The sequence below is a fragment of the Brachyhypopomus gauderio genome, chromosome 18 (assembly GCF_052324685.1).
Source record: "Brachyhypopomus gauderio isolate BG-103 chromosome 18, BGAUD_0.2, whole genome shotgun sequence".
NCBI lineage: Eukaryota > Metazoa > Chordata > Actinopteri > Gymnotiformes > Hypopomidae > Brachyhypopomus > Brachyhypopomus gauderio.
This window is the reverse complement of record NC_135228.1, coordinates 6812916-6956236: the sequence shown is the minus strand read 5'-3', so window position 1 is coordinate 6956236 and position 143321 is coordinate 6812916. Positions and strand designations below refer to the sequence as shown.

Sequence of the window (143321 nt, the reverse complement as noted above, 5' to 3'; positions counted from 1 at the left end):
TTTAAAAAATCCGCCTCCATCACGTTCTGCGTGGCTGAATATTGTACCGTCCGCCAATGGGCAGCGTCGAGGGGTGGAGTCTTCAGGCCTCCCAGCAGGCCCCGCGGTGAGGTCCCTGTTTACCTGGATGTGTGTTGTATGTGTGTTAGTGTTCCCCCTCCTTTTTCCCCTTAGAATCAGTGTATTTGGCACTTGTTTATGCTTTTAGTGTGTTGCTTATTAAATAACAGTTCGCTAACATTGGTGTCATGACTCATTCTGGTCCTTTTGACTCGACACCGTTATAATATGTAATGAATATGAATAGACTTAAAACTGCAGCATATTTTTGTCGAAACCTTTCCAGATTAATGGAGAAAATCCTATGCAATTAAAATTCATGTTGCTGCTGGACCACTTCTCAGTTAAGCTAATGCAGATCTGCACTGAAGAAAGAAAGGGTGAAGGAGACCAGGTATGGTTTGTGTAAAAATTTAAAACACCATTATTGGGATCATTGTGAAGATTTTGTCCATTGCATTTTAACCCTTAGGGAATAAATATGCTTTCTCACATGTTAAATATGTAAATCAAAAAAATAATATGCACCAAATTTGACCTACATTTTGTTTACTGTACAGAGCTAGAGTGCAACACAGCCCAGAGCAGGAGCACAACACAGCCCAGAGCAGGAGCGCAAAACAGCCCAGAGCAGGAGCATCACAGCCCAGAGCAGGAGCGCAACACAGCCCAGAGCAGGAGCGCATCACAGCCCAGAGCAGGAGCGCAACACAGCCCAGAGCAGGAGCATCACAGCCTAGAGCAGGAGCGCAAAACAGCCCAGAGCAGGAGCATCACAGCCCAGAGCAGAAGCGCAACACAGCCCAGAGCAGGAGCATCACAGCCCAGATCAGGAGCATCACAGCACAAATCAATCTGGCCATTATGTTGAGGTGAGTGACTCTCCCTGCTGCACCACTACACTGGATCTTCAGGATCCTGAATCCCTCTTAACTGTTTATGTGTTTTCCAAGATTAAGTGCTAATTCACAGATATCATAGTCATGATTCAACATAACAGAGAAGTCTGATCCCTTTTTGAAATGGCTTTGCAGTTTTCATTCTTGGATGAAAACTGATGTCCAGATGTATAAGCTTAACAAAGCTCTGTAAGTTTTCAAAGGGACTCCGATAAGGTGAACGTATCACATTTTTGTCTCTTTGAAAAAGAGCTTTGTTAACCTGCACACTTGTACCCCTAGACATCAATTGTTTTCCAAGGATGACCTTTGAGTAGTAATTTCAATATCAATAAACTTTCTACCTGCAAAGATTCAGAATCTAACCAAGTAAATGATGATTCAAAGACTTATCATTTATACCAAATCATGGTAAATATTTCAGCTCATAAGAACTATAATATTCAGGGTTGCCAACTTTTGACGTTCGCTTGGAGTGAGATTTTAACCTGGAGCCGGTGGCGAGTGTATTTTGTTGAGCGGGGGAGGGGGGTGGCAAACGAAAGTTGTTGAGCGGGGGGGGGAGGGGGTGGCGAACGTAAAATGGACACAGATTCAGTGTTATATCGCCGGTGGATGGCGCCAGAGCTAGCGAACTAGTAACGTGTTGAATCATATATGTGGATCTGAGGTAAATAAACTGGATATTTTTTTTCGGCGTGAGATATCGGAAGTGTGGCGTGAGAGCGTGTGAAAACGGTCAAATGCGTGTGTCTCACGCTCAATGCGTGAGAGTTGGCAACCCTGATAATATTTGTAATGTTATTGGCACAAAATTAACAGCAGCTAACTTTGGATTTTGTCTGCAACTTTTTAACAGGCAGTCTTCAGCTTTTCACTTCTGAGAGGCCAATGACCAGATCCTGCAGATTTCTTCTCTGCAACATACGGAGAATACAACCCTTTCTTTCACAGGAAGCTACCCAGGTGCTTGTACAGTCTCTCATCATCTCAAAGCTGGACTACTGCAACTGCTTACTTATGGATCTTTCTCTATGGGTCATCAGACCTCTACAAACTGATCCAGAATGCAGCAGCATGACTGGTCTTCAATCTCCCCAAGTTCACATGTCACTCCAGTGCTGCATTCTCTTTACTGCCTTCCAGTAGCTGCATACATCAGATCTAAAAACTCGTGCTTGCTTGCAAAGCCAAAAATGGACCAACCCCTCCCTACATGATGGCTATGGTCAAAGCCCCATCCAAACCTTGAGTACTTTGAACCTCAAGTACGGCTTGGCTTAAAACGCCATGCTTAAAGTCTCACGGAAAACAAACTTCAAGACCTGTCCTGGCGCCGAGATAGTGGAATGAGCTTCCATTGACTGTCCAGACTGCAGAGTCCTTAGCAGTCTTCAAATGACTGAAGACTCATCTGTAGAACAGACTAAATCTCTAGCACTTGTCATAGTTGTTTCCGTTGTATGATATAGTACCTATGTGAGTTTGCATTTCTTGTAGGTATCCATTTTAATTTCTGTAGTTTAGCAATATTCAGCCTATGTTTTTGTGTACTTCTAGGTATTTGCATTGATTTCTGTAGTTTAGTAGTATTCTGGTTCGAGGGTATCTTGAATTCTGACCTATCTATGTACTATTTAGAATTAATTCTGTGAACAGATGGCAAAGCACTTCGTAAGGCGCTCTGGATAAGAGCGTCTGCTAAATGCCCTACATGTAAATGAGAAGGAGTGTATCTTTCATGTCACATCAGTGTTATGTGTTTGTAGTTGTGTTCAGGCTACTGATATTGGTGATAGAGAAACACTGAGTACATTCCTGGGGATTTAAATGATTAAAAGTGATAATAGAGGACATTGAGGTGCTCAACATTGGTACAATATACTTTTTCATTGTAACGTGGCTTGCGCCACGGAGCGAGGAGACGGACACAATTGCAGAGATGAGCGAGATTTAATACGGGGAATACCAAAAGCAGAGTCGTAATACCGGGCGCAGGTCATATCGGGAAGGCAGTCCATACAAGAAATGACAACAGACATACTCGGACAGATAAACCAAACACGACGGGGAAACACGGAACAGGCAGGTACTCTGGTAGCGGAAACAATACTCACGAAGAACAGGTATACAAAGCACAAGGCACGAAGTAGACAAAATCACGGATACTGGACTGGGGAAATACTGGGACTTTATACAAAGAAACTAACTAGGGACAGGTGATGACAATGACACTGGGGCGTGGCAACAAACAAGGAAACATCAAAACCAACGAGCAGGGCGGGACAAACAGGCAGGGAACACGGACATGAGGGAACCCAGAGTGACAGCTACGAGAGGGGGCGTTGCCCTACGTGACAGAACCCCCCCTCAAAGCGTGCCACTCCGGGGCACGCAAGGGCAGACAGGACAGGGACAGCGGACACAGGACAGACCGGAGGGACAGGACTAGACAAAACAGGACGAGGGACCTGGGACACGGCATGACACGGGACACAGGGAGACCGGATAGGGCCAGGGTGAGGCACAGGAGCAGGGCTGGACAGGACAGGACCGGGGACAGACACTGGAGCGGGGCCAGGGGACAGGGCAGAGGCTAACACTGAGACAAAAACGGCTTGGACTACAGAGACCGGCACAGGAACAAAGTGGGTCAGGACTTGGGGAACAGACACGGGGACAGGGACCTGGAGGAAACGACCAGACACAGACACAGGGACGGGCACGAGGACACGAACAGGTACACACACAGGAACTGGGACCAACACAAAACCAGGGACAGAACACGGGAGCAAGGGGAACACGGGTACAGAGGCAGGTGTACAGGGCATAGCAGAGGGCACATAATGTCCGGGCCCAATAGAGGGCAGCACAGTCTCTGGGGGCACAGGCGCGGCCGGGCGGCGGGCAACGGGCACAGGCGCGGCCGGGCGGCAGGCAGCGGGCACAGGCGGAGCCGGGCGGCGGGCAACGGGCACAGGCGCGGCCGGGCGGCGGGCAGCGGGCACAGGCGGAGCCAGGCGGCGGGCAGCGGGCACAGGCGGAGCCGGGCGGCGGGCAGCGGGCACAGGCGGAGCCGGGCGGCGGGCAGCGGGCACAGGCGGAGCCGGGCGGCGGGCAGCGGGAACAGGCAGGGTCCGCTGGCGGGCAGCGGGAACAGGCAGGGTCCGCTGGCGGGCAGCGGGAACAGGCAGGGTCCGCTGGCGGGCAGCGGGAACAGGCAGGGTCCGCTGGCGGGCAGCGGGAACAGGCAGGGTCCGCTGGCGGGCAGCGGGGACAGGAACCGGCGTGGACGACCCCTCCTGGGTCGCGGGGACAGGAACCGGCGTGGACGACCCCTCCTGGGTCGCGGGGACAGGAACCGGCGTGGACGACCCCTCCTGGGTCGCGGGGACAGGAACCGGCGTGGACGACCCCTCCTGGGTCGCGGGGACAGGAACCGGCGTGAACGACCCCTCCTGGGTCGCGGGGACAGGAACCGGCACGGACTGCCTACGGGCAGTGGGGACAGGAACAGGCACGGACTGCCGACGGGCAGCAGGGACAGGAACCGGCGTGGACGACCTCTCCTGGGTCGCAGGGACAGGAACCGGCGTGGACGACCTCTCCTGGGTCGCAGGGACAGGAACCGGCGCGGACTGCCTACGGGCAGCGGGGACAGGAACCGGCGGTGAGGAGATGCACTCGGGGGGCGGAGCCGCCATACTGACGTCCTCGGGGGGCGTGTACGCCAAGCCGACGTCCTCGGGGGGCGTGTACGCCAAGCCGACGTCCTCGGGGGGCGTGTACGCCAAGTCGACGTCCTCGGGGGGCGTGTACGCCAAGCCGACGTCCTCGGGGGGCGTGTACGCCAAGCCGACGTCCTCGGGGGGCGGAGCCGCCAAGCCGACGTCCTCGGGGGGCGGAGCCGCCAAGCCGACGTCCTCGGGGGGCGGAGCCACCATACTGACGTCATCGGGGGGCGTGTCCGCCAAGCCGACGTGGCTTGTACTCCCCCCCAAAAAATACATGGGGGTGTCCTGTGGAGTAGCCGGTGGGATCAGCGGTGTTAGGTCCTCCTCCTCAGTGTCCGGGTTGAGCCTGGAAGAACACACAGACACACACGCCCCTCGGTGGCTCTCTCTGCGATGGCTCCGCCTCCTCTGAGGCGTCGGGAGCTCGCAGCAGCCATTGAGAGCCAACCGAGGGTTAAGCCACGGCTCGTCTGTGCGCTCGTTCCGTCTGCCCGCTGCTTGCACCACAGGTTGCTCACCCCTGTGGTGTTCGCCAAGCGGAGCAGACTCCCAGCGCTCAATAGGAGTCTCGCCGCGAAAGCCAGTAGTGAGAGACTGCGCTTTCTTTGGTCTGCGACGAGACTTCCTTGTTCCCACAGCGCCAGGGGTATTCCTGTCTCCGGCTCGTTCGCGCTGTAACACATGAGTGTTAAACTGCACGGAAGCAGCCAACAACTCGTTACAGCGACTAAACTCACCGGAGTCTCGCTCTCTCGCTGTGTCCTGGACGGATCCGTGGTTATGTAACGTGGCTTGCGCCACGGAGCGAGGAGACGGACACAATCGCTGAGAGGAGCGAGATTTAATACGGGGAATACCAAAAGCAGAGTCGATAACACAGGCAGGGGTCATAACAGGCAAGCAATCCGAACATGAACGAAAAACAGGCATGACAACAGAAACCAGGAGGACTCACGAACTAGGGATCAAACAGGCAGACAAACGACGTACGAACCGACAGAGTAGACAAAACCACGGATCCTGGACTGGGGAAATACTGGGACTTTATACAAAGAAACTAACTAGGGACAGGTGATGACAATGACACTGGGGCGTGGCAACAAACAAGGAAACATCAAAACCAACGAGCAGGGCGGGACAAACAGGCAGGGAACACGGACATGAGGGAACCCAGAGTGACAGCTACGAGAGGGGGCGTTGCCCTACGTGACATTCATTTGTATAAAATAACTTTGCAGTTTGCATTCCACATTTAAGTTTGTCCTGGAAGTCACGATGAATATGGACAGGAAAAATCTGTAAAATTAAGGTACTTCTCTGCAGAACTTTATTGAAAGTGCTTAATTGTAATAATTCAGGGAAAAGTTGTAAAATAACGATATTTCTCTGCAAAAATATTAGTGCTGTCACTTTATTAAAAGTGCTAAATCATAATAATCCAGGACAAATCTGTAAAATAACGATATTTCTCTGCAAAAATATTAGTGCTGTCACTTTATTAAAAGTGCCAAATCATAATAATCCAGGAAAAATCTGTAAAATAACGGTATTTCTCTGCAGAATGTTTAATGAATTTTTCTGTAAATTTATTGTTTTTCCACTTAATTTAAATTAGGGTTTTTTACTTTAAAATTTAAGTTTTTGTTTGGCAGCCGCTGCTGCCAGTCGTTGACTGTTTTTTTACGATTTTTTTTTTACAGTGTAGGAACACAGAGGCATGCATCAAAACAAATACTGAGCAATTAGCTCCTACTCGTTCCCACTATTTATAGGGAGGGGGACAGGTGCTTCCCATCAGTACGATTGTTGGTCTGAACGCTGGGGGGTCACATGAGCCCCCGCTGTATTCTGGGTACCGAAGTTCCGTCCGTCCGGTGTGGCAGGCACGGATATAACCGGACAGGTCGGTATCACAGGCCTGACATCCTGGCTGAACTCTAGGTTTTCACACAGCACCTGGAATTCTTTACGCAGGATCTCAACTAGTGAGATTCTCGCATCCAGAGAAATAAATAAATTGAATTAAACCTTGTGAAGACTTACAGAAAACGTTTGACCTCTGTCATTGCCAACAGAGGATATACAACAAAGTATTGAGATGAACTTTTGTTATTGACCAAATACTTATTTTCCACCATTATTTGCAAATAAATTCTTTAAAAGTCAGACAAAATGATTTTCTCAATTTTTTTCACATTTTGTCTCTCATAGTTGAGGTCTACCTATGATGTCTATTACAGGCCTCATCTTTTTAAGTGGGAGAACTTGCACAATTGGTGACTGACTAAATACTTATTTTCCCCACTGTATATAGACAAACAAATGACCCTCAGGTGAGACGGATCACGGGCTCCGCCCACCTGAGGGACGAACACAACAACCATGACAACAACGACAACTGCCGCTGTGGACAGAGGTGACAGGTAGGGGGCCGCTGTATTGTGACAGACCCCCCCACCAAGCCGCACTCCCCTCCACTGGGTGTGTGGCACACAACGGCAGCACAGAAAACATGAAGGGGCAGGAAGGCAGGGACCGACTGGACCGACTGGGCCGTTAACAACACAAAACCACTCCCCGGTCGGTCACAGGGCCCTCACGCACTAACCGGCACTTGGCCGCCTAGCCCCACTGGTGTGAGGACGAGGAGCTACGGCTCCTTATCCGTCCGAGGATAACAAACACAAACACGCACTACCCTGATCCCCCCTACAATGGGGGAAGGGTCTCCTCTCCAAATCAGGAGAACCCCCCACTTACCTGGTCAGGGCCTCCGTCAGGAGCGACGCCCTCCGTGCCACTCCCCGTGACCACAGCCAGTCCCCCCCCCAAACACACATTTAAGGGGAGGAGCATGTGTGGAATTACATCTAACATTTCCCAAAATGCTTGGACAAAACACACACGCAAAGACTAGACAAACAAAAAATTGTGTGCAAACAGCAAACAAACGGGACCTACACATGCGTGCTCTACATATAAATAATAGTGACACGCCGCTCAAGTTCGCAGTCGCTCCCCACATAAAACACAAGACACACGGGGAGCGAGGCAACAGTGACGAGCGGCACCAGCGTCACACACACAAAACACTTAACATATAACAATGAGCACGCACACTGATCCTCCGGTCCGTTCACCCGTACACACTCCTAACACACAACAAGAAGAGTTTTCCCAGGGAAGACGCCCTGGTCCTCGCCGTGCCAACACACAAAACAAACGCACGGCAGAACTCTTCAGACAAACAAACAATGGACATGAAGAGCTTTCCCAGGGCAGACTGCCCTGGTCCTTGTTGTGCCACACACACACACACACACACACACACACAACAAATAAGCACGGTGGAGCTCTTCAAACAAAAACCATGCAGACAAACACTTACCACGAGACATGACCATGAACGAAGGAGAAAGTAAAAGAGACTGGCGGCTTCCGAAAGCGGCTGGTCATTCTGTGACGGGTAGGGAGTGCGAAATAAAATGGAAGCAATCACGCCAAGTCTCAGGGAAAAAGGACGGTTTAATAGAAAAAGTGCGCAAACCAAAAACCCGTGACATGCTCCGAATCAAAGATACAATGACCAGCGGTCAACTGGTACAAAGACAAGACATAAATAGTCAAACGACCCTCAGGTGAGACAGATCGCGGGCTCCTCCCACCTGAGGGATGAACACAACAACCACGACAACAAAGACAACTGCTACTGTGGACAGAGGCGACCGGTAGGGGGCCACTGTACCGTGACAATACTGAACTCGACCCATTAATATCTAATACATGAGGGGTCCTTAGTAGTGCATTTATATCAACTACAGATTATTTGATGTTCAGATGTTCTTAAACATATGGTGGTAGGGAGAATAAGAGAATAGGGAGAATAAGAAATGTTTAAATTTAATCTGTCCCGCATATGATCCCATACAGAGCAATTTTCCCTCTTCTTTTTTCCATATGGCTGCCTGCCTACCTGAGAGCTAGTGAGACAAGGAGAGTCAAGCCTTTCCTGATATCCACCCTGGCTCAGCCACCTCCTGTCTAACCAGCTATGGATGTAGGATCAACCCACTGCTTTGACCCCTCTTACCACCCCAAATTCTCCCCTGCTATGGCTGTATCTCCGTGGCCCTGGAGTACTATTACTGACAATCAAGAAGTTTAGGACTGAATAGGAATTACACAGAGAACTCATGTATATAAATACACAAAAAGATGAGATTTATCCTTCCCATCTTTTCTTTGTTTTTCTATCTCTCTAATTGTCGTTATGGTGACCGACATCGGCCAGAGGAGCATGGGTTCCCCCCTGTGTCTTGGTTCCTCTTAAGGTTTCTTCCTCTTGCACTTGAGTATCCTCAACCCTACGTGGAGCCTCTCATCATCTCTTATGAAAACTCTGGAATAGAAGAGACATGCACGGCGATAGTGAGATTGATTAATCACATAACTGGTATCATCAGCATTACTGACACGGTCAAAACACACAGCAAGACCGGGGTCCAAAAGGAGCAGTCATGTGCTGCACAGTGACAGGAACAACCAGAGATCATGGTCTCACATCAAGTGAAGTGGTTTATGCTTATCCTCTCATCTCTCAAATGTTTCTGGCAGGTTGTTAGTACAGAGACTCTCTCACAATAAGACATTCTTTGGTACTTTTACCAGAGTTTATAGTACTATGGGTTTGACTCTAATCGTCATTTCTGTACTGCCTGTCAAACTATGACCATGAAATTTATGGGGTGTGTGAAACACACATTGCTATAGCTATAAATCAGGAAGTGAGCTGCTCAACCACTGCAGGACGCACTGCAGGATGCACTGCACATTGTTACAACCACAAGGCCCATGTGAAAAGATGCTTAAATAATTGAAAAAGCATGCTGAACACACGAACACAGAACTGTTTCAGTGAATGATTTGCACTCCTTTTTGAAATACCGTAGGAGTTAGGATATGACCTAACATTTTTGGGAGGAGATGGCAGTGCCTTGCATCTTGTTTAAACAACTTTACATGATGTATTTATTATTATATTTAGAACAATAACAATTATTCCTTAATAAACACATCTTATGTTTCCATAGTATTTATCTTAAAGTTTACTGCTTCTGATACTGAACCTGTGTCTGTATTATGATTGTTTGACAGCCTTATTCAATCTGAGTTGTTAATAAATCTGCTTAAAAGCACTTAAAGTAAAAGTAGGAGCTCCAGATGTGCGAGGCAGCTGGTTTCTGAACACAGTGAAGGGCTCTGACACGGATACTTGAGTATAAGAGGGACCCTGCTGGAACTCTTACAGTGTGAGTGTGAATGTCCTTTCTGAATGATGTAAAGAAACTACTTCACTACAGTATGCTCTGAGAATCTTTTCCAGTGCATGTGTGAAAGGACTAAAAGACTTCTCCTTGAACAGTTTCACTTTGCATAGTGAACAAATATTAGAACTTGTTTTATGTATAAAACTCTGTACTTCTGGTCTTCCCCATATGTGAAAAAAATCTGTGGTCAGTCATGTCTAGTCAGCAGCATCAAACAGAAGTTGTAGATTTGTTTATTTTTTATTTATCAGATTTGTTCAGAGTGGTGCAGACAGGCATTTTTAAGTAGTGACAAATTTAGATTAATCAATTACTATACTGTTCAATAACAGTAATACATTAGAAAACATAAAAATAAAACAATAATAAACACTGAATAATAAACAATGAATAAATATTTTAGTCACTCTCACAAGTGCCATAGACAAAATGTTATAATGGTCACTGATATTGAGGTGGACCACTGTGAACTTAAATTAATACTTTATATTACAGTTAACAATATTCATAAGAACACAAACATTGGTATCATTACTACACTATAACCACCTAAACAGTTATTACTATAACTACCTAAACATCAATTTCATATTGTACTTTAACCTCCAAGACAGTCGTGTTATTACTATACTATATTATATTATTATACTATATATTAATATACTATAACCACCTAAACAGAGGTATCATTACTATATTATACCCACCGAAACAGTGGTGTCATTACTGTACTGTAACCTCCTAACCTCCTGCCCATCTATCACTATATTCAAGGCGCATCTAAAAACCCATCTTTTTCTGTTGGCTTATGGCTGAGCCTATATTGTTTTTATTTGTATTTTATTTTCTTTCTCTTTCTTCTTTTATTGCTTTTGTCTGTCTCTTGTTTTAACTTTCTTTTATTTTCCTTCTATTGTTCGCTTTTATTGTGCAGTGTCCTTGGGTGTATTGAAAGGCGCTTATTAAATAAAATGTTATTATTATTATTATTATTATTAATAAACAGTGGTGTCATTAATATACTATATCCTCCTAAACAGTGGTTTAATGATGCTTGTGCATGTTTGCATGCTTTCATGGTGCGCCAGACACTGCCCAAGGTACATGAACACACACATAGACAAGCAACACCCACACACACCCACACACACACACACACACACACACACACACACACAGATGAACCCAACTTCACTACAATCTCTACATCCATGTGGTTGTTAATTTATTTTGTTCTATTGAAGCCCTTAAGTTTCAGGAATGTTGTCAGTCATTCTTATGCTACACGACTGCTTATGTTGTAGTTAGTTAGCTTTCGCTTTTGATGCCTTCATGAAACGCTTCAGTTGGAGACCTGCACTTCTGGTTGCTCCATGCTGAAACATGTTCCAATAGTATGTTTGCAATGACAGTCATCAAAAAGACAATAAATGCTGACAGCTGACAGATTCTCTCATAATGATGTTCTAGAAAGGCTTGTATGGAGTGCGTGATACTGAGGGGAGGTGGACTACAACCTTTCCTGTTATTTATCTCTTGTGGTTGAAGTGACGCTTAGCAGGCTGGGCTGTCTTGTGGAACCTTTTTGCTGATAGAAAAAGACCTGCAAACATTTTTTTACATTCTGGTTTATCTTACACTTGAAATGGATTGGAGAATTCCTCTAAATAAATTTGGACAAAACAAAGGTAATAGCATGTTTTTAGTTGTGCTTGGACTTGCAGCTTTAGAAAAATTCCTGGACAGTGACTTTGTGTGCCCTTGCACAGAAGTCCAAAGAAAGTTTATATTCGGCTTTTACCTGGTAATCCCTGCAATTATCGGATTCACCATCATGTTTTACCTTGCATCTATACCAAATGAAAAAGAGAAAAAGGAGGAACGTCAGCAGAGATATAAAAGATGTTTGTGCCATACCAAATGGAAAATTAGGGTTTTGCTGGGGTTATTTTCGAGTATCGTTTGGTTAGCCCTGTTCTTCATAGATGGCAGATATCTGCTTTGTTTAAATGGCAAATTAAAGGATACAGAAAATACTACTTGTACCACAGACCAAGACCACAGTGACATCATTTTCAATTCCAGGGTAAGCTACTTAAATTTCATCATGAACACCTCCCAAGTTCCCAAGTCTGGAGGAACATTTATGACCATAGGAACAGTAGTACTTGAATGGGTTTACTGATTATGTTTAATGTTCTCTATGTAAACATTTAGCATCCATAGCATCCAGGTTTAGTATCTGCCTTGTAAGATTTGGGACTATACAATTTACTATACAACCTACACAGTCACCAATTACACAGAACCATGTTGTCTTATTCCAGTTTGTAGGTTTCTCTGTCATGCTGATACTGTCACTTTTGGCACTATTTCTAAATTGCTGCCATCCCTGCTGCCATCCCTGCTGCCATCGCCGCTGCCAGGACAATCACTCAGAGTGCTGCAAAATATTCTGTGAAGAATTCTGTGATGAAAGCTGTGAAGTATTCTACATGGATGTGAATAAACTTTCACAGCAAGGCATTTCTTTTACAAAAATGTAATAATAATAATAATAATAATAATAATCTTTATTTGTATAGCACCTTTCATACATACATGTAACTCAAAGTGAGAACAACTTTTAAATATTAATAATACATTTTAAAATGTCAGGAATAACACCTGATTAGCCATTAGGACTCAGCTGTTCCTCATCACCATTCCCACATTCCAGGCATTCATATACACCGCCGTCACAACACCTCGTCGCGAAGTATTGCCAACTATGTTGCGTACTGAGCGTTATTCTACTCTGCTGTTTCTCCTGTGTTTCGACCTCTGCCTGTTCCCTCGACCCCGTCTCCTGCCTAGCCCACAGGTACCGTACGGACTCTGCCTTCTCGTTACGACCCCGGACCGGATTGACCACCCTCAACAAACAGCGCTAGATAAACTCAGTTTACGCATTAACATCTCGCATTCTCTGGTTGTATCTATCTGCCAAATAAAGAGTGCTACGCTTTTGCACCAGGATCCCTCTCTGTCTCCTCCATTCATTACAAAAAATAAAAAACAACAACTACCACCAGTGGAAGTCACTGCAACATCACTATTATTTCAAAAGTGCATCTGAAAAAAACAGGAAAAAAAGGCAAATTTGACATAATTTCACACAAAACTCCAAAAATGAGCTGGACAAAATTATTAGCACCCTCAACTTAATATTTGGTTGCACACCCTTTGAAAAAAAATAACTGAAATCAATCGCTTCCTATAACCATCAACATGCTTCTTACACCTCTTAACTGGAATTTTGGACCACTCTTCTTTTGCAAACTGCTCCAAGTCTCTCATATTTGAGATTAGCATTCTTCTAATCTTCAGATTTCATGATGCCCTCCACCAGGGCCGGCGCTGGGGGGGGTGGGTACAAATTGTGACTTTGCCCCCCCCATACACAATGCAAGCAATGGCTATTTTTTTATTATCTCTGAACCAATCACAAAAATGCATTTTGCTTTACAGTGTGAAGATATTTCCTTGCTTATTCCTGATTGGCTCTTTGAGTCATATAAAAATCGGCATACTACCGCAAACAGTTCAGTTCAGCAGTATGTGTTCTGTTACTGTGAGCGAGAGGCAGGTATTGTATACTGGTAATCACTCTGCTGAGTTTAAACTGACTTCCACATGGTAATATTTGCTTAGCTGTGGTTTTTCGTTGCTTTAATGTTACTTACCTCTTACATAGGTATTGCTTAAATTATTTTATTAGCCATTAGCTGTTAGGCTAACTTGGTTCTTCTAACACAGGCTTAAGTTTATTTATGTCTTTCTATGTGCATCTTTCATTTAATGAATATACATTGTAGAAACACTTATAATGCATCGTTTTTTAATCTAATTCCGCGCCATCACAGCCAGTATTACATGCTTTTCCGAAGCAAACTTTTGGCCACAAAGCAAAGGCTTTTAATCCGAGCTGGTATCGATCCAGGCCATGGCTTGAGTATTCTGAAAGAACTGATGCATGCTTTTACTTTCCATGTCGTATATTTGAGGGTAAAAATGATAGAGATTTAGCATTGACAAAGCATGGTTATACAAACTGGAAAGCGGCACTTGACAATGATAAAGGCTTTCAGAAGCACACATCCAATCAGAGTCATGTACGAGCTATGGCTTTGTGGGCAGAAAACAGAGAGTCAAGCGGTGACACTATCACTGGTCTGTTGGGTCCAACCCAGACAGAGAAAAACCACTACTATGCTTGAAGCATAGTTCGGTTTTTGTGGTTCAGTTTTTGGCTGTAAATGACGTCATATAAGCTGGCCTTTTCGTCAAGCTTTTTGAATATAATTTAACCAATTACCCTAAATGGGCAGATATAGCAAAACATATTCCTCAGAATGCAAAATATACATCGAAAGATATGCAAAATGAGATCATTGACACGCTAGCAAAGATGGTTTTGATTGAGATTAAACAAATATGACAATGCAGACTGCTTTTGTATAAAGAGTGATGGAACCCGAGACAGGTGTAATGTAGAAAACCTTTCCCTAATGATCAGGTTCATCTCTAATTCTGTTCCAGAAGAGCATCTTATTGGCTTACTTGATTTAGATCAGCTATATGCTGAATACATAACTGATCAAATACTAAAGCATCTCTCTGATGGAGGTTACTGTTCTGATCACATTATAAGTCAGTGCCATGATGGAGCATGTAACGAATCAAGGGGGCGGGTGTGACGCAAATGCAAGTATTTGAATAATTTATTAAATAACACAGGCAACAGACTAAACAAAGGAAAATAAATAGATAGAGAGGTAAGTAAACCAAAGAAAACATGCGGATAACAAAACGGAGAACCTACAAGAATGAGTTAACAGATAGAGTGCAAACATGGCACGACAAAACACCTATGAAATACACAAAGCGCAAACACAACTTAAACAGGACAGGAACACGACACGAAAATACAGACCAGTACATAGAAGCATCAAACACAATCGTTAGAAACATTAATCTCACACATGCTGAAACCGGACAGAATGGACAAGCGAACATAGATACATACACTCATGCATACACACGAAACTAGGAGAAGGAGACACACGCTACAACAAACTAAACTTACCGGGGAAACAAACTGACGGGAAGTGAAACTATCGTAGAAGATGCACATGGGAATCAGGGAGGTGACAATATATCTAAGGAGTAGTGTACGAAAGGAAAGACTACATAATTAAACAAAGGGTAACAAGAACTAAAACAGGGAAGACAAACCAGAACCAACCCGACCAGCATGTGGGAGAAGTGAAGGGAGGGCACAGGCTACTAGTGATGGGAAGATGATACCTCAAGGAGTGTATCGACACACTACACAAACTGTGTTGACACAGTATTGGCTAGTTGCGCAAGACGACGCTGCCGGTTTCCGGTCTACGGTTGGTAAGCGGAGGCATTTCCGCTTCTCTACGTCAGTCAGCAGGCAGTATGGCTTTCTATACGCGATGCCTTCAGGATTTGCCGAAAATAACTATAAACAATGTTCAGAGAATCATTCAGGCTTCGACAGCAGCACCCAGAAGTAAGCAAGAGAAGGGCTTCAAGATGTACGTCTCGAGTTACATCGACAATTACGAAGGTAAGTGTTTATCTAGAGAACTAAGCTAGCTAACTCATTAGCTCAGTAGCTAGCTATCTAGGTTAGCTAACCATATCTCCCGTATGTTAACTTCCACAGATGATTTGCTTTCTTGGAGATAACGCTGTTACGTAACTTTGCAATATAGCTGTTGAATAACTTGACTAATGTTGTCCAGTGTAAGTGTGTTGGTGATAACATTATATTGTTCCCAGTATCAAATAAAGATCCAGGAACAGGGAGAGTGAGCGTCCGAGCTACCTGCCATAGGTCTATGAGGAAGCATGAGAAACCTCACAACCTCAGAGTAAGAATATATATATAGAAAGTGTTTGGCGGCTGTTCTTTGCCGCATGTTTGTTTTTATGTATTGGATTGCTGTTCAGTTGTATAAACTGTATTTTAACTTAATTTTGAATAAATTCAAACACTAAAACAGTGTTCCAAATATACTATTTTATGTTAACTTATGTTAAAACCACTAGATACTATGATCACTCAAAACAATTTGAACAGCTTTTCTATTGTTCTGTTTATGTAAAAACCGATGAGATATTGTTGTCTACTATGATTGTAACAACACCATTTTCCTTTTAAAAGATTGTCTTTGAGGACTCCTCCCCTGTGCAGCTGATTGAAGCCGAGTGTTCATGTGTAGCTGGAATAGCACTGTGTAACCATAATGTTGCACTGCTGTACCAGACTGCACACTACTCTCAGCTGAATCTTGCTGCTGTTCCCCCAGTCCTGAGCTGTACAGAGACAGAGCAATGCTGGCACAAGCCGAGAATCATGGTAAGTATATCCCAGTAAGATACCAGAAAAAACATTTTACAAAGGATTTACTATCTGTTTTACAGAATACATATTGGCCATTTTGTTATATTATAAATATTAGAAATACCTGTAGTCAGACAATATGTGGCAGAAGCACAATGTAGCTGAATTACCAAGTGTTACCAAGTACTTTTTATAAAGCCCATTTCAGTTTTTTAATAATGTTTTATTAATCATTAATAGGGTTTGAAGCCAGGTCGGGTCAGTGACATGGTTGTGATGTCAACCAAGCCAAAGCAGAGAACTGTTGCTAATGGTGTAAGGTAAGTATTTACTGTTATTTTACACAGTCGAGTCACAATATTATAGACACTTCCAAAGTTCTACACCCATTGTTGCATCTCCACTGATATTATAGGACACTGTAGTTCTATAATTACAGACTGTTGTCCTGCACCCGTTTCTCTGCATATTATCACCCTGCTCAATACTCAGGACCCCATAGGATAGACCACCACAGAAATGGATGAGGATGATATTCTGTAATTATAGAACTACAGTGTTCCTATATGATCAGTGGAGCTGAAAAAATAAACAATGAGTGTAGAAACAAATGGCGCATTTCCACTAGGGCCTGCTTGGCGCGGTACGGTTCGATACGGGTCGATTCGCAACGGAACGGTACGGTCGCGTTGTGTTTCCATTACAATGGTGAACCACCCCAATGTGGGTGGAGTCGCTGTTGGCGCGCGGGTTGTAGTGTCGTGACATCATTTGTATACGACCACAACACCGGTCGATGCCCCTTAACACATACCATTATTGTATCTTATTTATTTTTATCTTCATTATTGTATGTGGTTGCTCTAATTATTGATAATAATTTGGTATTACTCAAACAGGCTGAACACACCCTGCATAAAAAGCATCAGTCATACAATCAAATGAAATCAAACTTTATTATGAAATATAGATATTTAAAGTACAACATATGTAAATAATATAGTTATAGTTAAAAAAAAGTGCAAAAAGCAAATATTTACATATAGCTTTATATGAAATAAATATTTATAGTACTACAAGCAACATTTTGTGTGCTTTTACTGGCGTCTGTCTCGCATGGTGTTCACAAGTTCGCCAAGCACCCCGAGGAAAGCCCGGTTGAAGGAAACATTTTCCGCCAACTCCGCTCGCCTCGTCAGTGGAAGGGGAATCTTGAACGTAAAAAATAACAAATATTAAACACAAGCATTCGCGTGAAAGCAACAGCAATATAGCGTAACTGCACAAAATGTGTAGCACGTCATCGCTGGTCATGCTGTGTTTATGGCTACAGCTAACTAGCAACTAGCAAGGCTAAGAGCTAGCTATTGTACAGTAGTGACTGTGGTGGTAACATTAACTACAAACACAGCTCTAAATTCCTGCGTTTACAATATATGCGTTCATATTACGTTCATATTACATCTTTTACAAGCCTAGTAGTAAAACTGAAATCACAATACACTCACCATTCTCCATGGCCTCCAGCACAAACATTGGTGTCGAGCACGTTTTCTCTTCCGTTACTGGCTGGCCGGTGACCGTATATGGCATCCATTTGCTGGAACCATTTCCAGTCTTTGCGGTTTGCTCCGCTGCGTCTGTTATGGTCCTTCACCGCCCGGTAATCGCGTTAAGCTTTTTTAGCTTGGACCGACCGGCACTGCTGAACGGACCGCTGGTAGCCATGAGTGGCCATTAGCGCGGAAACCTCGCTAAAAACCTTTACATTTCTAGTGGCCCCGTCCAGTTCGCCCTGGATTTTTTGATCGCTGATTATTAACAGAAAGGTTTGTACCTCGGCGTTTGACCAGGGAACAGACTTCGCTCCTTGGGTTTTAAAAATGGCTGAGGAGTCCATAGCATAGCGGAGGAGTCGCTCTCCTGACGCAACCAGTGACGACACTCCCTGGCCAATCAGTGTCATGCTGTTCCTCCACGTCACAGAACTGTACCGCTTCGGAACGGTTAGAACCTCGAGAGAGTCGGTACGAAAATAGTACCCAAAGGGGCCGGCTCACAGGGAAGTGGTACTAATGGAAACACTCACAAACCGTCGCGAATCGAACCGTACCGCGCCAAGCAGGCCCTAGTGGAAATGCGCCAATAGAGGTGGCCATAGCATTGTCACTTGAATGTATATAAATTGGTATGGAAATAGTCTTTTAGCTTAAAATTTGTCTAATTTAAAGTGTCAACTGATATTTTAAACAGGAGCACACTTTACAAAGCTGTGCGGGGGGAGCTGCCTGATCCTGATGTCCTTAAAGTGGATGAGGCTTATAAGGATTTCCCAGCGGACATTGCGCCATTGATCACTACTATGGCAATTAGTGCTGATGTCCCACTGGTTGACTCTGCGTTTGGTCAAGTTCAAGAAGGCAGTCCAATTTCCTACCAGCACCCAGTACCTGTAAGCCAAACTATCTTTTACCACCAAGATGCCCCTCCACCACCACCTCTACCTGTAGATGGTTACCGTTTTGGCACCTACTACCTGCCAGTTTGTTTGCAGTCTCCAACAGCAGCTACATCTGCAGTCCCTGCAAACTACTTTAGATATGGCAAGGAAGGTAGAGGCTGCTACAAGGGAGCAAAGTGTCTGCGTAGAGTGGCATAAAGTCAGGAAGAACAGAGTAACATCTTCCCACTTTAAAGATATTTGCCATGTCTGAGGTCAGAGTTCAGCAGAACATCTCGCCGAGAGAGAGTAAGAAGGGGTGTGGCTCAAACAGCGCCATCGGCCTTTTAGCAGCCCGATGGTGCGTTCTACAACAGAGCGTGTCAGAGTGTGCACGTCATTGTAGCGTCCTTCTGTTCTTAATCTTGATCTATTCGGGATTAACTGATGCGTGAGGATGGTTTGCGCATTTACTTGCAATTCTCTATTTAACCAGATGATGTCACTATTTCCCCACTCTCTCTATCTCTCTCCGCAATGTTTTACAGGTTTACGGCAGCTCTAGAGTTTGCTTAAAACTACGCATGTTTTTACGCCACGTACTTTTTTTTATAAATCACAGTTTTTGCGCAAGATGTTGCGTGCGCACATTTCAGACCCGTTTTTGTGCGTACGCACGCTTTATAAATGAGGCCCCTGGTCCTAGTCTAGTCCTGTGTATTTATAGTCCTTGTATTTCCCATGTCTGGTTATCGGTTGTTTTGTGCATTCACGTTCCTTGTGATCTCTAACGTTCGTAGTTTTCCGTTTCATGTCTCGTTGTTTTCCCCATGATCTCCGTGTGTTCCTGCCTGGTCCGTGAGTCCTCCTAGTTGTGTTTGTAATTCATGTCCGGATTGCCTGCCCGTTTTGACCCGCGCCTGTTACCTTGACGTCTTTGGAATTCCTTAGAATAAATCTCGCTCTCCTCAGCGTTTGTGTCCGCCTCCCTGTTCTGCCTCGCGCAGATCGTTACAGCATCAGTAGACCAGTGCCCACTGCCGCATCTGTGAAAAGAGAAAATCAAAAGTTTCTGTTTTAACCTGCAACCTGTAGGCTATATAGTAATTCTGGGACATTGTGTGCACTTTTTAATCAATTTAGAATGCATAACATTGTAACGTAAAATGCAAAACAATTCTGAAATCACAATAACCCCAAATATCAGACAGTTTTGTTTGACATCCAGGAAGATACGAGGCATGTTGGTCAGAATTGGGCCTGATTTTGGCAGCTGTGTATGGTTTTGACTTTTTGACATTTTTATAGGGCTTGCAGCTGTAGAGTTCTTGCCCCATTATTCAGTTTCTAAAGTAAACCCATCCATTTCTGACCAGGCTTTTATTGGAGTTTGTGATTGCTTAAAGTGGAACAACCTTCAAAAGTGACTGCACATAAGCTCATCATGGGACCATTTAAAAGTCATACAAATGTTTGTATACATAACCAGAATACATAGCTGTTTATCAAGTTAAGTAGTGAAATAGTATTACTCATACTGGTGCCTTGATTTGTGTGCACATACTAGTCTTGAAAGAGGAGTTAGCAAAGAACATAGTAGAGGTGAAACAAATGTAGATAGTGTGATGTGTCTGAAGATAGAAGTAGAAGGTCTGACATTGAATGTTGCCAGTGGTTATGCTCCACAGGTTGGATGTGAGGAAGAGGAAAAAGAGAAGTTTTGGAAGGATCTAGATGAAGTGAAAGTATTCCCAGTGAGGAGAGAGTGGTGATTGTAACAGACCTATATGGACATGGTGAAGGAAACAGATGATGAGGAAGCAATGGGTAGGTTTGGTGTCAAGGAAAGGAACCAGGAAGGACAGATAGTGGTGGAATCTGCCAAGAGGATGGAAATGGCTGTAGTCAACACTTATTTCCAAAAAGGAACATAGGGTGACCTATGAGAGTGGAGGGAGGAGTACACAAGTAGACTACATTCTGTGTAGAAGACTAAACACGACAGAGATTGGAGACTATAAGACTATTGTGACAGGAGAGAGCGTGGCCAAACAGCATCGTATGGTGGTGTGTAGAATTATGTAAAAAAAAACCGTCAAACCAAAGACCAAATGGTGGAAACTGAAGAAGAAAGGAATGTGGTAAAGAGTTAATAGAGGAGCTGTTAAAGGCGCTGGGTTAGACTTGTTAAGGATAGGAATTGTAATGTTTTAACAAGTGAGGAGAGTGTGATGAGAAGATGGAAGGAGCTAATGAATGAAGAGAATGAAATGGAACAAAGAGTAGAGTTTGGAAAGTTTTGGAGGGGATGAAGAAGGGAAGGCAGATGGACCTGATGGCATACCAGTGGAGGTACGGAAATCTCTAGGAGAGATAGCAGTGAGGTCTTTGACTCAACTATTCAATGGTATGGTTGAGAGTGAGAAAAATGCCAGAGGAATGGAGGAGAGGTGTGCTGGTACCCATTTTTAAGAACAAGGGTGATGTAAAAATCACCCTGGGCAGTCATGGCCTAGTGGTTAGGGAACTGGTCTTGTGACCGGAGGGTCGCAGGTTCGATCCCCAGACCTGAGGCCATGACTGAGGTGCCCCTGAGCAAGGCCCTTAACCCTCAATTGCTCACTTGTATAAAAATGAGATAAAAATGTAAGTCGCTCTGGATAAGGGTGTCTGCCAAATTCCATAAATGTAAATGTACAGAGTTGTAACAACTACAATGGAATTAAGTTGATGAGCCACACATTGAAGATCTGGGAGAAAGTTGTAGAAGCTAGACTTAGACAAGAGGGAACTATTTGTGAGCAGCAGGGTGTCATGCCAAGAAAGAGCACCACAGATGCCAACTTTGCTTTGAGGATGGACAAGTACTGGTAGGGTCAGAAAGAACTCCACTGAGTGCTGTCTGCTTTTAGAGCTTGTCAAAGCAAGCTATGAACAAAAGGGAAAGATCTGACTTATTATATTCCCTCATTCAGTACATGAAAAAAAACACTACCACACTGGCAAAGGATACTGGTTTGCGTTATTTTTAAGGAGGCTGCCGGTCTAATTAATTTACATTTCAACACTTTAACATTGTTGGATATCCTGATATCGATGTGAAACACAATAAATTAAGATTCAAATACAGAAATGTAATGTCACTCTGAACAGCAGCATGTTAATTTGTTTTGTTTTTTACTGTGTAATGAATCCAGAATAATTCCAAATATTTTGCAGGTTTATTCAACAATAGATGAAATCTAAAATTAGATAACACGTGTACAATAATAGTGCAAACATTTTCTGCAAGGCTGTGTTCTCTCAACATTTAGTAATAATAAATAATAATAAAACATAAGTAAATAATAGAAAAATAAGGTTAAAAATAAAATACAAACAAAAGCTCTCTTTTCTGGTAATAGCACAAACTTTTTATAGCTAGAGCTCAGCATCACAGAAGCAACATAGCCAACATAGAAGCACAAAAACTTGCAGTTTTTTCTAAAAGTTAGGTATACTCTGTAAAATGCTGTTTGTCTGTACAACCTAAAAAAAGACATTAAAAGTATTTTTTTAAAGTTGATTAAACACTTGGCCTGGCTGTGCTCATTTTAACTATGTTTATACTTTCGAGACTGACCGTAGCGCGCGACTCCGCACACCTTGTCACATTCTTTGCAGTGTTGTCCATAACAATATGTGGTAGTTATAAAGAAACACCCCTCAAAAACGGGAAGGAACATTTACCTGACCAATTTTAATGTTGCTTTGTTTCAGGTTTGAAAAGTGCTGGAATTTAGGCTAAAGTACTTGAAAATGCTTGAAATTGAAACTACTTTGTTTCACAACTGTCTGACTGAACAGTTCTCTTGTATACGTTAACAAATACGAGCCTCTTGTAATTCCAGGACAAAACATGAGAGAACGTGAAGACGTTAAGATTGGGCGTTTTGAAAATAAACAACCATTAAATAATGTGATAAAAAAACGCCATGAACAGATTAAAATAAACTGGCTAAAACACGTTTGAAACCAAAACTACTATAACACAACGTGTCAGACAACAACTTGTCAGAATGCTACTCATAATAAAATAATTAAACACTCCCGGCAAAGCAGCGATTTTTGAAAAAAAAAAAAAAACTAAGACGTACCTTCAGTTGATATTGAACACTGACACTGGTGCTTCAGTCGGTCTCGCTTTACCTGCGATTCTGTGATAACTGAACGTACTCCAGGCAACTGGCGCTCAAATTCAAACTAGTGATTCTCGGCACTCATTGGCTGAACAGACCAGGCACCCACGATTCTGTCCAATCACCACACAGAACTGTTAGCTGATCTGTTTCCTGATGGATGAATGTATGGATGGGTCGATCTCTCTCTCTCTCTATTTCTCTGACCCCCCTCCGCGAACTTATTGCTATATATTGTTTTAACAGGTTATCTTATGGGCCTTTCTAAAAAAAAAATCTCCTAATGCCTTATATCTTTGTGTCTTGTTACGGTCCTTTGTGCAAGATAGCTCGTTCTAAAAGGACGCAACATAAATAACCAAAACATCACACAGCAAGGTTCATTCATACATGGTTCTTTTATCTTATTTGTGTTGTAATGTCCATATTCCATTTTCAAGTACAATCATACATCATACAAATGAATTAACTCAGAGACAACATCGAACGGGCTCGTGCCAAAATAACAACCAGAACAAGCTAAAGCCCTCCCCCACTTTAACTACCCTAAACCAAAAGAAATAAACAAAAACACAATTCAATCGTCCCTAACTCCCTATTCTCTCACCAAAACAGGAGAAAACGACAATTAAAATAAATAGGCACTTACCCAAACCAAAAATACAAATGAAACAACTACGTAGAAAAGAACATGGACCCACAAGGTCTGATATGTCTGTAATAACTCATAAGGCGCATTAAAACACCTAAGCAGCTCTTAGCGCCTCGAGTATGGAGTAGCTATATCTCGAGTCAGCAGTAAACGTGCAAACAAATCAGAAACCAGAGACCTACTCTACACGGCCTTGGCAATGTAACATCTCGTAAGGTGCGTTAAAACACCTATCTAGCTCTCAACGACCGTAGTAGGGAGTATTATCTCAAATCGGCAGTAATATCTCGTAAGGTGCGTTAAAACACCTATCTAGCTCTCAACGACCGTAGTAGGAAGTAATATCTCAAATCGGTATCAACCCGAACATACACAACAAGTGTTTTTTACAGTGTACACTACCCAGATGACACTACTCTGGCAAAGATACTCTGGCAACCAGTGCTGTTTTTGTGATTATACTGCATGCCAGAATGCAGCAACTTCATTTCCTGAATGATTGATCAAATGGAAAAGCTACTGCTTAAACCTTACACCCTAAAAACATACATGAATGTATGTATACGTGAGATGTTTCTTTGACCTGTCCCCAAATTTGAATGAAGGTTTTCAAAAGTGATTTTATCAGACTTTGTGTATGTGTATGGAATGGGTCCCTTCACCTGTCCCCAAAGTTACGTGAATGTATTAAAAAGTGACTTTTATCAGACTTTGAGTATGTGTATGGAATGGGTCCCCAAATATGTCCTAAAAAATACTTGACCCTGTCAGGGCTGGCTCGGATGCCATGCCCTCTACCTCCGCACGGGGCACCCGAGTCAGTCCCAGACTAAATCGGCATAATAAGCAGTGATTCGTCTCAGCTGTTTTATAGGCTTCTTAAGGAAGCTTGTGGAGACGAGTCACTGCTGAATCGTTTTGGTCCTATGCCATTGCGCTTTCAGCCCGTCTCTCTGTCGTATTGTTGTCTTGCAAGGTATCTCGCCTCCTTCTCTCTCTCTCTCTCTCTCTCTCTCTCTCTCTCTCTCTCTCTCTCTCTCTCTCTCTCTCTCTCTCGTTCCGCTGTTACTTATTCGAGTATCTACCTCCTGCGCCGCTATCTGGCTTCTCTCAAGTTTTCTCAAGTTGTTTTCTCTTCCTATCCGTTGTTCATTCCTTTGGGAAGGTTTTATTTATGTTGCGGCGTTTGCCGGCTGTCAGTCTTTCCCTGACGTCCTTAGTTGTTTTTTCACGTGTTGAGGATTCCACGTTGTTTTCTGTTTATAGTTTTACAGTATTCATCCACAGTATTATCTTGTCTGCTTACGCGTTGATATTTTCCGCGTTGTTTCTGTTTGTAGTTCTACCGTGCTTGCACGGTTTAGTTTCCCTTTCGTTTTTGCGCGTCGTGTTTATTTTCTCTAGTTTTGTTTATTGCTCAGGTGTGTGCGCGTGCGCGTTATCACGCATTATTTACTAACCGGCACTTGGGTCCTCCCTTCTCTGTTTCTTACGTGGTGTGTACGTCTCTGTACTCACCGCGTTACAGACCCCAAATGTCCTGTAATGTCACATGGGGTAAAACATGCATATATCAAAAATTTCAAGTGACTTGTGTCACTAAGAAAATTTGGGGCAGAAGTGTGTTGTCAGCTTTTCACTAACTCATTCAGAAAGGGAAGTCCCCGCAGTGGGGGATTTGTTATATGACCTCAAGTGTGTGTGTGTATGTGTGTGTGTGTGTGTGTGTGTGTGTGTGTGCGTGCGTGTAGGAGTGTGTGGAGAGACATAACCAGGCTCTGTCAGCATGCACAGCTGAACTGCAGGACCTGCGCAGGCAGCTAAGTGATACCCGGAAACCTGTCAGCATGGCAACCGAGGACACACCCTTGGAGACGGCCCAGCTGCGAGCCGCGCTGGGCGAGAACGACGCAGTCATTAACGTGAGACCTTTGACATTTCTCTCAGACCTCAGGATTAAACCTGAGGGTGTTGACGGCCGTTACTCCCAATGATTGTGCACGTGTGTGAACACGCACAGGGCAAACATCTGTGCCTGTTAGAATACTGACTTCTGAAAGCTCATTAAAATATTAGCATTAATATTCTAATAATTAGCATATTGGCAGTATTGGAGGGACTGGTTTGTGTCGGGGCTGTTGCCTGGTTAACCATATGTGTGTGTAGGGATGCACCGATTCACGTTTTTCACTTCCGATACCGATTCAGATATCTGAGGCTTCGTATCGGCCGATACCGATCTGATTAAAACAGTGCTGAATCGACTTAAAACACTGTTTTTTAAACACAGACATACTGAATTACAAGTTTATTGAAAACTCTACACCAGTACACCACACTTAAACACACATAAAACATGGACACCCACCACCCATCCCATTACTATAGCAACCACAGGGACTGGCCCGACTGCTAGCCAACGATGCTCCCCAGACGCTAGCGGTCCATGCCGTAAAGATAAGAGGCTACCGCTCTCTAATGTTAACTGGCAAATCAGTACTGGGTCAGGATTCAGTCCTGGGATGGTCAGTCACACCCCATGACCTCTGACATTTGATAAGGTAGCAGTCTGGGGCACTGGAATGCCAAAGGAATTTGAAACGTGAACTGTTGTCTATTTTCAGGAGAAAGTTGACGATGTTCAGAGCGAGGCTGCGGAAGGGAGAGACGCCCACAGCCAGGACAAGCTGAAGGGGGAGGAGACAGAAACGGATGAGGAAGGGGAGCGTGGGGCAGAGTCCACCATCGCATACCTAATCCTAACTTGGATGCTGAGAGCGGCTTTGGCCAGTCTTAATTAATAAAACACTCAAAATGTGTTCAAAATGCATGTTCCAAATTATTATGCACAACAGTTTTCAACCTTTGCATTTTTATAAAGAACAAAAAAATGGTCCTTTGTGAATTTATGTGAAGGTAATGTATATAATGAATTTTTGTGAAGGTAATGTATACTGATATTTAAAAACTATGTATGTAAAGTATGTATTCTTTTGTTTTATATTTGAAATTGTTGTGTATCAATTAATTATATGCAGTGCTTGTTAATGCATCTTACATTGCCTTACAGTTCCTCAACGATGAATAACTAGGCAAAAATGGCTTATAACTCAGAAAGACTGCAAAGCAAGACTGAAATACTTTACTGAATAACAAGTATTTGTATTTGATTTTCAAGTAAAAAATGCTGCTGGTAAGTTCCCTATATATCCCTATTTCTCTTCCCCTCTATAGCCAATCACACCATCATAAATGTCTATATGATGCCTGCCCTCAAGAGGCCTGTGCTTTCCTCTCCACAACCACTACTTTTGGTAATTCTTTCATAGCTAGCCTTAGCACAGCTTCTAAATCCAAACTCAACTAACGAGACTGGCAGACATAGACTATGAAACAAGGAACTGGACATTGAAATAACTGAGGACATGTGGCTTAGAGCCTGAAAAACACAGTTATCCACTACAAATTCCTTAATCTGGCAAGACTTTCTTCATTCGACTTCAGAAGTAGTTGGGAGAACAACAATGGGGAAAGTGGCGTGCTTACTTAGCTAATAGGAAGAATAGCCCATGTTGACTCCTGATTTAAATATGACCTCACATCGTGTTTTATTTATTTTTTATTTTTTATAATTTTTTTTCCTTTTGTTTTTTGTGTTTTTTATATTGCAACCCTCTTACTACATGGTTAAATGTATGCCTTGAACTTTTGTTTACAAATAAAAAGTAAAAAAAAAGATGTGGATTTGGTTGAAATACATAGAGTTGGTGACTGAGTTGAGAGACCTGAAGTGTTCCACCTATATCTGCAATCAATTTCAAATCCCCTTATTCATAACCCTTTATAGCTTCTCTGAGAGGGTAATTGCAACCTAATAAACCATCATTGTCCACCTTAATTGTGTCAAGTCAAACAGGGGCCTCACTGCATTAAAGGAGATCATTTCAGGCGAAAATCTTCATTATGAACATGGAGAGCCATTATGCAGATTGTACTGTCCTAACAGTCACTAAATTATGTCATCCATGTTGGTCTCCCTGTTTACTAAGGTCATACCCTGCCCCGCTTTTACTATGTGCATCGTGCCACCAGTTCTATATGAGCATCACCAGCAGATATTATATGTAAATGTGCCATATTTTGTCAATTGTGATTTTTACACCGCAATCAAAATTTTTACCCATCTATGCAGTTAGAACACACACACACTAGTGATTACTAGGGGGCTGTGGTGCACACATGCCCAGAGCGGTGGGCAGCCCTAGCCTGGCGCCCGGGGAGCAGTTGGGGTTAGGTGCCTTGCTCAAGGGCACCTCAGTCATGGCCTCAGGCCTGGGAGTCGAACCCACGACCCTCCGGTCACAAGACCAGTTCCCTACCACCAGGCCATGACTGCCCCAAAAACTTCCTGTATTTACCTGCTGTACAGCTAATCAGTTTCTAAACCAGAAAATCCTCCCTGGGAACAAAGGCTGTGCCCAACTTAGCTGGCACAATTAATGCATTCTCAGTGCCACCAGTTCCATATTGATTTACCTGCTGCACTATCAAACACTCCCTAGCCAAGTATATCAATACTGTCCTCACTGGCGACTAAAGTAGGCTCACTGCTACTGTTAATGCATGCTCAATGCTGCCAGTAATATATGTGCATTGTGCACTACAACACACATTGAATTAAATTATCCTAATATTTTAAATACTGTACCACCATAATATAACCAACCACTCCATTGGAAACTCTGTCTATATTATGCATGCCCTCAGCTAGCCTGTGCTTTCCTCACCACAGTCACTGATTAGACCCTTTAAATGTGAAGGTATTTCAACATTTTAAGAATTTTATCTTTACATTTCTCAGAAAATATTATTGAACATAAAATCCGATCCAGCGATTGGTTCTTGCAGGGGGTTTTGAAACAATGTCATCCAGGATCAGCTTTGCGGCACAGCCAGGTGTCGTAAATCAGCTCTGAGACTGACACTTACGAATTGCTCCTACACTTCGCTTAAAGTGAGACTGAAAGGCTTGATAACTAACTTTTAGTCTCAGCTTTTAACTAAGAATTATTTTAGACATAAGTCAATTCTTAGCAGCATTCTTAGGAGTAATTCTAAGAAGTTTGATAAATACGGGCCCTGGGCCCGTATTTATCAAACTTCTTAGAGTGGAATTTTGGACTTAAGTGCTGAAAAATCCTTAGATTTGCTCCTACTCACAGAGTTAAGTGTAAGTGCCAGTTATCAAAACTCTAAAGTATAAGAATCACTCTTACTCTCCCGAAAAGTTAAGACTGCTCCAGAGGACTTTTAAGTTGTTAAGAGTTGCCACCAGGGGGCTGAGATGGCACTGAGAAGACAGAGACGTGTCCGAACCTTCCAAGAGAGGAAGAATGTCTTGGAAACGTTTGATGACTTTCAATTAATCAAACGATATAGACTGGAAAGAGCAGGAATCATCATTGTCACTGACTTGGTGAGAGATGTCATCTCACCTTCAACTACATGCAGCAACGCCATCCCAGCTGAATTAAAAGTAGTGCTGATGCTTCGTTTTCTTGCTACAGGAAAAATGCAGCAGTGTAGTGCTGATGATTTGGGACCATCCCAACCAACAATTAGCCGAGTCGTCATGCAAACAATTATGGCACTTACAGCGCCACACACTGTAACCCTTTTTATTGACTTTCCAAACAACACCCCGTGTCATCCAACAGAAGCAAACCCAGTTTATGCAGATAGCTGGATTTCCAGGAGTTGTAGGTGCAATTGATGGCACTCACACAAAGATCATTGCTCCCAGCATTAATGAGGATGTTTATGTGAACAGGAAGAGGTACCATAGCATCAACACTCAAATTGTGTTTGATGCAGAATACAACATTTTAGATGTTGTACCCAAATGGCCCAGGTCAACCCATGACGCTCGGGTTTTCAATGAAAGCGCCCTGAACCAACTTTTTGAAACAGGACTTGTGCCACCTGGATGTCATCTCTTAGGTGATAAAGGATATCCTTTACGCCGGTGGCTGCTCATGCCGTTTTTCAGAGCAGTGACGGAAGCCCAAATCAACTACAACAGGTATGTTTATTATTTCATCCATATGTATTTTCTTTGTGAATAATACTAATTTAGCTATAGTGTTATGACCCATTCTAGGCTATAGGCCACAACAGCATCCCAGGTTACAAAAATAATTATTTTTGATACTGAATAAAGACAGCACACACGTATGGAAGTTATTCTGTGTCAATATTCAAATGAAAATGTAATACGTATTTGCATTTACATGTTCCACTAATACAAGCAACTTTGAGCTCAAAATTCAAATTCAAATGCAATAATTCCATTTACATTTGCAATGTGATAGACGTCTATTCATATTTCATTTACACATACATTTTGATGCTTTATTTGTGTCTTTATTGAAATGAAAAAAAATTTCCCGATTTGAATTATCAAGTTCATGTGATCATGCAAAGGTTGTATCAAAATTATAATTAAAATGCTATTCGCTTAATATGCTTTGCATTTCGTGATAACACGTTTGAAACGTAATTTCAAACGTGAGGTTTCAAACGTGTTATCACGAAATGCAAAGCATATTAAGCGAATAGCATTTTAATTATAATTTTGATACAACCTTTGCATGATCACATGAACTTGATAATTCAAATCGGGAAATACATTTTCATTTCAATAAAGACACATATAAAGCATCAAAATGTATGTGTAAATGAAATGTGAATGGATGTCCATCACATTGCAAATGTAAATGGAGTTATTGCATTTGAATTAGAATTTTGAGCTCAAAGTTGCTTGTATGAGTGGAACAATTGCAAATGAAAATGGAGTTATTGCATTTGAATTTGAATTTTGAGCTCAAAGTTGCTTGTATGAGTAGAACATGTAAATGCAAATGCGCATTACATTTTCATTTTAATATTGAGACAGAAAAACTTCCATACCACACGGGTTCTACTTATAGCGTGATTGTATTAGATACATTGTATATATTAATAGGCTTTCAGTCAATATATTTATAATCATATAAAAAAGAAATACTTATACATACACCAAACAACTCTGGTATTATTTCATAAGTGACATATGCCAACATAATAAACAAACCCCACACTAGAAAGGAAATACATCTACATCTAATACCAAACAGAAAACACACAAATATATCTCCCTACCATCAAACAAAGACAAAACCAACCCAAAACAACATGGCAGTCACTTCCTACTAACCAGAGGGGAGGGAGGAAAAGGAAGGACAACACAGAACACCACATAACAGGTAGGATCACATATGAATACAACCTTACTAAAACAGCCACGCCAACAAGTCAGGCCAATGCAACACAAAAGTCTGCACAATGTATCAAACGTGCCCCCAAGCTGCCACTACAGCTGCTGGCCTGTAGTATCTGCCTTCCCCCCTGTCTGCTGTCCTTATATCCTGTGGCCGTCCTCCTAGGGCAGAGCAGCATCCCAATTAGGAGAGAGGTTTGCACAAATCCCGGTCTGGAACCTGGATCCACTTCATTCCTGTTACAGAACACGTACAGTTGTGATCAAATTTATTCAACCCCCACTGAAATAAAGTGTTTTGGCCAGTTTGACATTGATTTTGATCATTTCAGTCATCTTATTTACAATTATATCAAAGAGGCACTTATAAATTAGACAAACATAACATAATATTTATGTCACGTCCAGCTCCTCCCTCCTCCCTGGTCCCGCCTAGCTCCCCGCTCCCATTCGTTCCTCCCTCTGTCTGTCACGCCCCCCTCGTTAGTGCCCACACACCTGAGTCTCGTTTCACCGTCTTGTCTCTGTGTATAAAGAACCCCGAGTGTTTCATTCCCTTGTCGGTCATTCCCTGTACGTGAGTCCTCGCTGGTCCTTGGTATTGCCTTTAGATTGTTCATGGTGTTGTCCTTGTGTGTAGTCCCTTGTTTCTCCTTTGCCCTGTTTCATAGTCTGTTCATGTTATTGTTCTATTTCTCCCTCCCTGCTTCATTCTTAGCCTTCGCTGGTTTTATCTTCACATGTTTAGTGTTTATGTTTTCCCTATGCATATCCCTAGTATTTTGTATCCTTTGTAGTTCCATGGTTCATTGTTCGCTTAGTCATTGATTACTGTTGTGTTGTCCCTGTGTCTTTTGCTCCCCTCGTTATGTTCTTCCCCTCTGTGAGCTTACTCAGTTCTCGGTTTGTTATAGTTTATACGTTAGCGTTCCCTGTTTAGCTTACTTGTTTAGTTGGTGTCTTTCCCCCTTGGTTTTGTTTAGCTCCCTCCGCCCTCTTTGTTAATTGCTGTGGTTGTTACTCTCCTTATTAAAACCCCTGAATTCTGCATTTGCGTCACTCCCGCCCCTTATATTGTTACAATTTATGATGGAATAACCACAAATGTCTTTACTGTGCTCACATCAGTTTTATTCAACCCCCTAGTGACATTATTTTTTAGTACTTAGTACAACATCCTTTTCCAGTTATGACCGCTTTCAAGCGTGAAGCATAGCTTGACACGTGTCTTGCAGCGACCTATGGGTATCTTAGCCCATTCTTCATGGGCAAAAGCCTCCAGTTCAGTCACATTCTTAGGCTTGCGCACTGCAACTGCCTTCTTTAGGTCCCACCAGAGGTTCTCAATTGGATTTAAGTCTGGTGATTGCGATGGCCACTCTAGAATGTTCCAGCCTTTCATGTTCAACCATGCTCTAGTGGACTTGGATGTGTGCTTCGGATCATTGTCCTGTTGGAAGGTCCAACGTCTCCCAAGCCGCAGGTTTGTGACTGACTCCATCACATTTTCCTCCAAGATCTCCTGGTACTGAAGGGAATTCATGGTACCCTGCACATGTTGAAGCTTTCCTGTACCATTAGAAGCAAAACAGCCCCAAAGCATAATTGACCCCCCGCCATGCTTCACAGTAGGCAAGGTGTTCTTTTGTTCATAAGCCTGGTTCTTCCTTCTCCAAACATAGCGCTGGTCCATTGTCCCAAACAGTTCTAATTTAGTTTCATCTGACCACAGTACACTGTCCCAAAACCTTTGGGGCTTGTCCACATGACTTTTGGCATACTGCAGTCGACTTTTCTTGTTCTTTGGAGTCAGCAAGGGGGTGCGTCTGGGCGTTCTGGCATGGAGGTCTTCGTTATGCAGTGCGCGCCTTATTGTCTGAGCTGAAACTTCAGTGCCCACATCTGACAGGTCTTTTTTCAGTTCCTTAGCAGTCACGCGGGGATTTTTCTCCACATTACGCTTCAGGTAGCGCACAGCAGTCGCGGTCAGGATCTTTCTGCCGCGACCAGGTAACGTTTCCACTGTGCCCTTTAACTTGAACTTGCGAATGATACTTCCGATAGTGTCTCTTGGAATATTTAACAACTTCGCAATCTTTTTATATCCATTGCCATTCTTGTGAAGAGCAATAACCTCTTCTCTTGTCTTCTGGGACCATTCTCTTGCCTTCACCATGCTTGGAAACACACCAGTAGATGTCTAGAAGGAGCTGAGTATCACAGTCCTTTTAAATCTGCCTAATTGGTGCTTATGCTTGATTGCTGCTCGTTGACATCCACAGATGTTTTCAATACCTGATGGAAAACACTGGAATGAACCTCTGTTCTTAGGAGTGGTAGTCGTAAAGGGGTTGAATAATTGTCAATGACGAAATCACAAAAAGGCCATTTAATACTTTATGACAAAAAAAAATTGATGCTATCTTAGTTGCATTTAGTTCTTTAACAAGTCCTTGTAAGATTTCATTATGAACACAATTACAAATGTGCACTGAATTCCATAAAACCCTTCGCAGCATTGGGGGTTGAATAAATTTGATCACAACTGTATGCATCCCAGCAGTAACATAACAATAGCTATAGCTGTAGCTAATTAGTTTTATTGAACTCCTCTCACAGGGCACACCGTACTACACGAAGTGTGGCAGAGAGAGGGATTGGCCAATGGAAGCGCAGATTCCACATTTACATTCTGAAATTCGGTACTGTCCGGAAAGTGTGCCGAATCATAATGGCATGTGCAATACTGCATAATATTTGCAAGAAGCACAACATCCGTCCCCACCCAACACTGGAGAACCGTGATGACAGTGATGGAAATGGAGATGAGAGCCCCCCTGCCAGCACACGTGATGCGACAGGCTTCAGACAACACTTTGCAAACCTTCATTTTAGGTACATTTCAATTTTATGTATAAATATGCACAATATTTAGGCATTAACATAAGCATGGGTTTAAGTTATTTGTTCTTCCTTTTGTTTTTTTAGTGCAAGAGTGTAATATTCATGCTGCAATTTTAATACTTTAATTTGAAGCTTTAACTTCTGCCTTTTCAGTTCTTGCATGTCATTTGGGAGCGAGTCCTCTGCCAGACCTCCTTCAGACGCCCACTCTTCCTCCTGCCATTCATGACTTGAGGTGTTTGGAAGCGCTGTCAAAGAGGAAGGGGCAGATGGAGAATCTGCGCTCAAGCCAGCAGGGTCGGGAGCACGAGCAGCGTCTTTATTACTGACGGATGCAATAATTTTGAAGTGACAATTAGCATCAGTGTTTGTGTTCAAATCTAAATAAATGATAAAAACTTTACCTTTGAGATAAGTGTTCGAATTTCATTAATGCAGGATCCTCACCCCCCTCCACTCCACAGATCACCGCACGATACGCTGCACCACCTCACAAAATGCACTAAGAGGCTTGCCCGGTGGTCCTCCGCCTGAATGTGATTGGGTTAGAATGTATGAAGTCTCCAAAATAAATCAGAGAAAATATATGAATAACAAAAGAAAGAAGGGAAAATTATACATAGTAGTGCGTCACATAGGACTTAAAGGTAGATATGAAATATTTTTACGATGTGTTATTTCCAGTGTTGCGAATAACGCAGATAAAAATAACGGCGTTAGGTAACGCCGTCATTTTGTCAGTAACAGGATAATATAATTTATTACTTTTCCTGTCGATACAATGCCGTTGACGTTACTGGTCATTAAAAGCAGTGCGTTACTATATATTGATATACTAACAGTAATCCGAGCGGACCGCTGTCCAGGCTAGTGAGGAGTAACAGATCTCGATAGGTCACAGTTCTCTGTGTAACACCTGTTTAACTTAACAAGTAAGCGATTGGCTAAGGCAGCGTTATGGTAGCCAATCAGAGCCAGTGTTGTTACACGCGTGCCGAAGCATGACACAAACGGAGAAGAGGCAGAAATGGTGAGTCAGGAGCAAGCTGAAGAAAAATTAGCAGTTTCAAGGTGGCGATATAAACATTATTTAAGAAAATACCTGAAGTTCCTGAATGTCTACCAGACTGGGTATTTGATTTATTTAATTAAGAATAGAGGTTTTATTGTTAAGTTTACTTCTGTTGTGAACAAACCAGTTGTCTCAGGTTGAGAGAATTTAATTTAATTTGATAGATGTAAATGCATTTTATATAGTGTAACTTGTAGTGTTTACTTTTGCTTTTTTTTCTTTTTTTTAAGATTTGGGATTTTAAATGATTTTATCCTGTGTAGGGGTTATAGTTATGAGATATAACTAACCTACCTGCTTGCCTACAACCAAGGACGGAAATAGGTGCAGAAGAAGGATTGACGTGCATAAAACTTAAATATCTGACTCCAAATTATAGTTGGTAAGAATCTAAAAGAACTCACTTCTTGAATGGATCAGTACAGGTTATAGAATATACCTAACCAACTTTATAAAGTACCTTGCTATAAACAATAGCCTGCTTTGTCAGAGGTTTATCATAAACATGCGTAGCAGATGGGATACTTTAGAGGGAATTGGCATTAGCATTGATTTACCTTTTAACTGATACTAATAATGAGCTCATCTGGCCCAGTATAGCTATAATCAAGGAAGACCGTGGCTACACAATTAACCAGATTTATTCAATAACCAACAAAATATAAAACAATAACAACCATACTAGATTAAAGTAACAATAATACCTAATGGAAACAGAGATACCAACCGGTGCAGGCTGCCTCACGGAGAAGGACCCCAAAGGAAGCCAAGAGAGAAGAAGAAGCCAAAGCCCAGAGAGAAGAAGAGAAGCGAAGAGAAGAGAAGAGCAGAGAAGAGAAGAGCAGAGAAGAGCAGAGAAGAGAAGAGAAGAGAAGAGAAGAGCCCAGATGAAAGAAGAGAACCCAGATGAAAGAAGCGACCCCTGCACCCACAAACTTCTCTTTTTATATCCCCCCAGCATCTCAAAGGGACAGCAGTCACAAAAACCAGGTTAACCAATGGGAATCAGGTTGCTGGTAAAGACATCAGAGTACATTTGCATACAGTGTGCATTCCATACAGGACTGTCCCCTTTGGGGTGAAGTCTACAAACCTTATCAGGGAGTGATGGAACTCTTATCCTGTTAGCATAACCTTTACCCAGTACACAACAAGCTGCAAAATAAGACTAAACATGCCACACAAACATACTGACATAACTAAAATACAAATGGTCAGTTTTATCCCATTGCTCTGGGAACCTCTTGAGGTAAACCACCATTTGTTGCCCCCCATGGTTTTATGGAAGAACACCAGATCCTGCATCCCCCACAGGAACACATCTGAGCACTCCTACAAATCCCCCCTCAGGGACGCCAAAATGTAGAAACATTCAACGACCCGAGAGTGAGTGTCTCTGTCATAGTGGAGCGAAGGGCAGTGATGTGCTTCCTGAAATAGCAGAACTGGATCAGGGTGATGGCGAGTATTAAAGAACTGGCCAGGACGCATCCTCGGAAAACCCAGTCCCACCAGGTATACATATACTCCGCTGAAAGGGTTGAAGCACTGGTCAGGATTCTCACCGTCTCACTGGCGAGATGCACTTCCACTTGTGCTTGACGAAGATGATAGCTGGTTGTCTGAATCAGGCGCTGAACCAGCTGTACAGTGTCTGTTAGAGGTTTTGTGCTTTCCTCATAGAACGTGTCTTCCCACCATGGAGAAACATCAGTGTCCATTGGTATCCTACCCAGAATGCTTAAAGGTCCCATTGTGAAGTCATCTCTCACCTCTAGACAGAACGAGTGATTGGCAGGGCACAGAAGACCCCCATAACTGAAAGATGTCATTTCACTAATCACACACCACTGGGTGTGTGACACTTGGACTGCATCAGAGTATCCATGCAACGAATGAACATTTATCAACTTAGTATCATTTGAAGAGACAGGTTGTAATGTATTGCATGTACAGATTACATAACTGGCTGTTTCATGGCAGCAAGAACGTGTAGTAAGCAACATTTCAGAACCCTTTACAGTCAAATAACCAGTCACCTGATCCCATTTGACAACCTGATCCCTGATAACCGTACCCAATGAACGTATAGTGGTGGAATCTGGAAAAATTTGCTCAGGGTGAATAAAAGGATAAGTTGCATAAAAACCAATACAACCGGGGCACTCGTTTCCATTGTACATCATAATAGTTGTAAGAAGTTCAGCATAATAGATGGTTTTCATAGAAATTGATTTAAACCAACGATCAAGATCAAGCATTTCAATCAAATCAGCTAAGGCATGACGTGGTGATTTCTGGAATCGGAGATCCAATACCTCCTGCCTTGCTGCTGTAAACAGATCTTGAGCATAAGATCTGCATGCAAAATCAAGCTCTAAGGTGTGTGTTTGGTTAAAAATCATATGACTAAGGTGTAACAAAGCTTGAGCTTCTGACTTTACTGCTTTAATAATGTTATCTTCACCATTAGTCAGATGTTGAAAACCAGTTGCAAACTGATTGGTAAGCCAAGATGTGTACTGTGATTGTTTGGAAATTTGGTATGTGTTCATTAGTGAATTACTACTACCAAATAATCCAGTGATGTCCGAGAATAGATCTCGCTTCATGCGTGACTGTGAGTATGGAATTTGGACTGCTAATCTGCTTTTGTAGTCATACACTAAATCTTCAATTTGAGTTTTGAGCCATGTGTATGTTTTAGTGTAGGCTTTACAATGTGTCAGATAAGCTGAGAGGATATTTGAAATATTGTAACTAACATGAACCATAACAAGGTTTACATCATGCAATAGAGTCTTATTAATGTTTCCTCTAATAAGACCAGCTAGAGGGACAGGGTATGTATTTGGACACTGTGTTGGTTTGTGGTAGCCGCATGTCGTTAAATTGAAACAATATTTACGTGTCCATGTGCAATTTTCTGCACCTGTCCACAAATTTAGGTCAGCTTCACACCTACCAACACAATACATGCCTTCCCGACGTTTTGTCCAAACAAAAGGTTTGGGAGTAATAGAATAATCCTGTGGAGAAGAGAGATTAAAAAGATGGGATGTATATGTGTTGTGTGTAGAATTGAGTGGTTCTATATGTGTGCACTCATACATGGCAGGTTCAAGTTCTTCTGTGTTATAGCACTTCCGAGGATCTACTCCATTATTTCCTCGCTTGTATAATGTGCTTAAAACACCTGCTTCTTGACCCTCAATTGATTTTAGTTTTATCCATGTTGTAGAATTGGCTTGGCTTGGAACATGGATAATAGGAATAGAAAAACTAATTGTAGGAGGATGGGTGGAACCTAAATTACAGCAAATTTGAGTTATACAATTTGGTTCTGGTGCTACACCAGGAGGCCATGTAACTATTTGCTTGGGTAAAATTGTCAGTGAATTTGGTGTGAATGGCCCCTTGAAATACTTCCATACCCATCTCCCACATCCGAGCATGTGGCTCAATTTGACTCGCTGTCCTAGCTCAATGCAGGTTTCTTTGGTCACCGTCCTAGCATCAGGGATCCATGGAACTGCAGTAGTGAGTCTGTGAATGTGAGAATGAAAACAGAACAACATGCTCTACATCTACTCACTATGTTCCTCTGGATCAATGGGAAGCTTCATGACTCTTCCTGTCATAAGCTCATAAGGGCTGATACCTGTGGCCCTTGAAGGAGCGGCTCATAAAACAATTAACACTGTGGGCTCATCAGTCAGTGGAAGTGTAGGATCTGTACATGAAGAGGCAGCTCCCGTATCAACAAGCGAAAAATCATAACCGGCCTCCAAGGTTAGCTCTAATTTTTGATACGATTACCATGATGGATATTACTGCCGACAGGAATGGAGGCCACGCACCCTTATTGAGGACCACTGTTTCTATCTGACCGGTTTTTGAGGTCAGATGTTATGAGCTTCGCTTGTACTGCATCTAACTGCTGACTGATCAGTGCAAGCTGCTCTCTTAATGTCTGATATTCACCAGTAGGACTAGCCTCTTGACGTTCCTTTGGCTTATGTGCCCTTTTAAACTTCTGTTTGTTTAACTTGAAACAGTCCTCAATTAGGTGTCCTGCCTTGTTACAAAATTTGCAACGTTTCTCAAAAGTAGGCGTACTTGGTTTGCTAGGGACTTCACCCTCAGCTAACCACTTAACTGTTGCAAAAGGTCTCTTGTTTGTTTTCAAGCGACTCTCCATCCCCATAACCCACCTGACTATGGAATCAAATGTGTTATCTGGAGGATTTGCTCCATGACTTAGTGCCTGCTGCACATGTGGACCTGCATTATTTTTAAGGATTTGCAACAGGATTTCATTATCCTTAGTTGGCTCTTCAATTCCTGAATACTCCCTAAAAACTACCCAAAGGTGCTCTGCAAACTGTTCAAACGGTTCTTTCCCTTGTTTTGCATCAATGATCTTATCCCAAGCTGCCGGAACCGTACCCCTAATATCTAGAAGGGTATCTTTCAGTCTGGCTAACACATCCGTGTGTGTTTCTCCCAGTAAGGGAGTCATGATTCTCCCATCCAGAAGTTGTTCTGGAGCTTTAGATATTAGCTCTGGAGGGATAGTTGTGAGAGCTATTTGCCAAATGTCCTTTGGTTCTAAGCTAAAAGCGCTAGCTTGACGCATTAATGCACTCCAGTATGGCTCAAATGGACCTTTACAGGGAAGCATCCCAACAACGCTGGAATGTGCTGCACATTCATGAAAAGTTAGCTGTCGGCTAACATTAAAGCGTTCACCGTTGGGATCTGTCATTGTTTTAATGACGGCTACTTTAGATGCACTAGCAGTTTTAGACCTGGTGCAAATAGGACTACGCTCCCTGTGCTCAGGTAACCCTGGAATTGCTGCTGCGATCACCTGACTGCTCTTGTTTTGTTCCCATCTTCTTGGGCTTACGGCCACATGGTCTTCCTTAACCAAATCTGCAAGTGGGGGTGTGGGCTCTGATCCCACAGCCTGGGCAAACCCAGCTGCTCCAGCTAGCTGTGGTATCTCAGCTGGAGACTGCTGATAAACACTATCTGTATGAGGCCGTGGCACTAACCCAGGTGCAAGGACTGGTGCTGGTGGGGATGGTAACACCACCCCCTGCTGGCGGGCCTGGTCTAATCCACTGTTAGCAAAGGCCATTAACATAACATCTTCATCACCCTCAGTATCATCCAACAAAGGCATGATTTGAGATTGAGGGTTAAAGATCTGTCGCACAGCAGCCACAGGAATTCCAGCATTATCACAGCATTTCTCCAAAGTTGAGGCATAGTTCGTACCTGCTCTCAACTTACTTTGGAGACTAGCTATTTGCCTAGTGAATGCCTCACTCTGGCGTGCCCAAGTTAGCTTATCATACGCAAAGCTGTCTATTTGTAAACGCATTCTCCTGATCTCCTCAGATCGGAGGCTTTCCAAGTTGCGCATACTTTCCAGTGCTTTCTTGTGTTGCTCTAAAGAGTTTAGGCTGTTGCGGAGGACTAAATAGCCTGTGGCGGCTAATAGTTTGTGTTGCTTAGGCTTTTTCAGTAAAATATGTTGGAGTTTACTCCTAGTGCTAAGCTTACAACCCTCAGATGAGAGCCAATTTAAAATGAACTCATTGCTAGCATTTAGCGACAATCCTTTGATGCGCATGCTAACCAGAGTTTCTTTTACCTCCAAAGCCCAATCCTCCATGAAGGCCTGCTCCTCTACACTAGCATATCCCTGAGCCATTGTGTATACAAGCTAAAATCCTTGTCTTTTTGCACGTGTCGGCACGCCTGCTACTCGGTGGGTAATCCGACCCGTTCTACAAATGTGTCTGTATGGTGCACCTATGTTTTCCCTGCTGCTAAAAAGAAGGGTATATTTGTCTTACCTCAGAAGAGACCAAACCCAAAGATGCAGCAACATAGGTGTGAATCACAGACAGCAATCCGGGCGGATGGTCGTTATCTGCTTGCAAAACTGTAAACTGGTTACTTTGTACTAGTACTGGATCACACTAGTACACGAATTTCTGTACTAGTACCATATCACGTCGGGGTCACCAAATTCTGTAGGGGTTATAGTTATGAGATATAACTAACCTACCTGCTTGCCTACAACCAAGGACGGAAATAGGTGCAGAAGAAGGATTGACGTGCATAAAACTTAAATATCTGACTCCAAATTATAGTTGGTAAGAATCTAAAAGAACTCACTTCTTGAATGGATCAGTACAGGTTATAGAATATACCTAACCAACTTTATAAAGTACCTTGCTATAAACAATAGCCTGCTTTGTCAGAGGTTTATCATAAACATGCGTAGCAGATGGGATACTTTAGAGGGAATTGGCATTAGCATTGATTTACCTTTTAACTGATACTAATAATGAGCTCATCTGGCCCAGTATAGCTATAATCAAGGAAGACCGTGGCTACACAATTAACCAGATTTATTCAATAACCAACAAAATATAAAACAATAACAACCATACTAGATTAAAGTAACAATAATACCTAATGGAAACAGAGATACCAACCGGTGCAGGCTGCCTCACGGAGAAGGACCCCAAAGGAAGCCAAGAGAGAAGAAGAAGCCAAAGCCCAGAGAGAAGAAGAGAAGCGAAGAGAAGAGAAGAGCAGAGAAGAGAAGAGCAGAGAAGAGCAGAGAAGAGAAGAGAAGAGAAGAGCCCAGATGAAAGAAGAGAACCCAGATGAAAGAAGCGACCCCTGCACCCACAAACTTCTCTTTTTATATCCCCCCAGCATCTCAAAGGGACAGCAGTCACAAAAACCAGGTTAACCAATGGGAATCAGGTTGCTGGTAAAGACATCAGAGTACATTTGCATACAGTGTGCATTCCATACAGGACTGTCCCCTTTGGGGTGAAGTCTACAAACCTTATCAGGGAGTGATGGAACTCTTATCCTGTTAGCATAACCTTTACCCAGTACACAACAAGCTGCAAAATAAGACTAAACATGCCACACAAACATACTGACATAACTAAAATACAAATGGTCAGTTTTATCCCATTGCTCTGGGAACCTCTTGAGGTAAACCACCATTTGTTGCCCCCCATGGTTTTATGGAAGAACACCAGATCCTGCATCCCCCACAGGAACACATCTGAGCACTCCTACACCTGCACTGGTCTGTTGATGGGCAATAAATATCAAAAGTCTACTGATCTATATATAAGTTGAACATTCATTCATTCATCTACTCATTTCAACTGACTGTGAAAACTGCTTTTTCAAAAAATTCCTATTCGTTGGCATATAACTTTGTTTTAACTGTAATGCAAATAGTTACTTTCCCTGGTAATGAGTTACTTTTAGAGTATTTCAGTTACTAACAGTTACTTTTTTGAACAAGTAGTGAGTAACTATCACTAATTACTTTTTTTAAGTAACATTCCCAACACTGGTTATTTCACAAAAATTATGACTGCAACATTATTAAGGTATGAAGGTATTTCAACATTTTCTGAATTTTATCTTGACATTTCCCAGGAAATATTATTGAACATGAAATCTGATCCAGTGTCAGTTCTTGCAGGGGGTTTTGAAACGATGTCATCCAGGATCAGCTTTGCGGCACAGCCAGGTGTCGTAAATCAGCTCTGAGACTGACACTTACAGTTTTTATTGATTGCTTTGACCTGTTTGAAGAAACTGGGAACCTCTCAGTCTTCCTCATCACCATCTCAGCAGAGCAGAAGACACCTCTTGCAAATGTGTTAACCCATTCTCATTGGATTAACACAGTTTTCACACCCTTTTGCAAAACAGTTAACGCAGATGTCATTCAAGAAGTCCAAACTTCAGGAGTTTAACTTTGGTTACAGAACAGAAACCATAAGCTCCAAGCTCTTAGACACTCCCTGATCATTATGACATCACTGAAAGCACCTGGTTGACACTTCTTCACAGAATATTTAAATTTGCAATCAGTCTGCAGGCCTGTGTTGTTCTTTGCAAGCATGGATCGAGGAGGTCTAATGCAGATGAGAGGAAGAGTGAGAGTAAGAGGTAGAGTGGTCAGAGGAAGAGGAGTCCGTGTGCGAGGTAGAGGTATAGCTTGAAGGGCTCAAGTTACCGATGAAATTCGGGCAACTGTGATTGATCATGTTGTAAATCATGGCCTTTCATTGAGAGAAGCTGGACAGAGAGTCCAACCTGTTCTCAACAGAAACACTGTTGCATCCATTGTTAGAGTTTTTCAACAGGAGAACAGGTAATGTTGCTATACAGTATATACAGAAATACAGTATCTGCAGTGATATACATTACTTCATGTAATTTTGTCCACATTTCATGTATTCTTTATAGAATCGAAAGACTACCAGTCGGTGGTGGTAGAGGGAGAATTTTTAATGCTGAACAGGAGGCAGCCGTTGTCAACATGGTTCTGGCAAATAATGCCATTAGGCTGCGTGAAATCAAGGCAGCAGTGATTGCTGATCAAGGAGTATTTAGGAACATCCATACTGTGAGTGAGGCCACAATTGACCGCGTCCTCAGAAGGAATCATATGGCCATGAAACAGCTCTATAGAGTTCCTTTTCAGAGGAACTCTGAAGCTGTGAAGGAGGCCAATATGTGGAGGTAAGGAAACACAACAGTACTATACTCGTATGCCTTGTTATATCATGCAGTTACTGTAGAGTGAACTGGAGTCACTTTGACATAATTGTAATTTTGCCTTTGTAATTTTGCCTAGCGAATAATGGAGCTTGAAGCTGAGGGGGCACATCATATCTTCATTTATGTCGACGAAGCCGGGTTCAATCTTTGTAAAGTAAGGAGACGAGGAAGGAACCTCATTGGGAATAGGGCCACTATTACTGTTCCAGGGCAGAGGGGTGCCAATATAACTATGTGTGCTGCCATCTCCAATGATGGCGTCCTGTGCCGTATTCCTACCATTGGCCCATACAACACTGAGCGTCTCATAGCATTCCTGAATGCCCTTTATGACATCCTGATCCCACCTCAGGAGCGAGGCCTGTTGAGGCCTGGCATGCCACGGTTCGTGATTATCTGGGACAATGTGGCGTTCCACCACTCTCGTATTGTGAATGAGTGGTTTGCAGTGCACTGTCGGATGATGGTACAATTTCTTCCTCCATACTCTCCGTTTTTAAATCCCATAGAGGAATTCTTTAGTGCATGGAGATGGAAGGTATATGATCACCGACAGATGATGGACAGATGCCCTTGCTCAATGCAATGACTGCTGCTGCCCAAGATATAGATGCAGAGGCATGTCAAGGATGGATCAGGCATGCTAGATGATTTTTCCCTCGGTGCATTGCACGAGAGAATATTGAATGCGATGTGGATAAGGCCTTGTGGCCCAGGTTTCAAGAAAGAGGAGACTAGAAGAGACAGAAGACTATCACTTGTGGCTATCGCTTATACTCTTATAGTATAGACCTACTATAGTTTTTCGTTGTTTACTGTAAAATTCTGTGTTTTTTCATAATTTCTTACACAGTAATGGATTTTATTTTTATTTCCATGTATTTCTCTGTTGGAATATTTAATTTGTCAGCCACAGTCTAAAAAAATTAAGCATTTAATTAATAAAATTTGCATCAAAGCATATCTGATTCTGGATGCTTTTTTTTGCTAGAGGGTAAATTTGACTACATACAGTCACATATAGACTACAATGACAAGCAACGGTCACTGATTCACACATAAGTGCTTTATTTTGTATTTTGTTGCCCAATGTGTAATGATTGATTGGAGGTGTTTATACACTTGTGTCAAATGTGAGATGTTTGAAGGCTAAATTTGCTTTTGTTGCATATTTTAAAGGTTTTGACACAGGTTTGGCCTTTTGCAAACAAAATGTGTAATTTTGAACACTGTGTCACTGTTTAGGTCTCTGTGTTAACTGTTTTGAAAAATGTGAATTTGAGTCGACGGCAGGGTCAAAACAACCAATAAAAACTGTAAGACTTACTTACTCCTACACTTCGCTTAAAGTGAGACTGAGAGGCTTGATAACTAACTTTTAGTCTCAGCTTTTAACTAAGAATTATTTTAGACATAAATAAATTCTTAGCAGCAGGAGTAATTCTAAGAAGTTTGATAAATACGGGCCCAGATAAGCAAGTGTTTTAAATTAAATTAAATGAAAGCTAGGACCATGACTCAGTGCTGAGATGTTTTAATACACACGTACCGCTCATGCAAACTCCCAATACCTTCATGTGAGAGGCACACGGGACACGTGTGCGTATACAGCAGAGTATAAAACTGCATATTAAGAGCATGTGGGCATTCAAAGTCAAAGTCAACTTTATTGTCAAATCTGCGATACGTACAGGACATACACAGGATTGAAATCACGTTACTCTCAGACTCTATAGTGCAGCGGTAAACAGTCACTACTTAAATTAACATTAACTATAACAGTAAAAAACAAAAAACAATAATGGTAAAATATAACTGAGTATGTGTGTGTGTGTGTGTGTGTATTATATATATATATATAATAAAAAAATAGAAGGAAGGTCTCTGACATTTACATTCCAAGTAAAGTGGCATATGCAGCAGTAAGTAAAACATACTGTATGTGCAAAGTGAATGTATGAGGAATCTGGTTTAATTAGGATTAAAGTGAACGTATGCAATGAATTATAAATATAATGTGGAAATGTAAACAGGAGTGCAAATTGAGTGAGCGTTAGACTTCTACAGTGATGGGTGTAGAAATAGTTTGTCTCAGTTTAGAGTTCTTTGTTGAACTTGAGTGTTGTAGTTGTTGATTTTGAAATGTGTCTTGTTTATTAAAGATAAAAGAGTGGAAGAGCAGGGAGTGAGTTGATCCTCCTGACTGCCTGGTGAACGAAGCTGTCCCTCAGCTTACTGGTTCTGGCTCGTAGACTTCGTAGTCTCCTCCCTGATGGCAGTAGGTTGAAGTAGCTGTACATGGGGTGTGTCGGATCACCCACTATGTTTAGGGCTTTCCGAGTGAGGTGGGAGTTGTGAAGGTCTTGTAGAGAAGGGAATGAGGTGCCCACGATCCTCTCAGCTGCTCTCACGATGCGCTGGAGGGACTTGCGACAGGATGCTGTGCAGGTGCCGTACCACACTATGATGCAGCTGGTCATGATGTTCTCGATGGCTCCCCTATAGAAGGTTCACAAGATGGGGGGTGGAGCACTGGCTCTTTTCAGCTTGCGGAGAAAGTACAGGCGCTGGTGGGCTTTCTTGGCTAGAGATGTGGTGTTCTCTGAGATGTCTACACCCAGGAACTTGGTGCTGCTCACTCTCTCCACAGCAGTACCATTGATGTTCAGAGGAGCATGCTGGGAGGGCAACAACTATCCACAACTATCTCCTTTGTCTTTTCCGCATTCAGAGATGGGTTGTTGTGACCACACCACCCGGCCAGGCGGCTCACCTCACTTCTGTAATGTCTCGTCGTTGTTGTTGTTGATGAAACCCTCCACAGTTGTATCATCCGCAAACTTAAAGAAGTTGGAGCTGTATGTTGGTGTGCAGTCGTGTGTCATCAGAGTGAATAGAAGGGGGCTCAGTACGCATCCTTGAGGCACCCCTGCGTTAAGCACGATGGTACTGGATGAGTTGCTGCCGACCCGTACTGCCTGTGGTCTCCCAGTCAGAAAGTCTAACAGCCAGTTACACATTTGGAGGCTCAGTCAAAACCATTAAAAGAAAAAGGCATTAAATACAAAACTAAATGACATTAAATATTTACAGATGAAAATCCTTTTTTAACAGCAGCAATTACTAGTTAAAACGTTTTGTTTTGTATCCCTTGAGCAAAATCTATATTTTATGATCAGTGTGCAAATTCACTTTGTGTCTGTAGAACTGCATCAGAGTACCTTTAACAGGCAAGAAGACAAGCAAGAATATTTGTGAAAGCCATTTATGTTCATGTTATGTCAGTGTGCTGATCCTCAGTGGAGTCCATCCTGGGGGAGGGGCCTGCTGACCGACCACTCACTGGGCATTCAGGGTGATGTCCTAGTAGAGGAATGGAACAGCGGTGCGGTGTGATGGTCCGGCTCTCTGAGTGCAGACGAACTCATACGGACATGCACGATCCACTGAAGTTAGAACCAAAGATGTGAAGAAGAAGGTTAGGCACTGTTTCTTTGCTAAGTGAGCTGTACGGAAGCCAGGGTTGTGTGTGTGTGTGTGTGTGTGTGAGGAATCTGAGGAATTCACATGCTGTGAATGTCATGCAAAAACAAAAAAAAACACCCCCTCATGCACAGACATACACACACACACACACACACACACACACACACACACACTACTCGAAGGCCTTCTAGCCCAAAAATGCTGCCATAATTAGACTATAACAGAAAAGTTACACACGAGATGTCACTAATAATGCCATCATACTCCACGTCTGTTCCATATACAGTGGGGAAAATAAGTATTTAGTCAGTCACCAATTGTGCAAGTTCTCCCACTTAAAAAGATGAGCGAGGCCGGTAATTGACATCATAGGTAGACCTCAACTATGAGAGACAAAATGTGAAAAAAAAATTGAGAAAATCATTTTGTCTGACTTTTAAAGAATTTATTTGCAAATAATGGTGGAAAATAAGTATTTGGTCAATAACAAAAGTTCATCTCAATACTTTGTTGTATATCCTCTGTTGGCAATGACAGAGGTCAAACGTTTTCTGTAAGTCTTCACAAGGTTGGCACACACTGTTGCTGGTATGTTGGCCCATTCCTCCATGCAGATCTCCTCTAGAGCAGTGATGTTTTGGGGCTGTCGGCGGGCAACACGGACTTTTAACTCCCTCCAAACGTTTTCGATGGGGTTGAGATCGGGAGACTGGCTAGGCCACTCCAGGACTTTGAAATGTTTCTTACGAAGCCACTCCTTTGTTGCCCTGGCAGTGTGCTTGGGATCATTATCATGCTGAAAGACCCAGCCACGTTTCATCTTCATTGCCCTTGCTGATGGAAGGAGGTTTGCACCCAAAATCTCACAATACATGGCCCCATTCATTCTTTCATGTACACGGACCAGTCGTCCTGGTCCCTTTGCAGAGAAACAGCCTCAAAGCATGATGTTGCCACCCTCATGCTTCACAGTTGGTATGGTGTTCTTTGGATGCAACTCAGCATTCACTGTCCTCCAAACACGACGAGTTGTGTTTTTACCAAATAGTTCTACTTTGGTTTCATCTGACCATATGACATTCTCCCAATACTCTTCTGGAACATCCAAATGTTCTCTAGCAAACTTCAGATGTGCCTGGATATGGACTGGCTTAAGCAGGGGGACACGTCTGGAACTGCAAGATCTGAGTCCCTGGCGTCGTTGTAACGCGTCGTCTCCGAACACGGCGGTGACGCGCTGGTATTAACGTGATGTGGACTCAAGTGCAAACCTCTAAAACTGAATGCTAAAAACAGCCAACAGAAACCTCCGCTATTGCGAGAAAACAAAAACAAAAACCCCGAAGGGATAACAGCAGAACGACACGGATAAGTCTCGACGTACGACAAACCAGGTAAATAAATAACAAACGAAAAACACGCGGAATAATAATCAACGCGTCACTGAAAAGAAAGACGGGGAAAACCAAAAATACACGGAGAACAGCTCAACGTGTCAGGAGTAATATAAGAGGCAAGGGAGGGAACGTGAAGCTCAGGTGCAAGACCTGAAGCTTCTACCTGGGTTACCTGTCGGTCTGTCAACCAGAACACTGGCAGACAAACCAACATTGAAATAAAAGAAAAACGAAACAGCAGAGAAGAAGACAGACAAAGAGAGAGGGACTGAGAACACTCAGCAAGAAAGAACCAGAGAGAATGCGAATGAGACGCAGAGAGAACAAACGGCTTGGGCTGTGAGTGTAACAACAACAAACAACTTCAGCAATGGACTGCTGAAGTTGCTCGCATTAAGTAGGCTGCAAACACCTGCAGCCTATTGCGCCTGATTGCCCCCAGGTCTAGCTCGCAGGCTCCTCCTTGTGGCGACCGGAGGAATGCGCCTGGGTCCAACCCTGACAGTCGCAGTGTGTTGCTGATGGTAGCCTTTGTAACGTTGGTCCCAGCTTTCTGCAGGTCATTCACTAGTTCCCCCCTTGTGGTTCTGGGATTTTTCCTCACCGTACTTGTGATCATTTTGACCCCACGGGCTGAGATCTTGCGTGGAGCCCCAGATCGAGGGAGATTAGTAGTGGTCTTGTAGGTCTTCCATTTTCTGATTATTGCTCCCACAGTAGATTTCTTCACACCAAGCTGCTTGCCTATTGCAGATTCAGTCTTCCCAGCCTGGTGCAGGTCTACAATTCGGTTTCTGGTGTCCTCCGACAGCTCTTTCGTCTTCAACATAGTGGAGTTTGGAGTGTGACTGTTTGAGGTTGTGGGCAGGTGTATTTTATACTGTTAACGACTTCAAACAGGTGCCATTAATACAGGTAATGAGTGGGGGAAAGAGGAGCCTCTTAAAAAAGAAGTTACAGGTCTGTGACAGCCAGAAATCTTGCTTGTTTGTAGGTGACCAAATACTTATTTTCCACCATTATTTGCAAATAAATTCTTTAAAAGTCAGACAAAATGATTTTCTCAATTTTTTTTCACATTTTGTCTCTCATAGTTGAGGTCTACCTATGATGTGGGAGAACTTGCACAATTGGTGACTGACTAAATACTTATTTACCCCACTGTACACTACATGTATTTAACACATACCCTACCCACTACATCTCAACTAGAGTTGCTGTATATAGATGTATAACTATACACTTCGTACTATAGAGGGTGGAAGTGAACCATTCGGAACACGGCCGGTAAAATGGCTGGGATGAGGAGGGATGTGGACGGCAGAGCTGACAGCCACGAGGCAGAAGGGAAGGCCCAGCTATCATCCCAGCTACAGTGAGACCCTCTGCAGCTGAAGTAGGAGAGCTGCTCTTGGGTGAGCATCTGAGGCACTTAGTCACCAGGTAGGGGTGAGGGGTCATGTAGGGGTGAGAGGCTTCTATAGGGGTGAGGTGTCTCTATAGGGGTGAGAGGCTTCTATAGGGGTGAGGTGTCTCTGTAGGGGTGAGGGGCCGTGTAGGGGTGAAGAGTCTCTGTAGGGGTGAGAGGCTTCTATAGGGGTGAGGGGCCGTGTAGGGGTGAAGAGTATCTGTAGGGGTGAAGAGTCTCTGTAGGGGTGAGGGGCCGTGTAGGGGTGAAGAGTATCTGTAGGGGTGAGGGGCCGTGTAGGGGTGAGGAGTCTCTGTAGGGGTGAAGGGTCATGTAGGTGTGAGGGGCCACAGTGGCAGAGCACAAACTCACCTCCAGGTTTCCTCTGGCTTTCTTCAGCACCCCATGAGTCATGGACACTAAGAGGAGAGAGGGGTTAGTAAGGCTGTGCACAATACCAGACTAGAGGCAAACACTAAACTCCTTCAGTGTGGGTGGGTGCTGTCTGCAGGTCAATGAGGACCTTCATGGCCTCTCTAGGTGATTTCAGGTGTGTGTGTGTGTGTTCCGTACGCTGGTCGATGATGATGCGTTCCATGCTTTCTCGAAGCTGGTTGGTGGATCGCAGTCGTTTGCTCCTGTGAGCATCCGCTCCTGCTGAGACAGCCGGCTCTTTAACCGAGACACCTCAATCCTCAACACCTCCTCCTGTACCAGGGGCACATGGGGGGGGGGGGGGGGGGGGGGGCAATTAGTCTTATATAAACAGAAGCTACCTAATTCTCCAGAACTTTGTGTTGTCCACTGTGTGTGTTACCTGCTGTATGTGTGTGAGGTCTCCTGACAGCAGAGTTACTCTCCAGAACAGCTTCAGGAGTCGCTCCGCCTCCTCCAGAACCACAAGCATAGAGCCTGATACAGCCTGACACTCCACAAGATAACACACCCACACACACACACACACACACACACACACGCACATGCACACGCGCACATGCACACGTGCACACACACACAAATACAAAGATTAAAAAATGAAAAATAAGATGTTAAGAAGCTTAAGTACACGTGAATATTGGAAATGAAATGCGCCATATTTTGTCAATTGTGATTTTTACACCCCAATCGAAATTTGTCCTCCGCTTTTAACCCATCTGTGCAGTCAGAACACACACACACACACACTAGTGATTACTAGGGGGCTGTGGATCAAACGTACCCAGAGCGGTGGGCAGCCCTAGCCCGGCGCCCGGGGAGCAGTTGGGGTTAGGTGCCTTGCTCAAGGGCACCTCAGTCATGGCCTGTCTGGGAATCGAACCCACGACCCTCCGGTCACAAGACCAGTTCCCTAACCGCCAGGCCATGACTGCCCCGTAACGAGCAACAGGTGTAAGGAATCTGTCGGGTGGTCACGTGCTGTTCCTGACAATTGCCAAGACTCTTTCCAACAGGCAATTACGTCAGGTTAAAAGAGCAGCTGCAAAAATGCCTCGTCATAGCAGCAGACAAGTTTTTGAAGCTGCTGGTGCCTTCAACATCCACTGAACAACAAGATGCAGGGTCCTTCAGAGGTTTGCAGCTGTGCGCAAGCCATCCTGTCGACCTCCTCTATCCACTACACACGAGCAGAAATGGCTCCAGTGGGCCAAACAATACCTGAAGACTGACTTCAGAACTGTTTTGTTCACCGATGAGTGCCGTGCAACGCTTGATGGTCCAGATGGATGGAGTGGAGGATGGCTGGTTGATGAACACCCCATGCAAACAAGGCTACGCGCCAACAAGGAGGAGGTGGTATTTTGGGCTGGAATCATGGGGAGAGAGATTGTCGGCCCCTTTAGGATCCCTGAAGGTGTAAAGATGACCTCCATAATGTATGTGGAGTTTCTCAAACAGCACTTCCTGCCATGGTTCAAGAAGAAGAACCGTGCATTCCACAGCAAGATCATTTTCATGCATGATAATGCACCGTCTCATGCTGCAAAGAACACATTTGCATCTCTGGATGCTATGGGCATAAAAGGGGACAAACTTATGGTGTGGCCCCCATGCTCCCCTGACCTCAACCCCATTGAGAACCTCTGGAGCATCATCAAAATGAGTGTCTATGATGGCGGGAGGCGGTTCACATCTAAGCAACAGCTCTGGGAGGGTATTCTGTCCTCATGCAAAACAACAGAAGCAGATACCATCCAAAACCAGAGAGTTCAGAAGCTCCTTTCCAACAAGGGGTCCTATGTGCAAATGTAACATCACCTACAATAAAGTTTTGACTTGATAACTGTTTGATTTCAGATTGTAATAACCTGCTAATGCTTATAATTTCACAAATGACCATTTTTTGTTCTTTATAAAAATGCAAAGGTTGAAAACTGTTGTGCATAATAATAATTTGGAACATGCATTTTGAACACATTTTTAGGGTTTTATTAATTAAGACGGGCCAAAATCACTCTCAGCACACAAGTTAAAATTAGCTTGGCGATGCTGTACTCCCCACTCTTCTCTTCCTCATCCATTTCTGTCTCCTGCCCCTTCAGCTTGTCCTGGCTGTGGGCGTCTCTCCCTTCCGCAGCCTCGCTCTGAACATCGTCAACTTTCTCCTGAAAATAGACAACAGTTCACGTTTCAAATTCCTGTTAAATTCCTTTGGCATTCCAGTGCCCCAGACTGCTACCTTATCAAATGTCAGAGGTCATGGGGTGTGACTGTGACCATCCCAGGACTGAATCCTGACCCAGTACTGATTTCCCAGTTAACATTAGAGAGCGGTAGCCTCTTATCTTTACGGCACGGACCGCTAGCGTCTGGGGAGTATCGTTGGCTAGCAGTCGGGCCAGTCCCTGTGGTTGCTACAGTAATGGGATGGGTGGTGGGTGTCCATGTTTTATGTGTGTTTAAGTGTGCTGTACTGGTGCAGAGTTTTCAATAAACTTGTAATTCAGTATGTCTGTGTGTTAAAAAAATGTTTTAAGTCGATTCAGCACTGTTTTACTGTTTTACGATACGAAGCCTCAGATAGCTGAATCGGTATCGGAAGTGAAAATTGTGAATCGGTGCATCCCTACACACACATATATGGTTAACCAGGCAACAGCCCCGACACAAACCAGTCCCTCCAATACTGCCAATATGCACGCATACATACACACATACACATACCCGCATACATATACACACCCAAGCACACACCCACACAGACACACACACTTACTTAAAAGAAGTAGTACTGGTGTAGTGTGACTGACTTTCAAAAATCTTCTTGCTCCCTCTTTCTGCCCCACACACCCACACAAACACACCCACACACACACACCCACACACACACACCCACACACACACACGCTTACATTGATGGTCTCCTCATTGTGTGAAAGCAGGTTGTTCAGGCGCTCCACCTCTCTCTCCTTCTCCCACACGCTCAGCTGAAGCATGTGGACCTCATTCTCCTTCTCCTCCACAGCCACAAACTTCTCATTCAACGCAATCTACACACACACACACACACACACACTGAGGTTAGTGAGGCTGCTTCAACAGGATGGCAGCAGTGACTGATGGAGTGGCAGGAGGTACTGTACCTCCAGAGCCTTCTCCTTCTCCCTCAGCTTCTCTCTCAGCTTGGTCAGCATGAGGTCACTTCCTCCTGGCGCCCGGTCCTGCTCCAGGTCCCACACCATGTTCATGTAGTCCTGAGAGAGAAAGAGAGAAGAGCGTGTGTGTGTGTGTGTGTGTGTGTGTGTAAAAGAAAGAGAGATTTAACTATTGATGTTAATTACAGCTCACTGATAATCTCCTAATTAAATATTCATCAGCTGTTAGGATTTTGTGTTATTTAGATGGCCATATATGTGTGTGTTTGTCTTTATTACATGGTGGGGGCTGCAACACATTAGCACACTCACTCAGTGGGAACCAAAAATTTCAGCCAAAATCACTCAAGCTGACTCAGGAGAGAAGTGGTGCAGTTTTGCATAAATTGCAAAAATATGAGGTGTGAACACATTATGTAATAACTTTAAAAAACTTTGAGAAAAAGAAGACAGTGTGTAAACCATGTGGGACGATGATGTCGGGAAAAATACGACAAATGAAATGACATCTGCGGGCTATGGCATTGTTGTTTTTACGGCACCCAGTTTTATATAGAATGTAATATACATTGTTCATAACAAACTCCATGTTTTCAGGTAGAGCGGGCCTACTGGTCATCAATGTTTTGTTATTGTTATGCTCAATAACTATAAGTTCAGGTCAATAAAGTTGTTTGGAAATTTGTTTTTGTATATATTGCACATACAAACAATAATATTCTATAACTCGTTAATAAATGTTTCATTTTGTGCAAGTGTAAATAATGACTATTACACAATTAATATTTTATATATTTTAGGCAACTAAATTAAAATATATTAATATTTTAGTCAACTAAATTCTTTTAATAATTAGTCGACTAAATTCTAATGATAATTAGTCCACTAAAACTAGACTAAGACTAAAAACAAATCCAATGACTAAATTATGACTAAAACTAAATGTCATTTTAGTCAAAAGACTAAGATTAAAACTAAATAAAAAATTGCTGTCAAAATTAACACTGGTTCTAAGGCCTCTCCAAAGTGCCACGCTGTTACGTAGGGCTACGCCCCCCCTCTCTAGCTGTCACTTCGGGTTCCTGCTCGTGTCTTTGTCGTTCCCTGCGTGTCTGTCTCCATGGTTTCCCCTCGTCTGCCACGCCCGTGTTGTCATTGTCTTCACCTGTGTCTGGTTTAGTTCCGTGTATTTATAGTCCCTATGTTTCCCTTGTCCCTCATCGCATATTTTGTGAAGTTTATGTATCAACGTGTGTGTCTCACCAAGTGATCACAAAACACACACACACACACACACGTTTGGTCTACTTGCCTGGTGCTTTTGAAGCTGGGCTTTGTGAAGTGCTTCTCTGGTCTTGGCAAGAATCTTCTCTTTCTTCTCCAAATTATCATACAACTCCTCAACCTGAGAGAGAGAGAGAGAGAGAGAGAGAGAGAGAGAGGGAGAGGGAGTGTTAACATAAAGGGTGGCCTATATGACACTGCTGGGGTACACATGTAAACCCCTGTAATGGTATGTGTGTGTTTATTACCTCTTTCTCCTTCTCCTTGAGCAGGAGACTCAGACCCTGGATGGTCTTGTCTCTCTTCAGAGAGTTCCTCCTCTCCACACTCAACTCACCATCCCTCTGCTCCAGCTCAGCCGAGAGAGCCTGGCAGTGACCCCACACACACACAGACAAGTATAAGAGTGTTGAGGTAGGACAAAGTGTTGCCCAGGGAATCAAACTTACAATCTTACGGTCCAGAGCCTGCTTTTCTAACCTTTAGTTAGTCTGTGTGTGCGTGTACCTTGTTCTCACTGTCCATCACCTCCAGTCTGTGTTTAAGTGTTTGGCTGCTGTTCTTGGTGGAGTGAAGATCTTCGCTCAGCTGCTTGGTAGTCTGCTGCAGCCTGTTCAACTCCTCCTGCTTCAGTGAGCATGCCTGAACACACACACACACACACACACACACACACACACACACACACAGACATTAAGATCTGTAGCTGTGTCCCCATCCTGAAACGCAAGCAGTTAGTTGACTAAAATATGAATATATTTTAATTTAGTTGACTAAAATATATAAAATATTAAAGATGTAATAGTCATTATATACACTTGCACAAAATGAAACATTTATTAACGAGTTATAGAATATTATTGTTTGTATGTGCAATATATACAAAAACAAATTTCCAAACAACTTTATTGACCTGAACTTATAGTTATTGAGCATAACAATAACAAAACATTGATGACCAGTAGGCCGCTCTACCTGAAAACATATGGAGTTTGTTATGAACAATGCATATTACATTCTATATAAAACTGGGTGCCGTAAAAACAACAATGCCATAGCCCGCAGATGTCGTTTCATTTGTCGTATTTTTCCCGACATCATCGTCCCACATGGTTTACACACTGTCTTCTTTTTCTCAAAGTCAAAGGAGAAATGCATCCATATATCGCCTCTTATCTTTCTCCCTGCTGACATTGTCGAGTTAACTTTGAGTTGACGTTAGTACTGATTGGACAGTTATCCGGTTTGTCCCGCCTCTCCATGTACGCTAAAGTAGTTACGGTTGGATCTCTTATAAACTTATGCCTACCTTTCTCAAAAGCTAAATCAGATCTGATTGAATGTCGTCGCTGGCCAATATTTTTGTCTAGTTTTTATTTTAGTTCTTTTGATAATTAGTCGACTAAATTCTAATGATAATGATTCGACTAAAACTAGACTAAGACTAAAAACAAATCCAATGACTAAATTATGACTAAAACTAAATGTCATTTTAGTCAAAAGACTAAGATTAAAACTAAATAAAAAATTGCTGTCAAAATTAACACTGGTTCTAAGGCCTCTCCAAAGTGCCACGCTGTTACGTAGGGCTACGCCCCCCCTCTCTAGCTGTCACTTCGGGTTCCTGCTCGTGTCTGTGTCGTTCCCTGCGTGTCTGTCTCCATGGTTTCCCCTCGTCTGCCACGCCCGTGTCGTCATTGTCTTCACCTGTGTCTGGTTTAGTTCCGTGTATTTATAGTCCCTATGTTTCCCTTGTCCCTCATCGCGTATTTTGTGAAGTTTATGTATCAACGTGTGTGTCTCACCAACTGATCACAACACACACACACACACACACACACACACACACACACACACACACACACACACACACACACACACACATTTGGTCTACTTGCCTGGTGCTTCTGAAACTGGGCTTTGTGAAGTGCTTCTCTGGTCTTGGCAAGAATCTTCTGCTTCTCCTCCAAATTACCATACAACTCCTCAATCTGAGAGAGAGAGAGAGAGAGAGAGAGCGGGAGAGAGGGAGTGTTAACATAAAGGGTGGCCTATATGACACTGCTGGGGTACACATGTAAACCCCTGTAATTGTATGTGTGTGTGTCTGAGTGTGTGTGTCTGTGTGCTACCTTTTTCTCCTTCTCCTTGAGCAGGAGGCTCAGACCCTGGATGGTCTTGTCTCTCTTCAGAGAGTTCCTCTTCTCCACACCCAACTCACCATCCCTCTGCTCCAGCTCAGCCGACAGAGCCTGGCAGTGACCCCACACACACACGCCTACACTGTGTCCCTCGTGCAGCTGTGTGTTCATGTCTGCCGTGAGTCTCTTGGCTTGTTTGCGCAGAGCGCTGTAGTCCTCCACCAGGCCCAGGACATGACGGACATGACCATCCGCCCACAACCTGTGACCCGGCACCAGCCTTGAGGGAGCTGGGGAGCTACACCCCACAGAGGTACCACTGTCTACACACACACACACACACACACACACACACACACACACACACACACACACGCGTTTGAGAACATCTTCAGGACTTAATCCATGGCAACATCAACAGGATCAGGGAACTGGTACAAACACAAACGTACCGTGAGCGGGACTGGAGGACCCTGGGCGTGAGTGCTGAGGGGGCTTCTCTGACTTAAAGCCCTCATCTGAGAGAGAGAGATAACCAGACAGAGAGAGAGAGAGAGAGAGAGAGAGAGAGAGAGAGAGATCATGATAAAAGATCAGCTACGAATCAAACTAATGAACTTTACAAGGACCAAAGATGGTGCCTTGGGGAACACCACACATGAAGACAGGATCTGTGTGTAGGAGTGCTCTCTCCACTCACTGTATGTTTGCAGCTGTTAAAGATCAAATTTATTTATATAGCGCTTTTTACAACACATGTTGTCACAAAGCAGCTTTACACTCGTATGGTTCCAGATCCCTAAAGCACGCCAGAGGTGACAGTGGCAAGGAAAAGGTCCCTAGAAACATCGGGAGGACCAAGAGGTGTGTGTACCTGTGGTGGGCAGTAAGTAGTTGATGTTGATGGTGGATGGCGCGTCACTGCGGGTCAGTAACTGCTGCTCCAGTTTCTGGAGCAGCGCCGTGTTGGTCTGGACGCTCCTCTCCAGCTGTAGGTGGAGCCTGCGCACCTCACTCAGCAGCTCACTGAGGTCTACCGTCCCGGAGTCGGCACAGACACACCCCTCACCTGGACCAACCAATGGGGACGTACAGACACGCCCCTCGCCTGGACCAACCAATGGAGATGCACAGACACACCATATATTACTACTGGTCAAAATACACAAAATGTCAGGTTATACATTTAAGATGGATTAATTTTAAGTCCACTGTGCAAAAGAAATCGGTATACAAACACGTTCATTCTACTGTCAGTTAATTGCTATATAAGAAGGGGAATAGGACGTCCAGCGTGGGAGATTATTTGTCTGTGTTTAAAGCTAATTTCCCTTTCTGTCTGTAAGGTCCATCTAATCTGGGTCACATCTTTAAGGAGCGCTGTAACTGTGCAAGTGTTTGGGTGCATGTCTGCATGTTTGAGGTCTGCACCTACATGAGTGTGATTTCCGCACCTGTGTGTGTTAGATCTCTGTCCCTGTGCCAGTGTGTGTGTGAGGTCTCTGCACCTGTGTGTGTGTGTGTGAGGTCTCTGCACCTGTGTGTGTGTGTGTGTGTGTGTGTGAGGTCTCTGCACCTGTGTGTGTGTGTGTGTGTGTGTGTGTGTGTGAGGTCTCTGCACCTGTGTGTGTGTGTGTGTGTGTGTGTGTGTGTGTGTGTGTGAGGTCTCTGCACCTGTGTGTGTGTGTGTGTGTGTGAGGTCTCTGCACCTCTGTGTGTGTGTGTGTGTGAGGTCTCTGCACCTGTGTGTGTGTGTGTGTGTGTGTGTGTGTGAGGTCTCTGCACCTGTGTGTGTGTGTGTGTGTGTGTGTGTGTGTGTGAGGTCTCTGCACCTGTCTGTGTGTGTGTGTGTGTGTGTGTGTGTGTGTGTGTGTGTGTGTGTGTGTGTGTGAGGTCTCTGCACCTGTGCCAGTGTGTGTGGAGTCCCTGATCTGCTCGTGCACCTGCAGTTCCACCTGTACTGTCTGCAGGAGCTGCTGAGTGTCTGCCAACTGCTGCTTCTGGAGTTTACCGTCACACTGCAGCCTACACACACACACACACACACACACACACACATGCATGCACACACACCCACATACAGAGCCGGAGTGGCTAATCGTGAGATTCGGGAGGATTCCCGATGGGCCGGCTCATGTCAATCTCTAGTTTGGGCCGATTGGGATGGAAATATAATTTTGGGCCGGATTTGCGCACGAAACTCCCGGGCTGAAAAAGTGGCCCAATCCGGCCATGCCCACATATAATATACAAATATGCACTCTGAATGATAGAACTCTTTAGATACACTGTAAAACGTTTGTGAATATCTATGTACACTGTTCCAAATTATTATGCAAAAACTGTTTATGAGTGATAAGGTAAGATTTTATTGTTTTTCAGTTAAACCCATTGATGGTGATGTGTGTCAGGGCTCTTTATATCACTGAAAGCAAGTGCAGACACCTGTGCTAAATAGTTTGGCAGGTGGTTCCAATTAAAGGCAAGACTACTTAAGAAGGCTGTCCCACATTATTAAGCAGCCTACATTTTCAGCCAAAATCGTAAAGTAAAAAGAAGAAAAAAGAAAAAGGATGTGTTGGCTGCTGAGAAGCAACAAATTGTGGAGTGTTTAGGTCAAGGCATGACTACAATCAACATTGTCAAGACACTTCATCGTGATCATTGCACAATCAAGAAGTATGTAGCTGATTCAGAGCACACGTGTGTGCGCTGATATGGGAAAATTGAGGACTCTTTCCAACAGGCAGTTACGTCAGGTTAAAAGAGCAGCTGCAAAAATGCCTCGTCATAGCAGCAGACAAGTTTTTGAAGCTGCTGGTGCCTCCAACGTCCCCTGAACACCAAGATGCAGGTCCTTCAGAGGTTTGCAGCTGTGCGTAAGCCATCCTGTCGACCTCCTCTATCCACTGCACACGAGCAGAAACGGCTCCAGTGGGCCAAACAATACCTGAAGACTGACTTCAGAACTGTTTTGTTCACCGATGAGTGCCGTGCAACGCTTGATGGTCCAGATGGATGGAGTGGAGGATGGCTGGTTGATGAACACCCCATGCAAACAAGGCTACGCGCCAACAAGGAGGAGGTGGTGTTTTGGGCTGGAATCATGGGGAGAGAGATTGTCGGCCCCTTTAGGATCCCTGAAGGTGTAAAGATGACCTCCATAATGTATGTGGAGTTTCTCAAACAGCACTTCCTGCCATGGTTCAAGAAGAAGAACCGTGCATTCCACAGCAAGATCATTTTCATGCATGATAATGCACCGTCTCATGCTGCAAAGAACACATTTGCATCTCTGGATGCTATGGGCATAAAAGGGGACAAACTTATGGTGTGGCCCCCATGCTCCCCTGACCTCAACCCCATTGAGAACCTCTGGAGCATCATCAAAATGAGTGTCTATGATGGCGGGAGGCGGTTCACATCTAAGCAACAGCTCTGGGAGGGTATTCTGTCCTCATGCAAAACAACAGAAGCAGATACCATCCAAAACCAGAGAGTTCAGAAGCTCCTTTCCAACAAGGGGTCCTATGTGCAAATGTAACATCACCTACAATAAAGTTTTGTCTTGATAACTGTTTGATTTCAGATTGTAATAACCTGCTAATACTTATAATTTCACAAATGACCATTTTTTGTTCTTTATAAAAATGAAAAGGTTGAAAACTGTTGTGCAAAATAATTTGGGACATGCATTTTGAACACATTTTGAGTGACCCCAACCTCTCCACCCTGGAACACACGACTCACCCGTCAACTACAGCGCAGACCCCAACCTCTCCACCCTGGAATACACGCATCACACTGGTGCTCAAGTCTCGGGTCTCTGCCGCCCCGGGGGTCAGACAGGGTGATCCACTCTGCCCATCGTCTGTAGTCGGTGAGGTCAGGGCTGACTCAGACACACTCCTCCATTCCAGCAGCCGGACGCTGAGCTGGTCCTTCTCCTGTGCAGCTCTCTCAAGCTCTGCTGTCTCCCGTCGTACCGGTGATTCTGAACCAGGGCCACACACAACACCCTCAGGTTTAATCCTGAGGTCTAAGAGAAAGGTCAAAGGTCTCACGGCCGTCTCTAAGGGTGTGTCACTTAGCTGCCTGCGCAGGTCCTGCAGTTCAGCTGTGCGTGCTGACAGAGCCTGATTATGTCTCTCCACACATTCCTACACACACACACACACACACACACACACACACACACACACACACACACACACATTAAGCTCTGTATCTGTGTCCCCATATATATATATATACACACACACACTCGCATACACACCAACACACATACACACACACACACACAAACACGCATACATATACACACAGATATACACACACACATTTACTTAAAAGAAGACTTACTGATGTAGTGTGACTGACTTTCAGAAATCTGTTTGCTCCCTCTCTCTGCCTCAAACACACACACAAACACCCACACAAACACACACATACACACAAACAAACAAACACACACACAGCCCTCAGCCTCTCTCTCCGCTTGGTCAGCGTTATGTTACTTTCTCCTGGCGCCCAGCCCTGCTCCAGGTCCCGCACCATGTTCATATAGTCCTGAGAGAGAGAGAAAGAAAGTAGAGTGTGTGTGTAAAAGAGGGAGAGAGATTTAACTATTGATGTTAATTACAGCTCACTGATAATCTCCTAATTAAATATTCATCAGCTGTTAGGATTTTGTGTTATTTAGATGGCCATATGTGTGTGTGTTTGTCTTTATTACATGGTGGGGGCTGCAACACATGCAACACCCCCAATACTCCACACATATGAGGACAGTGCAGCCTTTAGAATCACTGCATAATTACCCAGAAATCCTCCACACACTATAAAATGGAGACCCTTTTTAAACCTCACCTCAAGCAATGGCATAAATGCTGCTTCCCTTGAAACAAACACAACCAACTTTGCACATGGAGATTCCCCAAGGACATGGGGAAACACAGAGCTGCATTATGACTAGTCAAACACGTAAGTCTGGGTGGGGAACTTGGGTAATGTAGTCCCCAATACAGATACTGGGATTTATATGCACCTGTTTGTGTGTGTGTGTGTGTGTGTGTGTGTGTGTGTGTGTGTGTGTGTGTGTGTGTGTGTGTGTGTGTGTGTGAGAGAGAAAAAGAGTGAGAGAAAGAAACAAAGAAAAAAAGAGAAAGAGTCTGTGCGAGCCTCTCTTGGCACAGATAGCAGTGTTTCGCGCGTTTGTGTGTGTGTGTATGCTCTACGCCAGGGGTCGGCAACCTTTGAGACATGGAGTGCCAACTTTAACATGTCTAGTCAATGAGTGTGCCACTATTTGGAGGGGGTGGCGAGTTTAAGAGTCTTTGACCGGGGGGGGGGGGGGGTGTAAATGGACACAAATTAAGTATTATATCGCGATCGATCGCCAAGTATAAACGTCTCCGCCGCTCGCGCAGGTTGGCGCGAGGTGTGCGGAGTCGCGCGCTACGGTCACTCACGGAAGTATAATCCATTAATATAATAATTTATATTATTTTATATATATATTTGCTGATGTTGGTCCAGCGTGTCGCGTGCCAGTGATTATCCCTCGGCGTGCCAACGGTGGCACGCGTGCCATAGGTTGCCGAGCCCTGCTCTACGCCTTCAAAGGTACAATTCACACACACACACCCTCCATTAGCCACCTGTCCTCACATCCTTCAAAGATCAGGGTTAGGAACAGCAGGGTAACGCAGAGTCTGAGCGCTACACGCCGCGTTTGTCCTCCCCAAACTACAGACCTGGACTACATCTCACACGTCCAAGCGACTCAGGACCGGGTGACCTACCTGTTTCACTCCTTTCGTCTTGAAACCACACACAAGAGTTGGGTCACGTTGCGCCTCAAATACTCGCTCACCAAAATCGAATGAATTGCGTAATAGAACTAATCTATTCACTCCTCATACGTAACAAAGGATTGTGGTTTAGAGTCATATACTGTATGCTGATATATTGTAATATACTGTATGGTATGACCTATCCCTAACGCTGGGCACCAGGGGCTGACTGGCATACATTACTACCGAGGATTTCCCCGGTGGGCCGATGGGTTGTTGGGCCGCCGGCCGCCTATGGTTTAACTCGGCCCGTGGAGGAGCCATTGCCGCGCACTGCGTCCCCGGCCCGTAGTCACGCTGCTGTTTAACGGTGTTATTACCTCCCCCGCTCCAGTCACACTAACCTGCTCAGCGCGGCCGCGGACTGAGCCTGTAAACACATGAACGAGTTGGACCGGGCCGCGGACTGGGCCAGCTGGTGCTGGACTACGAAAACATACAGCAGCTGTGTCACTTATTAATACAAGTAGTCACGAACTGGAAAAGCCTTGTCCATACTAATGCCATATTAATTATATCTCCCTGTTTGTATCCCACGAGTCAAGTGAGACGCCAGTTGCACACTGACACTGCTGAGGGTCTAACTCAGGGTTATTCAACTTTATTTTTCTGCGAGCCAGATTTGGCAGAGAGCTCTGACCTGTGGGCCAGACAATTTTCAGACCTGTACTAATACTGTCATAGTGGATGTAAAATTGAAGCGAACGTAATTTGTTGTTATTATTTATGGGGCGATGGGCCGCGTTACAAATTCATTAAAGGACCTGATCTGAGTAGCCCTGGTCTAACTCATCATGTAATCCCTCCGCGACACGGTTGACACTACTGAAACGTGGAAAAAATAGGTCCGCATTGCCGTAAAGATGGAGCAGTCTAAGCCAGGGTCTAGACCAGGAGTGGCCAACCTGCGGCTCTTTGCCTGGTTTCATGGGTCTCCCCAGCCGGTCCGCGCTCTCACCTGCACTAACGATCTGTGCCGTGGCCCGGTTAGTTCATCAGCTCTGAGGGCGACACACTGCTACACCTTCGTGGTGCGCGGTTTGTTTACAAGCCTAGCGAGCCGCTAATACTTTTAAAACCGGCGTAGTGGAAAACGGGAGACTAGCGGCATGAAGTGTCTGTGCTATTGTGATTGTGCTTTGAGTCTCGTTGGTGAGACGCGGTTCTTCTGTCACACGTTTTGGAATAAACCACATACGAGGTGCAGCAAAGGCACCGCAGATGACTGAGGGAGCTTCAAAACTACTGCCGCTGTCTGTTCTCTTCTTCCTAAAGGTGAGCGCAGGTCAGTGGCGATGTAACGAATGTTGATATCGGAGTTGATCCACTTTTCACCTAGAAAACAACAGTTGCGTAGTGTGCGCCCACCTCCTCCAACCGTGCCAAAGTCCTGAAACATATCACGCCTTATGTTTATATCGAAGTTTGTGTAGGCCCTATGTTTTTAATGTGCTGTTCGCTTAGCTTGAGTTCACCCCGGTATTGTGCGTGAGATGAAAACACCGCTTCCTAGTCAGAACAAGATAATTTCAATAAACAATTTGTGTGTGTGTTCTCAAAATGGCAGGGAAAATGCACATCTAAACAAAAATATGAAGATGAACAGAGGACGTTTTTAACAGAGTAGGCAGCCCTAGCCCAGCACCCGGGGAGCAGTTGGGGTTATGTGCCTTGCTCAAGGGCACGTCAGTCATGGCATCAGGCCTGGGAATCAAAGCCAGACCAGTTCCCTAACCACCAGACCATGACTGCCCCCACATTGTTTGTGTGTGACATTTACAATAAATCTGAGCAGAGGTGTGTGTGTGTGTGTGTGCGTGTGTGAGAGAGGGGGGGGGAAGGGATGGGTGATGTTCAAGCATGTCCATGTGTATGATGTGGCTCTTTGCTGTAGCACAGTAAAAAAGTAGCTCTTGGTCTCTGACGGGTTGGCCACTCCTGGTCTAAATAAACTACGAAACGTAAAGGTGGTGCTGAAAAGCTGAGAGAGAAAAAAAGAAAAGCTGCAGAGGTTACTCACTGAGTGAACAATGTAGGTTTCAGTAGGTTTTCATGCACTGTTTCAGTTGTTTTTCCCCTGTATTTTGTCAGGGTCAAGTTGTTAAGTTTGTTAGTTATTTTGGTATGCCACTATGGCTTTGTAGTCATACTATTGCTGGAGGTAATATTTTCTATATGACAATTAAAGCTGTCATATACACTACGTGCCATGTATAGATTAACATACAGTATATACACACACACACACACACATACATACATACATACATATATATATATAATGTGTGTGTATATACTGTATGTTAATCTATATATATATATATATATATATATATATATATATATATATATATATATATATATATATATATATATATGAAGAGTTTGGTTCCAAAACGCGATAAACGCCGTTTTTTTAAAAAAATGAGTTAGAGCCAGAATCAGAATGGTATGTGACCACTCTTGAAAAGCCAATATTCAATTCTTATCAAAACGCCACATCCGCCGTGTAATACTGCCCTGCTTTCTCTCTTTCCTTCCAAAATGCAACAAACGCCAATCCTGATTTCCCGCAGAACGCCACATCTCCACTCATCCAATCACAGCACACCACCACATATGGAAACATCATAGACGCGACCTGTTGAGCCGCCCGGCATTTCTTGGAGCCTACTTTGTTAAAATATATCTCGTTTTTCACTCTCAAAGTCCGTTAAATGAACGGTTTTGATGGTATAGAGGAGCCTGTTCGTATAGCAGTTATACTATTGTCGTGGAAATTTTCTGGAAATGGATGAGGACTCAGACGTGGTTAAATGATTAATTTATTACAAAAATATAAATATATATAAATAGGACAAAGACAGACACAGACATGAGAGTCTCATTCAAGCATGACAACTCTGAAGACAGGGGGGCAGTCCCCCGCTTATATACAATCTTAAACACAATTCAGCAGTTCTAACAGCAGGTTATCTTTAGCACAGCATGTTCCAAAACATAAGCGTCCAGCAGGCTACTTTGTCTCACATGTGTGTATCTCCTAATATGGACTTCCCTAGAGTTAGCGGAAGCAACTGATGTATCAGTTGAACACAGAGAAAGCTAAATGACCCAAGACTAGTAGTCTAGTGACTACCAGTTAACAGTGTTCTTACCCTCAGCACTCTCCCTGACCTGGGTCACGTATAGCACACATGCATAATATGAACTAAACATGGTTACACTGAATCACACTACTTCATTATTGTAGTCCTTCTGCTTAGTCAGAATGGACAAATACTAAATCATAAAGTTCATAATGATCTCTTATAATAACTAAACATGATCTAATCAATGATGATTAGTCAATAATCAATAATTTCTGTCACACAAAGCAGAAGTCAAAGCTTAAAATTAAAGTACTAAAATCGCAGCATGAATATTAATTACACTCTTGCATGAAGAAAATGAAAGGAAGAAAAAAATTTAAACCCATGCTTATCTTAATGCCTAATTATTGTGCATATTTGTGCATTGTGCATATTTATGTGCATATTTATATATCTATAAAATTGAAATGTGTACCTAAAATGAAGGTTCGCATGCGTCTCTGTCTTCTCAGTGCCATCTCAGCCCCCTTGTGGCAACTCTTAACGACTTATGAGTCCTCTGGAGCAGTCTTAACTTTTCGGGAGAGTAAGAGTGATTCTTATACTTATATAGTTTTGATAACAGGCACTTACACTTAACTCTGTGAGTAGGAGCAAATCTAAGAATTTTTCAGCACTTAAGTCCAAAATTCCACTCTAAGAAGTTTGATAAATACGGACCCAGACCTTTAAGAGAACTACAGCCATTCAGAATGTGGGCCACAGACTCCAACTGCTGGGTGGAGCCATGAAGCAAACAGAAGGGTGAATGGACTGATGGATACCAGAGTGAGAGGTTATATTTAGTTGGTATCAAAATATCAAAATCTCCTCACTGATTTCAGCATTTCTGAATATTGAGTGTGATACTGAATGATCAGCAGATGCCAGGTTAGCCAGCTTCCCCTGAAGCTTCAGACTGGACCAGTATTGTTGCTCTACACGTTAATCCTCCAGCAGTATTTTTCTTGATGTTTTACTTTGCAGCTGGTGGGATGTTTCATTAACTTTAACACAAGCCTCAACAATCACTGATGTATCTTTCACTATTATTTCTGAAACTTCCACATATTCCTGCTCTAGTGTCGTCCATTTTAATTCTGTATTTGTTCTCCTACATAAGTAATTTAGATCTGGCCACACACATACACACACACACACACACACACACACACTGCTAATATCTCAGTCTCTGGATAAGCGCATGTGCCCAGTATAAGTGTACCAAGCTGAATAAACAGTGACCGATCACTCACATGGCCTGAATCCCTCATTCACTGATGTCAGGTCAGTCTTGGAATGTTTCGATATGTATGGAGTGGATACATGATGTGTGCTGGCATGCTTTGGTTAAAAACCCCACTTCTGTGTAGGCAACCAGCTGTCAGATCTGTCCGGTGTTTCCATGTGGTCAAATATGAAATGATACGAACACAAACACATGCTTGTGACTGTGTGTGTGTGTGTGAATCTCAGCCCCGAAATTGTGCAAGGAGCCCAGTGTGAATCATCCAGAAAGCCACTGCTGTCTGGCTGGCAAGGTCAACGAAGCCCAGAAGAACGGCATCCTAGAGCTGAGGCCTGTTACCGCCGAAACGACCCCGGTCAGGGCAGGGGTCACGAGCGTCACTCAAAGTGTTCATGTTTTCAGGAGAGCATAAGACATCCTCCGATCTGGGAGGTCTGACCGCGGCGGCGGTGGTTTGTGTTTGACGTGCGTTTCTCCGCAGGAGATCGAGCGTTGCGAGTGCAACCACCTGATGATCCTGTTCCGTGTTGGTGGCTGCCAGTTCCGGGCGCTGTACACCTACGCCGCCGACACCCAGGAGATCCTGAAGCTGTCCGGCACGGGCCCTCGCGCCGTCACCCGCAAGATGATCGAGAAGCTCTTCAAGTACAGCTCCGACCGCAAGCAGTTCACAGTCATCCCCGCCAGCGTGGACGCCATCACCATCCACAGCCACCTGTGACAGGTGCGGCGGATCGGCTCCTCCAAGAGGAAGTGATGCGTGCCGCTTGCTGGTTTCCGATTGGCTTCTGACCAATGCTTCCTCGCTGGCTAAAGACTCGGCCTCCTGGCTTATTGTATTTGCCCCTCCTCCTGCTCTCTCGTTGGCTACCGAGAAGGTCTGGCTATGTCCTCATTGGCTCACCAGCTGCATGAGCCAGGTGATGGGGTGGATGTGCTCGTTCTGCATGCCTGCTGATGCGAGAAACCCCCGCCCGGCCTCCTCCACCCTGAAATGTGCGGAGCCTGCACTAGAGAGAAATCAGGCTGAGGAACCACGATATCACCAGGCTGCCTCACTTCGCATTCCAGACCTCAAGCTCCGCCCTCGCCAATCTTGTGAACACCAGCACATGTCTGTGTATGTGACACACCTGGCATTGGCTATTGAGGGGGATAGGCCCTGGTTTTGATTGCCTATGACGAATCTGTTTGAGTTGATTTTGTTAAATGGCAGGAATCCCTGCATGTGGCACTTTTTGAGTATGTTGAAAGTGGTGGGTTTGGATCTACTGTAGTATTACTAACACTGGTACTAAAGGTGACACTCCACTACTGAAATTCCCTACACATACATTTACATTTACAACATTTGGCAAATGCCCTTATCCAGAGCGATTTACATTTTTATCTCATTTTTTATACAAGTGAGCAATAGATGGTTAAGGGCCTTGCTCAGGGGCACCTCAGTCATGGCCTCAGGTCTGGGAATCAAACCCACGACCCTCCAGTCACAAGACCAGTTCCCTAACCGCCAGGCCATGACTGACATACATGCACATAAACACTGTGCTATGGTCAAGGAAGTGTATGTGTTGGGTTTGTGTGTGCGTATTGGATTTGTGTGTCTGTCTGTCTGTGTTGGGTTTTTGTGTGTGTGTCTGTTGGGTTTGTGTGCGTGTCTGTGTTGGGTTTGTGTGCGTGTGTGTCTGTGTTGGGTTTGAGTGCGTGTGTGTGCGTTAGGTTTGTGTGCGTGTGTGTGTTGGGTTTGTGTGCGTTGAGTTTGTGTGTGTGTTGGGTTTGTGTGCGTGTGTGTCTGTGTTGGGTTTGTGTGCGTGTGGGTGTGTTGGGTTTGTGTGCGTGTGGGTGTGTTGGGTTTGTGTGCGTTGAGTTTGTGTGTGTGTATGAGTGTGTGTGTTGGGTTTGTGTGCGTGTGTGTCTGTGTTGGGTTTGAGTGCGTGTGTGTGTTGGGTTTGTGTGCGTTGAGTTTGTGTGTGTGTTGGGTTTGTGTGCGTGTGTGTGTGTTGGGTTTGTGTGCGTTGAGTTTGTGTGTGTGTATGAGTGTGTGTGTGTTGGGTTTGTGTGCGTGTGTGTTAGGTTTCTCATAGCTCTCTACATGCTGCTCTTTATTCCACCACTTTAGCAATGCACCATTAGCAGTGCTATGTGCAAAATGATGAACAAACTCTGATTATGGATGCACATGGAAAGGGATTGTGTGTGTGTGTGTGTGTGTGTGTGTGTGTGTGTGTGTGTGTGTGTGCGCGTGGTGGATGTTAACATGGTCACCTGCTGAAGTAAAGGCCCTGTACTGGTTTTTGTGGGATTTAAAAAATAATTTTAAAGCTTTTTATCATGGAACAGGACTGTTTGTTTGTTTATTTGTTTGTTTGTTCATATGGCTACTCACTTTTTTCTTTCACATGTTCACTACTGATTCATTCTCACTCTCACTCACTATTTTTGTGTCTTACATTCAGTATTTGTTCTTTTTAAGGCTGCTGACAGTATTTATGCACTTCTGTCATGTTTCCCACCGGAGAACATGATTGTAATGAATAGAGTGTTAGCATTCAGTTCTGAATGTATGTTCTCTTGGTGTCTGACTGGGGTTATGATAATGTACGGATTGTGAAAACCTTTGCTTTACTTTTTATTTAAATATAATTCTTCCATTTATTTATTTTGAAAAGGAACACTGAACATTTATTATCACTCAAACAAATACTTTCTGTCGTTTGTAGTTTTTTTATTCGTCCAGTATTCTGTTACCTGGCCACCAGTGATGGCTTAGTTACCTTGAAAAAGAAATCCGAGTACTGATTTCTCCTTTAAAAAGTAACTTAGTTATGATACTGATTACTTGATTTTAAAAGTAACTACGTTAGATTGCAAGTTACAACTAGTAGTTACATTCAGCAGCAAAATTAGTTTTTCCCAATACTCACTATCTTGGAAGTGCATTTTTAACAGTAACAATGTATCTCTTGACACCGGGCAGTCATGACCTGGTTTTAGGGAACTCGTCTTGTGGGTTTGATTCCCAGGCCTGAGGCCATGACTGAGGTGCCCTTGAGCAAGGCACCTAACCCCAACTGCTCCCCGGGCACCGGGCTAGGGCTGCCCACCACTCTGGGCACGTGTGATCCACAGCCCCCTAGTAATCACTAGTGTGTGTTTGTGTGTGTGTGTTCTAACTGCACAGATGGGTAAAAAGCGGAGGACAAATTTCGATTGTGGTGACAAATCACAATTGACAAAAATATGGCACATTTTTTACATTTATTTAAACAGTGTTGGGAATGTTACTTTAAAAAAGTTATTAGTTATAGTTACTCACTACTTCAGGGTTGCCAACTCTCACGCATTGAGCGTGAGACACACGCATTTGACTGTCTTCACACGCCACACATTCAATTTCTCATGCTGAAAAAAAAAAAAATCTAGTTTATTTACCTCTGATCCACATCTATGTTTCAATTAGTTACTAGTTCGCTCTGGAGCCAACCACTGGCGATCGATCGAGATATAATCAGTACTGGATATAATACTTAATCTGTGTCTATTTTACACCCCCGGTAACAATTTACGTTCGCTGCTAAACCCTAGCTAACTTTTGATATTTATTGCACATCAAAAGACCAGTGCAGGATAAAATCCTTTAAAATCCGAAATCTTTGTAAAAAAAAAAAAAAAAAAAAAGTTACACTATGTAAAGTGCATTTACATCTATCAAATTAAATTAAATTCTCTCAACCTGAGACAACTGGTTTGTTCACAACAGAAGTAAACTTAACAATAAAACCTCTATTCTTAATTAAGTAAATCAAATACCCAGTCTGGTAGACATTTAGGAGCTTCAAGTATTTTCTTAAATAAGGTTTATGGGTCATTCCAGGATTTTGGTACATTTCCTGTCCCACCACTTAAATTTCAAATGTACATATCCAAAATATCTAAATGACAATTTTTTTAACAAGGTACTTGTTATAAGACAGACTGTAAAATTTGGTGGAAAAATAAGCGCGTTAGATATTATTCAAAAGACCGAATACCTTTGAACCACCTCAAAAAATGGCCGTTTTCTCTTGTCCCACACATTGGGTGACCAACTCCTTTGCCAAATTTAACAATTAAAATAAGCTCTAAATAAATTACTTCCTCTTGTATATTGTTGAAATGCATCTCCTTTACTTATGAAAACAACTTCTTTGGTCTACATTGTATTGCATGTCACAGTTTTTACACTATAAGGAATTTTATCTGGCAGAGAAAGGGTTAAAAATATTTGTGTACTGGCACAAAGGAATTTGCATCACAAGGACATTTCCTGCCCATATGGGAAGAAAAATGGTAAGTGCTCTAACAATTTTCAAGGTTTTTTTCCAAATATGTTTGTCCAAGTTGTGTGTGTCACTCAGTGAATGCAACTCTGTTCCTCATTTTGTAAGACTAATATTGAGTACAGTCAAAATTTACTTTATATACTTACAGAGGTGGGACCAAGTCAGTGTTTTGCAAGTCTCAAGTAAGCCCAAGTCTTTATCCTCAAGTCCCGAGTCAAGTCTCAAGCAAAGACAGTCAACTCAAGTCAAGTCTCGAGTCAAGACAGGCAACCGTCAAGTCAAGTCCCAAGTCTGAAACTTGGAATTTCAAGTCCTTTCGAGTCTTTTTTTTTTTTTACCATTGTTGCAGGTATATTTTAAATGTAAATAATAGACATGTGTTCTTTTTAAAATCTGTATTCTCCTCAAATCTTGATAAAACATGTGCAACTGAAAACACGAAGTATAAATTTTTTTTTAAATTACACCTCTTTATTGCACAGTTCAATTTTTTAAACTTAGCTGCAAAAATATTCATACTTTAAACTACATTTTTCCAGAAATAAATATTCTGTGAAAAAGTCATAAGTAGAACTCCATGTTCAAATAAAAAGTGCTGATATTTTCACAGTACAATACAAAGAACCATAACGGCATTTTCCCCTCTCTTCTCTTATCTGGTTTCTTAGAGAACATGTGTGTCCATGTGTGAGTGACACAAACAAATACAAGAACTGAACATTTAACAGGAATCTGCAACTTTAGACATTTCAGTAAACTATTCGGCATTGCATTTGCAAAAGACCAAACTGGCCAAAAGTCTGTATGTCATTTGTGCACGATGAGGCCGTAGAATGATGTCCCCATAGCTGAAAACTCGCTCCACTTTTGTCAATATATTTTTTTCTCGACGTAGATGTCTTCAAAATCACAATCCATGCTGAGATAGAACTGGATATTATGATGGTGACAGAGAGAGGCTCTCTTACCTGAGTTCAGATACAGAACCCAGGGTTGCCAACCCTCATGCATTGAGCGTGAGACACACGAATTTGACCGTCTTCACACGCTCTCACGCCACAAATCCGATTTCTCACGCCGAAAAAAATCTAGTTTATTTACCTCTGATCCATATCTATGATTCAATGAGTTACTAGTTCGCTCTGGCGCCAACCACTGGCGATCGATCGATCGCAATATAATACTTAATTTGTGTCCATTTTACACCCCGCCCGGTAACAATTTACGTTCGCTGCCCCCCCCATTTGATTGGTTGTGCTGCAGCTCATGCACACACACACGTACAAAGTGTGGAAAAGCAGAGGACCGGTCTGCGTCAGGACGGAAATGAAATTAATGGGGCGCACTTTATAAATATGCGTTTTAAAATTTAGATTTGGGGTAAAAAAAAATCAAGTCTTTGCAAGTAAACAGGTTCAAGTCCAATTCAAGTCCCAAGTTATTGGTGTAAAAGTCCAAGTCAAGTCTAAATCTCTGAATATTTTTTCAAGTCAAGTCAAAAGTCTTAATATTAATGACTCGAGTCTGACTCGAGTCCAAGTCATGTGACTCGAGTCCCCACCTCTGTATACTTATATAATTATATTTGTCCTTGATCTTGTATACATAGCTAAATTTTACAGTGAGCATCTGTTCCTGGGGTAGACCACAACTTAGCCTAAATTTGCAACCCTGTTACTGCATACCAATTTACATCTAATAAAGAAAAAACTGCTTCCATATCTGAGCTTGACGAATCAAACTTTTTGATAACCTGTAGATAATAAATATATGATTTAAAATGATCAAATTGAAGATCAAATTTTCAGAAGTGACCACCCCTGAAATGTACCAAAATCCTGGAATGACCCTTATATCGCCACATTGAAAATGCCAATTTTTTTTTGGCTTGCTCCTGACTCGCCATTTCTGCCTCTTCTCCATTTGTGTCGTGCGTCACTGGTGTTTGGGCGCGTGTGTAAAAACACTGGCTCTGATTGGCTACCATAACGCTGCCTTAGCCAATCGCTTACTGACTTGTTAAGTTAAACAGGTGTTACACCGAGAACTGTGGCCTAAAAGTGGACCTGACCACCCAGGGCCCAAGTAGGGAGAGGGGCCCATGAAAATCCTGATAATAGTTTTTTGTGATGTTTTTATTTTGGTGTTTAATTGGGCCCTCTAATTAATTATTTATTAATTAATATTTCAAATATATGGATAACATCAACTGAGGGAATGAACTTTAGTCTCAACATATTGAACATTCTGGGGCCACCTCTTGGCTGTGCAAAATGGTTTAGTCCGCCCAACAGCTACCGGCAAGTGTAACGTCAGTGAGCCCAGATTGAATGACCTGGGGGCTAGACATCATGCTGCCCAAAAAGCACAAATCAGGTTATCAAAAGAGGAAAGAAAGGAAGAAAAATGCAGAATGAGGGGAGGCAACTGTTGACAGCTTTCCCAAAGGTGAACCGAGTTTGCTTATTATACAAAGTCCAATTAAAGTTAACGTAGTCCACTCAGACAGCTGCTGCTGTTTGTATGCTCACGTGAAGTCGTTAGCTTAGCTAGTTGCCAACAAGGCTGCTTGCGGCTGTAAGTATAAAGACAATTATGAGCCGGCTAACGTTAGTTGTCAACATTAACCAGTTTCAGAACAAACAGTGGTGCTGGTGCAGCAGCAGGAGCAGCCGTGGCCAGTCCTGACGGCTCTTCTGAAGATGAGCCTGAGGTTAGAGATGAACAAAGACAAGGTGAGATCATTGTTCAAGTATTCAAGGGCGAGCTCCCCCCTCCGACCCCCCTTATGTTGGTATTTTGGTTAGAGAGAGAGAGAGCTGCTGGTAGAATTACTGACTAAATGTGAGTTGTTTACCTTAAGTTTAAAGTAGGTTAGCCTTTTGGCTCAGTGCGTGTGCTATAGCACATTGTCTACTAACACAGCAGAGCTGAAAGTGAAACTTAATAAATGATCCTCCTAGCAATATTTCTGCTGTATATATCAACATGTAAATAGCCTACCAATATCACTGTAGTAGGCTCAAGTGCACACTAGCAATGTATTATTTTTGTCTGGTAAAAAGCCTTAGCATTGCAATTCTTTGCTGTGCTTAAAAGCTATCAGTGCTCAATGAATTCATGACGTTACCAAAGCCAATGAATAATCATGTTGATCTCAATATCAATCAAAATTATGATTATGATTTTTGCCATACATTTTTGCCAGAGAGTGATAAGAGTGAGAGAGAGAGAGAGATGTAAGTGGTGAGAACATAGAAATACAATGAGCTATTCCTGTTGGGATATTTTTTCTTGACCCAGATAGGCCCCAACACTGCCCCGATGAACCGATTGGTTTTGACTGAATTACCCAAGCAAAGTCTTAACACCAAAAGTTCTTTTAGATTAATTTATATGGAATATAATTGAATACAATATAGTCAAAGTATACGTGGTACAAACTCTCCAGTGCACTGGTACTAGTTGCCTAGAACTCTACTTAACCCAAGTGGATCTCAGCAGCCTCCAAGCAAAAAGTCCTCGTGCTGGGCGATGTCCTCCCTTTCATACCTCATTTCTAAGTTTCGATATCTGCCCCCACCTTTGCTACTCTTCCTTAGAGCCCCCCCTGCTCTTCACTAGCCGTCCATCTCCTTATCTCAAACTGCTTGTTTTGCAGCTTACACTGAATAGGCCCATTCTATTCTCCTCAAGGCCACTGAGGCCTTCTCACTTCTGCTCTTCCATAGCCTTTCAGGAAAACATTAAGTTTAAACATTAAGTTATTCACTTTTTTCCAACATTCCCCCTTTTAGACCAAAACATTGGTCTAACTCTAGTCTAATACAAAATTTTATCTAGCCCAGTGCACTTCTTAAAAGAAAGACAATCATAAAAATCCCTAAATGTGTATACATTCATAGTGTGACTATGTCAGTTAGTACAATGTCTATGTGTTCTTTTATGTGATTTGTGGGTTCTGGATCCCTCCCCAGTCGTGGGCCAAGACCTTTCAGACTATTTGGAGATGCCCCCCTTCATCTCCCACGGTTTCGTGACTTGACGTTGTCCACGAGACCCAGGTCCCGCCCGGTGGGAGATCACCTCGACCCGTTCTATTAATGTGCCCATGTGTCATGCATATTATTTCTTAAACTAGTGAATTGACTTTCATGTACTGTTGGTTGTGCTCTAATGTGTGGTGCGTCTTCATTCTTCATCAGTCGCAGACGCTGCCAATACCTACAAAGCAAGCATAATTAATCAAAAACAACAAGTTTTTCACACAGAATCGTATCTTCTTTGGATGATAGGTCATCATCATCCGCCGTCACCAGTGGCATGGTATATGGCGGTGGGTTCTTCGTGTCCCCCTTCTCGATCACAACACTGCTCAACCTTTGGGCGAGAGCTCTGATACATGTTATACAACATCCACATTTAACAACAATCGTGGTTAATACCAAGGTTATAATCCTTAACGAAAATGAACGAAAGAACGAAAACTGTGACAAGTAATAACAGTAATTAAAATCTTGAAATATTAAGTATATTACAAAAAGTTCACTACAAAAATAGCTCTGTATTTGCAATTGTTGTGTATTTACATACATGGTGTGGCATCTAAATACTACTATCGGGACAGGGATGCGTGGAGAGATTGTATTCTCCCATGGGGTCGCTCTCATGGAAATCAGCACTAGTGGTAGTGCCTGTACATAGTCCATGTCCCCTTTGCGCATGCTTTAGCCAGTTTGGTCTAGTGCAACCATTTCTGCCAGTTGAGCTGAGGCTGGTTGTGGAATCTCTCCTGATTCCACCTCCTCCCACTCTCCTCCACACGCTTGTACCACAGCGTAAGAGGCCTTCAGTTCGTTACCTTGTCTCCAACAACTCCCATCTGAACAGAGTTCCCATGCTCCTGGTTTAGTAATTCTGACCTTGTGCAGTTCTGGTCTGAGCTGAATGTGTCTTTCTGTGGCGTCAGCACAGTCATGTGATGTCCTATCTTCTGCTACTTCAATGTTATCAGTCAGATTCACTAATTTTGACTCAGTATTGTATGTGATGTGTGGCTGTGTGAATATGGCTTTTATCTTATTCTGTTGTGCTCTTGATAAAGAAAAGGCTTGTGAATTTATGAACGCCATTACTCCGTGATTGGTGCTGATTATTAGTGAATGACACATTACCAAGTGTGTTGTTTTCTCTATTGCTGTGGTGAGTCCTGCCATGTATGCTGTGCATGGTCCTGTTCCTATTACTGGTTGATCCAGCTTTGAACTATGAAAAAATTTTCCTGCTTTCTTCACCCTCCCCCTTTTACTGTAAGAGACAATCATTAACAAAATTGTCTCTTACAGAAACATTGAGGTTAATTGTTTTGGTGTAATCTGGTTCAGCTAATTCAGTTGCGCTATCAAGTGCTTGTTTCAAAGTTATTAAATCCCTCTCTGCCTCAACCGTCCAGTCCAGCTCCACTTTCCCGTTACCCAAACCCTTAGACACTGTTAGTTTCCTAAGACTGTAAGCCAAATCACTATAGTTAGGTATATAGCTACGCCAGTAGCCTGTCAGGCCTAATAAGGACATAATTTCAGATACTGTTGTGGGCTTTGTCAATGACAATATTGACTGTCTCTGATTTATTGGGCTTTTAATTATTTCTCTTTTAACAGCTTGAGTAACTCATCTTTCATTAACTCATCTTCTTCTTGCCTTATGGCTTTCTCCACATCACATACCACTGTTGTGGAATTGATGTCATGCAAGTTGAGGTCTTATAATTTATGAATCATTATTTATTTGATAGCAAGAGAGTTACAAAATATAGAACTATAAATGTTAATTTTGATGTGAAGCTTACACTTCATTTAGTAACTCTGAACTGTCTCTCTCAGTCCAGATTCTTTCTAATCAAAGTGTGTATAGAAAAACTAAGGATGCTGCTTCCCAGGAGCAGTTATCAGTTTCCCTGGGATTCAACCTTGGGTGCATAGAAATGGATAAGCAGTATTATATCCAACTCTGCTACTGCTCAGAAGACTTCAGTCTTGCAGAAAAATATCTTCAATATGGTTACAGTTAGTTACTTATCAGTGCAAGCAGTACGTCACACACAGACTGTGCTATAGTGTCTGCATGGATCTAACATCATTTAAGTATGTGTTCTGACGGTTCAGAGTGTATGGCTAATTTTAACTATTAATGTTATGTATTTATAGTGCTTGAAAAGCACTATATTGTTATTCCTCATACTTCTTATTATTATTCTTCTTCTCCAAATTTTTCAATTATTTCAACCCAAACCGCTTAATGTACACTCTGTTCCAACTGTGTTTCTGGGGTCTCCAATCTGACAGGTGTGCTATCTGTTTTTGGAGTCGATTATAGAGATATCTAATAATTTGATCAATCAGTTTTAAAGTTATGAGCATGTGTTTGTCACTAAACACAGAAAGCTGCCCCATTAGCTCCCATGTTAATTTCTCTCAATCAGAATTGGCTTTTTTACAATTTGCCTCTGTGTTTAACTTGACATAAATCAGACAGTATTGGGTCAAACCACACAAAAATACATCAATCATCAGCAAACAAAACTCTCACACAAACTCTCCGGTTTGGATGGTCCAAATCACACTTAAGGCAAGACTCTACAGGTGAATAGGTTAAAAATTTTATCCAATAGCAATCACCGTGAAACTACATATATACATACTAACTACATAAAGATATACATTTTGAAATTTAATGGATTTGTATTGGAAACCATTGTTTACTTACTCAAAATCTAATCATAGTTATCAGCAGTGATATAGATCATCCCCAACGATAGAAAGACAAACAACAGCAAAACAGAACTATGTAATGACTAATTTTAACTTCAATAGAACGGAAACACAGCGCACACACTGTGCTCAGGATTGCATTTATGTTTCACGCTGGCAGATGTGGTAGATGTGACGGCCTCTGCTTTTGATACTCTGATCATATCAGCTTCATTACATTGACAGTAAGATTGTGCTCTGATCATATCAGCTTCATTACATTGACAGTAAGATTGTGCTTTGCAGCCACAACCTCTCCATACTAGTCAGCATGGCACAATCATATTCACTAAAGGTAGAAATGGCCATACCTGCTGCTGCCTCAACCCTGCATTTACCTGCAATGTGATTGTTGCGGGCTAAAATGTTTGATGTTGCGGGTGTTTTTCAAAAAAATTGCGATGGAAGTTGCGGTGTGTTTTTGCTTTTTTGTGAGTACATTACAATAGGGAGTAAATGTTGTATGGTTTCCTCTATTTAGTAGTCCATTTTAATTATCTATTTACCTATTTATTCAGGGTTGCCAACTTTTCAAGATCGCTTGAAGTGAGATTTGAACCTGGAGTGGGTGGCGGGGTTAGCGAACGTAAGTTGTTACCGGGCGGCCTGTAAAATGGACACAAATTAAGTATTATATCGAGATCGATCATCAGTGCTTGGCGCCAGAGCGAACTAGTAACTCATAGATATGGATCAGAGATAAATAAACTTTATCTCTGACTTTAAACTTTATCTCAGTTTAAAGTAGGGTTGCCACCTAGGTCTGACAAAAAACAAGGACACTGTCATACTGAGCGAATGTAATCTGTTGAGCGGGGTGGGCGGCGAACGTAAGTTGTTTTTTTTTTTTTTTTTTTTTTTTTTTTTTTTTTTTTTTTTTGGCCCACCTCCACCCCCCCATCTTTGGAGGACAACTTTGTTTTTATGTACAGATTTAAATGGCAATTATAACAATTCTGTATAATATATAGTGTAGTGATAACAATATTATAGTGATAACAGTATGCAAAGTGATAATTATTGGGGTTAGGTGGACCAAGAAAAGAGGGGGAGAGAAATAATAAAAAGGGAAAAGACAGAGGTAGGAGAAAAAAGGAGAAGAAAAAGAAAAGAAGAAAAAAAAAAATAATAATAATAATTAAAAGAACGTAAGTTGTTGAGCGCGGCGTGGCGAACGTAAACTTAACGTAAAACGTTACCGGAGGGGTTTAAAATGGACACAGCGAGAAAAAAACAGATTTAAAGTGTGCAGAAACAGTCTGAATCATGGTTTGAACTAACCTAGTTTTTTTTGCCGGGACCGAATATTAAAAAGACGACAAACCGGGACAGTCCCGGGAAAACCGGGAAAGGTGGCAACACTAGTTTAAACTTTTAAACTTTATCTCAGACCCTCGCCGCTTGCGTGCGCTGCAGTGACTTCGCGGGCTACCGTTCTTGATTTGTGTAACCCAGGGCTTCTCAATATGTTCCCAATCCACCTTATATATACCGCGATCGTCCGGGTCTGGCCACAACCCTTCGGATCGCATTTTCTCAAAACACCTTTTAACATCCACCACTGTGTCCGATCTCACTTTCGGCACAGCGCGCTTCTCCATAGTATCAACTAAATAATCCTCCAAACCTTTAATATTATCCATGATGTAACTCCAATTTTTCAAACTACACCCAATTCACTTTTGCTTCAATTCGATTCAGTAAATTTTATCACTTTTTCGTTATACTCACTAGCGCTTTAATACCCCAGAATCAATTCAGTAAACTTTATCATTTTATCGTCGTGTTCGCAAGCGCTTTAATTCGCCAGCGCACACCCCAAGGGCGGACAGACACAAGTTAATATCTCCACACTCCAATCAACTTCAGCTCAACACAGCTCGCGCGAGTTTCACTTCCAGCACTTAAATCAGTGTCACAAACCAAATTATAATTTCATGCATGAAAATAATACAATAATTTTTGTTTTACACTTTAACCTCTTATGAAATGTTTCTCTTGTGCTTGTGTACACAATGATGAACGTCTTTCTTGGGAGCTCATGCAATTTACTCAGGGGTTCAAACGTCCTCGCATAATGGCTCAGGGATTTATGGGCGTGGGTTTATAAGTCCCCCAATGAAGGGCTCACAACTTTTATTATAGCACGTATGCTCAAACAACAATCTATACAGGTCTTTATTCAACATATAACCACACGATACATGGAATTCAAACCAACACTGCAAATTTGCAAACACGCATACACAGATACAGCTGTAATTTCACCAATCACACACGCAATTTTAACAAAACACACTGGGGCCCCAAAACCGGCTGAGCGTGTCCTCCAGGATTTCTCTGAATCTATTATTCTTGGAATCCCAGGCTACCTACTCATTCATTTAACCGTGACCGAGCGCGTCCTCCACCGTTCTTTTTTTTTTTTTAGAACAATAGTTCCCTTTTTTTTCCAGAACGTGGGCTACCTACTCGTCACCTGAGCGCGTCATCCACCGTTCTTTTTTTAGAACCAAAGTTCTTTTTAGAACGTGGGCTACCTGCTCTTTCTCTGGGCACGTCCTCCACCGTTCTCTTTTAGAACCAAGGTTCTTTTTAGAACGTGGGCTGCCTACTTTCTCTGAGCGCGTCCTCCACCGTCCTTTTAAGACCGATGGGCTACCTGCTCTTTAACCGTTTACTGCAGTTACAGGGCGTCCTCCTCCCGACTTTGAGTCGTAGGGCAATCCTCCTGTCTATATATATCGAGTTTGTAACACGTATACAATTATAACACTAAATTTACAGAGAGTATTTCGCCTCGACCATTCAGTGACTGAACTTTAATTTAGCCTATGATACTCAGTCAATAGGAGAGAATGGCTCCTTACCTTTTCAACAGGCCGCGCGGCTTAGTTCAGTCACCTCACGGACGGATTGACCTCCTCTCTCGTCCTAATTGCAGAATTCAACTCCAGTCAAAACCATCCTCTGCTACCATTTGTTGGGATATTTTTTCTTGACCCAGATAGGCCCCAACACTGCCCCGATGAACCAATTGGTTTTGACTGAATTACCCAAGCAAAGTCTTAACACCAAAAGTTCTTTTAGATTAATTTATATGGAATATAATTGAATACAATATAGTCAAAGTATATGTGGTACAAACTCTCTGGTACTAGTTGCCTAGAACTCTACCTAACCCAAGTGGATCTCAGCAGCGTCCAAGCAAAAAGTCCTCGTGCTGGGCGATGTCCTCCCTTTCATACCTCATTTCTAAGTTTCGATATCTGCCCCCACCTTTGCTACTCTTCCTTAGAGCCCCCCCCTGCTCCTCTCTAGCCGTCCATCTCCTTATCTCAAACTGCTTGTTTTGCAGCTTACACTGAATAGGCCCATTCTATTCTCCTCAAGGCCACTGAGGCCTTCTCACTTCTGCTCTTCCATAGCCTTTCAGGAAAACATTAAGTTTAAACATTAAGTTATTCACCTTTAAATTTCTTTTTTCCAACATTCCTCTCCTATGCTTGTAGATGTGTTTGAGAGTAGTGAGGAGGTTGGGCAGAGAGAAAAGGAAGGACCAAGTGAGGGAAATGCAGAGGAGTTGATGTCAGAGGATCCAGGACTGTGGCCAGACAAGCTAACTGCTCAGCAGAGAGAGACTCTAGTTTGCAGACTGGCTAGTGAAAGTGTAGACCTGACCAAAGTGGCACCCAAAGACAAGGACGGCAAAGCATTCCCTGACCATCTTCAATATGTTAAGTCGGCCAGAGGGCGTGAGAAGATTAGGAGGGACTGGTTGATCCACAGTGACAGCACAAAGGCTCTGTTCTGCATCTCATGCCTTCTGTCCTCACATGAGCAGACAAGGCAATCAAAAAGTGCACTGAACAGCAAGGATGGACTTACGTTATCAGACATTAAGTGGCAAAAAATGTATAGAAAGTTCCCAGAACATGAGACACACACTCCCCATAAGCAGTGCTATGTAAAATGGAAAAGCCTTCAGCACTCATTAGTGGTGGCCACAGGAGTAGATGGGCACCTTCAAAAACAGTTCCAGACAGAAACAGAGAAACATACCAAGATCTTAGAGAGGCTTTTGGATGTAACTCTTCATTTGGCTTCAAGAAATCTTGCATTCAGAGGCAAAACCTCAAATTTGGATGATGTCCATAATGGCAGTTTTCTTGGAACTCTTGAGTTGTTGCCCCATTATGATCCCTTCTTACATGAGCACTTAGAAAAAGTAAGACAAAAAACAATAGGTTTCCCACACTACGTGTGTGAACCCTAATAAGAAAGGGTCACGTTTAACTCACTACCTAAGTCCAGACACTCAGAATGAGTTTATTGAGCTCTGTGGCAAAAGAGTGCTCAACACTATCCTGAAAGAAAGAGAAGATGCAATATATTACTCTGTCATATGTGACTCAACACCAGACATATCTCATACAGAACAGAACATGCTATTGGTAAGATATGTACATCACGACAAAGAAGACTGTGGTGTTTGAAAGATAGTTGAGAGGTTTATCGAATTCAAAGATTTTGACAAAAAGACAGGCCAGGAAATTCCCATATTGATTGTAGAAGCGTTGCAGTCCAATGGCACACCTTTACAAGAATGTAGAGGACAAGGATATGATAATGGAGCCAACATGTCTGGGAAGGTGAAAGGAGTACAAGCTCAGATTTTAAAAGTCAATCCACTTGCTACATTCTCCCCCTGTGCTTCTCACACGCTCAATCTGGTTGGTGTCCATGCGGCTGAGTCATGTCCAGAGGTTGCAACATTTTTGGGCTCTGTAAACCGTCTTTATCATTTCTTCAGTGCTAGCCCAGAGCGATGGGCAACCTTGAAAGAAAAGACGGGATGTTCTCTTCATCGTCTCTCTGACACTCGATGGAGTGCCCGCATTGCTGCAGTACGAGTTGTGGCAGCTCACTTGCCCTCCACCCTTGAGGCACTAGAATGTCTTAGCCACCTGCAGTCTGACAAGTGAAGTAAAGTCCGAGGCAAATGGTTTGATCAGTTATTTTAAGACCTTTGGTGCCATCGTCCTTCTTAATGTGTGGGTAAAGATTCTGCGGTGGATTGAAAACCGAAATGTGAGGGTTACACTCACACAGATACAAGCAGGAACCCGGAGTGACAGCTAGAGGGGGGGCGTAGCCCTACGTAAAAGCGTGGCACTTTGGAGAGGCCTTAGAACCAGTATTAATTTTGACAGCAATTTTTTATTTAGTTTTAATCTTAGTCTTTTGACTAAAATGACATTTAGTTTTAGTCATAATTTAGTCATTGGATTTGTTTTTAGTCTTAGTCTAGTTTTAGTCGACTATCATTAGAATTTAGTCGACTAATTATCAAAAGAATTTAGTTGACTAAAATATTAATATGTTTTAATTTAGTTGACTAAAATATATAAAATATTAATGGTGTAATAGTCATTATATACACTTGCACAAAATGAAACATGAAAATGAAAAAACAAATTTCTAAACAACTTTATTGACCTGAACTTATAGTTATTGAGCATAACAATAACAAAACATTGATGACCAGTAGGCCCGCTTTCCCTGAAAACATATGGAGTTTGTTATGAACAATGCATATTACATTCTATATAAAACTGGGTGCCGTAAAAACAACAATGCCATAGCCTGCAGATGTCATTTCATTTGTCGTATTTTTCCCAACATCATCGTCCCACATGGTTTACACACTGTCTTCTTTTTCTCAAAGTCAAAAGAGAAATGTGTCCATATATCGCCTCTTATCTTTCTCCCTGCTGACATTGTCTAGTTAACTTCGAGTTGAATTTCATGAGTGACCACAGTTCACAGGCTGGTATGGTCTTCCAGGGTTCTGTGCGATGTGAAGACGTTAGTACTGATTGGACAGTTATCCGGTTTGTCCCGCTACTACGCTAAAGTAGTTACGGTTGGATCTCTTATAAACGTATCCCTACCTTTCTCAAAAGATAAATCAGATCTGATTGAATGCCGTCGCTGGCCAATATTTTCGTCTAGTTTTTATTTCGTTGATGAAAATGTCCATTAATTCTTTCTCTCCCCCCCCTCTTTTCTTGGTCCACCTAACCCCAATAATTATCACTTTGCATATTGTTATCACTATATTATACAGAATTGTTATAATTGTCATTTGATCTATACATAAAAACAAAGTTGTCCTCCAAAGATGGGGGGGTGGAGGTGGGCCATAAAAAAAAAAAAAAGTCCATTAATTTTGTCATCGTTTTTATCCCTTCGTATAGTTTTTATTTAGTTATCGTCTCATTTTTTCGTCATGAAAAAAAGGATCATTGACAAAAACTATGACGAAAATTATTCGTCAATGAAATTAACACTGCTTAGAACAAGACTGTGGAGCTCTTCAGTACTTCTAACTGTTCAAATTAACTGTACATCTTAAATGTAATAATTTTTTCAAGTTATTGAAAATTGTAATTTATTACACCAATTGCTATTTATTTTTATTATTTTTTAAGTTATTACATAATGTGTTCACACCTCATATTTTTGCAATTTATGCAAAACCACTTCTCTCCTGAGTCAGCTTAAGTGATTTTGGCTGAAATTTTGTGGTTCCCACTGAGTGAGTGTGCTAATGTGTTGCAGCCCCCAACATGTAATAAAGACAAACACACACACACACACACACATATGGCCACCTAAATAACACAAAATCCTAACAGCTGATGAATATTTAATTAGGAGATTATCAGTGAGCTGTAATTAACATCATTAGTTAAATCTCTCTCTCTCTTTTACACACACACGCTCTTCTCTCTTTCTCTCTCTCTCAGGACTACATGAACATGGTGCAGGACCTGGAGCAGGACCAGGCACCAGGAGGAAGTGACATCACGCTGACCAAGCTGAGAGAGAGGCTGAGGGAGAAGGAGAAGGCTCTGGAGGTGCAGTACCTCCTGCCACTCCATCAGTCACCGCTGCCATCCTGTTGAAGCAGCCTCACTAACCTCAGTGTGTGTGTGTGTGTGTGTGTAGAATGCGCTGGATGAGAAGTTTGTGGCTGTGGAGGAGAAGGAGAATGAGAATGAGGTCCACATGCTTCAGCTGAGCGTGAGGGAGAAGGAGAGAGAGGTGGAGCGCCTGAACAACCTGCTTTTACACATTGAGGAGACCATCAATATAAGCGTGTGTGTTTCTGTTTGTGTGGGTGTGTGTGTGTTTGAGGCAGAGAGAGGGAGCAAGAAGATTTTCGAAAGTCAGTTTTTTTTTTTAAAACACAAGCTCTTAACAGTGCACTGAGGAGGGAGAACCAGCTGAAGGTGTGTGTGTGTGTGTGTGTGTGTGTGTAGGAGTGTGTGGAGAGACATAACCAGGCTCTGTCAGCATGCACAGCTGAACTGCAGGACCTGCGCAGGCAGCTAAGTGATGCCCGGAAACCTGTCAGCACGGCAACCGAGGACACACCCTTAGAGACGGCCAAGCTGCGAGCCTCGCTGGCTGAGAAGGATGCCGTCATTAACGTGAGACCTTTGACCTTTCTCTCAGACCTCAGGATTAAACCTGAGGGTGTTGACGGCCGTTACTCCCAACGATAGGGCAGTCATAGCCTGGTGGTCAGGAAACTGGTCTTGTGACCGAAGGGTAGTGGGTTTGATCCCCAGACCTGAGGCCATGACTGAGGTGCCCCTGAGCAAGGCCCTTAACCCTCAATGGCTCCCTTGTATAAAAATGAGATAAAAGTGTGTGTAGGGATTCACGTTTTTCACTTCCGATACCGATTCAGATATCTGAGGCTTCGTATCGGCCGATACCGATCTGATTAAAACAGTGCTGAGTAAAACAGTGCTGAATCGACTTAAAACATTGTTTTTTAAACACAGACATACTGAATTACAAGTTTATTGAAAACTCTGCACCAGTACAGCACACTTAAACACACATAAAACATGGACACCCACCACCCATCCCATTACTGTAGCAACCACAGGGACTGGCCCGACTGCTAGCCAACGATGCTCCCCAGACGCTAGCGGTCCATGCCGTAAAGATAAGAGGCTACCGCTCTCTAATGTTAACTGGGAAATCAGTACTGGGTCAGGATTCAGTCCTGGGATGGTCACAGTCACACCCCATGACCTCTGACATTTGATAAGGTAGCAGTCTGGGGCACTGGAATGCCAAAGGAATTTGAAACGTGAACTGTTGTCTATTTTCAGGAGAAAGTTGATGACGTTCAGAGCGAGGCTGCGGAAGGGAGAGGCGCCCACAGCCAGGACAAGCTGAAGGGGGAGGAGACAGAAACAGATGAGGAAGGGAAGCGTGGGGAGTACAGCATCGCATACCTAATCTTAACTTGTGTGCTGAGAGTGCTTTTGGCCAGTCTTAATTAATAAAACCCTAAAAATGTGTTCAAAATGCATGTTCCAAATTATTATTATGCACAACAGTTTTCAACCTTTGCATTTTTATAAAGAACAAAAAAAATGGTCATTTGTGAATTTATGTGAAGGTAATGTATATAATGAATTTGTGAAGGTAATGTATAGCTATTGATATTTAAAAACTAGTACGTTAGGCAGGAGGTGCGCACGCGAACACACTGCTTGATGTTTAGTCAAAGGGACCCAAATGCCAAACCATAAACAAACAGAAAACAAAGAACAGAAACCTCCGCCAAAAGGAGTGCGGGAAAAGAGAAAAAGAAAAAACAAATATACACCAAGGGTTAAACACGAAAAACCGAGAAAAAACGCGAAGAGAACTCGACGCGCGGTAAGTACTAAAAACAAGGAAAACGAAACACAAATCTTAACAACTGAAGAACGCGGATAAACTTCAACGCGAAAACGAGAGAGAGAGAGAGGTAAGTAAACAAAAAACGTCCGGGAAAAAAACGACTACCTGACCAATAATGGCGAAATACAAAACCCTAGCTGAATGAAAACAAAAAACCGGACAGGAAGAATACAGCGGGGGGAAAACTTGAGATGGGCCAAAAGGCGCAGGAGATAAAACTCGAAGATACAGGAGAAAGTGAAGAGAAAAACACTGAAGAACATGAATCGGAGAACGAAACCCACGATACCGGCTGACCGCCTGAAAGACCAAACAACTCAGCGAAGACGAGTCGCAGTCGGCTTCCTTAAGAAGGAAGAAAACCGGCTGCGGGTCACGTACGCTGATTGCGAGTTGTGGAATGTGAACGCCCTCTGGTAGTCATGGCATGTGTGGAGGAGGGACCTGCCCTGACAGAAGACCGCGAGCGCCCTCTGGTGGTCATGGGCGGGGCAGCGCTGGGGCCCGCTCTGACATTCTGTTTTATATTTGAAACTGTTGTGTATCAATTAATTATATGCAGTGCTTGTTAATGCATCTTACATTGCCTTACAGTTCCTCAACGATGAATAACTAGGCAAAAATGGCTTATAACTCAGAAAGACTGCAAAGCAAGACTGAAATACTTTACTGAATAACAAGTATTTGTATTTGATTTTCAAGTAAAAAATGCTGCTGGTAAGTTCCCTATATATCCCTATTTCTCTTCCCCTCTATAGCCAATCACACCATCATAAATGTCTATATGATGCCTGCCCTCAAGAGGCCTATGCTTTCCTCTCCACAACCACTACTTTTGGTAATTCTTTCATAGCTAGCCTTAGCACAGCTTCTAAAACCAAACTCAACTAACGAGACTGGCAGACATAGACTATGAAACAAGGAACTGGACATTGAAATAACTGAGGACATGTGGCTTAGAGCCTGAAAAACACAGTTATCCACTACAAATTCCTTAATCTGGCGAGACTTTCTTCATTCGACTTCAGAAGTAGTTGGGAGAAAAACAATGGGGAAAGTGGCGTGCTTACTTAGCTAATAGGAAGAATAGCCCATGTTGACTCCTGATTTAAATATGACCTCACATCGTGTTTTATTTATTTTTTATTTATTATAATTTTTTTTTCCTTTTGTTTTTTTTTGTGTTTTTTATATTGCAACCCTCTTACTACATGGTTAAATGTATGCCTTGAACTTAAAAGATGTTTACAAATAAAAAGTAAAAAAAAAAAAAAACGGATATGTGGATTTGGTTGAAATACATAGAGTTGGTGACTGAGTTGAGAGACCTGAAGTGTTCCACCTATATCTGCAATCAATTTCAAATCCCCTTATTCATAACCCTTTATAGCTTCTCTGAGAGGGTAATTGCAACCTAATAAACCATCATTGTCCACCTTAATTGTGTCAAGTCAAACAGGGGCCTCACTGCATTAAAGCAGATAATTTCAGGCGAAAATCTTCATTATGAACATGGAGAGCCATGATGCAGATTGTACTGTCCTAACAGTCACTAAATTATGTCATCCATGTTGGTCTCCCTGTTTACTAAGGTCATACCCTGCCCCGCTTTTACTATGTGCATCGTGCCACCAGTTCTATATGAGCATCACCAGCAGATATTATATGTAAATGTGCCATATTACACCGCAACCAAAATTGGTCCTCCGCTTTTTACCCATCTGTGCAGTTAGAACACACACACTAGTGATTACTAGGGGGCTGTAGTGCACACATGCCCAGAGCAGTGGGCAGCCCTTGCCCGGCGCCCGGGGAGCAGTTGGGGTTAGGTGCCTTGCTCAAGGGCACCTCAGTCATGGCCTCAGGCCTGGGAGTCGAACCCACGACCCTCCGGTCACAAGACCAGTTCCCTACCACCAGGCCATGACTGCCCCAAAAACTTCCTGTATTTACCTGCTGTACAGCTAATCAGTTTCTAAACCAGAAAATCCTCCCTGGGAACAAAGGCTGTGCCCAACTTAGCTGGCACAAATAATGCATTCTCAGTGCCACCAGTTCCATATTGATTTACCTGCTGCACTATCAAACACTCCCTAGCCAAGTATATCAATACTGTCCTCACTGGCGACTAAAGTAGGCTCACTGCTACTGTTAATGCATGCTCAATGCTGCCAGTAATATATGTGCACTACAACGCATTGTGCACTACAACACACATTGAATTAAATTATCCTAATATTTTAAATACTGTACCACCATAATATAACCAACCACTCCATTGGAAACTCTGTCTATATTATGCATGCCCTCAGCTAGCCTGTGCTTTCCTCTCCACAGCCACTGATTAGACCCTTTAAATGTGAAGGTATTTCAACATTTTAAGAATTTTATCTTTACATTTATCAGAAAATATTATTGAACATGAAATCCGATCCAGCGATTGGTTCTTGCAGGCTGACACTTACGAATTGCTCCTACACTTCGCTTAAAGTGAGACTGAGAGGCTTGATAACTAACTTTTAGTCTCAGCTTTTAACTAAGAATTATTTTAGACATAAGTCAATTCTTAGCAGCATTCTTAGGAGTAATTCTAAGAAGTTTGATAAATACGGGCCCTGGGCCCATATTTATCAAAGTTCTTAGAGTGGAATTTTGGACTTAAGTGCTGAAAAATTCTTAGATTTGCTCCTACTCACAGAGTTAAGTGTAAGTGCCAGTTATCAAAACTCTAAAGTATAAGAATCACTCTTACTCTCCCGAAAAGTTAAGACTGCTCCAGAGGACTTTTAAGTTGTTAAGAGTTGCCACCAGGGGGCTGAGATGGCACTGAGAAGACAGAGACGCGTCCGAACCTTCCAAGAGAGGAAGAATGTCTTGGAAACGTTTGATGACTTTCAATTAATCAAACGATATAGACTGGAAAGAGCAGGAATCATCATTGTCACTGACTTGGTGAGAGATGTCATCTCACCTTCAACTACATGCAGCAACGTCATCCCAGCTGAATTAAAAGTAGTGCTGATGCTTCGTTTTCTTGCTACAGGAAAAATGCAGCAGTGTAGTGCTGATGATTTGGGACCATCCCAACCAACAATTAGCCGAGTCGTCATGCAAACAATTATGGCACTTACAGCGCCACACACTGTAACCCTTTTTATTGACTTTCCAAACAACACCCCGTGTCATCCAACAGAAGCAAACCCAGTTTATGCAGATAGCTGGATTTCCAGGAGTTGTAGGTGCAATTGATGGCACTCACACAAAGATCATTGCTCCCAGCATTAATGAGGATGTTTATGTGAACAGAAAGAGGTACCATAGCATCAACACTCAAATTGTGTTTGATGCAGAATACAACATTTTAGATGTTGTACCCAAATGGCCCAGGGCAACCCATGATGCTCGGGTTTTCAATGAAAGCGCCCTGAACCAACTTTTTGAAACAGGACTTGTGCCACCTGGATGTCATCTCTTAGGTGATAAAGGATATCCTTTACGCCGGTGGCTGCTCATGCCGTTTTTCAGAGCAGTGACGGAAGCCCAAATCAACTACAACAGGTATGTTTATTATTTCATCCATATGTATTTTCTTTGTGAATAATACTAATTTAGCTATAGTGTTATGACCCATTCTAGGCTATAGGCCACAACAGCGTCCAAGGTGACAAAAATAATTATTTTTGATACTGAATAAAGACAGCACACACGGGTTCTACTTATAGCGTGATTGTATTAGATACATTGTATATATTAATAGGCTTTAAGTCAATATATTTATAATCATATAAAAAAGAAATACTTATACATACACCAAACAACTCTGGTATTATTTCATAAGTGACATATGCCAACATAATAAACAAACCCCACACTAGAAAGGAAATACATCTACATTTAATACCAAACAGAAAACACACAAATCTATCTCCCTACCAACAAACAAAGACAAAACCAACCCAAAACAACATGGCAGTCACTTCCTACTAACCAGAGGGGAGGGAGGAAAAGGAAGGACAACACAGAACACCACATAACAGGTAGGATCACATATGAATACAACCTTACTAAAACAGCCACGCCAACAAGTCAGGCCAATGCAACACAAAAGTCTGCACAATGTATCAAACGTGCCCCCAAGCTGCCACTACAGCTGCTGGCCTGTAGTATCTGCCTTCCCTCCTGTCTGCTGTCCTTATATCCTGTGGCCGTCCTCCTAGGGCGGAGCAGCATCCCAATTAGGAGAGAGGTTTGCACAAATCCCGGTCTGGAACCTGGATCCACTTCATTCCTGAAACAGAACACGTATGCATCCCAGCAGTAACATAACAATAGCTATAGCTGTAGCTAATTAGTTTTATTGAACTCCTCTCACAGGGCACACCGTACTACACGAAGTGTGGCAGAGAGAGGGATTGGCCAATGGAAGCGCAGATTCCACATTTACATTCTGAAATTCGGTACTGTCCGGAAAAAGTATGCCGAATCATAATGGCATGTGCAATACTGCATAATATTTGCAAGAAGCACAACATCCGTCCCCACCCAACACTGGAGAACCGTGATGACAGTGATGGAAATGGAGATGAGAGCCCCCCTGCCAGCACACGTGATGCGACAGGCTTCAGACAACACTTTGCAAACCTTCATTTTAGGTACATTTCAATTTTATGTATAAATATGCACAATATTTAGGCATTAACATAAGCATGGGTTTAAGTTATTTGTTCTTCCTTTTGTTTTTTTAGTGCAAGAGTGTAATATTCATGCTGCAATTTTAATACTTTAATTTGAAGCTTTAACTTCTGCCTTTTCAGTTCTTGCATGTCATTTGGGAGCGAGTCCTCTGCCAGACCTCCTTCAGACGCCCACTCTTCCTCCTGCCATTCATGACTTGAGGTGTTTGGAAGCGCTGTCAAAGAGGAAGGGGCAGATGGAGAATCTGCGCTCAAGCCAGCAGGGTCGGGAGCACGAGCAGCGTCTTTATTACTGACGGATGCAATAATTTTGAAGTGACAATTAGCATCAGTGTGTTGTGTAGTATACTCCTGCCTGCAGGTGTCGCTGTGTGAGTAAAAAGAGCCAATGTTCAGAGTAGAAGGAGAAAAGTGAAGTAAAAAGAACCACGTTCGTATTACAGTGTGTTTCGTGCTTATTTGGTCTCTTATTACATTCCTACCTACAAATACAACATATTGGCGACGAGGATGGCTTTACTTGGACTTCCACCACCGCCTGCTTTTCTTGAGACTCCTGGTGAGCCGTCTATGACATTCAGCTCCTGGATTCGTATGTTCGATAACTACATTCTGGCGCTTGGTCAAGACGACATTCCAGAAAAACGAAAAAGAGCGCTACTCATACACTGCCTCGGTACAGAGGGCCAACGCATCTTCTACACTTTGGAAGTGGGGGATGATACTTACGCTGCTGCGTTAGAGGCCTTGGAGTCGTTCTTCGTGCCCAAGATCAATGTGGTGGCTGAACGCAACAAATTTCGTCAACGCAGTCAGAGGCCAGGTGAGTTGGTCGTCCAATTTGTGGCTGCTCTGCGTGGACTTCTTGTGCACTGTGACTTTGGTACTTTAGCGGATGACATGATAAGGGATCAGCTCATAGAGAAAACATGCAACTCTCGTGTTCGTGAGCGTTTGCTTCTGGAGACTGACCTTACCTTACAAAAGGCAATTGCAATTGCGGGGCAAATGGAATCGGCGGCTACTGAGGCTAAAGCAATGACATGCCCAGGCGATGTCGTGGTCAAGGCTGTACATGCACGTTCTTATGCGTCTGCAAAGCCTCGTAGACCTTCCCGGTTTGAGCTGACGCAAAAGCAAACAGCATCCAATTGCCACCGAACTGCCCAGAATAAGTCATGCTATCGCTGTGGCTCACCTTTACACCTAGCAAATTACTCAAAATGTCCAGCGAAGCAAGTGACATGTAAGAAGTGTGCAAAAATTGGCCACTTTGCAAGAGTTTGCCGTAATTCACGAAATGCATGCAATGTACAAGAAGTGACCACACCAGACCTTACAGTTCTGAGCGTTACAACCCCATTCACTGTTGAGCAAAGAAAGAAGCTCACCTGTAAAGTGACTCTGAGTGATGATCATGGACAGTCCATTCAAGTAGATTTGCTTGTAGATACTGGTTCTGCTGTTTCAATTCTGCCTGAGCAGATTTACAGACAATACTTTTCTACTCTGCCATTTTCTACCCCAAAAGTTAGTCTGCTGACATACATGAAGAGGCATATTGCTGTGCTGGGGTGCATTACTCTCAGTGTTACATGTTCTGCTCACTGTACACAAGTGGATTTTTACATTGTGGAGAAAGGAACTCCATTGCTTGGCATGGATTTGTTCACTGCGCTGCAACTTGAAATACGAGATGGCTGTGTTAGGCCGTCGGCTGGGTGTACTGCTGCTGTCGACTTCACTGATGTTTGTGGTGTAGCTGAAGGGTTTGTACACAAAGTCAAACTACGCTCGGATGTGCCGCCTGTGCAACAAAAGCTGCGTAGACTGCCATTTGCTGTGCGTGACTCTGTCTAACAAGAGTTAAAGAGACTGGAAAAGGAAGGCATCATTGAGAAAGTAGACTCCTCTGAATGGGTCTCGCCCATAGTGGTCATTCAAAAGAAGTCGGGAGGAATCAGGTTGTGTGTTGACCTGAGAGAGCCAAACAAGGCTGTTGTGATAGCCACCCGCTACCGCATATCGAAGAAGTTTTTACAGAACTCAGGGGATCAGCCGTGTTTTCGACCATTGACTTGCAGAATGCATATCACCAAGTGACTTTACATGAGGACAGTAGAGACCTTACAGCGTTTATTACGCATGACGGACTGTTTCGTTTTACACGGGTCCCGTACGGGCTGGCTTCGGCTCCTAGTGCGTTTCAGAGAATGATGTCACAGATGTTGGATGGATTGGACGGTGTTCAATGTTATCTGGATGACATCATAATTCATGCTGACACACCAGAGACACATGAAAGGAGGCTTCGTGCCATGCTACATCGCCTGCAAGACAGTGGTCTTAAACTCAACATGGAGAAATGCTCCTTCAGAAAAACTGAGCTTCCATTTTTAGGACATGTAATTTCAGCTACTGGTCTGCATCCAGATCCAGAGCATGTTGTGGCTGTGACACAAGCTCCGCCTCCACAGGATGCACATGCGCTACGTTCTTTTCTTGGACTGACGGGATGGTATGCTAAGTTCATTCCCAACTATGCCACTTTGGTGGAACCGCTCCGTGCTGTGTTGCGGAAAGCTACTGGATTCTGTTGGACAGATGAGGCAAATGAAAATTTCTCTCGGGTGAAGCAGATCATTTCTACCAGCCATGCACTGGCATTGTTTGATCCCTCATGCCCTACTACTGTGACAACAGATGCCTCAGATTATGGTTTAGGTGCTGTGCTTACACAGTGGCATGGAGACACTGAACTGACGGTTGCTTTTGCCTCCAGGACACTGTCTGAATGTGAGCGTAAATACTCTGCGACTGAGAAAGAGGCCCTGGCATGTGTTTGGGCTACAGAAAAATGGCACACCTACCTTTGGGGTCGTCATTTCACCCTGAAAACAGATCACAACCTGCTAACGACCTTGCTGTCTACAAAAGGTCTTGGTAGAGCAGGTATGAGAATTGCTAGATGGTCTGCACGCTTGCTGTGTTTTAATTATACCATTGTCTACAAGCCTGGAACAGAAAATGTAACTGCTGACTGCTTATCACGTTTGCCATTACCCTGTACGAAGGAGGAACAAGAACAAGAGCCTGAAATGGTTGCAGTGGTGTCGCCAGCGTTCAATCAATCAATCAATCAATCAAATTTTATTTATATAGCACTTTTTACAGCAGTTGTTGTCACAAAGCAGCTTTACAAGTGCCGAGTCCTAGCCCCCAGTGAGCAAGCCAAGGGCGACAGTGGCAAGGAAAAACTCCCTAGTTTTTGCATGAGGAAGAAACCTTGAGAGGAACCAAGACTCAGGGGGGGAGCCCATCCTCCTCTGGCCGACACCGGTCACCATGACAACAACAACAATATAGACAGAATGTAGACAGAATGTAAAAGATGCAATAATGTCCATTTAGACCGAAAAAGATGTAATAATGTCCATCATGGTGTAGGCATCCGGTTAGGCAGGAGGTGGCCGGCCAGGATGGATCGCTTGTCTCTCCTCATCTCATTATACCTCAAGCAGGTGGGCAGCCATGTGGAGAAATGAAACAGGGAAAATTAGCTCTGTATGAGGACATATACAGGACAGGTAAAATTATAAACATTTCTGGAGTGTGGCAGCAACTCCGGCACTAAGTTAAATTATTACAGCCTAGCTAAAAAAGGCAGAACCAGAAGGTAACATAGGCTTGGGGGCATTCTGAGACAATGGCATCCGTCCACTGCACTGTCAACAAACTTGAGTGACCACGAGCAGTGACAGGATGACAGCACCAGCACCCCAGTTCGTACAGTACAGTTCGCTGCTGTAACAGCTGAGAAACTCCAGCATGCTGTTGATCAGTGCCCAGTGTTGCACCAGGTTAAGGCCTACATAACGAAAGGTTGGCCTCGTACTGCTAAAGGTATGGATTCAGCTCTTACTCCCTTTCACCGCTTACGAGACGAACTAGCTGTGCAAGAGGGCTACATCATTCGCGGCACTCATCGTGTGGTAGTACCTGCAGCGTTGCAGCCTAAGTTCATTCAACTGGCACATGACACGCATCAAGGGATTGTCAGGACTAGACAGCGTTTAAGAGACCTCTACTGGTGGCCAGGTATGGACATGCAAGTGGAGAATGCCATTAAAACATGCACTACATGCCTGCAGCATGACAAGACTGCTATAACACACGCTGCACCACTCCATCCAGTGCCTATTCCTACAGCGGCGTGGGAGAAGGTAGCCATAGACATTGTTGGTCCCTTCCACCAAGCGGCTTATGACTGCCGCTATGCCGTGACACTCATCGATTATTACAGCAAATGGCCGGAGGTGGCATTTATGTCTGAAGTTATGTTACGACTCAATAGGCGGGTGTGACGCAAATGCAGATGTCAAATGATTTATTATAGAAACGTAACCAAAACACTAAACGCAGGGGAGATGACAAATGAAACTGTAAGTAATACCGGGATAGCAACAATGACGTGGGGAACACATACACTAAATACTATAAGACAGGACATGAAACTAAGGTGGACTATACGAGCATAAGGCTCAGAGTAACAACGGGAATAGCGGCAACACAAGAACAAAACCCGTAGGGCTACTGACAGCAACTACTCATGACATACACAATCTAGAATTAACAAGGCAACAAAACCGAGGGAACCAACGGAACTAGAGGGCAAACACCAAGGAGGCTAAAAGCAGCGACAATAACAACTAGGACGTTCATGAACAGAGAAACACGAAGGGTGAAGGCAAGGAGAGATATGGCAAGGAGTACTCACGAAACAAACACACAAGGACCGACACAGAAGTGAAACACCACGGGGAATATATACACAGAGACGGGACGGTGAAACGAGACTCAGGTGTGTGCATTAATGATAAGGGTGTGATAGACAGAGGGAGGAACGAATGGGAGCGGGGAGCTAGGCGGGACCAGGGAGGAGGGAGGGGCTGGATGTGACATAACCCCCCCTCAAGGCGTGCAACTTCGGGGCACGCCAACCAGGGAGGGCCGGACAGACGGCGGGGACAGAGACACCACGACACAGAGGGAGACGAGTGGACGAGGCCGGGGCAGGGTCAACAGAGACAGGGCAGGACGGACACAGGGGGCCGGACTCCCGCCGCAAGGGAGGATTGGGACCAGGAACGGGTGGCGACGGGGGAACAGGGCAGAGCGGGACAGGACAGGGAGCAGACACAGGAGGTGGAACCAAGGGGGCCGGACCAGACGGGACCGGGGGCACAGGGCTGGGCACATGGGGAGACCGGGACCCAGAGGACAACAGGCGAAGGACAACGGAGATTGGGACGGGAACAAAGTGGGTGACGATCTGGGGAACAGAGACAGGAACAGGGACATGAAGGACACCACCAAGGACGGACACAGGGACGGGTACGTGGATGCGGACAGAGACACACACAGGAACAGGGACCAACAGAAAACCAGGGAGGGGACAAGGCAAAAAGGGAAACACAGGCGGGCACAAAACTGGAGTAACCAAAGAGTCAGTGTCTGTACAGCCCAGTACAGTACCAGTTCCAGGCCCACAGGTGGGCAAAGCAGTCACTGTGGGGGCTGGCGTGAACTGAGGAGTGTCCCGGGGAACTGGCAGAGCCGGAGGAGTATTCCGGGGAGCCGGAGAAGGGTCCTGGGGCACCGGCAGGTCCGGCTGAGGGGCAGCGGAGGTCGGGGAGCTCGGCGGAGAGGTCGCAGAGGCCGGCCGACGGCCTGCAGGGACCGGCCGACGGGCCGCAGGGACCGGCCGAGTCCGTTGGCCGGCAGCGGGAACAGGCGGGGTCCGCTGGCGGGCTGCGGGAACAGGCGGGGCCCGCTGGCGGGCTGCGGGAACAGGCGGGGCCCGCTGGCGGGCAGTGGGAACAGGCGGGGTCGCCGTGCAGAAGTCATCGGAGGGCGTGACAGCCGGAACGACGTCATCGGAGGGCGTGACAGCCGGAGCGACGTCATCGGAGGGCGTGACAGCCGGAGCGACGTCATCGGCGGGCGTGACAGCCGGAGCGACGTCATCGGCGGGCGTGACAGCCGGAGCGACGTCATCGGCGGGCGTGACAGCCGGAGCGACGTCATCGGCGGGCGTGACCACCGGGCCGACGTCATCGGGGGGCGTGGCCACCGGGCCGACGTCATAGGGGGGCGTGTCCACCAGGCCGACGTCATCGGGGGGCGTGTCCACCGGGCCGACGTCATCGGGGGGTGTGATCGCCACGCTGACGTCATCGGGGGACGTGATCGCCACGCTGACGTCATCGGGGGACGTGATCGCCACGCTGACGTCATCGGGGGGCGTGATCGCCACATTGACGTCATCGGGGGGCGTGATCGCCACATTGACGTCATCGGGGGGTGTGGCCGCCACGCTGATGTCATCCCGGGTCCGAGCCGGCCACTCCTGGGGTGAGTGGCTACTGCGTCCCCCCAAAAAATTCTTGGGGGGCCTTCGGGGAGTGCCTTCCGGGATGCAGTCATCGGGGGGCGCTGGGCAGGCACCGTCAGGAGCAGGGGACACCGGGCAGGCGTCATCCGGAGCAGGGGAAGCCGGGCAGGCGTCATCCGGAGCAGGGGAAGCCGGGCAGGCGTCATCCGGAGCAGGGGAAACCGGGCAGGCGTCATCCGGAGCAGGGGAAGCCGGGCAGGCGTCATCCGGAGCAGGGGAAGCCGGGCAGGCGTCATCCGGAGCAGGGGAAGCCGGGCAGGCGTCATCCGGAGCCGGGGACGCCGGAGCGGTGTGATCAGGGGAGATGTGCACTGCAGGTGGCATAACTCCAGCAAACCTCAGGCGCATCAGCTTAAAAAACCCCTCTAAGGTCCATGCCTCGTCAAGATGGGTAGCTAAGATTATGTCGGCCCATTCGAGAGCTTTGCCTTCCAGCAAAGACCGAAAAAACATAACGAGTGCTCTGTCTGGGGGAGGGGGGCAAGTTAGCAACCTGGTGTATTCAGTGCACTGCAGTACAAACATCTCCGCAGATACGCGTTCTCCATTATACACTTCGGGGCAACGGGCGAGCGAGGGCAGACATATGGGTTTACCCCAGGGATCTTTCACCAGGAAGGACTGGAGATTATCTAGTCTGGCACGAAAACAGTCGCTAACCCGCGAGGTCGCGAGGTTAGCAGAAACCGACTGCATCTGCTGCGTCATTTAACTAGGTCGGTCCTTATGTTACGACTCAATAGGCGGGTGTGACGCAAATGCAGATGTCAAATGATTTATTATAGAAACGGAACCAAAACACTAAACGCAGGGGAGATGACAAATGAAACTGTAAGTAATACCGGGATAGCAACAATGACGTGGGGAACACATACACTAAATACTGTAAGACAGGACATGAAACTAAGGTGGACTATACGAGCATAAGGCTCAGAGTAACAACGGGAATAGCGGCATCACAAGAACAAAACCCGTAGGGCTACTGACAGCAACTACTCATGACATACACAATCTAGAATTAACAAGGCAACAAAACCGAGGGAACCAACGGAACTAGAGGGCAAACACCAAGGAGGCTAAAAGCAGCGACAATAACAACTAGGACGTTCATGAACAGAGAAACACGAAGGGTGAAGGCAAGGAGAGATATGGCAAGGAGTACTCACGAAACAAACACACAAGGACCGACACAGAAGTGAAACACCACGGGGAATATATACACACAGACGGGACGGTGAAACGAGACTCAGGTGTGTGCATTAACGATAAGGGCGTGATAGACAGAGGAAGGAACGAATGGGAGCGGGGAGCTAGGCGGGACCAGGGAGGAGGGAGGGGCTGGATGTGACAAGTTACTTCTGCCACAGTCATTACATTTCTTTCAGTCGTATTCAGCAGAGAAGGAAATCCGCGTGAAGTGGTATCAGACAATGGTCCGCAATTCACCGCTTCTGAGTTTGAAAGTTTTCTTGCTAGGAGGGACATTAAACACTGCCGCAGCTCTGTGTACTTTCCTCAAGCCAATGGGGAAATTGAAAGATTCAACAGAGTGTTTAAGGACTGCCTTCAAACTGCTACTATTGAAGGTAAGCCATGGAAACCCTTTGTCACTGAATTCCTGCACACATACAGGGCGACACGTCATACCATCACTACGTGCTCTCCTGCTGAACTGCTACACGGCCGCCCGATGCACACAAAACTTCATGTTCGAGATCTTCCGGCCGTAGCTCCTCCAAAGTCCGCAAAGACCTGGAAGCTGACAGTCCAAAGGAAGCAGCAAAAGGCAAAAGAGTACACAGACAAGCGTCGTGCGGCTACTGCTCCTGGCATTCAAGTGGACTCCTATGTTCGCATTAGGAAACCAGGATTTGTCAGCAAAGGACAATCCAAATTCAGTTGCCCTTATAAAGTCATTGCAAAGCGTGGTCCAGCTACTTACCTTCTGTCTGATGGGAAAGTGTGGAATGCTGCACACCTCGCCCCTACATCCTTGCCCCCTGCTATTCCATCCATGTTGATGGTGCCTGAGGATAACTACGTGCCACACGGGGTGCATACACCTTGTGCTGTGTCATCTGAACATTCGGACACAAATCAATTGCGTAGGGTTCGTCGTGCTCCATTCTGGGCTAAGGACTATGTTACTTCATAGTAACATATGAAACAATTCTTAAGAGAAAATGCTTGTTTGAGAAAAATGGCTCATTCTGTTTGTACATGTTGTTTATGCTTTACATTCATGTTATTGGAATTTCTAGCATACAGTTCTTGTGTGGTAACTATGCTTTTCTACAAAAGGGGAAATATGTTGTGTAGTATACTCCTGCCTGCAGGTGTCGCTGTGTGAGTAAAAAGAGCCAATATTCAGAGTAGAAGAAGAAAAGTGAAGTAAAAAGAACCACGTTCGTATTACAGTGTGTTTCGTGCTTATTTGGTCTCTTATTACATTCCTACCTACAAATACAACACAGTGTTTGTGTTCAAATCTTTTTTTTTTTTCTCCTCATTGTAAGCAATTTATAAACTACTTTGTCTTAAAGACCAAACTTACATGTGCACTGATGAACCGCCTTGAGGGTCCCTGTTGTGCAGTGGGCGCTATAGGACATATGTTATGAAGTGTGTCATATATGTTATGAAGGTGCAGTTGGTGCAGTGAGATTGCTGTTTGACGTACCGTCTCTGGCCCCACGTCATACGTGAAGCGTTTTTTTTTTTTTTGGCCCACCTCCACCCCTCCATCTTTGGAGGACAACTTTGTTTTTATGTACAGATTTAAATGGCAATTATAACAATTCTGTATAATATATAGTGTAGTGATAACAATATATAGTGATAACAATATGCAAAGTGATAATTATTGGGGTTAGGTGGACCAAGAAAAGAGGGGGAGAGAAATAATAAAAAGGGAAAAGACAGAGGTAGGAGAAGAAAGGAGAAGAAAAAGAAAAGAAGAAAAAAAATAATAATAATAAAATAATAATAATATTAATAAAATAAAACACGCAACCAGCTCAAATGACCACTGCAAAGAAGTACAGAAAGTAAACCAAATACATATAGTGCAGATGAGTGCGATGTATGGGTGTGTGTGAGTGTGTGTTTATGTGCAACCTAGAAGTGCAACATAGGATAGATGTATGGAATGTACTTACCAGCCAGGGTGGGTAGCTGCGACAGCATTCCCCCAGAGGCCAGAGGCGGGTGGAGAGAGACCTAAATAATCTAAATAAATGATAAAAACTTTACATTTGAGATAAGTGTTCGAATTTCATTAATGCAGGATCCTCACCCCCCTCCACTCCACAGATCACCGCACTGTCTTCCCCCATGATACGCTGCACCACCTCACAAAATGCGCTAAGAGGCTTGCCCGGTGGTCCTCCGCCTGAATGTGATTCGGTTAGAATGTATGCAGTCTCCAAAATAAATCAGAGAAAATATATGAATAACAAAAGAAAGAAGGGAAAATTATACATACTAGTGCGTCACATAGGACTTAAAGGTAGATATGAAATATTTTTTATTAGGATTATTTATTAACTACGTAAATACGATGTGTTATTTCCAGTGTTGCGAATAACGCAGTTAAAAATAACGGCGTTAGGTAACGCCGTCATTTTGTCAGTAACAGGATAATATAATTTATTACTTTTCCTGTCGATACAATGCCGTTGACGTTACTGGTCATTAAAAGCAGTGCGTTACTATATTTTGATATACTAACAGTAATCCGAGCGGACCCCTGTCCAGGCTAGTGAGGAGTAACAGATCTCGATAGGTCACAGTTCTCGGTGTAACACCTGTTTAACTTAACAAGTAAGCGATTGGCTAAGGCAGCGTTATGGTAGCCAATCAGAGCCAGTGTTGTTACACGCGTGCCGAAGCACGACACAAACGGAGAAGAGGCAGAATGGTGAGTCAGGAGCAAGCTGAAGAAAAATTAGCAGTTTCAAGGTGGCGATATAAACATTATTTAAGAAAATACCTGAAGTTCCTGAATGTCTACCAGACTGGGTATTTGATTTATTTAATTAAGAATAGAGGTTTTATTGTTAAGTTTACTTCTGTTGTGAACAAACCAGTTGTCTCAGGTTGAGAGAATTTAATTTAATTTGATAGATGTAAATGCATTTTATATAGTGTAATTTGTAGTGTTTACTTTTGCTTTTTTTTCTTTTTTTTAAGATTTGGGATTTTAAATGATTTTATCCTGCACTGGTCTGTTGATGTGCAATAAATATCAAAAGTCTACTGATCTATATATAAGTTGAACATTCATTCATTCATTCATTCATTCATCTACTCATTTCAACTGACTGTGAAAACTGCTTTTTCAAAAAATTCCTATTCGTTGGCATATAACTTTGTTTTAACTGTAATGCAAATAGTTACTTTCCCTGGTAATGAGTTACTTTTATTATAGAGTATTTCAGTTACTAACAGTTACTTTTTTGAACAAGTAGTGAGTAACTATCACTAATTACTTTTTTTAAGTAACATTCCCAACACTGGTTATTTCACAAAAATTATGACTGCAACATTATTAAGGTATGAAGGTATTTCAACATTTTCTGAATTTTATCTTGACATTTCCCAGGAAATATTATTGAACATGAAATCTGATCCAGTGTCAGTTCTTGCAGGGGGTTTTGAAACGATGTCATCCAGGATCAGCTTTGCGGCACAGCCAGGTGTCGTAAATCAGCTCTGAGACTGACACTTAAGACTTACTTACTCCTACACTTTGCTTAAAGTGAGACTGAGAGGCTTGATAACTAACTTTTAGTCTCAGCTTTTAACTAAGAATTATTTTAGACATAAGTAAATTCTTAGCAGCAGGAGTAATTCTAAGAAGTTTGATAAATACGGGCCCAGATAAGCAAGTGTTTTTAATGAAATTAAATGAAAGCTAGGACCATGACTCAGTGCTGAGATGTTTTAATACACACGTACCGCTCATGCAAACTCCCAATACCTTCATGTGAGAGGCACACGGGACACGTGTGCGTATACAGCAGAGTATAAAACTGCATATTAAGAGCATGTGGGCATTCAAAGTCAAAGTCAACTTTATTGTCAAATCTGCGATACGTACAGGACATACACAGGATTGAAATCACGTTACTCTCAGACTCTATAGTGCAGCGGTAAACAGTCACTACTTAAATTAACATTAACTATAACAGTAAAAAACAAAAAACAATAGTAATGGTAAAATATAACTGAGTATGTGTGTGTGTGTGTGTGTGTGTATTTATATATATATATATATATATAATAAAAAAATAGAAGGAAGGTCTCTGACATTTACATTCCAAGTAAAGTGGCATATGCAGCAGTAAGTAAAACATACTGTATGTGCAAAGTGAATGTATGAGGAATCTGGTTTAATTAGGATTAAAGTGAACGTATGCAATGAATTATAAATATAATGTGGAAATGTAAACAGGAGTGCAAATTGAGTGAGCGTTAGACTTCTACAGTGATGGGTGTAGAAATAGTTCATCTCAGTTTAGAGTTCTTTGTTGAACTTGAGTGTTGTAGTTATTGATTTTGAAATGTGTCTTGTTTATTAAAGATAAAAGAGTGGAAGAGCAGGGAGTGAGTTGATCCTCCTGACTGCCTGGTGAACGAAGCTGTCCCTCAGCTTACTGGTTCTGGCTCGTAGACTTCGTAGTCTCCTCCCTGATGGCAGTAGGTTGAAGTAGCTGTACATGGGGTGTGTCGGATCACCCACTATGTTTAGGGCTTTCCGAGTGAGGTGGGAGTTGTGAAGGTCTTGTAGAGAAGGGAATGAGGTGCCCACGATCCTCTCAGCTGCTCTCACGATGCGCTGGAGGGACTTGCGACAGGATGCTGTGCAGGTGCTGTACCACACTATGATGCAGCTGGTCATGATGCTCTCGATGGCTCCCCTATAGAAGGTGCACAAGATGGGGGGGTGGAGCACTGGCTCTTCTCAGCTTGCGGAGAAAGTACAGGCGCTGGTGGGCTTTCTTGGCTAGAGATGTGGTGTTCTCTGAGATGTCTACACCCAGGAACTTGGTGCTGCTCACTCTCTCCACAGCAGTACCATTGATGTTCAGAGGAGCATGCTGGGAGGGTAACAACTATCCACAACTATCTCCTTTGTCTTTTCCACATTCAGAGATGGGTTGTTGTGACCACACCACCCGGCCAGGCGGCTCACCTCACTTCTGTAATGTCTTGTCGTTGTTGTTGATGAAACCCTCCACAGTTGTATCATCCGCAAACTTAAAGAAGTTGGAGCTGTATGTTGGTGTGCAGTCGTGTGTCATCAGAGTGAATAGAAGGGGGCTCAGTACGCATCCTTGAGGCACCCCTGCGTTAAGAACGATGGTACTGGATGAGTTGCTGCCGACCTGTACTGCCTGTGGTCTCCCAGTCAGAAAGTCTAACAGCCAGTTACACATTTGGAGGCTCAGTCAAAACCATTAAAAGAAAAAGGCATTAAATACAAAATAAACGACATTAAATATTTACAGATGAAAATCCTTTTTTTAACAGCAGCAATTACTAGTTAAAACGTTTTGTTTTGTATCCCTTGAGCAAAATCTATATTTTATGATCAGTGTGCAAATTCACTTTGTGTCTGTAGAACTGCATCAGAGTACCTTTAACAGGCAAGAAGACAAGCAAGAATATTTGTGAAAGCCATTTATGTTCATGTTATGTCAGTGTGCTGATCCTCAGTGGAGTCCATCCTGGGGGAGGGGCCTGCTGACCGACCACTCACTGGGCATTCAGGGTGATGTCCTAGTAGAGGAATGGAACAGCGGTGCGGTGTGATGGTCCGGCTCTCTGAGTGCAGACGAACTCATACGGACATGCACGATCCACTGAAGTTAGAACCAAAGATGTGAAGAAGAAGGTTAGGCACTGTTTCTTTGCTAAGTGAGCTGTACGGAAGCCAGGGTTGTGTGTTTGTGTGTGTGTGTGTGTGTGTGTGTGAGGAATCTGAGGAATTCACATGCTGTGAATGTCATGCAAAAACAAAAAAAAACACCCCCTCATGCACAGACATACACACACACACACACACACACACACACACACTACTCGAAGGCCTTCTAGCCCAAAAATGCTGCCATAATTAGACTATAACAGAAAAGTTACACACGAGATGTCACTAATAATGCCATCATACTCCACATCTGTTCCATATACAGTAGGGAAAATAAGTATTTAGTCAGTCACCAATTGTGCAAGTTCTCCCACTTAAAAAGATGAGCGAGGCCGGTAATTGACATCATAGGTAGACCTCAACTATGAGAGACAAAATGTGAAAAAAAAATTGAGAAAATCATTTTGTCTGACTTTTAAAGAATTTATTTGCAAATAATGGTGGAAAATAAGTATTTGGTCAATAACAAAAGTTCATCTCAATACTTTGTTGTATATCCTCTGTTGACAATGACAGAGGTCAAACGTTTTCTGTAAGTCTTCACAAGGTTGGCACACACTGTTGCTGGTATGTTGGCCCATTCCTCCATGCAGATCTCCTCTAGAGCAGTGATGTTTTGGGGCTGTCGGCGGGCAACACGGACTTTTAACTCCCTCCAAACGTTTTCGATGGGGTTGAGATCGGGAGACTGGCTAGGCCACTCCAGGACTTTGAAATGTTTCTTACGAAGCCACTCCTTTGTTGCCCTGGCAGTGTGCTTGGGATCATTATCATGCTGAAAGACCCAGCCACGTTTCATCTTCATTGCCCTTGCTGATGGAAGGAGGTTTGCACCCAAAATCTCACAATACATGGCCCCATTCATTCTTTCATGTACACGGACCAGTCGTCCTGGTCCCTTTGCAGAGAAACAGCCCCAAAGCATGATGTTGCCACCCCCATGCTTCACAGTTGGTATGGTGTTCTTTGGATGCAACTCAGCATTCACTGTCCTCCAAACACGACGAGTTGTGTTTTTACCAAATAGTTCTACTTTGGTTTCATCTGACCATATGACATTCTCCCAATACTCTTCTGGAACATCCAAATGTTCTCTAGCAAACTTCAGATGTGCCTGGATATGGACTGCCTTAAGCAGGGGGACACGTCTGGAACTGCAAGATCTGAGTCCCTGGCATCGTTGTAACGCGTCGCCTCCGAACACGGAGGTGACGCGCTGGTTTTAACGTGATGTGGACTCAAGTGCAAACCTCTAAAACTGAATGCTAAAAACAGCCAACAGAAACCACCGCGATTGGGGGAAAACGAAAACAAAAACCCTGAAGGGATAACAGCAGAACGACACGGATAAGTCTCGACGTGCGACAAACCAGGTAAATAAATAACAAACGAAAAACACGCGGAATAATAATCAACGCGTCACTGAAAAGAAAGACGGGGAAAACCAAAAATACACGGAGAACAGCTCAACGTGTCAGGAGTAATATAAGAGGCAAGGGAGGGAACGTGAAGCTCAGGTGCAAGACCTGGAGCTTCTACCTGGGTTACCTGTCGGTCTGTCAACCAGAACACTAGCAGACAAACCAACATTGAAATAAAAGAAAAACGAAACAGCAGAGAAGAAGACAGACAAAGAGAGAGGGACTGAGAACACTCAGCAAGAAAGAACCAGAGAGAATGCGAATGAGACGCAGAGAGAACAAACGGCTTGGGCTGTGAGTGTAACAACAACAAACAACTTCAGCAATGGACTGCTGAAGTTGCTCGCATTAAGTAGGCTGCAAACACCTGCAGCCTATTGCGCCTGATTGCCCCCAGGTCTAGCTCGCAGGCTCCTCCTTGTGGCGACCGGAGGAATGCGCCTGGGTCCAACCCTGACAGTCGCAGTGTGTTGCTGATGGTAGCCTTTGTAACGTTGGTCCCAGCTTTCTGCAGGTCATTCACTAGTTCCCCCCTTGTGGTTCTGGGATTTTTCCTCACCGTACTTGTGATCATTTTGACCCCACGGGCTGAGATCTTGCGTGGAGCCCCAGATCGAGGGAGATTAGTAGTGGTCTTGTAGGTCTTCCATTTTCTGATTATTGCTCCCACAGTAGATTTCTTCACACCAAGCTGCTTGCCTATTGCAGATTCAGTCTTCCCAGCCTGGTGCAGGTCTACAATTCGGTTTCTGGTGTCCTCCGACAGCTCTTTCGTCTTCAACATAGTGGAGTTTGGAGTGTGACTGTTTGAGGTTGTGGGCAGGTGTCTTTTATACTGTTAACGACTTCAAACAGGTGCCATTAATACAGGTAATGAGTGGGGGAAAGAGGAGCCTCTTAAAAAAGAAGTTACAGGTCTGTGACAGCCAGAAATCTTGCTTGTTTGTAGGTGACCAAATACTTATTTTCCACCATTATTTGCAAATAAATTCTTTAAAAGTCAGACAAAATGATTTTCTTAATTTTTTTCACATTTTGTCTCTCATAGTTGAGGTCTACCTATGATGTGGGAGAACTTGCACAATTGGTGACTGACTAAATACTTATTTTCCCCACTGTACACTACATGTATTTAACACATACCCTACCCACTACATCTCAACTAGAGTTGCTGTATATAGATGTATAACTATACACTTCGTACTATAGAGGGTGGAAGTGAACCATTCGGAACACGGCCGGTAAAATGGCTGGGATGAGGAGGGATGTGGACGGCAGAGCTGACAGCCACGAGGCAGAAGGGAAGGCCCAGCTATCATCCCAGCTACAGTGAGACCCTCTGCAGCTGAAGTAGGAGAGCTGCTCTTGGGTGAGCATCTGAGGCACTTAGTCACCAGGTAGGGGTGAGGGGTCGTGTAGGGGTGGGAGGCTTCTATAGGGGTGAGGTGTCTCTGTAGGGGTGAGGGGCCATGTAGGGGTGAAGAGTATCTGTAGGGGTGAAGAGTCTCTGTAGGGGTGAGGAGTCTCTGTAGGGGTGAGGGGCCGTGTAGGGGTGAGGAGTCTCTGTAGGGGTGAGGGGCCGTGTAGGGGTGAGGAGTCTCTGTAGGGGTGAAGGGTCATGTAGGTGTGAGGGGCCACAGTGGCAGAGCACAAACTCACCTCCAGGTTTCCTCTGGCTTTCTTCAGCACCCCATGAGTCATGGACACTAAGAGGAGAGAGGGGTTAGTAAGGCTGTGCACAACACCAGACTAGAGGCAAACACTAAACTCCTTCAGTGTGGGTGGGTGCTGTCTGCAGGTCAATGAGGACCTTCATGGCCTCTCTAGGTGATTTCAGGTGTGTGTGTGTGTGTTCCGTACGCTGGTCGATGATGATGCGTTCCATGCTTTCTCGAAGCTGGTTGGTGGATCGCAGTCGTTTGCTCCTGTGAGCATCCGCTCCTGCTGAGACAGCCGGCTCTGTAACCGAGACACCTCACTCGGTTGGGGGGGGCAATTAGTCTTATATAAACAGAAGCTACCTAATTCTGCCGAACTGTGTGTGTTACCTGCTGTATGTGTGTGAGGTCTCCTGACGGCAGAGTTACTCTCCAGAACAGCTTCAGGAGTCGCTCCGCCTCCTCCAGAACCACAAGCATAGAGCCTGATACAGCCTGACACTCCACAAGATAACACACCCACACACACACACGCACATGCACACGCGCACACGTGCACACACACAAATACAAAGATAAAAAAATGAAAAATAAGATGTTAAGAAGCTTAAGTACACGTGAATATTGGAGTAACGAGCAGCAGGTGTAAGGAATCTGTCGGGTGGTCACGTGCTGTTCCTGACAATTGCCAAGACTCTTTCCAACAGGCAATTACGTCAGGTTAAAAGAGCAGCTGCAAAAATGCCTCGTCATAGTAGCAGACAAGTTTTTGAAGCTGCTGGTGCCTTCAACGTCCCCTGAACAACAAGATGCAGGGTCCTTCAGAGGTTTGCAGCTGTGCGCAAGCCATCCTGTCGACCTCCTCTATCCACTACACACGAGCAGAAATGGCTCCAGTGGGCCAAACAATACCTGAAGACTGACTTCAGAAATTGTTTTGTTCACCAATGAGTGCCGTGCAACGCTTGATGGTCCAAATGGATGGAGTGGAGGATGGCTGGTTGATGGACACCCCATGCAAACAAGGCTATGCGCCAACAAGGAGGAGGTGGTGTTTTGGGCTGGAATCATGGGGAGAGAGATTGTCGGCCCCTTTAGGATCCCTGAAGGTGTAAAGATGTATAATGTATTGTATATAATGTATGTGGAGTTTCTCAAACAGCACTTCCTGCCATGGTTCAAGAAGAAGAACCGTGCATTCCACAGCAAGATCATTTTCATGCATGATAATGCACCGTCTCATGCTGCAAAGAACACATTTGCATCTCTGGATGCTATGGACATAAAAGGGGACAAACTTATGGTGTGGCCCCCATGCTCCCCTGACCTCAACCCCATTGAGAACCTCTGGAGCATCATCAAAATGAGTGTCTATGATGGCGGGAGGCGGTTCACATCTAAGCAACAGCTCTGGGAGGGTATTCTGTCCTCATGCAAAACAACAGAAGCAGATACCATCCAAAACCAGAGAGTTCAGAAGCTCCTTTCCAACAAGGGGTCCTATGTGCAAATGTAACATCACCTACAATAAAGTTTTGACTTGATAACTGTTTGATTTCAGTTTGTAATAACCTGCTAATGCTTATATTTTCACAAATGACCATTTTTTTGTTCTTTATAAAAATGCAAAGGTTGAAAACTGTTGTGCACAATAATAATTTGGAACATGCATTTTGAACACATTTTTAGGGTTTTATTAATTAAGACGGGGCAAAATCACTCTCAGCACAAAAGTTAAAATTAGCTTGCCGATGCTGTACTCCCCACTCTTCCCTTCCTCATCCATTTCTGTCTCCTCCCCCTTCAGCTTGTCCTGGCTGTGGGCGTCTCTCCCTTCCGCAGCCTCGCTCTGAACATCGTCAACTTTCTCCTGAAAATAGACAACAGTTCACGTTTCAAATTCCTGTCAAATTCCTTTGGCATTCCAGTGCCCCAGACTGCTACCTTATCAAATGTCAGAGGTCATGGGGTGTGACTGTGACCATCCCAGGACTGAATCCTGACCCAGTACTGATTTCCCAGTTAACATTAGAGAGCGGTAGCCTCTTATCTTTACGGCACGGACCGCTAGCGTCTGGGGAGTATCGTTGGCTAGCAGTCGGGCCAGTCCCTGTGGTTGCTACAGTAATGGGATGGGTGGTGGGTGTCCATGTTTTATGTGTGTTTAAGTGTGCTGTACTGGTGCAGAGTTTTCAATAAACTTGTAATTCAGTATGTCTGTGTTTTAAAAAAATGTTTTAAGTCGATTCAGCACTGTTTTACTGTTTTACGATACAAAGCCTCAGATATCTGAATCGGTATCGGAAGTGAAAATTGTGAATCGGTGCATCCCTACACACACATATATGGTTAACCAGGCAACAGCCCCGACACAAACCAGTCCCTCCAATACTGCCAATATGCACGCATACATACACACATACACATACCCGCATACATATACACACCCAAGCACACACCCACACAGACAGACACACTTACTTAAAAGAAGTAGTACTGGTGTAGTGTGACTGACTTTCAAAAATCTTCTTGCTCCCTCTTTCTGCCCCACACACCCACACAAACACACCCACACACACACACACCCACACACACACACCCACACACACACACGCTTACATTGATGGTCTCCTCATTGTGTGAAAGCAGGATGTTCAGGCGCTCCACCTCTCTCTCCTTCTCCCACACGCTCAGCTGAAGCATGTGGACCTCATTCTCCTTCTCCTCCACAGCCACAAACTTCTCATCCAGGGCATTCTACACACACACACACACACACTGAGGTTAGTGAGGCTGCTTCAACAGGATGGCAGCAGTGACTGATGGAGTGGCAGGAGGTACTGTACCTCCAGAGCCTTCTCCTTCTCCCTCAGCTTCTCTCTCAGCTTGGTCAGCATGAGGTCACTTCCTCCTGGCGCCCGGTCCTGCTCCAGGTCCCACACCATGTTCATGTAGTCCTGAGAGAGAAAGAGAGAAGAGCGTGTGTGTGTGTGTGTGTGTGTGTGTGTGTGTGTAAAAGAAAGAGAGATTTAACTATTGATGTTAATTACAGCTCACTGATAATCTCCTAATTAAATATTCATCAGCTGTTAGGATTTTGTGTTATTTAGATGGCCATATATGTGTGTGTTTGTCTTTATTACATGGTGGGGGCTGCAACACATTAGCACACTCACTCAGTGGGAACCAAAAATTTCAGCCAAAATCACTCAAGCTGACTCAGGAGAGAAGTGGTGCAGTTTTGCATAAATTGCAAAAATATGAGGTGTGAACACATTATGTAATAACTTTAAAAAACTTTGAGAAAAAGAAGACAGTGTGTAAACCATGTGGGACGATGATGTCGGGAAAAATACGACAAATGAAACGACATCTGCGGGCTATGGCATTGTTGTTTTTACGGCACCCAGTTTTATATAGAATGTAATATACATTGTTCATAACAAACTCCATGTTTTCAGGTAGAGCGGGCCTACTGGTCATCAATGTTTTGTTATTGTTATGCTCAATAACTATAAGTTCAGGTCAATAAAGTTGTTTGGAAATTTGTTTTTGTATATATTGCACATACAAACAATAATATTCTATAACTCGTTAATAAATGTTTCATTTTGTGCAAGTGTAAATAATGACTATTACACAATTAATATTTTATATATTTTAGGCAACTAAATTAAAATATATTAATATTTTAGTCAACTAAATTCTTTTAATAATTAGTCGACTAAATTCTAATGATAATTAGTCCACTAAAACTAGACTAAGACTAAAAACAAATCCAATGACTAAATTATGACTAAAACTAAATGTCATTTTAGTCAAAAGACTAAGATTAAAACTAAATAAAAATTGCTGTCAAAATTAACACTGGTTCTAAGGCCTCTCCAAAGTGCCACGCTGTTACGTAGGGCTACGCCCCCCCTCTCTAGCTGTCACTTCGGGTTCCTGCTCGTGTCTTTGTCGTTTCCTGCGTGTCTGTCTCCATGGTTTCCCCTCGTCTGCCACGCCCGTGTTGTCATTGTCTTCACCTGTGTCTGGTTTAGTTCCGTGTATTTATAGTCCCTATGTTTCCCTTGTCCCTCATCGCATATTTTGTGAAGTTTATGTATCAACGTGTGTGTCTCACCAACTGATCACAACACACACACACACACACACACACACACACACACACACACACACACACACGTTTGGTCTACTTGCCTGGTGCTTTTGAAGCTGGGCTTTGTGAAGTGCTTCTCTGGTCTTGGCAAGAATCTTCTCTTTCTTCTCCAAATTATCATACAACTCCTCAACCTGAGAGAGAGAGAGAGAGAGAGAGAGAGAGAGAGAGAGAGAGGGAGAGGGAGTGTTAACATAAAGGGTGGCCTATATGACACTGCTGGGGTACACATGTAAACCCCTGTAATGGTATGTGTGTGTTTATTACCTCTTTCTCCTTCTCCTTGAGCAGGAGACTCAGACCCTGGATGGTCTTGTCTCTCTTCAGAGAGTTCCTCCTCTCCACACTCAACTCACCATCCCTCTGCTCCAGCTCAGCCGAGAGAGCCTGGCAGTGACCCCACACACACACACACACACACACACACAAGTATAAGAGTGTTGAGGTAGGACAAAGTGTTGCCCAGGGAATCAAACTTACAATCTTACGGTCCAGAGCCTGCTTTTCTAACCTTTAGTTAGTCTGTGTGTGCGTGTACCTTGTTCTCACGGTCCATCACCTCCAGTCTGTGTTTAAGTGTTTGGCTGCTGTTCTTGGTGGAGTGAAGATCTTCGCTCAGCTGCTTGGTAGTCTGCTGCAGCCTGTTCAACTCCTCCTGCTTCAGTGAGCATGCCTGAACACACACACACACACACACACACACACACACACACACACACACACACACACACACACACACACACACACACACACAGACATTAAGATCTGTAGCTGTGTCCCCATCCTGAAACGCAAGCAGTTAGTTGACTAAAATATGAATATATTTTAATTTAGTTGACTAAAATATATAAAATATTAAAGATGTAATAGTCATTATATACACTTGCACAAAATGAAACATTTATTAACGAGTTATAGAATATTATTGTTTGTATGTGCAATATATACAAAAACAAATTTCCAAACAACTTTATTGACCTGAACTTATAGTTATTGAGCATAACAATAACAAAACATTGATGACCAGTAGGCCGCTCTACCTGAAAACATATGGAGTTTGTTATGAACAATGCATATTACATTCTATATAAAACTGGGTGCCGTAAAAACAACAATGCCATAGCCCGCAGATGTCGTTTCATTTGTCGTATTTTTCCCGACATCATCGTCCCACATGGTTTACACACTGTCTTCTTTTTCTCAAAGTCAAAGGAGAAATGCATCCATATATCGCCTCTTATCTTTCTCCCTGCTGACATTGTCGAGTTAACTTTGAGTTGACGTTAGTACTGATTGGACAGTTATCCGGTTTGTCCCGCCTCTCCATGTACGCTAAAGTAGTTACGGTTGGATCTCTTATAAACTTATGCCTACCTTTCTCAAAAGCTAAATCAGATCTGATTGAATGTCGTCGCTGGCCAATATTTTTGTCTAGTTTTTATTTTAGTTCTTTTGATAATTAGTCGACTAAATTCTAATGATAATGATTCGACTAAAACTAGACTAAGACTAAAAACAAATCCAATGACTAAATTATGACTAAAACTAAATGTCATTTTAGTCAAAAGACTAAGATTAAAACTAAATAAGAAATTGCTGTCAAAATTAACACTGGTTCTAAGGCCTCTCCAAAGTGCCACGCTGTTACGTAGGGCTACGCCCCCCCTCTCTAGCTGTCACTTCGGGTTCCTGCTCGTGTCTTTGTCGTTCCCTGCGTGTCTGTCTCCATGGTTTCCCCTCGTCTGCCACGCCCGTGTCGTCATTGTCTTCACCTGTGTCTGGTTTAGTTCCGTGTATTTATAGTCCCTATGTTTCCCTTGTCCTTCATCGCGTATTTTGTGAAGTTTATGTATCAACGTGTGTGTCTCACCAACTGATCACAACACACACACACACACACACACACACACACACACACACACACACACACACACATTTGGTCTACTTGCCTGGTGCTTCTGAAACTGGGCTTTGTGAAGTGCTTCTCTGGTCTTGGCAAGAATCTTCTGCTTCTCCTCCAAATTACCATACAACTCCTCAATCTGAGAGAGAGAGAGAGAGAGCGAGAGAGAGAGAGAGAGAGAGAGAGGGAGTGTTAACATAAAGGGTGGCCTATATGACACTGCTGGGGTACACATGTAAACCCCTGTAATGGTATGTGTGTGTGTCTGAGTGTGTGTGTCTGTGTGCTACCTTTTTCTCCTTCTCCTTGAGCAGGAGGCTCAGACCCTGGGTGGTCTTGTCTCTCTTCAGAGAGTTCCTCTTCTCCACACCCAACTCACCATCCCTCTGCTCCAGCTCAGCCGACAGAGCCTGGCAGTGACCCCACACACACACGCCTACACTGTGTCCCTCGTGCAGCTGTGTGTTCATGTCTGCCGTGAGTCTCTTGGCTTGTTTGCGCAGAGCGCTGTAGTCCTCCACCAGGCCCAGGACATGACGGACATGACCATCCGCCCACAACCTGTGACCCGGCACCAGCCTTGAGGGAGCTGGGGAGCTACACCCCACAGAGGTACCACTGTCTACACACACACACACACACACACACACACACACACACACACACACACACACACACACACACACACACACACACGAGAACATCTTCAGGACTTAATCCATGGCAACATCAACAGGATCAGGGAACTCGTACAAACACAAACGTACCGTGAGCGGGACTGGAGGACCCTGGGCGTGAGTGCTGAGGGGGCTTCTCTGACTTAAAGCCCTCATCTGAGAGAGAGAGATAACCAGACAGAGAGAGAGAGAGAGAGAGAGACAGAGAGAGAGAGAGAGAGAGAGATAACCAGACAGAGACAGAGAGAGAGACAGAGAGAGAGAGAGATCATGATAAAAGATCAGCTACGAATCAAACTAATGAACTTTACAAGGACCAAAGATGGTGCCTTGGGGAACACCACACATGAAGACAGGATCTGTGTGTAGGAGTGCTCTCTCCACTCACTGTATGTTTGCAGCTGTTAAAGATCAAATTTATTTATATAGCGCTTTTTACAACACATGTTGTCACAAAGCAGCTTTACACTCGTATGGTTCCAGATCCCTAAAGCACGCCAGAGGTGACAGTGGCAAGGAAAAGGTCCCTAGAAACATCGGGAGGACCAAGAGGTGTGTGTACCTGTGGTGGGCAGTAAGTAGTTGATGTTGATGGTGGATGGCGCGTCACTGCGGGTCAGTAACTGCTGCTCCAGTTTCTGGAGCAGCGCCGTGTTGGTCTGGACGCTCCTCTCCAGCTGTAGGTGGAGCCTGCGCACCTCACTCAGCAGCTCACTGAGGTCTACCGTCCCGGAGTCGGCACAGACACACCCCTCACCTGGACCAACCAATGGGGACGTACAGACACGCCCCTCGCCTGGACCAACCAATGGAGATGCACAGACACACCATATATTACTACTGGTCAAAATACACAAAATGTCAGGTTATACATTTAAAATGGATTAATTTTAAGTCCACTGTGCAAAAGAAATCGGTATACAAACACGTTCATTCTACTGTCAGTTAATTGCTATATAAGAAGGGGAATAGGACGTCCAGCGTGGGAGATTATTTGTCTGTGTTTAAAGCTAATTTCCTTTTCTGTCTGTAAGGTCCATCTAATCTGGGTCACATCTTTAAGGAGCGCTGTAACTGTGCAAGTGTTTGGGTGCATGTCTGCATGTTTGAGGTCTGCATCTACATGAGTGTGATTTCCGCACCTGTGTGTGTTAGATCTCTGTCCCTGTGCCAGTGTGTGTGTGAGGTCTCTGCACCTGTGTGTGTGTGTGCGTGTGTGAGGTCTCTGCACCTGTGTGTGTGTGTGTGTGTGTGTGTGTGTGTGTGTGTGTGTGTGAGGTCTCTGCACCTGTGTGTGCGTGTGTGAGGTCTCTGCACCTGTGTGTGAGGTCTCTGCACCTGTGTGTGTGTGTGTGTGTGTGAGGTCTCTGCACCTGTGTGTGTGTGTGTGTGTGTGTGGTGTGTGTGTGTGTGTGTGTGTGTGTGTGTGTGTGTGTGTGTGTGTGTGTGTGTGTGTGAGGTCTCTGCACCTGTGCCAGTGTGTGTGGAGTCCCTGATCTGCTCGTGCACCTGCAGTTCCACCTGTACTGTCTGCAGGAGCTGCTGAGTGTCTGCCAACTGCTGCTTCTGGAGTTTACCGTCACACTGCAGCCTACACACACACACACACACACATGCATGCACACACACCCACATATAGAGCCGGAGTGGCTAATCGTGAGATTCGGGAGGATTCCCGATGGGCCGGCTCATGTCAATCTCTAGTTTGGGCCGATTGGGATGGAAATATAATTTTGGGCCGGATTTGCGCATGAAACTCCCGGGCTGAAAAAGTGGCCCAATCCGGCCATGCCCACATATAATATACAAATATGCACACTGAATGATAAAACTCTTTAGATACACTGTAAAACGTTTGTGAATATCTATGTACATTGTTCCAAATTATTATGCAAAAACTGTTTAGGAGTGATAAGGTAAGATTGTTTTGTTTTTCAGTTAAACCCATTGATGGTGATGTGTGTCAGGGCTCTTTATATCACTGAAAGCAAGTGCAGACACCTGTGCTAAATAGTTTGGCAGGTGGTTCCAATTAAAGGCAAGACTACTTAAGAAGGCTGTCCCACATTATTAAGCAGCCTACATTTTCAGCCAAAATCGTAAAAGTAAAAAGAAGAAAAAAGAAAAAGGATGTGTTGGCTGCTGAGAAGCAACAAATTGTGGAGTGTTTAGGTCAAGGCATGACTACAATCAACATTGTCAAGACACTTCATCGTGATCATTGCACAATCAAGAAGTATGTAGCTGATTCAGAGCACACGTGTGTGCGCTGATATGGGAAAATTGAGGACTCTTTCCAACAGGCAGTTACGTCAGGTTAAAAGAGCAGCTGCAAAAATGCCTCATCATAGCAGCAGACAAGTTTTTGAAGCTGCTGGTGCCTCCAACGTCCCCTGAACACCAAGATGCAGGTCCTTCAGAGGTTTGCAGCTGTGCGTAAGCCATCCTGTCGACCTCCTCTATCCACTGCACACGAGCAGAAACGGCTCCAGTGGGCCAAACAATACCTGAAGACTGACTTCAGAACTGTTTTGTTCACCGATGAGTGCCGTGCAACGCTTGATGGTCCAGATGGATGGAGTGGAGGATGGCTGGTTGATGAACACCCCATGCACACAAGGCTACGCGCCAACAAGGAGGAGGTGGTGTTTTGGGCTGGAATCATGGGGAGAGAGATTGTCGGCCCCTTTAGGATCCCTGAAGGTGTAAAGATGACCTCCATAATGTATGTGGAGTTTCTCAAACAGCACTTCCTGCCATGGTTCAAGAAGAAGAACCGTGCATTCCACAGCAAGATCACACATTTGCATCTTTGGCTGCTATGGGCATAAAAGGGGACAAACTTATGGTGTGGCCCCCATGCTCCCCTGACCTCAACCCCATTGAGAACCTCTGGAGCATCATCAAAATGAGTGTCTATGATGGCGGGAGGCGGTTCACATCTAAGCAACAGCTCTGGGAGGGTATTCTGTCCTCATGCAAAACAACAGAAGCAGATACCATCCAAAACCAGAGAGTTCAGAAGCTCCTTTCCAACAAGGGGTCCTATGTGCAAATGTAACATCACCTACAATAAAGTTTTGACTTGATAACTGTTTGATTTCAGATTGTAATAACCTGCTAATGCTTATAATTTCACAAATGACCATTTTTTGTTCTTTATAAAAATGAAAAGGTTGAAAACTGTTGTGCATAATAATTTGGGACATGCATTTGGAACACATTTTGAGTGACCCCAACCTCTCCACCCTGGAACACACGACTCACCCGTCAACTACAGCGCAGACCCCAACCTCTCCACCCTGGAACACACGCATCACACTGGTGCTCAAGTCTCGGGTCTCTGCCGCCCCGGGGGTCAGACAGGGTGATCCACTCTGCCCATCGTCTGTAGTCGGTGAGGTCAGGGCTGACTCAGACACACTCCTCCATTCCAGCAGCCGGACGCTGAGCTGGTCCTTCTCCTGTGCAGCTCTCTCAAGCTCTGCTGTCTCCCGTCGTGCCGGTGATTCTGAACCAGGGCCACACACAACACCCTCAGGTTTAATCCTGAGGTCTAAGAGAAAGGTCAAAGGTCTCACGGTAATGACCGCGTCCTTCTCAGCCAGCGAGGCTCGCAGCTGGGCCGTCTCTAAGGGTGTGTTACTTAGCTGCATGCGCAGGTCCTGCAGTTCAGCCTGATTATGTCTCTCCACACATTCCTACACACACACACACACACACACAGACATTAAGCTCTGTATCTGTGTCCCCATATATATATATATATATATATATATATATATATATATATATATATATATATACACACACACAAATATGCATACATATACACACACACTCGCATACATACCAACTCACATACACACACACACACGCATACATATACACACAGACATACACACACACACATTTACTTAAAAGAAGACGTACTGATGTAGTGTGACTGACTTTCAGAAATCTGTTTGCTCCCTCTCTGTGCCTCAAACACACACAGAAACACCCACACAAACACACACACACACACAAACAAACAAACACACACACAGCCCTCAGCCTCTCTCTCCGCTTGGTCAGTGTGATGTTACTTTCTCCTGGCGCCCAGCCCTGCTCCAGGTCCCGCACCATGTTCATATAGTCCTGAGAGAGAGAGAAAGAAAGTAGAGTGTGTGTGTAAAAGAGGGAGAGAGATTTAACTATTGATGTTAATTACAGCTCACTGATAATCTCCTAATTAAATATTCATCAGCTGTTAGGATTTTGTGTTATTTAGATGGCCATATGTGTGTGTGTTTGTCTTTATTACATGGTGGGGGCTGCAACACATGCAACACCCCCAATACTCCACACATATGAGGACAGTGCAGCCTTTAGAAACACTGCATAATTACCCAGAAATCCTCCACACACTATAAAATGGAGACCCTTTTTAAACCTCACCCCAAGCAATGGCATAAATGCTGCTTCCCTTGAAACAAACACAACCAACTTTGCACATGGAGATTCCCCAAGGACATGGGGAAACACAGAGCTGCATTATGACTAGTCAAACACGTAAGTCTGGGTGGGGAACTTGGGTAATGTAGTCCCCAATACAGATACTGGGATTTATATGCACCTGTTTGTGTGTGTGTGTGTGTGTGTGTGTGTGTGTGTGTGTGTATGAGAAAGAGAGTGAGAGAAAGAAACAAAGAAAAAAAAGAGAAAGAGTCTGTGCGAGCCTCTCTTGGCACAGATAGCAGTGTTTCGCGCGTTTGTGTGTGTGTATGCTCTACGCCAGGGGTCGGCAACCTTTGAGACATGGAGTGCCAACTTTAACATGTCTAGTCAATGAGTGTGCCACTATCAACAAATAAATTTGGAGGGGGTGGCGAGTTTAAGAGTCTTTGACCGGAGGGGGGGGGGTGTAAATGGACACAAATTAAGTATTATATCGCGATCGATCGCCAAGTATAAACGCCTCCGCCGCTCGCGCAGGTTGGCGCGAGGTGTGCGGAGTCGCGCGCTACGGTCACTCACGGAAGTATAATCCATTAATATAATAATTTATATTATTTTATATATATATTTGCTGATGTTGGTCCAGCGTGTCACGTGCCAGTGATTATCCCTCGGCGTGCCAACGGTGGCACGCGTGCCATAGGTTGCCGAGCCCTGCTCTACGCCTTCAAAGGTACAATTCACACACACACACCCTCCATTAGCCACATGTCCTCACATCCTTCAAAGGTACAATTCACACACCCTCCATTAGCCACCTGTCCTCACATCCTTCAAAGATCAGGGTTAGGAACAGCAGGGTAACGCAGACTACTGCCACTGTCGTACAAAACACAAACACGGCCCGCTCACGTCGCGGTTACGCGGCGCTCGAGTCTAAGCGCTACACGCCGCGTTTGTCCTCCCCAAACTACAGACCTGGACTACATCTCACACGTCCAAGCGACTCAGGACTGGGTGACCTACCTGTTTCACTCCTTTCGTCTTGAAACCACACACAAGAGTTGGGTCACGTTGCGCCTCAAATACTCGCTCACCAAAATCGAATGAATTGCGTAATAGAACTAATCTATTCACTCCTCATACGTAACAAAGGACTGTGGTTTAGAGTCATATACTGTATGCTGATATATTGTAATATACTGTATGGTATGACCTATCCCTAACGCTGGGCACCAGGGGCTGACTGGCATACATTACTACCGAGGATTTCACCGGTGGGCCGATGGGTTGGTGGGCCGCCGGCCGCCTATGGTTTAACTCGGCCCGTGGAGGAGCCATTGCCGCGCACTGCGTCCCCGGCCCGTAGTCACGCTGCTGTTTAACGGTGTTATTATCTCCCCCGCTCCAGTCACACTAACCTGCTCAGCGCGGCCGCGGACTGAGCCTGTAAACACATGAACGAGTTGGACCGGGCTGCGGACTGGGCTGGACTGGGTGCTGGACTACGAAAACATACAGCAGCTGTGTCACTTATTAATACAAGTAGTCACGAACTGGAAAAGCCTTGTCCATACTAATGCCATATTAATTATATCTCCCTGTTTGTATCCCACGAGTCAAGTGAGACGCCAGTTGCACACTGACACTGCTGAGGGTCTAACTCAGGGTTATTCAACTTTATTTTTCTGCGGGCCAGATTTGGCAGAGAGCTCTGACGTGTGGGCCAGACAATTTTCAGACCTGTACTAATACTGTCATAGTGGATGTAAAGCGAACGAAGCGAACGTAATTTGTTGTTATTATTTATGGGGCGATGGGCCGCGTTACAAATTCATTAAAGGACCTGATCTGAGTAGCCCTGGTCTAACTCATCATGTAATCCCTCCGCGACACGGTTGACACTACTGAAACGTGGAAAAAATAGGTCCGCATTGCCGTAAAGATGGAGCAGTCTAAGCCAGGGTCTAGACCAGGAGTGGCCAACCTGCGGCTCTTTGCCTGGTTTCATGGGTCTCCCCAGCCGGTCCGCGCTCTCACCTGCACTAACGATCTGTGCCGTGGCCCGGTTAGTTCATCAGCTCTGAGGGCGACACACTGCTACACCTTCGTGGTGCGCGGTTTGTTTACAAGCCTAGCGAGCCGCTAATACTTTTAAAACCGGCGTAGTGGAAAACGGGAGACTAGCGGCATGAAGTGTCTGTGCTATTGTGATTGTGCTTTGAGTCTCGTTGGTGAGACGCGGTTCTTCTGTCACACGTTTTGGAATAAACCACATACGAGGTGCAGCAAAGGCACCGCAGATGACTGAGGGAGCTTCAAAACTACTGCCGCTGTCTGTTCTCTTCTTCCTAAAGGTGAGCGCAGGTCAGTGGCGATGTAACGAGTGTTGATATCGGAGTTGATCCACTTTTCACCTAGAAAACAACAGTTGCGTAGTGTGCGCCCACCTCCTCCAACCGTGCCAAAGTCCTGAAACATATCACGCCTTATGTTTATATCGAAGTTTGTGTTTGGTTTTAATGTGCTGTTCGCTTAGCTTGAGTTCACCCCGGTATTGTGCGTGAGATGAAAACGCCGCTTCTTAGTCAGAACAAGATAATTTCAATAAACAATTTGTGTGTGCTCTCAAAATGGCAGGTAAAATGCACATCTAAACAAAAATATGAAGATGAACAGAGGACGTTTTTAACAGAGTAGGCAGCCCTAGCCCAGCACCCGGGGAGCAGTTGGGGTTATGTGCCTTGCTCAAGGGCACATCAGTCATGGCATCAGGCCTGGGAATCAAAGCCAGACCAGTTCCCTAACCACCAGACCATGACTGCCCCCACATTGTTTGTGTATGACATTTACAATAAATCTGAGCAGAGGTGTGTGTGTGTGTGTGTGTGTGTGTGTGTGTGAGGGGGGGGGGGGGGGGGGGGGGGGGGGAGATGGGTGATGTTCAAGCATGTCCATGTGTATGATGTGGCTCTGTAACACAGTAAAAAAAAGTAGCTCTTGGTCTCTGACGGGTTGGCCACCCCTGGTCTAAATAAACTACGAAACGTAAAGGTGGTGCTGAAAAGCTGAGAGAGAAAATAAGAAAAGCTGCAGAGGTTACTCACTGAGTGAACAATGTAGGTTTCAGTAGGTTTTCATGCACTGTTTCAGTTGTTTTTCCCCTGTATTTTGTCAGGGTCAAGTTGTTAAGTTTGTTAGTTATTTTGGTATGCCACTATGGCTTTGTAATCATACTATTGCTGGAGGTAATATTTTCTATATGACAATTAAAGCTGTCATATACACTACGTGCCATGTATAGATTAACATACAGTATACACACACACACATATATATATATATATATATATATATATATATGTGTGTGTATACTGTATGTTAATCTATACATGGCACGTAGTGTATATGACAGCTTTAATTGTATATATTAATGTATATATATATATGTGTGTGTGTGTGTGTGTGTGTGTGTGTGTGTATACTGTATGTTAATCTATATATATATATATATATATATATATATATATATGAAGAGTTTGGTTCCAAAACGCGATAAATGTCGTTTTTTTAAAAAATGAGTTAGAGACAGAATCAGAATGGTATGTGACCACTCTTGAAAAGCCAATATTCAATTTTGATCAAAACGCCACATCCGCCGTGTAATACTGCCCTGCTTTCTCTCTTTCCTTCCAAAATGCAACAAACGCCAATCCTGATTTCCCACAGAACGCCACATCTCCACTCATCCAATCACAGCACACCACCACATATGGAAACATCATAGACGCGACCTGTTGAGCCGCCCGGCATTTCTTGGAGCCTACTTTGTTAAAATATATCTCGTTTTTCACTCTCAAAGTCCGCTAAAATGAACGGTTTTGATTGTATAGAGGAGCCTGTTCGTATAGCAGTTATACTATTGTCATGGAAATTTTCTGGAAATGGATGAGGACTCAGACGTGGTTAAATGATTAATTTATTACAAAACTATAAATATATATAAATAGGACAAAGACAGACACAAGACAGACACAAGACAGACACAGACATGAGAGTCTCATTCAAGCATGACAACTCTGAAGGCAGGGGGGCGCTCCCCCTGCTTATATACAATCTTAAACACAATTCAGCAGTTCTAACAGCAGGTTATCTTTAGCACAGCATGTTCCAAAACATAAGCGTCCAGCAGGCTACTTTGTCTCACATGTGTGTATCTCCTAATATGGACTTCCCTAGAGTGAGCGGAAGCAACTGATGTATCAGTTGAACACAGAGAAAGCTAAATGACCCAAGACTAGTAGCCTAGTGACTACCAGTTAACAGAGTGTTCTTACCCTCAGCACTCTCCCTGACCTTGGTCACGTATAGCACACATGCATAATATGAACTAAACATGGTTACACTGAATCACACTACTTCATTATTGTAGTCCTTCTGCTTAGTCAGAATGGACAAATACTAAATCATAAAGTTCATAATGATCTCTTATAATAACTAAACATGATCTAATCAATGATGATTAGTCAATAATCAATAATTTCTGTCACACAAGGCAGAAGTCAAAGCTTAAAATTAAAGTACTAAAATCGCAGCATGAATATTAATTACACTCTTGCATGAAGAAAATGAAAGGAAGAAAAAAATTTAAACCCATGCTTATCTTAATGCCTAATTATTGTGCATATTTGTGCATTGTGCATATTTATGTGCATGTTTATATATCTATAAAATTGAAATGTGTACCTAAAATGAAGGTTCGCATGCGTCTCTGTCTTCTCAGTGCCATCTCAGCCCCCTTGTGGCAACTCTTAACGACTTATGAGTCCTCTGGAGCAGTCTTAACTTTTCGGGAGAGTAAGAGTGATTCTTATACTTATATAGTTTTGATAACAGGCACTTACACTTAACTCTGTGAGTAGGAGCAAATCTAAGAATTTTTCAGCACTTAAGTCCAAAATTCCACTCTAAGAAGTTTGATAAATACGGACCCAGACCTAGAACTACAGCCATTCAGAATGTGGGCCACAGACTCCAACTGCTGGGTGGAGCCATGAAGCAAACAGAAGGGTGAATGGACTGATGGATACCAGAGTGAGAGGTTATATTTAGTTGGTATCAAAATATCAAAACCTCCTCACTGATTTCAGCATTTCTGAATATTGAGTGTGATACTGAATGATCAGCAGATGCCAGGTTAGCCAGCTTCCCCTGAAGCTTCAGACTGGACCAGTATTGTTGCTCTACACGTTAATCCTCCAGCAGTATTTTTCTTGATGTTTTACTTTGCAGCTGGTGGGATGTTTCATTAACTTTAACACAAGCCTCAACAATCACTGATGTATCTTTCACTATTATTTCTGAAACTTCCACATATTCCTGCTCTAGTGTCGTCCATTTTAATTCTGTATTTGTTCTCCTACATAAGTAATTTAGATCTGGCCACACACACACACACATACACACGCACACACACACACTGCTAATATCTCAGTCTCTGGATAAGTGCATGTGCCCAGTATAAGTGTACCAAGCTGAATAAACAGTGACCGATCACTCACATGTCCTGAATCCCTCATTCACTGATGTCAGGTCAGTCTTGGAATGTTTCGATATGTATGGAGTGGATACATGATGTGTGCTGGCATGCTTTGGTTAAAAACCCCACTTCTGTGTAGGCAACCAGCTGTCAGATCTGTCCGGTGTTTCCATGTGGTCAAATATGAAATGATACGAACACAAACACATGCTTGTGACTGTGTGTGTGTGTGTGTGTGTGTGTGTGTGAATCTCAGCCCCGAAATTGTGCAAGGAGCCCAGTGTGAATCATCTAGAAAGCCACTGCTGTCTGGCTGGCAAGGTCAACGAAGCCCAGAAGAACGGCATCCTAGAGCTGAGGCCTGTTACCGCCGAAACGACCCCGGTCAGGGCAGGGGTCACGAGCGTCACTCAAAGTGTTCATGTTTTCAGAAGAGCATAAGACATCCTCCGTGCATAAGACGTGCGTTTCTCCGCAGGAGATCGAGCGTTGCGAGTGCAACCACCTGATGATCCTGTTCCGTGTTGGTGGCTGCCAGTTCCGGGCGCTGTACACCTACGCCGCCGACACCCAGGAGATCCTGAAGCTGTCCGGCACGGGCCCTCGCGCCGTCACCCGCAAGATGATCGAGAAGCTCTTCAAGTACAGCTTTGACCGCAAGCAGTTCACAGTCATCCCCGCCAGCGTGGACGCCATCACCATCTACAGCCACCTGTGGCAGGTGCGGCGGATCGGCTCCTCCAAGAGGAAGTGATGCGTGCCGCTTGCTGGTTTCCGATTGGCTTCTGACCAATGCTTCCTCGCTGGCTAAAGACTCGGCCTCCTGGCTTATTGTATTTGCCCCTCCTCCTGCTCTCTCGTTGGCTACCGAGAAGGTCTGGCTATGTCCTCATTGGCTCACCAGCTGCTTGAGCCAGGTGATGGGGTGGATGTGCTCGTTCTGCATGCCTGCTGATGCGAGAAACCCCCGCTCGGCCTCCTCCACCCTGAAATGGGCGGAGCCTGCACTAGAGAGAAATCAGGCTGAGGAACCACGATATCACCAGGCTGCCTCACTTCGCATTCCAGACCTCAAGCTCCACCCTCGCCAAGCTTGTGAACACCAGCACATGTCTGTGGATGTGACACACCTGGCATTGGCTATTGAGGGGGATAGGCCCTGGTTTTGATTGCCTATGACGAATCTGTTTGAGTTGATTTTGTTAAATGGCAGGAATCCCTGCATGTGGCACTTTTTGAGTATGTTGAAATGTGGGTTTGGATCTACTGTAGTATTACTAACACTGGTACTAAAGGTGACACTTCACTACTGAAATTCCCTACACATACATTTACATTTACAGCATTTGGCAAATGCCCTTATCCAGAGCGATTTACATTTTTATCTCATTTTTTATACAAGTGAGCAATAGATGGTTAAGGGCCTTGCTCAGGGGCACCTCAGTCATGGCCTCAGGTCTGGGAATCAAACCCACGACCCTCCAGTCACAAGACCAGTTCCCTAACCGCCAGGCCATGACTGACATACATGCACACAAACACTGTGCTATGGTCAAGGAAGTGTACGTGTTGGGTTTGTGTGTACGTGTTGGGTTTGAGTGTGTGTGTGTATTGGGTTTGTGTGTCTGTCTGTCTGTGTTGGGTTTTTGTGTGTGTGTCTGTTGGGTTTGTGTGCGTGTGTGTGTTGGGTTTGTGTGTGTCTGTGTTGGGTTTGAGTGCGTGTGTGTGTGTTAGGTTTGTGTGCGTGTGTGTGTTGGGTTTGTGTGCGTTGAGTTTGTGTGTGTGTTGGGTTTGTGTGCGTGTGTGTGTGTTGGGTTTGTGTGCGTTGAGTTTGTGTGTGTGTTGGGTTTGTGTGCGTGTGTCTGTGTTGGGTTTGAGTGCGTGTGTGTGTTGGGTTTGTGTGCGTTGAGTTTGTGTGTGTGTTGGGTTTGTGTGCGTTGAGTTTGTGTGTGTGTATGAGTGTGTGTGTGTTGGGTTTGTGTGCGTGTGTGTCTGTGTTGGGTTTGAGTGCGTGTGTGTGTTGGGTTTGTGTGCGTTGAGTTTGTGTGTGTGTTGGGTTTGTGTGCGTTGAGTTTGTGTGTGTGTATGAGTGTGTGTGTGTTGGGTTTGTGTGCGTGTGTGTTAGGTTTCTCATAGCTCTCTACATGCTGCTCTTTATTCCACCACTTTAGCAATGCACCATTAGCAGTGCTATGTGCAAAATGATGAACAAACTCTGATTATGGATACACATGGAAAGGGATTGTGTGTGTGTGTGTGTGTGTGTGTGTGTGTGTGTGTGTTGGGTTTGTGTGCGTGTGTGTCTGTGTTGGGTTTGAGTGCGTGTGTGTGTTGGGTTTGTGTGCGTTGAGTTTGTGTGTGTGTTGGGTTTGTGTGCGTTGAGTTTGTGTGTGTGTATGAGTGTGTGTGTGTTGGGTTTGTGTGCGTGTGTGTTAGGTTTCTCATAGCTCTCTACATGCTGCTCTTTATTCCACCACTTTAGCAATGCACCATTAGCAGTGCTATGTGCAAAATGATGAACAAACTCTGATTATGGATACACATGGAAAGGGATTGTGTGTGTGTGTGTGTGTGTGTGTGTGTGTGTGTGTGTGTGTGTGTGTGTGTGTGTGTGTGTGTGTGTGTGTGTGTGTGCGTGCGCGTGGTGGATGTTAACATGGTCACCTGCTGAAGTAAAGGCCCTGTACTGGTTTTTGTGGGATTTAAAAAATAATTTTAAAGCTTTTTATCATGGAACATGACTGTTTGTTTGTTTATTTGTTTGTTTGTTCATATGGCTACTCACTTTTTTCTTTCACATGTTCACTACTGATTCATTCTCACTCTCACTCACTATTTTTGTCTCAAATTACATTCAGTATTTGTTCTTTTTAAGGCTGCTGACAGTATTTATGTACTTCTGTCATTTTTCCCACCGGAGAACATGATTGTAATGAATAGAGTGTTAGCATTCAGTTCTGAATGTATGTTCTCTTGGTGTCTGACTGGGGTTGTGTTAATGTACGGATTGTGAAAACCTTTGCTTTACTTTTTATTTAAATATAATTCTTCCATTTATTTATTTTGAAAAGGAACACTGAACATTTATTATCACTCAAACAAATACTTTCTGTCGTTTGTAGTTTTTTTATTCGTCCAGTATTCTGTTACCTGGCCACCAGTGATGGCTTAGTTACCTTGAAAAAGAAATCCGATTACTGATTTCTCCTTTAAAAAGTAACTTAGTTATGATACTGATTACTTGATTTTAAAAGTAACTACGTTAGATTGCAAGTTACAACTAGTAGTTACATTCAGCAGCAAAATTCTAACTGCACAGATGGGTAAAAAGCGGAGGACAAATTTCGATTGTGGTGACAAATCACAATTGACAAAAATATGGCACATTTTTTACATTTATTTAAACAGTGTTGGGAATGTTACTTTAAAAAAGTAATTAGTTATAGTTACTCACTACTTCAGGGTTGCCAACTCTCACGCATTGAGCGTGAGACACACGCATTTGACTGTCTTCACACGCCACACATTCAATTTCTCATGCTGAAAAAAAAAAAATCTAGTTTATTTACCTCTGATCCACATCTATGTTTCAATGAGTTACTAGTTCGCTCTGGCGCCAACCACTGGCGATCGATCGAGATTTAATCAGTACTAGATATAATACTTAATCTGTGTCTATTTTACACCCACCGGTAACAATTTACATTCGCTGCTAAACCCTAGCTAACTTTTGATATTTATTGCACATCAAAAGACCAGTGCAGGATAAAATCCTTTAAAATCCGAAATCTTTGTAAAAAAAATAAATAAATAAAACAGTTACACTATGTAAAGTGCATTTACATCTATCAAATTAAATTAAATTCTCTCAACCTGAGACAACTGGTTTGTTCACAACAGAAGTAAATTTAACAATAAAACCTCTATTCTTAATTAAATAAATCCAATACCCAGTCTGGTAGACATTTAGGAGCTTCAAGTATTTTCTTAAATAAGGTTTATGGGTCATTCCAGGATTTTGGTACATTTCCTGTCCCACCACTTAAATTTCAAATGTACATGTCCAAAATATCTAAATGACAATTTTTTTTAACAAGGTACTTGTTATAAGACAAACTGTAAAATTTGGTGGAAAAATAAGCGCCTTAGATATTATTCAAAAGACCGAATACCTTTGAACCACCTCAAAAAATGGCCGTTTTCTCTTGTCCCACACATTGGGTGACCAACTCCTTTGCCAAATTTAACAATTAAAATAAGCTCTAAATAAATTACTTCCTCTTGTATATTGTTGAAATGCATCTCCTTTACTTATGAAAACAACTTCTTTGGTCTACATTGTATTGCATGTCACAGTTTTTACACTATAAGGAATTTTATCTGGCAGAGAAAGGGTTAAAAATGTTTGTGTACTAGCACAAAGGAATTTGCATCACAGGGACATTTCCTGCCCACATGGGAAGAAAAATGGTAAGTGCTCTAACAATTTTCAAGGTTTTTTTCCAAATATGTTTGTCCAAGTTGTGTGTGTCACTCAGTGAATGCAACTCTGTTCCTCATTTTGTAAGACTAATATTGAGTACAGTCAAAATTTACTTTATATACTTATATAATTATATTTGTCCTTGATCTTGTATACATAGCTAAATTTTACAGTGAGCATCTGTTCCTGGGGTAGACCACAACTTAGCCTAAATTTGCAACCCTGTTACTGCATACCAATTTACATCTAATAAAGAAAAAACTGCTTCCATATCTGAGCTTGACGAATCAAACTTTTTGATAACCTGTAGATAATAAATATATGATTTAAAATGATCAAATTGAAGATCAAATTTTCAGAAGTGACCACACCTGAAATGTACCAAAATCCTGGAATGACCCTTATATCGCCACATTGAAAATGCCAATTTTTCTTCAGCTTGCTCCTGACTCGCCTTTTCTGCCTCTTCTCCGTTTGTGTCGTGCGTCACTGGTGTTTGGGCGCACGTGTAACAACACTGGCTCTGATTGGCTACCATAACGCTGCCTTAGCCAATCGCTTACTGACTTGTTAAGTTAAACAGGTGTTACACCGAGAACTGTGGCCTAAAAGTGGACCTGACCACCCAGGGCCCAAGTAGGGAGAGGGGCCCATGAAAATCCTGATAATAGTTTTTTGTGATGTTTTTATTTTGGTGTTTAATTGGGCCCTCTAATTAATTATTTATTAATTAATATTTCAAATATATGGATAACATCAACTGAGGGAATGAACTTTAGTCTCAACATATTGAACATTCTGGGGCCCCCTCTTGGCTGTGCAAAATGGTTTAGTCCGCCCAACAGCTACCGGCAAGTGTAACGTCAGTGAGCCCAGATTGAATGACCTGGGGGCTAGACATCATGCTGCCCAAAAAGCACAAATCAGGTTATCAAAAGAGGAAAGAAAGGAAGGAAAAAGAAAGAATGCAGAATGAGGGGAGGCAACTGTTGACAGCTTTCCCAAAGGTGAACCGAGTTTGCTTATTATACAAAGTCCAATTAAAGTTAACGTAGTCCACTCCAGACAGCTGCTGCTGTTTGTATGCTCACGTGAAGTCGTTAGCTTAGCTAGTTGCTTGCGGCTGTAAGTATAAAGACAATTATGAGCCGGCTAACGTTAGTTGTCAACATTAACCAGTTTCAGAACAAACAGTGGTGCTGGTGCAGCAGCAGGAGCAGCCGTGGCCAGTCCTGACGGCTCTTCTGAAGATGAGCCTGAGGTTAGAGATGAACAAAGACACGGTGAGATCATTGTTCAAGTATTCAAGGGTGAGCTCCCCCCTCCGACCCCCCTTATGTTGGTATGTTGGTTAGAGAGAGAGAGAGAGAGAGAGAGCTGCTGACTGGTAGAATTACTGACTAAATGTGAGTTGTTTACCTTAAGTTTAAAGTAGGTTAGCCTTTTGGCTCAGTGCGTGTGCTATAGCACATTGTCTACTAACACAGCAGAGCTGAAAGTGAAACTTAATAAATGATCCTCCTAGCAATATTTCTGCTGTATATATCAACATGTAAATAGCCTACCAATATCACTGTAGTAGGCTCAAGTGCACACTAGCAATGTATTATTTTTGTCTGGTAAAAAGCCTTAGCATTGCAATGCTTTGCTGTGCTTAAAAGCTATCAGTGCTCAATGAATTCATGACGTTACCAAAGCCAATGAATAATCATGTTGATCTCAATATCAATCAAAATTATGATTATGATTTTTGCCATACATTTTTGCCAGAGAGTGATAAGAGTGAGAGAGAGAGAGAGAGATGTAAGTGGTGAGAACATAGAAATACAATGAGCTATTCCTGTTGGGATATTTTTTCTTGACCCAGATAGGCCCCAACACTGCCCCGATGAACCGATTGGTTTTGACTGAATTACCCAAGCAAAGTCTTAACACCAAAAGTTCTTTTAGATTAATTTATATGGAATATAATTGAATACAATATAGTCAAAGTATACGTGGTACAAACTCTCCAGTGCACTGGTACTAGTTGCCTAGAACTCTACTTAACCCAAGTGGATCTCAGCAGCCTCCAAGCAAAAAGTCCTCGTGCTGGGCGATGTCCTCCCTTTCATACCTCATCTCTAAGTTTCGATATCTGCCTCCACCTTTGCTACTCTTCCTTAGAGACCCCCCTGCTCCTCTCTAGCCGTCCATCTCCTTATCTCAAACTGCTTGTTTTGCAGCTTACACTGAATCAAATCAAATCAAATCAAATCAAAGTTTATTTGTATAGCGCTTTTCACAACACATGTCACAAAGCGCTTTACAGGATTTAAAAGGTTAACAATACTATGGGTCCAGAACCCTAATGAGCAAGCCAAAGGCGACAGTGGCGAGGAAAAACTCCCTATGATGGTGGGGAATAGGAAGAAACCTCGGGAGAACCAAGACTCAAAAGGGAACCCATCCTCCATTGGGCGGCCCGTTAACACACAAATTACACAAAATACAGACAAATACACAAGCCACACACAAATCACACAATCAGACTAAGTAAAGGTAAAAATGAAAGTTCTGGGTTTTGATATTGTCATTGTAAATGTCTGTTGATGAACGCCAGGCTTTCATTCCATGTCGGAGCAGCGATGCTGGTATTGTAGGCTCCGACTGCAGTGTTACTCTCCAGGTGAACCTTGGAGAAAAGATACGAGATGTAGTAAATATGTAACAAATTAATCAAAGGCCAAACTAAACAGATGAGTCTTTAATCGAGTTTTAAACATTGAGACTGTGTCTGAGTCCCGAATAGAGGCAGGAAGATTATTCCACAATTGTGGAGCTTTAAAAGAAAAGGCTCTTCCACCTGCTGTGATCTTTTTGATCCTAGGAACAGTTAATAACCCTGCGTCCTGTGAGCGAAGTGAACGCGCTGGGTTATATTGTTCAATAAGTTCACTAAGATAGTCTGGAGCTAAGCCATGCAGCGTTTTATATGTTAATAAAAGTATTTTATAGTCAATACGGAATCTAATTGGCAGCCAGTGTAATGACGATAGTACGGGACTAATGTGATCAAACTTTTTAGTTTTTGTTAAAACTCGTGCTGCTGCGTTCTGAACCAGCTGGAGTTTGTTTATCGATTTACCAGAACATCCAGCTAAGAGACTGTTGCAATAGTCTAAACGAGAGGATATGAATGCATGGATTAGTTTTTCTGCATCACTAGTATTTAATATGTTTCTAATTTTGGCAATGTTGCGCAAGTGAAAGAACGCTACCCTAGTTATATTATTAATATGTGTATTGAACGAGAGATCTGGGTCTATTGTGACGCCCAAGTTCTTTACCTCTGCGCTGGGGGTTATAGTAAAAGAATGTAGATTCAATGCTACATTATGTATCTTGTCTCTCGCAGCCCTAGACCCAACTATTATTAATTCTGTTTTATCGGGATTTAGTGCTAGAAAGTTACACGCCATCCAATGTTTAATCTCTTCTACACATTTCTCTATTTTACTGTTTGCGCCTAAATCATCGGGTTTTGCCGATAAATATAGCTGAGTGTCGTCTGCGTAGGAATGGAAACTGATGTCGTGCTTATGCATAATCTCGCCTAGGGGTAACATGTACAGTGTGAATAGAAGTGGTCCTAGGACTGTCCCTTGTGGGACACCGTATTTAACCTGCACAGATTTAGAGGTTTTATTATTAACACTTACACATTGGAAGCGGTCAGTCAAATATGATCTAAACCAGGAGAGTGCGACTCCTTTAATACCTACCGTGTTTTCTAGTCTATCCAGCAAAATGTTGTGGTCTACAGTATCAAAAGCTGCACTAAGATCTAACAGTACAAGGAACGAGACTAGCCCATTATCGGCCGATATTAGTAAATCATTCACTACCCTGAGTAAAGCTGTTTCAGTGCTGTGGTTTGGTCTAAATCCTGATTGGAACTTTTCATGGATACTATTTGATTGGAGATGGTGGTTTAACTGATTGGAAACTGCTTTTTCTAAAATTTTAGAGATAAATGGGAGATTAGAAATGGGTCTATAGTTGGCTAGAATCTGCGGATCTAGATTCTGTTTTTTAATCAAGGGTCTAATTACGGCGCATTTTAATTGTTTGGGCACGTACCCTAGGTTAAGGGAACAGTTAATCATATTAAGTAAGGGCCCTGCAATGGCTGGGAGTAGGTCTTTAAATAGACGGGTTGGAACTGGGTCGAATATACATGATGTAGGCTTAGATGAATTAATCAGTGTTGTGAGCTCTTTTTGCGATATAGGATCGAAGACATTTAGCTCGGTAATATTTTTGGATGCATAGTTACTAATAACTAAACTACTGGGGTTGGATTGGAGGTTAGGCTGCAATGTATTATGACTCTGTAGTCGGATATTATCTATTTTATTATTAAAAAAGTTTAAAAATTCATCGCTAGTGTGTGTAAGTGTTGTATTAGAACTAGTGTCGTTGATATTTCTTGTTAGTTTTGATACAGTCGCGAAGAGAAATCTAGGGTTATTTTTGTTGTTTTCTATTAGTGTCGAATAGTATGCGGCTCTAGCTTTTATTAAGGCATGTTTGTATTTGACTATGGCGTCTTTCCATGTGATTCTAAACACTTCTAGTGAGGTGGATCTCCATTTTCGCTCCGCTGCTCGAGCTGCCTGTTTTAGAAGACGGGTGTGGTCGTCATACCATGGTGCAAGCTTTTTCTCCCTAATTAATTTTGTTTTAACTGGAGCTACACTGTCTAAGGTATTGCTGAGTGTGTAATAAAACTGTTGTGTTGCCTGTTCTAATTCATTGGGCTGCAGTGGCATAGTGTTCGGTAGCTCTGGTAGTAAGTTTATAAATGTTGCTGCAGTGTCGGATGTGATAGTGCGCGTGGTTTTTGTATGGCGCATCTGATGTACATCGTATAAAGCCATTTCATATATTAGTAGGGAATGATCTGAAATGGCGTCATTTTGGGGGATGACTGCCAAATGTTCTATGTTTAATCCGTAAGTAAGTATTAAGTCTAAGGTGTGTTTACAGCGGTGGGTAGGCCCTGTCACATTTTGGGCTATACCTACTGAATCTAGTATGGAGTCGAACGCGATTTTCAGTGGGTCTGATTCATTTTCATAATGAATGTTGAAATCACCCACAATTACAAATCTCTCGATGGTTAAGACTATTTCCGAAAGAAACTCAGCAAATTCCTTAAGAAATTCTGAGTAAGGACCCGGCGGTCGATAGATGGTCACTAGTTTAAGCTTTGTTTTATTGCCTATAAGATTATTGCCTATTTCACCTATCAGAGCCTTGAATGAGTTAATAGAGGTGGTTGGTTTTACAGTAAAACCTATATCTATGTCATATATTGTGGCTACTCCACCTCCACGCCCTGTGATACGGGGCTGATGAACATAACTGTATCCAGGAGGAGCTGCTTCATTAAAACTTACATATTCGTCCACTCTAGCCCATGTCTCTGTTAAACAGAGTGCATTTAGTCTGTTATCTGTGATTATTTCGTTTACTATCACAGCTTTTGATGCAAGCGATCTAATGTTTAAAAGTCCTAGCCTTAGCTTAATATTGCTGCTTACTTCGCGTTGATTATTTAATTTAATTTTAATTAGATTTTTAAAACATATCGCCCTGTTATTCTTATACCTGCCACGGCTAACAGACACAGTCTCAATGGTTTGGTAGTTAGGGAAGTAAGTTCTACTTAGCTGATTTGCGTGGTTTGTTGTGGCTGGTCAGGCGACTGGGGTGAAGTCCATCTCGGCGGTAGAGTGACGGACGCTCACGGAAACTCTCCCAGTTGTCGACGTAGTCCACGCCGACGCTGCCACAGGTGTCCCGGAGCCAGCTGTGGAGACAGAAAAGACGGCTAAACAACTCGCACCCTCGCCGGAATGTTGGAAGCGGACCGGAGACAACAAGCCTGGCCGACGTCTTCTTCCGTGCGGTGTCCAGAAGCGAGCGGTAGTGGTCCTTCAGGATCTCGCTGCGCCGGGCGAAGGTGTCGACAGCCCCCACGTGAAGGACGACGGTGCCGAAGTCATCTCGCTGCTTCAGCGCCGAGGGAAGCCGCCTGGCCACGTCCAGGACACGAGCGCCTGGAAAACAGGACACAGTGGGGTTTCTCTTTGACCCTGGCAGATCGACCTTCAAGTGTCGTGTAATCGAGTCGCCGATAACGAGGATACCGCCTTTATTCTTCTTTGGTGCCGGCGCTGGTGAGGGCGAGGTGGAGGACCCGGAGCTGAGCACCTCGAACGGGTTCGCAGAGGAAAAGTCCGGCTGAGGTAGGGGTGACGACGCCGGCTGCCTTCCGCGTCCTCGCTGGCGCTCCCAGCCTGGAGCACGGGTCAAGATGGCGGTCGCGCTGAGCCGCCGTGACGAGGGAGTGGAGACGGCCGAGTAGGCAGCGTCGCGGGCGGCCTCGAGCCTGGTCTTCTCCTGGGTGAGCTCCGCTTGCTTCTCCAGAAGACGCTCGATCTGTCGACCCAACTTCTCCAGCTCCGAGCCGAGCTTGACGAGAGCCCGTTCCTCCGCGGTAGCCATGAAAAACAGGGGAGACCAAACAGAGGGAGAAAGAGAGAAACAGAGGGAGAGAACAGAGGGAGAGAACAGAAGGAGGGAACAGAAATTAGATAAAATAATTAGATGTCGGTAAATGTATTACACTGATTTAGAATCGTAGTGTTTAATGTAAGTGTATTAGGCTATAGCTAAGCTATGCTAATTTGATAGTGAATCGGCGTTTGCGTGCGAGCGTGCTGCCGTGCGTCGTGAAACAGGAAGCAGGAAGCCGGAAACAGGAAGGCGGCCTGTTGACCGTCTGCACTGCCTATCCTGCCTATACTTGCGAATGATCTGAATAGGCCCATTCTATTCTCCTCAAGGCCACTGAGGCCTTCTCACTTCTGCTCTTCCATAGCCTTTCAGGAAAACATCAAGTTTAAACATTAAGTTATTCACTTTTTTCCAACATTCCCCCTTTTAGACCAAAACATTGGTCTAACTCTAGTCTAATACAAAATTTTATCTAGCCCAGTGCACTTCTTAAAAGAAAGACAATCATAAAAATCCCTAAATGTGTATACATTCATAGTGTGACTATGTCAGTTAGTACAATGTCGATGTGTTCTTTTACGTGATTTGTGGGTTCTGGATCCCTCCCCAGTCGTGGGCCAAGACCTTTCAGACTATTTGGAGATGCCCCCCTTCATCTCCCACGGTTTCGTGACTTGACGTTGTCCACGAGACCCAGGTCCCGCCCGGTGGGAGATCACCTCGACCCGTTCTATTAATGTGCCCATGTGTCATGCATATTATTTCTTAAACTAGTGAATTGACTTTCATGTACTGTTGGTTGTGCTCTAATGTGTGGTGCGTCTTCATTCTTCATCAGTCGCAGACGCTGCCAATACCTACAAAGCAAGCATAATTAATCAAAAACAACAAGTTTTTCACACAGAATCGTCTTCTTTGGATGATAGGTCATCATCATCCGCCGTCACCAGTGGCATGGTATATGGCGGTGGGTTCTTCGTGTCCCCCTTCTCGATCACAACACTGCTCAACCTTTGGGCGAGAGCTCTGATACATGTTATACAACATCCACATTTAACAACAATCGTGGTTAATACCAAGGTTATAATCCTTAACGAAAATGAACGAAAGAACGAAAACTGTGACAAGTAATAACAGTAATTAAAATCTTGAAATATTAAGTATATTACAAAAAGTTCACTACAAAAATAGCTCTGTATTTGCAATTGTTGTGTATTTACATACATGGTGTGGCATCTAAATACTACTATCGGGACAGGGATGCATGGAGAGATTGTATTCTCCCATGGGGTCGCTCTCATGGAAATCAGCACTAGTGGTAGTGCCTGTACATAGTCCATGTCCCCTTTGCGCATGCTTTAGCCAGTTTGGTCTAGTGCAACCATTTCTGCCAGTAGAGCTGAGGCTGGTTGTGGAATCTCTCCTGATTCCACCTCCTCCCACTCTCCTCCACATGCTTGTACCACAGCGTAAGAGGCCTTCAGTTCGTTACCTTGTCTCCAACAACTCCCATCTGAACAGAGTTCCCATGCTCCTGGTTTAGTAATTCTGACCTTGTGCAGTTCTGGTCTGAGCTGAATGTGTCTTTCTGTGGCGTCAGCACAGTCATGTGATGTCCTATCCTCTGCTACTTCAATGTTATCAGTCAGATTCACTAATTTTGACTCAGTATTGTATGTGATGTGTGGCTGTGTGAATATGGCTTTTATCTTATTCTGTTGTGCTCTTGATAAAGAAAAGGCTTGTGAATTTATGAACGCCATTACTCCGTGATTGGTGCTGATTATTAGTGAATGACACATTACCAAGTGTGTTGTTTTCTCTATTGCTGTGGTGAGTCCTGCCATGTATGCTGTGCATGGTCCTGTTCCTATTACTGGTTGATCCAGCTTTGAACTATGAAAAAATTTTCCTGCTTTCTTCACCCTCCCCCTTTTACTGTAAGAGACAATTTTGTCTCTTACAGAAACATTGAGGTTAATTGTTTTGGTGTAATCTGGTTCAGCTAATTCAGTTGTGCTATCAAGTGCTTGTTTCAAAGTTATTAAATCCCGCTCTGCCTCAACCGTCCAGTCCAGCTCCACTTTCCCGTTACCCAAACCCTTAGACACTGTTAGTTTCCTAAGACTGTGAGCCAAATCACTATAGTTAGGTATATAGCTACGCCAGTAGCCTGTCAGGCCTAATAAGGACATAATTTCAGATACTGTTGTGGGCTTTGTCAATGACAATATTGACTGTCTCTGATTTATTGGGCTTTTAATTATTTCTCTTTTAACAGCTTGAGTAACTCATCTTTCATTAACTCATCTTCTTCTTGCCTTATGGCTTTCTCCACATCACATACCACTGTTGTGGAATTGATGTCATGCAAGTTGAGGTCTTATAATTTATGAATCATTATTTATTTGATAGCAAGAGAGTTACAAAATATAGAACTATAAATGTTAATTTTGATGTGAAGCTTACACTTCATTTAGTAACTCTGAACTGTCTCTCTCAGTCCAGATTCTTTCTAATCAAAGTGTGTATAGAAAAACTAAGGATGCTGCTTCCCAGGAGCAGTTATCAGTTTCCCTGGGATTCAACCTTGGGTGCATAGAAATGGATAAGCAGTATTATATCCAACTCTGCTACTGCTCAGAAGACTTCAGTCTTGCAGAAAAATATCTTTAATATGGTTACAGTTAGTTACTTATCAGTGCAAGCAGTACGTCACACACAGACTGTGCTATAGTGTGTCAGAACGGGAGATGTAGGGGACGGAATCTCCCGCGGTTGTTTTATGATGGCGAACCCAAGCGCCTCGTCCGTACACTGAATAATCGCACGAGCGCGAGGGAACAAAGACTCGGCGCGCTGGGTATTCAGTGCTGACGTAGAGGGTGAAACTGAAAGTAATCGCGGAGAAACTCGACGCGTGTAACGGGGGAAAACAGAAAACAATCGCGGAATACTCAACGCGAGAAACGGGGGAAAACAGAGAACAATCGCGGAAATAACTCAACGCGTGGCGAACACACAGAAAACCAAAAGGAAAAAACAAGGACGCCAGGGAAGGTAGCTGGCTAGCTGGCAAACGCCGCGAGGAACAAAAAACCCTTCCCAAATCCAAAACCAAACGGACAGGAAGAATAACAGCGGGAGGAAAACTTGAGAGAGGCCAGGGAGTGGCGCAGGAGGTAACAACTCGAATGGACAGGGATACAAACAAAACAACTGAAACGAATGAGAGGCAGGGTGGCGAGACACCGAGCAGAGACAACAGGGAAATGGCGTGAGGTTGACGACATGAAGCAGACAACTCAGCGGTGAGGCACTGCGTCTGTCATCCTTATAAAGACGGGATGACAGGTGAAAGCCATTACCGCTGATTTGTCTGAGGTCTGACTCGCGGGCTCCTCCTGGTGGCAACCGGAGGGGCCGCCCTGGGACCAGCCCTGACAGAGCCCCCCCCTCTAGGCCCGAGACCCTGCGGGCCCAGGGCGACAGCCCTGTCCCGGCGAAAGTTCCGGATCAGGGTCTGGTCCAGGACCCGGCTGGCCGGAACCCAGGAGCGGTCAGCCGGTCCGCACCCCTGCCAATCAACCAAGAATTGCTCCCGGCCCCGAACCTGACGGACGTCCAACAACCGGCGGACGGTGTAGGCCGGACCCCCACCGACCGTACGGGGGGCAGGCGGCGTTGCAGCGCGGGGAAGGCGGCACAGAACCGGCCGAAGCTGCGAGGCGTGGAACACAGGGTGCACCCGGAGGGACGAAGGAAGGGACAGGCGGTAAGACACCGGATTGACCCGCCGCTCAACCTTAAAGGGGCCCAGAAAGCGTGGTGCCAGCTTCCTGGTCCCACCACGAACCGGCAGGTCCCTGGACGACAGCCACACCCGTTGTCCAGGACGAAAAGACAAGGCCGGAAGGCGATGCCTGTCAGCACAGCGCTTGTGGCCAGCCGAGGCCCTAAGCAGGCCTGCAGGTGGACCTGCAGCGGCGAACCAGGGCTCTGGCGTTAGGCACCGCCACATCCCCCTCCTGATCAGCGAACATGGGCGGAGCATAGCCGTAAAGGCACTCGAAGGGCGACATGCCCAAGGACGAGTGCCAGAGGGTGTTGTGGGCGTACTCTGCCCACATGAGCTGGTCGGACCAGGAGGCTGGATTGGAGGAGGCCAGGCATCGGAGCGTCTGCTCAAGATCCTGATTCACCCGCTCCGTCTGGCCGTTGCTCTGGGGGTGAAACCCAGAGGAGAGGCTGGCCCTGGCACCCAGGAGTTTAAGAAAAGCGCCCCAAAAACGGCTCGTGAACTGTGGCCCACGGTCGGAAACCACGTCCACAGGGAAGCCGTGAGCACGCACAATGTGTTGCAGGAAGACGGAGGCCGTTTGGCGAGCAGAGGGGAGCTTAGGCAGTGCTATAAACTTGCTATAAAAGCGGTCCACAATGACCAGTATAGCCGTGTTGCCCCGAGAAGGGGGCAACCCGGTCACGAAGTCCATGGAGATGTGCGACCATGGACGAGAAGGAACCGGAAGCGGGTGGAGCAGCCCTGTGGGCTTGGTATGAGGGGTCTTTCCCTGAGCGCACACCGCGCAAGTAGCCACAAAACTGCCAACAGATCGGTCCATGTTGGGCCACCAAAAACTACGCTTGAGTAGTTCAAGGGTGCGCCGAGCACCTGGGTGGTGTTGCGCTTAACCTTCTTACCTTAGCGCAGCGTGTTCGTTGATTGCAAAAGAAAACATTACCAGTCTTGTCTTTAGCCTTTTATTAAAAAATATACATAGGCCTATTAATTAATTTAATACAGAGATCTCTGGAGAGCTCACATTACCTAATCATGTCACCCCATGTGCAGCTCTGAAGCTGTCTGCTCTCTTTCACCATATATGCTTTCCTTCCTAAACATAGGAACTGCACATTCCATAGTTTAACCTACAGCTGTCTCTATTCTGGAAGCGAGGTCTTACTACCTGGCCTTACCACATAAGGTCACAGTGAGCCTCCTCTTACACATATCCCATTTTAGCCTACTGCAAACGCATAGAGTATTGGAAGGCACACAAGCGCTTATACCGACATTCTTACTAATAAACAACTTGATCAATAATATAATGTAAGCAAAACATATAGTGATTAATATTAGAGATTTGATTAATACTTTGACTTGTCAAAATATATAAATTATGATAAGCTGTTGATTCTATACTGTAATGTAAACAAACTATGAAGGGATTAAGATGAAAATCACAACAATTCCCCCTTTTTGATCTCTAAATAGATCAAACTTTAAGTTAATCCAAAACTACCTTTTCATCTTCTGACTCCAACTATGACATCATACCCAAACATCTTTGTGGTTCCTGCTTCTCAATCTTACTGCTGATTAAGCTTCCCACTAAGCTTCTTCTACATTGGAATACAACATTTACCTGTAATCATAAGTCAAAAGTATTCCCACAGAAGTTAACACAGACATAATAAGACAGTCAATTCAATTATCTGCTGTCGTGTCCATTTAGTATAATCTGATCCATGAATGCCTTATATCTTAATTTCTGACGTATTTTCCAGTGATGGTCCCAGTGTTGGGGCAGGTCTAAACCATACTATGTTTATCCTAATTAGGCCTAAGGGGTCTTAACCCAATTGGCCCACTCCTATTACTAGATATACGGTACACAACCTATACTAGAGATGTGCTAGTACTCCAGATGAAAACATCCCAATTCTATTGATAGAATAACTAGGTTCTTGGTAGGATGTGCGTCTCTCTGAAAAATAATGCTTACCTTTGAACTTTATTATTGCTAAATGGCCGTCCCAGCCGGCCGGTAGTATGATTATCAACTCCTAAAGCTTTATGTGAAACTCTCCAAGGGATCTCAGTTATGCAGCTACTATTACAACAATATTGGCCTTGACCCACCATGGATCCATATGCACAGGGGGCAGTCCCCTGTAAGGTCCTTTAACATGTTGTTAAATACTAACAATCACAATGCTACTACTTTCAATGATAATACAAAAACATATAGACAAAAAACAATGTTACACAAGGCCTGTAAAACAACATTAGACAATATTACTGAACATCCAAATACATCACAAAACATTTACTGCAGCATCATCTATTCTTCTGCCCTGTTGGAGGCAAGATTATCTTCTTATCCCACGAAGGAGGTCAGGGTGGACTACCTGGATGTACCTCCGCTCTCAGGTGTTATTTTGACCTGTCGTTTGAGAGCTCCGTATCTCTGCGCGCTGGTTCTGATGCTCAGCACCGGCTGAGGTGGTACCACGTTTCTCCTTTGCCCTTCAATCGGACAGAGTGTGATGTTCTCTTTAGTGACCTTGAATGGACTGGTCCACCTGGGCTCTGACCACTTTCTTTTGATGACCTTAAGCAGGACCCATTTGGTGACAGGTCCGTTGGTTCTGACTCCTCTCCTTGTACCTGGACAGAATAAGCTTCACAAATTACTTTTTTTAGTTCACTGTAACCTTCCTTGTACGACCCCGAGTGTACCTGTCAGGTTTCGCAAGCGCATTGGGGGACCCCCGAAAACTTCTCACTGTCATGAGCTCAAACGAAGTGAATCCTGCAACAAAATTCACTGAAGATCTTCTGGCCAACCATATAAATACCTTTGTGCACATACCTTTTCCTTTACCTTTACCATTATACTTACCATTTATAATCTCCATTTTAGCCTGAGATTGAGAATGATAAACCAACCCACATTTGTGTCTCAAACCCAAATTTTGTTCCACAAATTTTAGCTCCTAGCTAGTAAAGTGCATATCATTATCTGAGCATACTTAATTTAGTATACAATGGTGCAGTATCCAGTAATTTTATCAACATTCTGCAGACTGACCTCGAGTCATCTGCCCTGGTGGAAATGCTTCTACCCAACCTGAGAATTTATCCTCAGCCACTAACAAATTCCTTAGTCCTCATATTGGTATTACCATACCCATGTAGCCAATCTGAACTTCATCTCCTATTTTCATTGCATTTTGTACAGAACCTCACATATGTGTATTTCCTTACACAATTCTCTGCTGCTGTAACAATGCAAATTTCCCCACTGAGTGATTAATGAAGAATTATCATATCCTATCTTAGCTCCTTTGGTCCAGGGAGCCTGCTTAGACCTTTCCTTAAAGCATGACAGCTGTTATGCATATTTCAAATATCACATTCCTCTGTCCAGTCTGCTATTACGTCAGTATAGGTGCCATCAGTTAACCAAAATTTTCTTAATTTATTTCTACCCACATGCTACCCTGTGTGCCTCAGTTAACACTG

The 143321-nt window shown here is 43.8% G+C and overlaps 7 protein-coding genes, 3 long non-coding RNA genes and 1 pseudogene across 23 annotated transcripts in view; 7 read left to right on the top strand and 4 right to left on the bottom strand.

Moving 5' to 3' along the window:
- LOC143481884 (uncharacterized) overlaps positions 1–641 on the top strand; it is a 668-nt gene extending 27 nt beyond the window's left edge. The window contains exons 1-3 of the long non-coding RNA XR_013122093.1: positions 1–106; positions 347–454; positions 621–641. The exon at positions 1–106 is cut by the window's left edge and continues 27 nt beyond it. This is a non-coding gene — a long non-coding RNA (uncharacterized LOC143481884). The remainder of the gene's footprint in view (positions 107–346; positions 455–620) is intronic.
- Positions 642–11501: 10860 nt separating this feature from the next.
- Positions 11502–13038, top strand: LOC143482126 (uncharacterized). 2 transcript variants are annotated; one of them, XR_013122136.1, is made up of 3 exons: positions 11502–12106; positions 12348–12562; positions 12877–13038. It is a non-coding gene; the product is annotated as an uncharacterized LOC143482126 (long non-coding RNA). The 2 variants fall into 2 exon arrangements; XR_013122135.1 differs by having other exon boundaries at positions 12348–13038.
- A 594-nt stretch (positions 13039–13632) lies between these two features.
- Positions 13633–27426, top strand: LOC143482125 (uncharacterized). Of its 2 annotated transcripts, XM_076980389.1 has the most exons (7): positions 13633–15658; positions 15874–15965; positions 16259–16453; positions 16679–16758; positions 18692–18890; positions 25460–25630; positions 26333–27426. In XM_076980389.1, exons 1-7 carry the CDS (start codon positions 15508–15510, stop codon positions 26507–26509), a joined length of 1065 nt encoding a protein of 354 aa, XP_076836504.1. In that variant the 5' UTR covers positions 13633–15507; the 3' UTR covers positions 26510–27426. The 2 variants fall into 2 exon arrangements, with proteins under 2 accessions (XP_076836504.1, XP_076836505.1); XM_076980390.1 differs by lacking the exon at positions 15874–15965.
- An 8503-nt stretch (positions 27427–35929) lies between these two features.
- On the bottom strand, positions 35930–40727 carry LOC143482384 (uncharacterized). Its single transcript, XM_076980727.1, has 2 exons — positions 38893–40727; positions 35930–38548 (listed from the first exon to the last, which is right to left on the bottom strand). Exons 1-2 carry the CDS (start codon positions 40725–40727, stop codon positions 36349–36351), a joined length of 4035 nt encoding a protein of 1344 aa, XP_076836842.1. The 3' UTR covers positions 35930–36348.
- Positions 40728–45148: 4421 nt separating this feature from the next.
- Positions 45149–63914, bottom strand: LOC143481980 (uncharacterized). Of its 7 annotated transcripts, none has more exons than XM_076980216.1 (18): positions 61809–61955; positions 61302–61508; positions 60690–61099; positions 58843–58964; positions 57814–58047; positions 57392–57457; positions 56931–57262; positions 56697–56789; positions 55306–55440; positions 55047–55166; positions 54827–54919; positions 53503–53613; positions 53272–53409; positions 50739–52524; positions 50495–50629; positions 50294–50340; positions 46852–47076; positions 45149–46657 (listed from the first exon to the last, which is right to left on the bottom strand). In XM_076980216.1, exons 1-14 carry the CDS (start codon positions 61821–61823, stop codon positions 52351–52353), a joined length of 2250 nt encoding a protein of 749 aa, XP_076836331.1. In that variant the 5' UTR covers positions 61824–61955; the 3' UTR covers positions 45149–46657; positions 46852–47076; positions 50294–50340; positions 50495–50629; positions 50739–52350. The 7 variants fall into 7 exon arrangements, with proteins under 7 accessions (XP_076836331.1, XP_076836330.1, XP_076836332.1 ...); XM_076980215.1 differs by having other exon boundaries at positions 45149–46631; XM_076980217.1 differs by having other exon boundaries at positions 45149–46631; positions 46974–47076.
- On the top strand, positions 63163–86854 carry LOC143481982 (myomegalin-like). 5 transcript variants are annotated; one of them, XM_076980224.1, is made up of 6 exons: positions 63168–64069; positions 74131–74234; positions 85121–85231; positions 85323–85472; positions 85637–85807; positions 86504–86852. In XM_076980224.1, the coding sequence occupies exons 2-6, from the start codon at positions 74202–74204 to the stop codon at positions 86675–86677; spliced, it is 639 nt and encodes a 212-aa protein (XP_076836339.1). In that variant the 5' UTR covers positions 63168–64069; positions 74131–74201; the 3' UTR covers positions 86678–86852. The 5 variants fall into 5 exon arrangements, with proteins under 5 accessions (XP_076836337.1, XP_076836341.1, XP_076836340.1 ...); XM_076980223.1 differs by lacking the exon at positions 63168–64069 and adding an exon at positions 73841–73947 and having other exon boundaries at positions 86504–86851; XM_076980222.1 differs by lacking the exon at positions 74131–74234 and having other exon boundaries at positions 63163–64069; positions 86504–86854.
- A 3644-nt stretch (positions 86855–90498) lies between these two features.
- Positions 90499–92035, top strand: LOC143481944 (uncharacterized). The gene is made up of 3 exons (XR_013122109.1): positions 90499–90641; positions 90992–91735; positions 91898–92035. It is a non-coding gene; the product is annotated as an uncharacterized LOC143481944 (long non-coding RNA).
- Positions 92036–104665: 12630 nt separating this feature from the next.
- On the bottom strand, positions 104666–120866 carry LOC143481975 (uncharacterized). The gene is made up of 18 exons (XM_076980212.1): positions 120845–120866; positions 118917–119123; positions 118251–118684; positions 116453–116574; positions 115546–115779; positions 115074–115139; positions 114597–114928; positions 114353–114445; positions 112942–113076; positions 112671–112790; positions 112445–112537; positions 111088–111198; positions 110861–110998; positions 109991–110111; positions 108632–108736; positions 108444–108542; positions 108243–108289; positions 104666–105097 (listed from the first exon to the last, which is right to left on the bottom strand). The coding sequence occupies exons 2-18, from the start codon at positions 119115–119117 to the stop codon at positions 105002–105004; spliced, it is 2547 nt and encodes an 848-aa protein (XP_076836327.1). The 5' UTR covers positions 119118–119123; positions 120845–120866; the 3' UTR covers positions 104666–105001.
- A 377-nt stretch (positions 120867–121243) lies between these two features.
- LOC143482382 (calmodulin-regulated spectrin-associated protein 1-B pseudogene) lies at positions 121244–125716 on the top strand (annotated as a pseudogene). Its single transcript, XR_013122204.1, has 2 exons — positions 121244–121780; positions 125219–125716. The product of XR_013122204.1 is annotated as a calmodulin-regulated spectrin-associated protein 1-B pseudogene (transcript).
- A 4256-nt stretch (positions 125717–129972) lies between these two features.
- The window catches only part of LOC143481909 (uncharacterized), a 68168-nt gene continuing 54819 nt past the window's right edge, over positions 129973–143321 (top strand). Inside the window, exons 1-2 of the mRNA XM_076980100.1 lie at positions 129973–130452; positions 130625–130728. The gene's annotated coding sequence lies outside the window, so the exon portion shown is untranslated. The remainder of the gene's footprint in view (positions 130453–130624; positions 130729–143321) is intronic.
- Positions 131692–136246, bottom strand: LOC143481322 (uncharacterized). The gene is made up of 2 exons (XM_076979294.1): positions 135643–136246; positions 131692–135552 (listed from the first exon to the last, which is right to left on the bottom strand). Exons 1-2 carry the CDS (start codon positions 135998–136000, stop codon positions 135155–135157), a joined length of 756 nt encoding a protein of 251 aa, XP_076835409.1. The 5' UTR covers positions 136001–136246; the 3' UTR covers positions 131692–135154.

Bases quoted from the DNA above. Each gene is read 5' to 3' on its own strand.
- LOC143482125 (XM_076980389.1), top strand. From the start codon at position 15,508: ATGGCTTTCTATACGCGATGCCTTCAGGATTTGCCGAAAATAACTATA. The intron at 15,966-16,258 runs GTAAGAATATAT...TCCTTTTAAAAG, and splicing joins AGAAACCTCACAACCTCAGA to ATTGTCTTTGAGGACTCCTC. The intron at 16,454-16,678 runs GTAAGTATATCC...AATCATTAATAG, and splicing joins GGCACAAGCCGAGAATCATG to GGTTTGAAGCCAGGTCGGGT.
- LOC143482384 (XM_076980727.1), bottom strand. From the start codon at position 40,727: ATGGCTCAGGGATATGCTAGTGTAGAGGAGCAGGCCTTCATGGAGGAT. The intron at 38,549-38,892 runs GTCAGATAGAAA...TCACATTCACAG, and splicing joins ACATCTGACCTCAAAAACCG to ACTCACTACTGCAGTTCCAT.
- LOC143481980 (XM_076980216.1), bottom strand. The intron at 58,965-60,689 runs GTGAGTCGTGTG...GTGTGTGTGTAG, and splicing joins GTCTGCGCTGTAGTTGACGG to GCTGCAGTGTGACGGTAAAC. The intron at 53,614-54,826 runs GCAAGTAGACCA...TTTCTCTCTCAG, and splicing joins CCCAGCTTCAAAAGCACCAG to GACTACATGAACATGGTGTG.
- LOC143481982 (XM_076980222.1), top strand. From the start codon at position 64,016: ATGACTGAGGGAGCTTCAAAACTACTGCCGCTGTCTGTTCTCTTCTTC. The intron at 64,070-85,120 runs GTGAGCGCAGGT...TCTCTCTCTCAG, and splicing joins CTGTTCTCTTCTTCCTAAAG to GACTACATGAACATGGTGCA. The intron at 85,232-85,322 runs GTGCAGTACCTC...GTGTGTGTGTAG, and splicing joins AGAAGGAGAAGGCTCTGGAG to AATGCGCTGGATGAGAAGTT.
- LOC143481975 (XM_076980212.1), bottom strand. From the start codon at position 119,117: ATGAACATGGTGCGGGACCTGGAGCAGGGCTGGGCGCCAGGAGAAAGT. The intron at 112,538-112,670 runs GTAATAAACACA...TCTCTCTCTCAG, and splicing joins TCAAGGAGAAGGAGAAAGAG to GTTGAGGAGTTGTATGATAA. The intron at 108,290-108,443 runs GTACGGAACACA...CTCTCCTCTTAG, and splicing joins ACGCATCATCATCGACCAGC to TGTCCATGACTCATGGGGTG.
- LOC143481322 (XM_076979294.1), bottom strand. From the start codon at position 136,000: ATGGCTACCGCGGAGGAACGGGCTCTCGTCAAGCTCGGCTCGGAGCTG. The intron at 135,553-135,642 runs GTATCCTCGTTA...CCTGTTTTCCAG, and splicing joins ACCAAAGAAGAATAAAGGCG to GCGCTCGTGTCCTGGACGTG.